This window comes from Ptiloglossa arizonensis, unplaced genomic scaffold (assembly GCF_051014685.1).
Source record: "Ptiloglossa arizonensis isolate GNS036 unplaced genomic scaffold, iyPtiAriz1_principal scaffold0069, whole genome shotgun sequence".
NCBI classification, from domain to species: Eukaryota; Metazoa; Arthropoda; class Insecta; order Hymenoptera; family Colletidae; genus Ptiloglossa; species Ptiloglossa arizonensis.
The window spans coordinates 492,913-637,091 of NW_027478439.1; positions in this window are offsets into that span (position 1 = coordinate 492,913).

The following is a 144,179-nucleotide window of genomic DNA, read 5'->3' on the forward strand; positions in this document are numbered from 1 at the left end:
GAAACGGAGAAACGAAGAAATAAAAGGAGAAATGAAGAAAGAAGCGGAGAAACAGAGAAAGAAACGGAGAAACGAAGAAAGAAACGGAGAATCGGAGAAATAAATGGAGAAACGAAGAATGAAACGGAGAAACGAAGAAAGAAACGGAGAAATAAATGGAGAATCGAAGATATAAACGGAGAAAGGAAGAAAGAAACGGAGAAGCGAAGAAACGATGAAAGAACCGGAGAATCGGACAAAGAAACGCAGGAACGAAGAATGAAACGGAGAAACGAAGAAATAAACGGAGAAATGAAGAAAGAAACGGAGAAACAGAGAAAGAAACGGAGAAACGAGCAAAGAAACGGAGAAACGAAGAAAGAAACGGAGAAACGGAGATATAAATGGAAAAACGAAGAAATAAACGGAGAAACGAACAAAGAAACGGAGAAACGAAGACAGAAACGGAGAAACGAAGAAATAAACCGAGAATCGAACAAAGAAACGCAGAAACGAAGAATGAAACGGAGAAGCGAAGAAAGAAACGGAGGAATAAATGGAGAAACGAAGATATAAACGGAGAAAGGAGGAAAGAAACGGAGAAGCGAAGAAACGATGAAAGAAACGGAGAAACGAAGAAAGAAACGGAGAAACGAAGAAAGAAACGGAGAAACGAAGAAAGAAACGCAGAAACGAAGAACGAAACGGAGAAACGAAGAAATAAAAGGAGAAATGAAGAAAGAAGCGGAGAAACAGAGAAAGAAACGGAGAAACGAAGAAAGAAACGGAGAATCGGAGAAATAAATGGAGAAACGAAGAATGAAACGGAGAAACGAAGAAAGAAACGGAGAAATAAATGGAGAATCGAAGATATAAACGGAGAAAGGAAGAAAGAAACGGAGAAGCGAAGAAACGATGAAAGAACCGGAGAATCGGACAAAGAAACGCAGGAACGAAGAATGAAACGGAGAAACGAAGAAATAAACGGAGAAATGAAGAAAGAAACGGAGAAACAGAGAAAGAAACGGAGAAACGAGCAAAGAAACGGAGAAACGAAGAAAGAAACGGAGAAACGAAGAAAGAAACGGAGAAACGAAGAATGAAACGAAGAAACGAAGAAAGAAACGGAGGAATAAATGGAGAAACGAAGATATATACGGAGAAAGGAAGAAAGAAACGGAGAAGCGAAGAAACGATGAAAGAACCGGAGAAACGAAGAAAGAAACGGAGAAACGAAGAAAGAAACGGAGAAACGAAGAAAGAAACGCAGAAGCGAAGAACGAAACGGAGAAACGAAGAAATAAACGGAGAAATGAAGAAAGAAACGGAGAAACAGAGAAAGAAACGGAGAAACGAAGAAAGAAACGGAGAATCGGAGAAATAAATGGAGAAACGAAGAAATAAACCGAGAAACGGCGAAATGAATGGAGAAACGAAGAAATAAACGGAGAAATGAAGAAAGAAACGGAGAAACAGAGAAAGAAACGGAGAAACGAAGAAAGAAACGGAAAAACGAAGAAAGAAACGGAGAAACGAAGAATGAAACGGAGAAACGAAGAAAGAAACGGAGAAATAAATGGAGAATCGAAGATATAAACGGAGAAAGGAAGAAAGAAACGGAGAAGCGAAGAAACGATGAAAGAACCGGAGAAACGAAGAAAGAAACGGAGATACGAAGAAAGAAACGGAGAAACGAAGAAAGAAACGGAGAATCGGAGAAATAAATGGAGAAACGAAGAAATAAACCGAGAAACGGAGAAATAAATGGAGAAACGAACAAAGAAAAGGAGAAACGAAGAAAGAAACGGAGAAACGGAGATATAAATGGAAAAACGAAGAAATAAACGGAGAAACGAACAAAGAAACGGAGAAACGAAGAATGAAACGGAGAAACGAAGAAATAAACCGAGAATCGAACAAAGAAACGCAGAAACGAAGAATGAAACGGAGAAACGAAGAAATAAACGGAGAAATGAAGAAAGAAACAGAGAAACAAAGAAAGAAAAGGAGAAACGAACAAAGAAACGAACAAAGAAACGGAGAAGCGAATAATGAAACGGCGAAACGAACAAAGAAACGGAGAAACGAACAAAGAAACGGAGATACGAAGAAAGAAACGGAGTAACGAAGAAAGAAACGAAGAAACGAAGAAAGAGACGGAGAATCGGGGAAATAAATGGAGAAACGAAGAAATAGGCCGAGAAACGGAGAAAGAAACGGAGAAACGAACAAAGAAACGGAGAAACGAAGAAAGAAACGGAGAAACGGAGAAATAAATGGTGATACGAAGAAAGAAGCAGAGAAGCGAAGAAAGAAACGGAGAAACGAACAAAGAATCTGAGAAACAAAGAAAGAAACGGAGATACAGAGAAGTAAATGGAGAAACGAAGAAATAAACGGAGAAACGAACAAAGAAAAGGAGAAACGAAGAAAGAAACGGTGAAACGGAGAAATAAATGGAGAAACGAAGAAATAAACGGAGAAACTAAGAAAGAAACGGAGAAACGAAGAAAGAAACGGAGAAACGAAGAAAGAAACGGAGAAACGAAGAAAGAAACGGAGAATCGGAGAAATAAATGGAGAAACGAAGAAATAAACCGAGAAACGGAGAAATAAATGGAGAAACGAACAAAGAAACGGAGAAACGAAGAAATAAACCGAGAATCGAACAAAGAAACGCAGAAACGAAGAATGAAACGGAGAAACGAAGAAATAAACGGAGAAATGAAGAAAGAAACGAAGAAACGATGAAAGAAACGGAGAAACGAAGAAAGAAACGGAGAAACGAAGAAAGAAACGGAGAAACAGAGAAAGAAACGGAGAAACGAAGAAAGAAACGGAGAAAGGAAGAAAGAAGCGGAGAATCGGAGAAATAAATGGAGAAACGAAGAAATAAACCAAGAAACGCAGAAACGAACAAAGAAACGGAGAAACGAAGACAGAAACGGAGAAGCGAAGAAAGAAACGGAGAAACGAACAAAGAAACGGAGAAACGAAGAAGGAAACGGAGAAACGAATAATGAAACGGAGAATCGGAGGAATAAATGGAGAAACGGACAAATAAACCGAGAAACGAAGAAATAAACGGAGAAACGTACAAAGAAAAGGAGAAACGAAGAAAGAAACGGAGAAACGGAGATATAAATGGAAAAATGAAGAAATAAACGGAGAAACGAACAAAGAAACGGAGAAACGAAGAAAGAAACGGAGAAACGAAGAAATAATCCGAGAATCGAACAAAGAAACGCAGAAACGAAGAATGAAACGGAGAAACGAAGAAATAAACGGAGAAATGAAGGAAGAAACAGAGAAACAAAGAAAGAAAAGGAGAAACGAACAAAGAAACGAACAAAGAAACGGAGAAGCGAATACTGAAACGGCGAAACGAACAAAGAAACGGAGAAACGAACAAAGAAACGGAGATACGAAGAAAGAAACGGAGTAACGAAGAAAGAAACGAAGAAACGAAGAAAGAAACGGAGAATCGGGGAAATAAATGGAGAAACGAAGAAATTGGCCGAGAAACGGAGAAAGAAACGCAGAAACGAACAAAGAAACGGAGAAACGAAGAAAGAAACGGAGAAACGGAGAAATAAATGGTGATACGAAGAAAGAAACAGAGAAGCGAAGAAAGAAACGGAGAAACGAACAAAGAATCTGAGAAACAAAGAAAGAAACGGAGATACAGAGAAATAAATGGAGAAACGAAGAAATAAACGGAGAAACGATGAAAGAAACGAAGAAAGAAACGGAGAAACGAAGAAAGAAACGGAGAAACGAAGAAAGAAACGAAGAAAGAAACGGAGAAACGAAGAAAGAAACGAAGAAAGAAACGGAGAAAGGAAGAAAGGAACGGAGAATCGGAGAAATAAATGGAGAAACGAAGAAATAAACCGAGAAACGGAGAAAGAAACGGAGAAACGAACAAAGAAACGGAGAAACGAAGAAAGAAACGGAGAAGCGAAGAAAGAAACGGAGAAACGAACAAAGAAACGGAGAAACGAAGAAGGAAACGGAGAAACGGAGAAATATATGGAGAAACGAAGAAAGAAACGGAGTAACGAAGAAAGAAACGGAGAATCGGAGAAATAAGTGGAGAAACGAAGAGATAAACGGAGAAACGGAGAAATAAATGGTGATACGAAGAAAGAAACAGAGAAGCGAAGAAAGAAACGGAGAAACGAACAAAGAATCGGAAAAACAAAGAAAGAAACGGAGAAACGAAGAAAAGATGAAAGAAACGGAGAAACGAAGAAAGAAACGGAGAAACGATGAACGAAACGGAGAAACGAAGAAACGATGAAAGAAACGGAGAAACGTAGAAAGAAACGGAGAAACGAAGAAAGAAACGGAGAAACAGAGAAAGAAACGGAGAAACGAAGAAAGAAACGGAGAAAGGAAGAAAGTAGCGGAGAATCGGAGAAATAAATGGAGAAACGAAGAAATAAACCGAGAAACGGAGAAACGAACAAAGAAACGGAGAAACGAAGAAAGAAACGGAGAAGCGAAGAAAGAAACGGAGAAACGAACAAAGAAACGGAGAAACGAAGAAGGAAACGGAGAAACGAAGAAAGAAACGGAGAATCGGAGAAATAAATGGAGAAACGAAGAAATAAACCGAGAAACGGCGAAATGAATGGAGAAACGAAGAAATAAACGGAGAAATGAAGAAAGAAACGGAGAAACAGAGAAAGAAACGGAGAAACGAAGAAAGAAACGGAAAAACGATGAAAGAAACGGAGAAACGAAGAATGAAACGGAGAAACGAAGATAGAAACGGAGAAATAAATGGAGAATCGAAGATATAAACGGAGAAAGGAAGAAAGAAACAGAGAAGCGAAGAAACGATGAAAGAACCGGAGAATCGGACAAAGAAACGCAGGAACGAAGAATGAAACGGAGAAACGAAGAAATAAACGGAGAAATGAAGAAAGAAACGGAGAAACAGAGAAAGAAACGGAGAAACGAGCAAAGAAACGGAGAAACGAAGAAAGAAACGGAGAAACGAAGAAAGAAACGGAGAAACGAAGAATGAAACGAAGAAACGAAGAAAGAAACGGAGGAATAAATGGAGAAACGAAGATATAAACGGAGAAAGGAAGAAAGAAACGGAGAAGCGAAGAAACGATGAAAGAACCGGAGAAACGAAGAAAGAAACGGAGAAACGAAGAAAGAAACGGAGAAACGAAGAAAGAAACGCAGAAACGAAGAACGAAACGGAGAAACGAAGAAATAAACGGAGAAATGAAGAAAGAAACGGAGAAACAGAGAAAGAAACGGAGAAACGAAGAAAGAAACGGAGATGCGGAGAAATAAATGGAGAAACGAAGAAATAAACCGAGAAACGGCGAAATGAATGGAGAAACGAAGAAATAAACGGGGAAATGAAGAAAGAAACGGAGAAACAGAGAAAGAAACGGAGAAACGAAGAAAGAAACGGAAAAACGAAGAAAGAAACGGAGAAACGAAGAATGAAACGGAGAAAGGAAGAAAGAAACGGAGAAGCGAAGAAACGATGAAAGAACCGGAGAAACCAAGAAAGAAACGGAGAAACGAAGAAAGAAACGGAGAAACGAAGAAATAAACGGAGAAATGAAGAAAGAAACGGAGAAACAGAGAAAGAAACGGAGAAACGAGCAAAGAAACGGAGAAACGAAGAAAGAAACGGAGAAACGAAGAAAGAAACGGAGAAACGAAGAATGAAACGAAGAAACGAAGAAAGAAACGGAGGAATAAATGGAGAAACGAAGATATATACGGAGAAAGGAAGAAAGAAACGGAGAAGCGAAGAAACGATGAAAGAACCGGAGAAACGAAGAAAGAATCGGAGAAACGAAGAAAGAAAGGGAGAAACGAAGAAAGAAACGCAGAAACGAAGAACGAAACGGAGAAACGAAGAAATAAACGGAGAAATGAAGAAAGAAACGGAGAAACAGAGAAAGAAACGGAGAAACGAAGAAAGAAACGGAGAATCGGAGAAATAAATGGAGAAACGAAGAAATAAACCGAGAAACGGCGAATGAATGGAGAAACGAAGAAATAAACGGAGAAATGAAGAAAGAAACGGAGAAACAGAGAAAGAAACGGAGAAACGAAGAAAGAAACGGAAAAACGAAGAAAGAAACGGAGAAACGAAGAATGAAACGGAGAAACGAAGAAAGAAACGGAGAAATAAATGGAGAATCGAAGATATAAACGGAGAAAGGAAGAAAGAAACGGAGAAGCGAAGAAACGATGAAAGAACCGGAGAAACGAAGAAAGAGACGGAGATACGAAGAAAGAAACGGAGAAACGAAGAAAGAAACGGAGAATCGGAGAAATAAATGGAGAAACGAAGAAATAAACCGAGAAACGGAGAAATAAATGGAGAAACAAAGGAAGAAGCGGAGAAACGAACAAAGAAACGGAGAAACGAAGAAAGAAACGGAGAAACGAATAATGAAACGGAGAATCGGAGAAATAAATAGAGAAACGGACAAATAAACCGAGAAACGAAGAAATAACCGGAGAAACGAACAAAGAAAAGGAGAAACGAAGAAAGAAACGGAGAAACGGAGATATAAATGGAAAAACGAAGAAATATACGGAGAAACGAACAAAGAAACGGAGAAACGAAGAATGAAACGGAGAAACGAAGAAATAAACCGAGAATCGAACAAAGAAACGCAGAAACGAAGAATGAAACGGAGAAACGAAGAAATAAACGGAGAAATGAAGAAAGAAACAGAGAAACAAAGAAAGAAAAGGAGAAACGAACAAAGAAACGAACAAAGAAACGGAGAAGCGAATAATGAAACGGCGAAACGAACAAAGAAACGGAGAAACGAACAAAGAAACGGAGATACGAAGAAAGAAACGGAGTAACGAAGAAAGAAACGAAGAAACGAAGAAGGAGACGGAGAATCGGGGAAATAAATGGAGAAACGAAGAAATAGGCCGAGAAACGGAGAAAGAAACGGAGAAACGAAGAAAGAAACGGAGAAACGGAGAAATAAATGGTGATACGAAGAAAGAAACAGAGAAGCGAAGAAAGAAACGGAGAAACGAACAAAGAATCTGAGAAACAAAGAAAGAAACGGAGATACAGAGAAGTAAATGGAGAAACGAAGAAATAAACGGAGAAACGAACAAAGAAAAGGAGAAACGAAGAAAGAAACGGTGAAACGGAGAAATAAATGGAGAAACGAAGAAATAAACGGAGAAACTAAGAAAGAAACGGGGAAACGAAGAAAGAAACGGAGAAACGAAGAAAGAAACGGAGAAACGAAGAAAGAAACGGAGAATCGGAGAAATAAATGGAGAAACGAAGAAATAAACCGAGAAACGGAGAAATAAATGGAGAAACGAACAAAGAAACGGAGAAACGAAGAAATAAACCGAGAATCGAACAAAGAAACGCAGAAACGAAGAATGAAACGGAGAAACGAAGAAATAAACGGAGAAATGAAGAAAGAAACGAAGAAACGATGAAAGAAACGGAGAAACGAAGAAAGAAACGGAGAAACGAAGAAAGAAACGGAGAAACAGAGAAAGAAACGGAGAAACGAAGAAAGAAACGGAGAAAGGAAGAAAGAAGCGGAGAATCGGAGAAATAAATGGAGAAACGAAGAAATAAACCGAGAAACGCAGAAACGAACAAAGAAACGGAGAAACGAAGACAGAAACGGAGAAGCGAAGAAAGAAACGGAGAAACGAACAAAGAAACGGAGAAACGAAGAAGGAAACGGAGAAACGAATAATGAAACGGAGAATCGGAGAAATAAATGGAGAAACGGACAAATAAACCGAGAAACGAAGAAATAAACGGAGAAACGTACAAAGAAAAGGAGAAACGAAGAAAGAAACGGAGATACGAAGAAAGAAACGGAGTAACGAAGAAAGAAACGAAGAAACGAAGAAAGAAACGGAGAATCGGGGAAATAAATGGAGAAACGAAGAAATTGGCCGAGAAACGGAGAAAGAAACGGAGAAACGAACAAAGAAACGGAGAAACGAAGAAAGAACCGGAGAAACGGAGAAATAAATGGTGATACGAAGAAAGAAACAGAGAAGCGAAGAAAGAAACGGAGAAACGAACAAAGAATCTGAGAAACAAAGAAAGAAACGGAGATACAGAGAAATAAATGGAGAAACGAAGAAATAAACGGAGAAACGAACAAAGAAAAGGAGAAACGAAGAAAGAAACGGAGAAACGAACAAAGAATCTGAGAAACAAAGAAAGAAACGGAGATACAGAGAAATAAATGGAGAAACGAAGAAATAAACGGAGAAACGAACAAAGAAAAGGAGAAACGAAGAAAGAAACGGTGAAACGGAGAAATAAATGGAGAAACGAAGAAATAAACGGAGAAACGAACAAAGAAACGGAGAAACGAACAAAGAAACGGAGAAACGAAGAAATAAACCGAGAATGGAACAAAGAAACGCAGAAACGAAGAATGAAACGGAGAATCGTAGAAATAAACGGAGAAATGAAAAAAGAAACCGAGAAACACAGAAAGAAACGGTGAAACAAACAAAGAAACGGAGAAACGAAGAAACGATGAAAGAAACGGAGAAACGAAGAAAGAAACGGAGAAACGATGAAAGAAACGGAGAAACGAAGAAAGAAACGGAGAAACGAAGAAAGAAACGGAGAAACGAAGAAAGAAACGAAGAAAGAAACGGAGAAACGAAGAAAGAAACGAAGAAAGAAACGGAGAAAGGAAGAAAGGATCGGAGAATCGGAGAAATAAATGGAGAAACGAAGAAATAAACCGAGAAACGGAGAAAGAAACGGAGAAACGAACAAAGAAACGGAGAAACGAAGAAAGAAACGGAGAAGCGAAGAAAGAAACGGAGAAACGAACAAAGAAACGGAGAAACGAAGAAGGAAACGGAGAAACGGAGAAATATATGGAGAAACGAAGAAAGAAACGGAGTAACGAAGAAAGAAACGGAGAATCGGAGAAATAAGTGGAGAAACGAAGAGATAAACGGAGAAACGGAGAAATAAATGGTGATACGAAGAAAGAAACAGAGAAGCGAAGAAAGAAACGGAGAAACGAACAAAGAATCGGAAAAACAAAGAAAGAAACGGAGATACAGAGAAATAAATGCAGAAACGAAGAAATAAACGGAGAAACGAACATAGAAAAGAAGAAAGAAACGGTGAAACGGAGAAATAAATGGAGAAACGAAGAAATAAACGGAGAAACGAACAAAGAAACGGAGAAACGAACAAAGAAACGGAGAAACGAAGAAATAAACCGAGAATCGAACAAAGAAACGCAGAAACGAAGAATGAAACGGAGAATCGTAGAAATAAACGGAGAAATGAAGAAAGAAACCGAGAAACAAAGAAAGAAACGGTGAAACGAACAAAGAAACGGAGAAACGAAGAAAAGATGAAAGAAACGGAGAAACGAAGAAAGAAACGGAGAAACGATGAACGAAACGGAGAAACGGAGAAACGATGAAAGAAACGGAGAAGGGAAGAAAGAAACGGAGAAACGAACAAAGAATCGGAGAAACAAAGAAAGAAACGGAGATACAGAGAAATAAATGGAGAAACGAAGAAATAAACGGAGAAACGAACAAAGAAAAGGAGAAACGAAGAAAGAAACGGTGAAACGGAGAAATAAATGGAGAAACGAAGAAATAAACGGAGAAACGTACAAAGAAACGGAGAAACGAACAAAGAAACGGAGAAACGAAGAAATAAACCGAGAATCGAACAAAGAAACGCAGAAACGAAGAATGAAACGGAGAATCGTAAAAATAAACGGAGAAATGAAGAAAGAAACCGAGAAACAAAGAAAGAAACGGTGAAACGAACAAAGAAACGGAGAAACGAAGAAACGATGAAAGAAACGGAGAAACGAAGAAAGAAACGGAGAAACGATGAAAGAAACGGAGAAACGAAGAAAGAAACGGAGAAACGAAGAAAGAAACGAAGAAAGAAACGGAGAAGGGAAGAAAGAAACGGAGAAAGGAAGAAAGAAACGGAGAATCGGAGAAATAAATGGAGAAACGAAGAAATAAACCGAGAAACGGAGAAATAAATGGAGAAACAAAGGAAGAAGCGGAGAAACGAACAAAGAAACGGAGAAACGAAGAAAGAAACGGAGAAACGAATAATGAAACGGAGAATCGGAGAAATAAATAGAGAAACGGACAAATAAACCGAGAAACGAAGAAATAACCGGAGAAACGAACAAAGAAAAGGAGAAACGAAGAAAGAAACGGAGAAACGGAGATATAAATGGAAAAACGAAGAAATATACGGAGAAACGAACAAAGAAACGGAGAAACGAAGAATGAAACGGAGAAACGAAGAAATAAACCGAGAATCGAACAAAGAAACGCAGAAACGAAGAATGAAACGGAGAAACGAAGAAATAAACGGAGAAATGAAGAAAGAAACAGAGAAACAAAGAAAGAAAAGGAGAAACGAACAAAGAAACGAACAAAGAAACGGAGAAGCGAATAATGAAACGGCGAAACGAACAAAGAAACGGAGAAACGAACAAAGAAACGGAGATACGAAGAAAGAAACGGAGTAACGAAGAAAGAAACGAAGAAACGAAGAAAGAGACGGAGAATCGGGGAAATAAATGGAGAAACGAAGAAATAGGCCGAGAAACGGAGAAAGAAACGGAGAAACGAAGAAAGAAACGGAGAAACGGAGAAATAAATGGTGATACGAAGAAAGAAACAGAGAAGCGAAGAAAGAAACGGAGAAACGAACAAAGAATCTGAGAAACAAAGAAAGAAACGGAGATACAGAGAAGTAAATGGAGAAACGAAGAAATAAACGGAGAAACGAACAAAGAAAAGGAGAAACGAAGAAAGAAACGGTGAAACGGAGAAATAAATGGAGAAACGAAGAAATAAACGGAGAAACTAAGAAAGAAACGGAGAAACGAAGAAAGAAACGGAGAAACGAAGAAAGAAACGGAGAAACGAAGAAAGAAACGGAGAATCGGAGAAATAAATGGAGAAACGAAGAAATAAACCGAGAAACGGAGAAATAAATGGAGAAACGAACAAAGAAACGGAGAAACGAAGAAATAAACCGAGAATCGAACAAAGAAACGCAGAAACGAAGAATGAAACGGAGAAACGAAGAAATAAACGGAGAAATGAAGAAAGAAACGAAGAAACGATGAAAGAAACGGAGAAACGAAGCAAGAAACGGAGAAACGAAGAAAGAAACGGAGAAACAGAGAAAGAAACGGAGAAACGAAGAAAGAAACGGAGAAAGGAAGAAAGAAGCGGAGAATCGGAGAAATAAATGGAGAAACGAAGAAATAAACCGAGAAACGCAGAAACGAACAAAGAAACGGAGAAACGAAGACAGAAACGGAGAAGCGAAGAAAGAAACGGAGAAACGAACAAAGAAACGGAGAAACGAAGAAGGAAACGGAGAAACGAATAATGAAACGGAGAATCGGAGAAATAAATGGAGAAACGGACAAATAAACCGAGAAACGAAGAAATAAACGGAGAAACGTACAAAGAAAAGGAGAAACGAAGAAAGAAACGGAGATACGAAGAAAGAAACGGAGTAACGAAGAAAGAAACGAAGAAACGAAGAAAGAAACGGAGAATCGGGGAAATAAATGGAGAAACGAAGAAATTGGCCGAGAAACGGAGAAAGAAACGGAGAAACGAACAAAGAAACGGAGAAACGAAGAAAGAACCGGAGAAACGGAGAAATAAATGGTGATACGAAGAAAGAAACAGAGAAGCGAAGAAAGAAACGGAGAAACGAACAAAGAATCTGAGAAACAAAGAAAGAAACGGAGATACAGAGAAATAAATGGAGAAACGAAGAAATAAACGGAGAAACGAACAAAGAAAAGGAGAAACGAAGAAAGAAACGGAGAAACGAACAAAGAATCTGAGAAACAAAGAAAGAAACGGAGAAACGAAGAAAGAAACGGAGAAACGAAGAAAGAAACGGAGAAACGAAGAAAGAAACGAAGAAAGAAACGGAGAAACGAAGAAAGAAACGAAGAAAGAAACGGAGAAAGGAAGAAAGGAACGGAGAATCGGAGAAATAAATGGAGAAACGAAGAAATAAACCGAGAAACGGAGAAAGAAACGGAGAAACGAACAAAGAAACGGAGAAACGAAGAAAGAAACGGAGAAGCGAAGAAAGAAACGGAGAAACGAACAAAGAAACGGAGAAACGAAGAAGGAAACGGAGAAACGGAGAAATATATGGAGAAACGAAGAAAGAAACGGAGTAACGAAGAAAGAAACGGAGAATCGGAGAAATAAGTGGAGAAACGAAGAGATAAACGGAGAAACGGAGAAATAAATGGTGATACGAAGAAAGAAACAGAGAAGCGAAGAAAGAAACGGAGAAACGAAGAAAGAAACGAAGAAAGAAACGGAGAAAGGAAGAAAGAAACGGAGAAAGGAAGAAAGAAACGGAGAATCGGAGAAGTAAATGGAGAAACGAAGAAATAAACCGAGAAACGGAGAAAGAAACGGAGAAACGAACAAAGAATCGGAGAAACGAAGAAAGAAACAGAGAAGCGAAGAATGAAACGGAGAAACGAACATAGAAAAGAAGAAAGAAACGGTGAAACGGAGAAATAAATGGAGAAACGAAGAAATAAACGGAGAAACGAACAAAGAAACGGAGAAACGAACAAAGAAACGGAGAAACGAAGAAATAAACCGAGAATCGAACAAAGAAACGCAGAAACGAAGAATGAAACGGAGAATCGTAGAAATAAACGGAGAAATGAAGAAAGAAACCGAGAAACAAAGAAGGAAACGGTGAAACGAACAAAGAAACGGAGAAACGAAGAAAAGATGAAAGAAACGGAGAAACGAAGAAAGAAACGGAGAAACGATGAACGAAACGGAGAAACGGAGAAACGATGAAAGAAACGGAGAAGGGAAGAAAGAAACGGAGAAACGAACAAAGAATCGGAGAAACAAAGAAAGAAACGGAGATACAGAGAAATAAATGGAGAAACGAAGAAATAAACGGAGAAACGAACAAAGAAAAGGAGAAACGAAGAAAGAAACGGTGAAACGGAGAAATAAATGGAGAAACGAAGAAATAAACGGAGAAACGTACAAAGAAACGGAGAAACGAACAAAGAAACGGAGAAACGAAGAAATAAACCGAGAATCGAACAAAGAAACGCAGAAACGAAGAATGAAACGGAGAATCGTAAAAATAAACGGAGAAATGAAGAAAGAAACCGAGAAACAAAGAAAGAAACGGTGAAACGAACAAAGAAACGGAGAAACGAAGAAACGATGAAAGAAACGGAGAAACGAAGAAAGAAACGGAGAAACGATGAAAGAAACGGAGAAACGAAGAAAGAAACGGAGAAACGAAGAAAGAAACGAAGAAAGAAACGGAGAAAGGAAGAAAGAAACGGAGAAAGGAAGAAAGAAACGGAGAATCGGAGAAGTAAATGGAGAAACGAAGAAATAAACCGAGAAACGGAGAAAGAAACGGAGAAACGAACAAAGAATCGGAGAAACGAAGAAAGAAACAGAGAAGCGAAGAATGAAACGGAGAAACGAACAAAGAAACGGAGAAACGAAGAAGGAAACGGAGAAACGAGAAATAAATGGAGAAACGAAGAAAGAAACGGAGTAACGAAGAAAGAAACGGAGAATCGGAGAAATAAGTGGAGAAACGAAGAGATAAACGGAGAAACGGAGAAATAAATGGTGATACGAAGAAAGAAACAGAGAAGCGAAGAAAGAAACGGAGAAATAAATGGAGAAACGAAGAAAGAAACGGAGAAACGAAGAAAGAAACGGAGAAACGGAAAAAGAAACGGAGAAACGAAAAAAGAAACGGAGAAACGAACAAAGAAACCGAGAAACGAAGAAAGAAACGAAGAAAGAAACGGAGAAACGAAGAAAGAAACGAAGAAAGAAACGGAGAAAGGAGGAAAGAAATGGAGAATCGGAGAAATAAATGGAGAAACGAAGAAATAAACGGAGAAACGAACAAAGAAACGGGGAAATGAACAAAGAAACGGAGAAACGAACAAAGAAACGGAGAAACAGAGAAATAAATGGAGAAACGAAGAAATAAACGGAGAAACGGAGAACGAAACGGAGAAACGAAGAAATAAACGGAGAAACGAAGAAAGAAACGGAAAAATAAATGGAGAAACGAAGAAAGAAACGGAGAAACGAAGAAAGAAACGGAGAAACGAAAAAAGAAACGGAGAAACGAAGAAAGAAACGGAGAAACGAAGAAAGAAACGAAGAAAGAAACGGAGAAAGGAAGAAAGAAACGGAGAATCGGAGAAATAAATGGAGAAACGAAGAAATAAACCGAGAAACGGAGAAAGAAACGGAGAAACGAACAAAGAAACGGAGGAACGAAGAAAGAAACGGAGAAGCGAAGAAAGAAACGGAGAAACGAACAAAGAAACGGAGAAACGAAGAAGGAAACGGAGAAACGGAGAAATAAATGGAGAAACGAAGAAAGAAACGGAGTAACGAAGAAAGAAACGGAGAATCGGAGAAATAAGTGGAGAAACGAAGAGATAAACGGAGAAACGGAGAACTAAATGGTGATACGAAGAAAGAAACAGAGAAGCGAAGAAAGAAACGGAGAAACGAACAAAGAATCGGAAAAACAAAGAAAGAAACGGTGAAACGGAGAAATAAATGGATAAACGAAGAAATAAACGGAGAAACGAACAAAGAAACGGAGAAACGAACAAAGAAACGGAGAAACGAAGAAATAAACCGAGAATCGAACAAAGAAACGCAGAAACGAAGAATGAAACGGAGAATCGTAGAAATAAACGGAGAAATGAAGAAAGAAACCGAGAAACAAAGAAAGAAACGGTGAAACGAACAAAGAAACGGAGAAACGAAGAAACGATGAAAGAAACGGAGAAACGAAGAAAGAAACGGAGAAACGATGAAAGAAACGGAGAAACGAAGAAAGAAACGGAGAAACGAAGAAAGAAACGAAGAAAGAAACGGAGAAAGGAAGAAAGAAACGGAGAATCGGAGAAATAAATGGAGAAACGAAGAAATAAACCGAGAAACGGAGAAACGAACAAAGAAACGGAGAAACGAAGAAAGAAACGCAGAAGCGAAGAATGAAACGGAGAAACGAACAAAGAAACGGAGAAACGAAGAAGGAAACGGAGAAACGGAGAAGGAAACGGAGAAACGGAGAAATAAATGGAGAAACGAAGAAAGAAACGGAGTAACGAAGAAAGAAACGGAGAATCGGAGAAATAAGTGGAGAAACGAAGAGATAAACGGAGAAACGGAGAAATAAATGGTGATACGAAGAAAGAAACAGAGAAGCGAAGAAAGAAACGGAGAAATAAATGGAGAAACGAAGAAAGAAACGGAGAAACGAAGAAAGAAACGGAGAAACGAAAAAAGAAACGGAGAAACGAGAAAGGAAACGGAGAAACGAACAAAGAAACCGAGAAACGCAGAAAGAAACGAAGAAAGAAACGGAGAAACAAAGAAAGAAACGAAGATAGAAACGGAGAAAGGAAGAAAGAAACGGAGAATCGGAGAAATAAATGGAGAAACGAAGAAATAAACCGAGAAACGGAGAAAGAAACGGAGAAACGAACAAAGAAACGGCGGAACGAAGAAAGAAACGGAGAAGCGAAGAAAGAAACGGAGAAACGAACAAAGAAACCGAGAAACGAAGAAAGAAACGGAGAAAGGGAGAAATAAATGGGGAAACGAAGAAATAAACGGAGAAACGAAGAAAGAAACGGAGAAATAAATGGAGAAACGAAGAAAGAAACGGAGAAACGAAGAAAGAAACGGAGAAACGAAAAAAGAAACGGAGAAACGAACAAAGAAACCTAGAAACGAAGAAAGATACGGAGAAAGGGAGAAATAAATGGAGAAACGAAGAAATAAACGGAGAAACGAACAAAGAAACGGAGAAATGAACAAAGAAACGGAGAAACGAACAAAGAAACGGAGAAACAGAGAAATAAATTGAGAAACGAAGAAATAAACCGAGAAATGCAGAAAGAAACAGAGAAACAAAGAAAGAAACGGAGAAACGAAGAAAGAAACGGAGAAACGAAGAAAGAAACGGAGAAACGAACAAAGAAACGGAGAAATAAATGGAGAAACGGAGATATAGACGGAGAAAGGAAGAAAGAAACGAAGAAACGATGAAAGAATCGGAGAAACAAAGATAGAAACGGAGAAACGAAGAAAGAAACGGAGAAACGAAGAAAGAAACGGAGAAGCGAAGAAAGAAACGGAGAAACGAACAAAGAAACGGAGAAACGAACAAAGAAACGGAGAAACGAAGAAAGAAACGGAGAAGCGAAGAAAGAAACGGAGAAACGAACAAAGAAACGGAGAAACGAACAAAGAAACGGAGAAACGAAGAAATAATCCGAGAATCGAACAAAGAAACGCAGAAACGAAGAATGAAACGGACAATCGGAGAAATAAACGGAGAAATAAAGAAAGAAACCGAGAAACAAAGAAAGAAACGGTGAAACGAACAAAGAAACGGAGAAACGAAGAAACGATGAAAGAAACGGAGAAACGACGAAAGAAACGGAGAAACGATGAAAGAAACGAAGAAACGAAGAAAGAAACGGAGAAACGAAGAAAGAAACGGAGAAACGAAAAAAGAAACGGAGAAACGAAGAAAGAAACGGAGAAACGAAGAAAGAAACGAAGAAAGAAACGGAGAGAGGAAGAAAGGATCGGAGAATCGGAGAAATAAATGGAGAAACGAAGAAATAAACCGAGAAACGGAGAAAGAAACGGAGAAACGAACAAAGAAACGGAGAAACGAAGAAAGAAACGGAGAAGCGAAGAAAGAAACGGAGAAACGAACAAAGAAACGGAGAAACGAACAAAGAAACGGAGAAACGAAGAAATAATCCGAGAATCGAACAAAGAAACGCAGAAACGAAGAATGAAACGGACAATCGGAGAAATAAACGGAGAAATGAAGAAAGAAACCGAGAAACAAAGAAAGAAACGGTGAAACGAACAAAGAAACGGAGAAACGAAGAAACGATGAAAGAAACGGAGAAACGACGAAAGAAACGGAGAAACGATGAAAGAAACGAAGAAACGAAGAAAGAAACGGAGAAACGAAGAAAGAAACGGAGAAACGAAGAAAGAAACGGAGAAACGAAGAAAGAAACGGAGAAACAAAGAAAGAAACGGAGAAACGAAGAAACGATGAAAGAAACGGAGAAACGAAGAAAGAAACGGAGAAACGATGAAAGAAACGGAGAAACGAAGAAAGAAACGGAGAAACGAAGAAAGAAACGGAGAAACGAACAACGAAACGGAGAAACGAACAAAGAAACGGAGATACGAACAAAGGAACGGAGAAACGAAGAAAGAAACGGAGTAACGCAGAAATAAATGGAGAAACGAAGAAATAAACGGAGAAACGAAGAAAGAAACGGAGAAACGAAGAGAGCAACGGAGAAATGAAGAAAGAAACGGAGAAACAGAGAAAGAAACGGAGAAACGAGCAAAGAAACGGAGAAACGAAGAAAGAAACGGAGAAACGAAGAAAGAAACGGAGAAACGAAGAATGAAACGGAGAAACGAAGAATGAAACGGAGAAACGAAGAAAGAAACGGAGGAATAAATGGAGAAACGAAGATATAAACGGAGAAAGGAAGAAAGAAACGGAGAAGCGAAGAAACGATGAAAGAACCGGAGAAACGAAGAAAGAAACGGGGAAACGAAGAAAGAAACGGAGAAACGAAGAAAGAAACGCAGAAACGAAGAACGAAACGGAGAAACGAAGAAATAAACGGAGAAATGAAGAAAGAAACGGAGAAACAGAGAAAGAAACGGAGAAACGAAGAAAGAAACGGAGAATCGGAGAAATAAATGGAGAAACGAAGAAATAAACCGAGAAACGGCGAAATGAATGGAGAAACGAAGAAATAAACGGAGAAATGAAGAAAGAAACGGAGAAACAGAGAAAGAAACGGAGAAACGAAGAAAGAAACGGAAAAACGAAGAAAGAAACGGAGAAACGAAGAATGAAACGGAGAAACGAAGAAAGAAACGGAGAAATAAATGGAGAAACGGACAAATAAACCGAGAAACGAAGAAATAAACGGAGAAACGAACAAAGAAAAGGAGAAACGAAGAAAGAAACGCAGAAACGAAGAACGAAACGGAGAAACGAAGAAATAAACGGAGAAATGAAGAAAGAAGCGGAGAAACAGAGAAAGAAACGGAGAAACGAAGAAAGAAGCGGAGAAACGAAGAAAGAAACGGAGAAACGAAGAATGAAACGAAGAAACGAAGAAAGAAGCGGAGGAATAAATGGAGAAACGAAGATATATACGGAGAAAGGAAGAAAGAGACGATGAAAGAACCGGAGAAACGAAGAAAGAAACGGAGAAACGAAGAAAGAAACGGAGAAACGAAGAAAGAAACGCAGAAACGAAAAACGAAACGGAGAAACGAAGAAATAAACGGAGAAATGAAGAAAGAAACAGAGAAAGAAACGGAGAAACGAAGAAAGAAACGGAGAATCGGAGAAATAAATGGAGAAACGAAGAAATAAACCGAGAAACGGCGAAATGAATGGAGAAACGAAGAAATAAACGGAGAAATGAAGAAAGAAACGGAGAAACAGAGAAAGAAACGGAGAAACGAAGAAAGAAACGGAAAAACGAAGAAAGAAACGGAGAAACGAAGAATGAAACGGAGAAACGAAGAAAGAAACGGAGAAATAAATGGAGAATCGAAGATATAAACGGAGAAAGGAAGAAAGAAACGGAGAAGCGAAGAAACGATGAAAGAACCGGAGAAACGAAGAAAGAAACGGAGAAACGAAGAAAGAAACGGAGAAACGAATAATGAAACGGAGAATCGGAGAAATAAATAGAGAAACGGACAAATAAACCGAGAAACGAAGAAATAACAGGAGAAACGAACAAAGAAAAGGAGAAACGAAGAAAGAAACGGAGAAACGGAGATATAAATGGAAAAACGAAGAAATAAACGGAGAAACGAACAAAGAAACGGAGAAACGAAGAAAGAAACGGAGAAACGAAGAAATAAACCGAGAATCGAACAAAGAAACGCAGAAACGAAGAATGAAACGGAGAAACGAAGAAATAAACGGAGAAATGAAGAAAGAAACAGAGAAACAAAGAAAGAAAAGGAGAAACGAACAAAGAAACGAACAAAGAAACGGAGGAGCGAATAATGAAACGGCGAAACGAACAAAGAAACGGAGAAACGAACAAAGAAACGGAGATACGAAGAAAGAAACGGAGTAACGAAGAAAGAAACGAAGAAACGAAGAAAGAGACGGAGAATCGGGGAAATAAATGGAGAAACGAAGAAATAGGCCGAGAAACGGAGAAAGAAACGGAGAAACGAACAATGAAACGGAGAAACGAAGAAAGAAACGGAGAAACGGAGAAATAAATGGTGATACGAAGAAAGAAACAGAGAAGCGAAGAAAGAAACGGAGAAATAAATGGAGAAACGAAGAAAGAAACGGAGAAACGAAGAAAGAAACGGAGAGACGAAAAAAGAAACGGAGAAACGAAAAAGGAAACGGAGAGACGAACAAAGCAACCGAGAAACGAAGAAGGAAACGGAGAAACGGAGAAATAAATGGAGAAACGAAGAAAGAAACGGAGTAACGAAGAAAGAAACGGAGAATCGGAGAAATAAGTGGAGAAACGAAGAGGTAAAGGGAGAAACGGAGAACTAAATGGTGATACGAAGAAAGAAACAGAGAAGCGAAGAAAGAAACGGAGAAACGAACAAAGAATCGGAAAAACAAAGAAAGAAACGGAGATACAGAGAAATAAATGCAGAAACGAAGAAATAAACGGAGAAACGAACATAGAAAAGGAGAAATGAAGAAAGAAACGGTGAAACGGAGAAATAAATGGAGAAACGAAGAAATAAACGGAGAAACGAACAAAGAAACGGAGAAACGAACAAAGAAACGGAGAAACGAAGAAATAAACCGAGAATCGAACAAAGAAACGCAGAAACGAAGAATGAAACGGAGAATCGTAGAAATAAACGGAGAAATGAAGAAAGAAACCGAGAAACAAAGAAAGAAACGGTGAAACGAACAAAGAAACGGAGAAACGAAGAAAAGATGAAAGAAACGGAGAAACGAAGAAAGAAACGGTGAAACGATGAACGAAACGGAGAAACGGAGACACGATGAAAGAAACGGAGAAACGAAGAAAGAAACGGAGAAACGAAGAAAGAAACGGAGAAACGAAGAAAGAAACGAAGAAAGAAACGGAGAAACGAAGAAAGAAACGAAGAAAGAAACGGAGAAAGGAAGAAAGAAACGGAGAATCGGAGAAATAAATGGAGAAACGAAGAAATAAACCGAGAAACGGAGAAAGAAACGGAGAAACGAACAAAGAAACGGAGGAACGAAGAAAGAAACGGAGAAGCGAAGAAAGAAACGGAGAAACGAACAAAGAAACGGAGAAACGAAGAAGGAAACGGAGAAACGGAGAAATAAATGGAGAAACGAAGAAATAAACGGAGAAACGAACAAAGAAACGGAGAAACGAAGAAATAAACCGAGAATCGAACAAAGAAACGCAGAAACGAAGAATGAAACGGAGAATCGTAGAAATAAACGGAGAAATGAAGAAAGAAACCGAGAAACAAAGAAAGAAACGGTGAAACGAACAAAGAAACGGAGAAACGAAGAAACGATGAAAGAAACGGAGAAACGAAGAAAGAAACGGAGAAACGATGAAAGAAACGGAGAAACGAAGAAAGAAACGGAGAAACGAAGAAAGAAACGAAGAAAGAAACGGAGAAAGGAAGAAAGAAACGGAGAATCGGAGAAATAAATGGAGAAACGAAGAAATAAACCGAGAAACGGAGAAAGAACCGGAGAAACGAACAAAGAAACGGAGAAACGAAGAAAGAAACGGAGAAGCGAAGAATGAAACGGAGAAACGAACAAAGAAACGGAGAAACGAAGAAGGAAACGGAGAAACGGAGAAATAAATGGAGAAACGAAGAAAGAAACGGAGTAACGAAGAAAGAAACGGAGAATCGGAGAAATAAGTGGAGAAACGAAGAGATAAACGGAGAAACGGAGAAATAAATGGTGATACGAAGAAAGAAACAGAGAAGCGAAGAAAGAAACGGAGAAATAAATGGAGAAACGAAGAAAGAAACGGAGAAACGAAGAAAGAAACGGAGAGACGAAAAAAGAAACGGAGAAACGAAAAAGGAAACGGAGAGACGAACAAAGCAACCGAGAAACGAAGAAGGAAACGGAGAAACGGAGAAATAAATGGAGAAACGAAGAAAGAAACGGAGTAACGAAGAAAGAAACGGAGAATCGGAGAAATAAGTGGAGAAACGAAGAGATAAACGGAGAAACGGAGATCTAAATGGTGATACGAAGAAAGAAACAGAGAAGCGAAGAAAGAAACGGAGAAACTAACAAAGAATCGGAAAAACAAAGAAAGAAACGGAGATACAGAGAAATAAATGCAGAAACGAAGAAATAAACGGAGAAACGAACATAGAAAAGGAGAAATGAAGAAAGAAACGGTGAAACGGAGAAATAAATGGAGAAACGAAGAAATAAACGGAGAAACGAACAAAGAAACGGAGAAACGAATAAAGAAACGGAGAAACGAAGAAAGAAACGAAGAAAGAAACGGAGAAAGGAAGAACGAAACGGAGAATCGGAGAAATAAATGGAGAAACGAAGAAATAAACCGAGAAACGGAGAAAGAAACGGAGAAACGAACAAAGAAACGGAGAAACAAAGAAAGAAACGGAGATACAGAGAAATAAATGGAGAAACGAAGAAATAAACGGAGAAACGAACAAAGAAAAGGAGAAACCAAGAAAGAAACGGAGAAACGAAGAAATAAACCGAGAATCGAACAAAGAAACGCAGAAACGAAGAATGAAACGGAGAAACGCAGAAATAAACGGAGAAATGAAGAAAGAAACGAAGAAACGAAGAAAGAAACGGAGAAACGAAGAAACGAAGAAAGAAACGGAGAAACGAAGAAATAAACGGAGAAACGAAGAAAGAAACGGAGAAACGAAGAGAGAAACGGAGAAATGAAGAAAGAAACGGAGAAACGATGAACGAAACGGAGAAACGGAGAAACGATGAAAGAAACGGAGAAACGAAGAAAGAAACGGAGAAACGAAGAAAGAAACGGAGAAACGAAGAAAGAAACGAAGAAAGAAACGGAGAAACGAAGAAAGAAACGAAGAAAGAAACGGAGAAAGGAAGAAAGAAACGGAGAATCGGAGAAATAAATGGAGATACGAAGAAAGAAACAGAGAAGCGAAGAAAGAAACGGAGAAACGAAGAAATAAACCGAGAATCGAACAAAGAAACGCAGAAACGAAGAATGAAACGGAGAATCGTAGAAATAAACGGAGAAATGAAGAAAGAAACCGAGAAACAAAGAAAGAAACGGTGAAACGAACAAAGAAACGGAGAAACGAAGAAAAGATGAAAGAAACGGAGAAACGAAGAAAGAAACGGAGAAACGATGAACGAAACGGAGAAACGGAGAAACGATGAAAGAAACGGAGAAACGAAGAAAGAAACGGAGAAACGAAGAAAGAAACGGAGAAACGAAGAAAGAAACGAAGAAAGAAACGGAGAAACGAAGAAAGAAACGAAGAAAGAAACGGAGAAAGGAAGAAAGAAACGGAGAATCGGAGAAATAAATGGAGAAACGAAGAAATAAACCGAGAAACGGAGAAATAAATGGAGATACGAAGAAAGAAACAGAGAAGCGAAGAAAGAAACGGAGAAATAAATGGAGAAACGAAGAAAGAAACGGAGAAACGAAGAAAGAAACGGAGAGACGAAAAAAGAAACGGAGAAACGAAAAAGGAAACGGAGAGACGAACAAAGCAACCGAGAAACGAAGAAGGAAACGGAGAAACGGAGAAATAAATGGAGAAACGAACAAAGAAAAGGAGAAACGAACAAAGAAACGGTCAAACGGAGAAATAAATGGAGAAACGAAGAAATAAACGGAGAAACTAAGAAAGAAACGGAGAAACGAAGAAAGAAACGGAGAAACGAAGAAAGAAACGGAGAAACGAAGAAAGAAACGGAGAATCGGAGAAATAAATGGAGAAACGAAGAAATAAACCGAGAAACGGAGAAATAAATGGAGAAAGGAAGAAATAAACGGAGAAACGAAGAAAGAAACGGAGAAATAAATGGAGAAACGAAGAAAGAAACGGAGAAACGAAGAAAGAAACGGAGAAACGAAAAAAGAAACGGAGAAACGAACAAAGAAACCGAGAAACGAAGAAAGAAACGGAGAAACAGAGAAATAAATGGAGAAACGAAGAAATAAACGGAGAAACGAACAAAGAAACGGAGAAACGAATAAAGAAACGGAGAAACGAAGAAAGAAACGAAGAAAGAAACGGAGAAAGGAAGAACGAAACGGAGAATCGGAGAAATAAATGGAGAAACGAAGAAATAAACCGAGAAACGGAGAAAGAAACGGAGAAACGAACAAAGAAACGGAGAAACGATGAAAGAAACGGAGAAGCGAAGAATGAAACGGAGAAACGAACAAAGAAACGGAGAAACGAAGAAGGAAACGGAGAAACGGAGAAATAAATGGAGAAACGAAGAAAGAAACGGAGTAACGAAGAAAGAAACGGAGAATCGGAGAAATAAGTGGAGAAACGAAGAGATAAACGGAGAAACGGAGAAATAAATGGTGATACGAAGAAAGAAACAGAGAAGCGAAGAAAGAAACGGAGAAATAAATGGAGAAACGAAGAAAGAAACGGAGAAACGAAGAAAGAAACGGAGAGACGAAAAAAGAAACGGAGAAACGAAAAAGGAAACGGAGAGACGAACAAAGCAACCGAGAAACGAAGAAGGAAACGGAGAAACGGAGAAATAAATGGAGAATCGAAGAAAGAAACGGAGTAACGAAGAAAGAAACGGAGAATCGGAGAAATAAGTGGAGAAACGAAGAGATAAACGGAGAAACGGAGATCTAAATGGTGATACGAAGAAAGAAACAGAGAAGCGAAGAAAGAAACGGAGAAACTAACAAAGAATCGGAAAAACAAAGAAAGAAACGGAGATACAGAGAAATAAATGCAGAAACGAAGAAATAAACGGAGAAACGAACATAGAAAAGGAGAAATGAAGAAAGAAACGGTGAAACGGAGAAATAAATGGAGAAACGAAGAAATAAACGGAGAAACGAACAAAGAAACGGAGAAACGAATAAAGAAACGGAGAAACGAAGAAAGAAACGAAGAAAGAAACGGAGAAAGGAAGAACGAAACGGAGAATCGGAGAAATAAATGGAGAAACGAAGAAATAAACCGAGAAACGGAGAAAGAAACGGAGAAACGAACAAAGAAACGGAGAAACAAAGAAAGAAACGGAGATACAGAGAAATAAATGGAGAAACGAAGAAATAAACGGAGAAACGAACAAAGAAAAGGAGAAACCAAGAAAGAAACGGAGAAACGAAGAAATAAACCGAGAATCGAACAAAGAAACGCAGAAACGAAGAATGAAACGGAGAAACGCAGAAATAAACGGAGAAATGAAGAAAGAAACGAAGAAACGAAGAAAGAAACGGAGAAACGAAGAAACGAAGAAAGAAACGGAGAAACGAAGAAATAAACGGAGAAACGAAGAAAGAAACGGAGAAACGAAGAGAGAAACGGAGAAATGAAGAAAGAAACGGAGAAACGATGAACGAAACGGAGAAACGGAGAAACGATGAAAGAAACGGAGAAACGAAGAAAGAAACGGAGAAACGAAGAAAGAAACGGAGAAACGAAGAAAGAAACGAAGAAAGAAACGGAGAAACGAAGAAAGAAACGAAGAAAGAAACGGAGAAAGGAAGAAAGAAACGGAGAATCGGAGAAATAAATGGAGATACGAAGAAAGAAACAGAGAAGCGAAGAAAGAAACGGAGAAACGAAGAAATAAACCGAGAATCGAACAAAGAAACGCAGAAACGAAGAATGAAACGGAGAATCGTAGAAATAAACGGAGAAATGAAGAAAGAAACCGAGAAACAAAGAAAGAAACGGTGAAACGAACAAAGAAACGGAGAAACGAAGAAAAGATGAAAGAAACGGAGAAACGAAGAAAGAAACGGAGAAACGATGAACGAAACGGAGAAACGGAGAAACGATGAAAGAAACGGAGAAACGAAGAAAGAAACGGAGAAACGAAGAAAGAAACGGAGAAACGAAGAAAGAAACGAAGAAAGAAACGGAGAAACGAAGAAAGAAACGAAGAAAGAAACGGAGAAAGGAAGAAAGAAACGGAGAATCGGAGAAATAAATGGAGAAACGAAGAAATAAACCGAGAAACGGAGAAATAAATGGAGATACGAAGAAAGAAACAGAGAAGCGAAGAAAGAAACGGAGAAATAAATGGAGAAACGAAGAAAGAAACGGAGAAACGAAGAAAGAAACGGAGAGACGAAAAAAGAAACGGAGAAACGAAAAAGGAAACGGAGAGACGAACAAAGCAACCGAGAAACGAAGAAGGAAACGGAGAAACGGAGAAATAAATGGAGAAACGAACAAAGAAAAGGAGAAACGAACAAAGAAACGGTCAAACGGAGAAATAAATGGAGAAACGAAGAAATAAACGGAGAAACTAAGAAAGAAACGGAGAAACGAAGAAAGAAACGGAGAAACGAAGAAAGAAACGGAGAAACGAAGAAAGAAACGGAGAATCGGAGAAATAAATGGAGAAACGAAGAAATAAACCGAGAAACGGAGAAATAAATGGAGAAAGGAAGAAATAAACGGAGAAACGAAGAAAGAAACGGAGAAATAAATGGAGAAACGAAGAAAGAAACGGAGAAACGAAGAAAGAAACGGAGAAACGAAAAAAGAAACGGAGAAACGAACAAAGAAACCGAGAAACGAAGAAAGAAACGGAGAAACAGAGAAATAAATGGAGAAACGAAGAAATAAACGGAGAAACGAACAAAGAAACGGAGAAACGAATAAAGAAACGGAGAAACGAAGAAAGAAACGAAGAAAGAAACGGAGAAAGGAAGAACGAAACGGAGAATCGGAGAAATAAATGGAGAAACGAAGAAATAAACCGAGAAACGCAGAAAGAAACGGAGAAACGAACAAAGAAACGGAGAAACGATGAAAGAAACGGAGAAGCGAAGAATGAAACGGAGAAACGAACAAAGAAACGGAGAAACGAAGAAGGAAACGGAGAAACGGAGAAATAAATGGAGAAACGAAGAAAGAAACGGAGTAACGAAGAAAGAAACGGTGAATCGGATAAATAAGTGGAGAAACGAAGAGATAAACGGAGAAACGGAGAAATAAATGGTGATACGAAGAAAGAAACAGAGAAGCGAGGAAAGAAACGGAGAAATAAATGGAGAAACGAAGAAAGAAACGGAGAAACGAAGAAAGAAACGGAGAAACGAAAAAAGAAACGGAGAAACGAAAAAAGAAACGGAGAAACGAACAAAGAAACGGAGAAACGAAGAAACAATGAAAGAAACGGAGAAACGAAGAAAGAAACGGAGAAACGATGAAAGAACCGGAGAAACGAAGAAAGAAACGGAGAAACGAAGAAAGAAACGGAGAAACGAAGAAAGAAACGAAGAAAGAAACGGAGAAACGAAGAAAGTAACGAAGAAAGAAACGGAGAAAGGAAGAAAGGAACGGAGAATCGGAGAAATAAATGGAGAAACGAAGAAATAAACCGAGAAACGGAGAAAGAAACGGAGAAACGAACAAAGAAACGGAGAAACGAAGAAAGAAACGGAGAAACGAAGAAACGATGAAAGAAACGGAGAAACGAAGAAAGAAACGGAGAAACGATGAAAGAAACGGAGAAACGAAGAAAGAAACGGAGAAACGAAGAAAGAAACAGAGAAGCGAAGAAAGAAACGGAGAAACGAACAAAGAATCGGAGAAACAAAGAAAGAAACGGAGATACAGAGAAATAAATGGAGAAACGAAGAAATAAACGGAGAAACGAACAAAGAAAAGGAGAAACCAAGAAAGAAACGGAGAAACGAAGAAATAAACCGAGAATCGAACAAAGAAACGCAGAAACGAAGAATGAAACGGAGAAACGCAGAAATAAACGGAGAAATGAAGAAAGAAACCGAGAAACAAAGAAAGAAACGGTGAAACGAACAAAGAAACGGAGAAACGAAGAAAAGATGAAAGAAACGGAGAAACGAAGAAAGAAACGGAGAAACGATGAACGAAACGGAGAAACGGAGAAACGATGAAAGAAACGGAGAAACGAAGAAAGAAACGGAGAAACGAAGAAAGAAACGGAGAAACGAAGAAAGAAACGAAGAAAGAAACGGAGAAACGAAGAAAGAAACGAAGAAAGAAACGGAGAAAGGAAGAAAGAAACGGAGAATCGGAGAAATAAATGGAGAAACGAAGAAATAAACCGAGAAACGGAGAAATAAATGGAGATACGAAGAAAGAAACAGAGAAGCGAAGAAAGAAACGGAGAAATAAATGGAGAAACGAAGAAAGAAACGGAGAAACGAAGAAAGAAACGGAGAGACGAAAAAAGAAACGGAGAAACGAAAAAGGAAACGGAGAGACGAACAAAGCAACCGAGAAACGAAGAAGGAAACGGAGAAACGGAGAAATAAATGGAGAAACGAACAAAGAAAAGGAGAAACGAACAAAGAAACGGTCAAACGGAGAAATAAATGGAGAAACGAAGAAATAAACGGAGAAACTAAGAAAGAAACGGAGAAACGAAGAAAGAAACGGAGAAACGAAGAAAGAAACGGAGAAACGAAGAAAGAAACGGAGAATCGGAGAAATAAATGGAGAAACGAAGAAATAAACCGAGAAACGGAGAAATAAATGGAGAAAGGAAGAAATAAACGGAGAAACGAAGAAAGAAACGGAGAAATAAATGGAGAAACGAAGAAAGAAACGGAGAAACGAAGAAAGAAACGGAGAAACGAAAAAAGAAACGGAGAAACGAACAAAGAAACCGAGAAACGAAGAAAGAAACGGAGAAACAGAGAAATAAATGGAGAAACGAAGAAATAAACGGAGAAACGAACAAAGAAACGGAGAAACGAATAAAGAAACGGAGAAACGAAGAAATAAATGGAGAAACGAAGAAAGAAACGGAGTAACGAAGAAAGAAACGGTGAATCGGAGAAATAAGTGGAGAAACGAAGAGATAAACGGAGAAACGGAGAAATAAATGGTGATACGAAGAAAGAAACAGAGAAGCGAAGAAAGAAACGGAGAAATAAATGGAGAAACGAAGAAAGAAACGGAGAAACGAAGAAAGAAACGGAGAAACGAAAAAAGAAACGGAGAAACGAAAAAAGAAACGGAGAAACGAACAAAGAAACGGAGAAACGAAGAAACGATGAAAGAAACGGAGAAACGAAGAAAGAAACGGAGAAACGATGAAAGAACCGGAGAAACGAAGAAAGAAACGGAGAAACGAAGAAAGAAACGGAGAAACGAAGAAAGAAACGAAGAAAGAAACGGAGAAACGAAGAAAGTAACGAAGAAAGAAACGGAGAAAGGAAGAAAGGAACGGAGAATCGGAGAAATAAATGGAGAAACGAAGAAATAAACCGAGAAACGGAGAAAGAAACGGAGAAACGAACAAAGAAACGGAGAAACGAAGAAAGAAACGGAGAAACGAAGAAACGATGAAAGAAACGGAGAAACGAAGAAAGAAACGGAGAAACGATGAAAGAAACGGAGAAACGAAGAAAGAAACGGAGAAACGAAGAAAGAAACAGAGAAGCGAAGAAAGAAACGGAGAAACGAACAAAGAATCGGAGAAACAAAGAAAGAAACGGAGATACAGAGAAATAAATGGAGAAACGAAGAAATAAACGGAGAAACGAACAAAGAAAAGGAGAAACCAAGAAAGAAACGGAGAAACGAAGAAATAAACCGAGAATCGAACAAAGAAACGCAGAAACGAAGAATGTAACGGAGAAACGCAGAAATAAACGGAGAAATGAAGAAAGAAACGAAGAAACGAAGAAAGAAACGGAGAAACGAAGAAACGAAGAAAGAAACGGAGAAACGAAGAAAGAAACGGAGAAACGAAGAAAGAAACGCAGAAACGAAAAACGAAACGGAGAAACGAAGAAATAAACGGAGAAATGAAGAAAGAAACAGAGAAAGAAACGGAGAAACGAAGAAAGAAACGGAGAATCGGAGAAATAAATGGAGAAACGAAGAAATAAACCGAGAAACGGCGAAATGAATGGAGAAACGAAGAAATAAACGGAGAAATGAAGAAAGAAACGGAGAAACAGAGAAAGAAACGGAGAAACGAAGAAAGAAACGGAAAAACGAAGAAAGAAACGGAGAAACGAAGAATGAAACGGAGAAACGAAGAAAGAAACGGAGAAATAAATGGAGAATCGAAGATATAAACGGAGAAAGGAAGAAAGAAACGGAGAAGCGAAGAAACGATGAAAGAACCGGAGAAACGAAGAAAGAAACGGAGAAACGAAGAAAGAAACGGAGAAACGAATAATGAAACGGAGAATCGGAGAAATAAATAGAGAAACGGACAAATAAACCGAGAAACGAAGAAATAACAGGAGAAACGAACAAAGAAAAGGAGAAACGAAGAAAGAAACGGAGAAACGGAGATATAAATGGAAAAACGAAGAAATAAACGGAGAAACGAACAAAGAAACGGAGAAACGAAGAAAGAAACGGAGAAACGAAGAAATAAACCGAGAATCGAACAAAGAAACGCAGAAACGAAGAATGAAACGGAGAAACGAAGAAATAAACGGAGAAATGAAGAAAGAAACAGAGAAACAAAGAAAGAAAAGGAGAAACGAACAAAGAAACGAACAAAGAAACGGAGAAGCGAATAATGAAACGGCGAAACGAACAAAGAAACGGAGAAACGAACAAAGAAACGGAGATACGAAGAAAGAAACGGAGTAACGAAGAAAGAAACGAAGAAACGAAGAAAGAGACGGAGAATCGGGGAAATAAATGGAGAAACGAAGAAATAGGCCGAGAAACGGAGAAAGAAACGGAGAAACGAACAATGAAACGGAGAAACGAAGAAAGAAACGGAGAAACGGAGAAATAAATGGTGATACGAAGAAAGAAACAGAGAAGCGAAGAAAGAAACGGAGAAACGAACAAACAATCTGAGAAACAAAGAAAGAAACGGAGATACAGAGAAATAAATAGAGAAACGAAGAAATAAACGGAGAAACGAACAAAGAAAAGGAGAAACGAACAAAGAAACGGTCAAACGGAGAAATAAATGGAGAAACGAAGAAATAAACGGAGAAACTAAGAAAGAAACGGAGAAACGAAGAAAGAAACGGAGAAACGAAGAAAGAAACGGAGAAACGAAGAAAGAAACGGAGAATCGGAGAAATAAATGGAGAAACGAAGAAATAAACCGAGAAACGGAGAAATAAATGGAGAAACGAAGAAATAAACGGAGAAACGTTGAAAGAAACGGAGAAATAAATGGAGAAACGAAGAAAGAAACGGAGAAACGAAGAAAGAAACGGAGAAACGAAGAAAGAAACGAAGAAAGAAACGGAGAAACGAAGAAAGAAACGAAGAAAGAAACGGAGAAAGGAAGAAAGGAACGGAGAATCGGAGAAATAAATGGAGAAACGAAGAAATAAACCGAGAAACGGAGAAATAAATGGTGATACGAAGAAAGAAACAGAGAAGCGAAGAAAGAAACGGAGAAATAAATGGAGAAACGAAGAAAGAAACGGAGAAACGAAGAAAGAAACGGAGAGACGAAAAAAGAAACGGAGAAACGAAAAAGGAAACGGAGAGACGAACAAAGCAACCGAGAAACGAAGAAGGAAACGGAGAAACGGAGAAATAAATGGAGAAACGAAGAAAGAAACGGAGTAACGAAGAAAGAAACGGAGAATCGGAGAAATAAGTGGAGAAACGAAGAGATAAACGGAGAAACGGAGAACTAAATGGTGATACGAAGAAAGAAACAGAGAAGCGAAGAAAGAAACGGAGAAACGAACAAAGAATCGGAAAAACAAAGAAAGAAACGGAGATACAGAGAAATAAATGCAGAAACGAAGAAATAAACGGAGAAACGAACATAGAAAAGGAGAAATGAAGAAAGAAACGGTGAGACGGAGAAATAAATGGAGAAACGAAGAAATAAACGGAGAAACGAACAAAGAAACGGAGAAACGAACAAAGAAACGGAGAAACGAAGAAATAAACCGAGAATCGAACAAAGAAACGCAGAAACGAAGAATGAAACGGAGAATCGTAGAAATAAACGGAGAAATGAAGAAAGAAACCGAGAAACAAAGAAAGAAACGGTGAAACGAACAAAGAAACGGAGAAACGAAGAAAAGATGAAAGAAACGGAGAAACGAAGAAAGAAACGGTGAAACGATGAACGAAACGGAGAAACGGAGAAACGATGAAAGAAACGGAGAAACGAAGAAAGAAACGGAGAAACGAAGAAAGAAACGGAGAAACGAAGAAAGAAACGGAGAAACGAAGAAAGAAACGAAGAAAGAAACGGAGAAACGAAGAAAGAAACGAAGAAAGAAACGGAGAAAGGAAGAAAGAAACGGAGAATCGGAGAAATAAATGGAGAAACGAAGAAATAAACCGAGAAACGGAGAAAGAAACGGAGAAACGAACAAAGAAACGGAGGAAAGAAGAAAGAAACGGCGAAGCGAAGAAAGAAACGGAGAAACGAACAAAGAAACAGAGAAACGAAGAAGGAAACGGAGAAACGGAGAAATAAATGGAGAAACGAAGAAATAAACGGAGAAACGAACAAAGAAACGGAGAAACGAAGAAATAAACCGAGAATCGAACAAAGAAACGCAGAAACGAAGAATGAAACGGAGAATCGTAGAAATAAACGGAGAAATGAAGAAAGAAACCGAGAAACAAAGAAAGAAACGGTGAAACGAACAAAGAAACGGAGAAACGAAGAAACGATGAAAGAAACGGAGAAACGAAGAAAGAAACGGAGAAACGATGAAAGAAACGGAGAAACGAAGAAAGAAACGGAGAAACGAAGAAAGAAACGAAGAAAGAAACGGAGAAAGGAAGAAAGAAACGGAGAATCGGAGAAATAAATGGAGAAACGAAGAAATAAACCGAGAAACGGAGAAAGAAACGGAGAAACGAACAAAGAAACGGAGAAACGAAGAAAGAAACGGAGAAGCGAAGAATGAAACGGAGAAACGAACAAAGAAACGGAGAAACGAAGAAGGAAACGGAGAAACGGAGAAATAAATGGAGAAACGAAGAAAGAAACGGAGTAACGAAGAAAGAAACGGAGAATCGGAGAAATAAGTGGAGAAACGAAGAGATAAACGGAGAAACGGAGAAATAAATGGTGATACGAAGAAAGAAACAGAGAAGCGAAGAAAGAAACGGAGAAATAAATGGAGAAACGAAGAAAGAAACGGAGAAACGAAGAAAGAAACGGAGAGACGAAAAAAGAAACGGAGAAACGAAAAAGGAAACGGAGAGACGAACAAAGCAACCGAGAAACGAAGAAGGAAACGGAGAAACGGAGAAATAAATGGAGAAACGAAGAAAGAAACGGAGTAACGAAGAAAGAAACGGAGAATCGGAGAAATAAGTGGAGAAACGAAGAGATAAACGGAGAAACGGAGATCTAAATGGTGATACGAAGAAAGAAACAGAGAAGCGAAGAAAGAAACGGAGAAACTAACAAAGAATCGGAAAAACAAAGAAAGAAACGGAGATACAGAGAAATAAATGCAGAAACGAAGAAATAAACGGAGAAACGAACATAGAAAAGGAGAAATGAAGAAAGAAACGGTGAAACGGAGAAATAAATGGAGAAACGAAGAAATAAACGGAGAAACGAACAAAGAAACGGAGAAACGAACAAAGAAACGGAGAAACGAATAAAAAATCCGAGAATCGAACATAGAAACGCAGAAACGAAGAATGAAACGGAGAATCGTAGAAATAAACGGAGAAATGAAGAAAGAAACCGAGAAACAAAGAAAGAAACGGTGAAACGAACAAAGAAACGGAGAAACGAAGAAAAGATGAAAGAAACGGAGAAACGAAGAAAGAAACGGAGAAACGATGAACGAAACGGAGAAACGGAGAAACGATGAAAGAAACGGAGAAACGAAGAAAGAAACGGAGAAACGAAGAAAGAAACGGAGAAACGAAGAAAGAAACGAAGAAAGAAACGGAGAAACGAAGAAAGAAACGAAGAAAGAAACGGAGAAAGGAAGAAAGAAACGGAGAATCGGAGAAATAAATGGAGAAACGAAGAAATAAACCGAGAAACGGAGAAATAAATGGAGATACGAAGAAAGAAACAGAGAAGCGAAGAAAGAAACGGAGAAATAAATGGAGAAACGAAGAAAGAAACGGAGAAACGAAGAAAGAAACGGAGAGACGAAAAAAGAAACGGAGAAACGAAAAAGGAAACGGAGAGACGAACAAAGCAACCGAGAAACGAAGAAGGAAACGGAGAAACGGAGAAATAAATGGAGAAACGAACAAAGAAAAGGAGAAACGAACAAAGAAACGGTCAAACGGAGAAATAAATGGAGAAACGAAGAAATAAACGGAGAAACTAAGAAAGAAACGGAGAAACGAAGAAAGAAACGGAGAAACGAAGAAAGAAACGGAGAAACGAAGAAAGAAACGGAGAATCGGAGAAATAAATGGAGAAACGAAGAAATAAACCGAGAAACGGAGAAATAAATGGAGAAACGAAGAAATAAACGGAGAAACGTTGAAAGAAACGGAGAAATAAATGGAGAAACGAAGAAAGAAACGGAGAAACGAAGAAAGAAACGGAGAAACGAAGAAAGAAACGAAGAAAGAAACGGAGAAACGAAGAAAGAAACGAAGAAAGAAACGGAGAAAGGAAGAAAGGAACGGAGAATCGGAGAAATAAATGGAGAAACGAAGAAATAAACCGAGAAACGGAGAAATAAATGGTGATACGAAGAAAGAAACAGAGAAGCGAAGAAAGAAACGGAGAAATAAATGGAGAAACGAAGAAAGAAACGGAGAAACGAAGAAAGAAACGGAGAGACGAAAAAAGAAACGGAGAAACGAAAAAGGAAACGGAGAGACGAACAAAGCAACCGAGAAACGAAGAAGGAAACGGAGAAACGGAGAAATAAATGGAGAAACGAAGAAAGAAACGGAGTAACGAAGAAAGAAACGGAGAATCGGAGAAATAAGTGGAGAAACGAAGAGATAAACGGAGAAACGGAGAACTAAATGGTGATACGAAGAAAGAAACAGAGAAGCGAAGAAAGAAACGGAGAAACGAACAAAGAATCGGAAAAACAAAGAAAGAAACGGAGATACAGAGAAATAAATGCAGAAACGAAGAAATAAACGGAGAAACGAACATAGAAAAGGAGAAATGAAGAAAGAAACGGTGAAACGGAGAAATAAATGGAGAAACGAAGAAATAAACGGAGAAACGAACAAAGAAACGGAGAAACGAACAAAGAAACGGAGAAACGAAGAAATAAACCGAGAATCGAACAAAGAAACGCAGAAACGAAGAATGAAACGGAGAATCGTAGAAATAAACGGAGAAATGAAGAAAGAAACCGAGAAACAAAGAAAGAAACGGTGAAACGAACAAAGAAACGGAGAAACGAAGAAAAGATGAAAGAAACGGAGAAACGAAGAAAGAAACGGAGAAACGATGAAAGAAACGGAGAAACGATGAAAGAAACGGAGAAACGAAGAAAGAAACGGAGAAACGAAGAAAGAAACGGAGAAACGAAGAAAGAAACGAAGAAAGAAACGGAGAAACGAAGAAAGAAACGGAGAAAGGAAGAAAAAAACGGAGAATCGGAGAAATAAATGGAGAAACGAAGAAATAAACCGAGAAACGGAGAAAGAAACGGAGAAACGAACAAAGAAACGGAGGAACGAAGAAAGAAACGGAGAAGCGAAGAAAGAAACGGAGAAACGAACAAAGAAACGGAGAAACGAAGAAGGAAACGGAGAAACGGAGAAATAAATGGAGAAACGAAGGAATAAACGGAGAAACGAACAAAGAAACGGAGAAACGAAGAAATAAACCGAGAATCGAACAAAGAAACGCAGAAACGAAGAATGAAACGGAGAATCGTAGAAATAAACGGAGAAATGAAGAAAGAAACCGAGAAACAAAGAAAGAAACGGTGAAACGAACAAAGAAACGGAGAAACGAAGAAACGATGAAAGAAACGGAGAAACGAAGAAAGAAACGGAGAAACGATGAAAGAAACGGAGAAACGAAGAAAGAAACGGAGAAACGAAGAAAGAAACGAAGAAAGAAACGGAGAAAGGAAGAAAGAAACGGAGAATCGGAGAAATAAATGGAGAAACGAAGAAATAAACCGAGAAACGGAGAAAGAAACGGAGAAACGAACAAAGAAACGGAGAAACGAAGAAAGAAACGGAGAAGCGAAGAATGAAACGGAGAAACGAACAAAGAAACGGAGAAACGAAGAAGGAAACGGAGAAACGGAGAAATAAATGGAGAAACGAAGAAAGAAACGGAGTAACGAAGAAAGAAACGGAGAATCGGAGAAATAAGTGGAGAAACGAAGAGATAAACGGAGAAACGGAGAAATAAATGGTGATACGAAGAAAGAAACAGAGAAGCGAAGAAAGAAACGGAGAAATAAATGGAGAAACGAAGAAAGAAACGGAGAAACGAAGAAAGAAACGGAGAGACGAAAAAAGAAACGGAGAAACGAAAAAGGAAACGGAGAGACGAACAAAGAAACCGAGAAACGAAGAAAGAAACGAAGAAAGAAACGGAGAAACGAAGAAAGAAACGAAGAAAGAAACGGAGAAAGGAAGAAAGAAACGGAGAATCGGAGAAATAAATGGAGAAACGAAGAAATAAACGGAGAAACGAACAAAGAAACGGAGAAACGAAGAAATAAACCGAGAATCGAACAAAGAAACGCAGAAACGAAGAATGAAACGGAGAATCGGAGAAATAAATGGAGAAACGGACAAATAAACCGAGAAACGAAGAAATAAACGGAGAAACGAACAATGAAAAGGAGAAACGAAGAAAGAAACGGAGAAACGGAGATATAAATGGAAAAACGAAGAAATAAACGGAGAAACGAACAATGAAACGGAGAAACGAAAAAAGAAACGGAGAAACGAAGAAATAAACCGAGAATCGAGCAAAGAAACGCAGAAACGAAGAATGAAACGGAGAAACGAAGAAATAAACGGAGAAATGAAGGAAGAAACAGAGAAACAAAGAAAGAAAAGGAGAAACGAAGAAAGAAACGGAGAAGCGAATAATGAAACGGCGAAACGAACAAAGAAACGGAGAAACGAACAAAGAAACGGAGAAACGAAGAAAGAAACGGAGAAACGAAGAAATAAATGGTGATACGAAGAAAGAAACAGAGAAGCGAAGAAAGAAACGGAGAAACGAACAAAGAATCTGAGAAACAAAGAAAGAAACGGAGATACAGAGAAATAAATGGAGAAACGAAGAAATAAACGGAGAAACGAACAAAGAAAAGGAGAAACGAAGAAAGAAACGGTGAAACGGAGAAATAAATGGAGAAACGAAGAAATAAACGGAGAAACGAACAAAGAAACGGAGAAACGAAGAAATAAACCGAGAATCGAACAAAGAAACGCAGAAACGAAGAATGAAACGGAGAATCGTAGAAATAAACGGAGAAATGAAAAAAGAAACCGAGAAACAAAGAAAGAAACGGTGAAACGAACAAAGAAACGGAGAAACGAAGAAACAATGAAAGAAACGGAGAAACGAAGAAAGAAACGAAGAAACGATGAAAGAAACGGAGAAACGAAGAAAGAAACGGAGAAACGAAGAAAGAAACGGAGAAACGAAGAAAGAAACGAAGAAAGAAACGGAGAAACGAAGAAAGAAACGAAGAAAGAAACGGAGAAAGGAAGAAAGGAACGGAGAATCGGAGAAATAAATGGAGAAACGAAGAAATAAACCGAGAAACGGAGAAAGAAACGGAGAAACGAAGAAAGAAACGGAGAAACGAAGAAAGAAACGGAGAAGCGAAGAAAGAAACGGAGAAACGAACAAAGAAACGGAGAAACGAAGATGGAAACGGAGAAACGGAGAAATAAATGGAGAAACGAAGAAAGAAACGGAGTAACGAAGAAAGAAACGGAGAAACGAAGAAAGAAACGAAGAAAGAAACGGAGAAACGAAGAAGGAAACGAAGAAAGAAACGGAGAAAGGAAGAAAGAAACGGAGAATCGGAGAAATAAATGGAGAAACGAAGAAATAAACCGAGAAACGGTGAAAGAAACGGAGAAACGAACAAAGAAACGGAGGAACGAAGAAAGAAACGGAGAAGCGAAGAAAGAAACGGAGAAACGAACAAAGAAACGGAGAAACGAAGAAATAAACCGAGAATCGAACAAAGAAACGCAGAAACGAAGAATGAAACGGAGAATCGTAGAAATAAACGGAGAAATGAAGAAAGAAACCGAGGAACAAAGAAAGAAACGGTGAAACGAACAAAGAAACGGAGAAACGAAGAAAAGATGAAAGAAACGGAGAAACGAAGAAAGAAACGGAGAAACGATGAACGAAACGGAGAAACGAAGAAACGATGAAAGAAACGGAGAAACGAAGAAAGAAACGGAGAAACGAAGAAAGAAATGGAGAAACGAAGAAAGAAACGAAGAAAGAAACGGAGAAACGAAGAAAGAAACGAAGAAAGAAACGGAGAATCGGAGAAATAAATGGAGAAACGAAGAAATAAACCGAGAAACGGAGAAAGAAACGGAGAAACGAACAAAGAAACGGAGGAACGAAGAAAGAAACGGAGAAGCGAAGAAAGAAACGGAGAAACGAACAAAGAAACCGAGAAACGAAGAAAGAAACGGAGAAAGGGAGAAATAAATGGAGAAACGAAGAAATAAACGGAGAAACGAAGAAAGAAACGGAGAAATAAATGGAGAAACGAAGAAAGAAACGGAGAAACGAAGAAAGAAACGGAGAAACGAAGAAATAAACTGAGAATCAGACAAAGAAACGCAGGAACGAAGAATGAAACGGAGAAACGAAGAAATAAACGGAGAAATGACGAAAGAAACGGAGAAACAGAGAAAGAAACGGAGAAACGAACAAAGAAACGGAAAAACGAAGAAAGAAACGGAGAAACGAAGAATGAAACGGAGAAATAAATGGAGAAACGAAGATATAAACGGAGAAAGGAAGAAAGAAACGGAGAAGCGAAGAAACGATGAGAGAACCGGAGAAACGAAGAAAGAAACGGAGAAACGAAGAAAGAAACGGAGAATCGGAGAAATAAATGGAGAAACGAAGAAATAAACGGAGAAATGCAGAAAGAAACGGAGAAACAAAGAAAGAAACGGAGAAACGAACAAAGAAACGGAGAAACGAACAAAGAAACGGAGAAACGAATAATGAAACGGAGAAACGAAGAAAGAAACGGAGAAACGGAGAAATAAATGGAGAAACGAAGATATAGACGGAGAAAGGAAGAAAGAAACGGAGAAGCGAAGAATCGATGAAAGAATCGGAGAAACAAAGAAAGAAACGGAGAAACGAAGAAAGAAACGGAGAAACGAAGAAAGAAACGCAGAAACGAAGAACGAAACGGAGAAACGAAGATATAAACGGAGAAATGAAGAAAGAATCGGAGAAACAGAGTAAGAAACGGAGAAACGAAGAAAGAAACGGAGAAGCCAAGAAAGAAACGGAGAAACGAACAAAGAAACGGAGAAACGAAGAAGGAAACGGAGAAACGGAGAAATAAATGGAGAAACGAACAAAGAAACGGAGTAACGAAGAAAGAAAGGGAGAATCGGAGAAATAAGTGGAGAAACGAAGAGATAAACGGAGAAACGGAGAAATAAATGGTGATACGAAGAAAGAAACAGAGAAGCGAAGAAAGAAACGGAGAAACGAACAAACAATCGGAGAAACAAAGAAAGAAAGGGTGAAACGAACAAAGAAACGGAGAAACGAAGAAACGATGAAAGAAACGGAGAAACGAAGAAAGAAACGGAGAAACGATGAAAGAAACGGAGAAACGAAGAAAGAAACGGAGAAACGAAGAAAGAAACGGAGAAACGAAGAAAGAAACGAAGAAAGAAACGGAGAAACGAAGAAAGAAACGAAGGAAGAAACGGAGAAAGGAAGAAAGGAACGGAGAATCGGAGAAATAAATGGAGAAACGAAGAAATAAACCGAGAAACGTAGAAAGAAACGGAGAAACGAACAAAGAAACGGAGAAACGAAGAAAGAAACGGAGAAGCGAAGAAAGAAACGGAGAAACGAACAAAGAAACGGAGAAACGAAGAAGGAAACGGAGAAACGGAGAAATAAATGGAGAAACGAAGAAAGAAACGGAGTAACGAAGAAAGAAACGGAGAATCGGAGAAATAAGTGGAGAAACGAAGAGATAAACGGAGAAACGGAGAAATAAATGGTGATACGAAGAAAGAAACAGAGAAGCGAAGAAAGAAACGGAGAAACGAACAAAGAAACGGAGAAACGAAGAAATAAACCGAGAATCGAACAAAGAAACGCAGAAACGAAGAATGAAACGGAGAATCGTAGAAATAAACGGAGAAATGAAGAAAGAAACCGAGGAACAAAGAAAGAAACGGTGAAACGAACAAAGAAACGGAGAAACGAAGAAAAGATGAAAGAAACGGAGAAACGAAGAAAGAAACGGAGAAACGATGAACGAAACGGAGAAACGGAGAAACGATGAAAGAAACGGAGAAACGAAGAAAGAAACGGAGAAACGAAGAAAGAAATGGAGAAACGAAGAAAGAAACGAAGAAAGAAACGGAGAAACGAAGAAAGAAACGAAGAAAGAAACGGAGAAAGGAAGAAAGAAACGGAGAATCGGAGAAATAAATGGAGAAACGAAGAAATAAACCGAGAAACGGAGAAAGAAACGGAGAAACGAACAAAGAAACGGAGGAACGAAGAAAGAAACGGAGAAGCCAAGAAAGAAACGGAGAAACGAACAAAGAAACGGAGAAACGAAGAAGGAAACGGAGAAACGGAGAAATAAATGGAGAAACGAAGAAAGAAACGGAGTAACGAAGAAAGAAAGGGAGAATCGGAGAAATAAGTGGAGAAACGAAGAGATAAACGGAGAAACGGAGAAATAAATGGTGATACGAAGAAAGAAACAGAGAAGCGAAGAAAGAAACGGAGAAACGAACAAAGAATCGGAGAAACAAAGAAAGAAACGGTGAAACGAACAAAGAAACGGAGAAACGAAGAAACGATGAAAGAAACGGAGAAACGAAGAAAGAAACGGAGAAACGATGAAAGAAACGGAGAAACGAAGAAAGAAACGGAGAAACGGAGAAAGAAACGGAGAAACGAAGAAAGAAACGAAGAAAGAAACGGAGAAACGAAGAAAGAAACGAAGGAAGAAACGGAGAAAGGAAGAAAGGAACGGAGAATCGGAGAAATAAATGGAGAAACGAAGAAATAAACCGAGAAACGGAGAAAGAAACGGAGAAACGAACAAAGAAACGGAGAAACGAACAAAGAAACGGAGAAACGAAGAAAGAAACGGAGAAGCGAAGAAAGAAACGGAGAAACGAACAAAGAAACGGAGAAACGAAGAAGGAAACGGAGAAACGGAAAAATAAATGGAGAAACGAAGAAAGAAACGGAGTAACGAAGAAAGAAACGGAGAATCGGAGAAATAAGTGGAGAAACGAAGAGATAAACGGAGAAACGGAGAAATAAATGGTGATACGAAGAAAGAAACAGAGAAGCGAAGGAAGAAACGGAGAAACGAACAAAGAATCGGAAAAACAAAGAAAGAAACGGAGATACAGAGAAATAAATGCAGAAACGAAGAAATAACCGGAGAAACGAACATAGAAAAGGAGAAATGAAGAAAGAAACGGTGAAACGGAGAAATAAATGGAGAAACGAAGAAATAAACGGAGAAACGGACAAAGAAACGGAGAAACGAACAAAGAAACGGAGAATCGTAGAAATAAACGGAGAAATGAAGAAAGAAACCGAGAAACAAAGAAAGAAACGGTGAAACGAAGAAAGAAACGGGGAAACGAAGAAAGAAACGGAGAAACGAATAATGAAACGGAGAAACGAAGAAAGAAACGGAGAAACGAACAAAGAAACGGAGATACGAAGGAAGAAACGGAGAAACGAAGGGAGAAACGGAGAAACGAAGAAAAAAACGGAGAAACGAAGAAAGAAACGGAGAAACGAAGAAAGAAACGAAGAAACGAAGAAAGAAACGGAGAATCGGAGAAATAATTGGAGAAACGAAGAAATAAATGGAGAAACGAACAAATAAATCGAGAAACGGGGAAAGAAACGGAGAAACGAACAAAGAAACGGAGAAACGAACAAAGAAACGGAGACGCGAACAAAGAAACGGAGAAACGAACAAAGAAACGGAGAAACGAACAAAGAAACCGAGAATCGAACAAAGAAACTCTGAAACGAAGAATGAAACGGAGAAACGAAGAAATAAACGGAGAAATGAAGAAAGAAACGGAGAAACATAAAAAGAAACGGAGAAACGAACAAAGAAACGGGGAAACGAAGAAAGAAACGGAGAAACGAAGAATGAAACGGAGAAACGAAGAAAGAAACGGAGAAACGAACAAAGAAAAGGAGATACGAAGAAAGAAACGGAGTAACGAAGAAAGAAACGAAGAAACGAAGAAAGAAACGGAGAAACGAAGAAAGAAACGGAGAATCGGGGAAATAAATGGAGAAACGAAGAAATAGACCGAGAAACGGAGAAAGAAACGGGGAAACGAACAAAGAAACGGAGAAACGAACAAAGAAACGAAGAAACGAACAATGAAACGGAGAAACGAACAAAGAAACGGAGAAACGAGGAAAGAAACGGAGAATCGGAGAAATAAATGGAGAAACGAAGAAATAAACCGAGAAACGGGGAAAGAAACGGAGAAACGAACAAAGAAACGGAGAAACGAAGACATAAACTGAGAATCGAACAAAGAAACGCAGAAACGAAGAATGAAACGGAGAAACGAAGAAATAAACGGAGAAACGAAGAAAGAAACGGAGAAACGGAGAAATAAATGGAGAAACGAAGAAATAAACGGAGAAACGAAGAAAGAAACGGAGAAACGAAGAATGAAACGTAGAAACGAAGAGAGAAACGGAGAAATAAATGGAGAAACGAAGATATAAACGGAGAAAGGAAAAAAGAAACGGAGAAGCGAAGAAACGATGAAAGAAATGGAGAAACGAAGAAAGAAACGGAGAAACGGAAAAATAAATGGAGAAACGAAGAAATAAACGGAGAAACGAAGAAAGAAACGGAGAAACGAAGAAAGAAACGGAGAAACGAAGAAATAAACCGAGAATCGAACAAAGAAACGCAGAAACGAAGAACGAAACGGAGAAACGAAGAAATAAACGGAGAAATGAAGAAAGAAACGGAGACACAAAGGAAGAAACGGAGAAACGAACAAAGAAACGGGGAAACGGAGAAAGAAACGGAGAAACGAAGAATGAAACGGAGACACGAAGAAAGAAACGGAGAAATAAATGGAGAATCGAAGATATAAACGGAGAAAGGAAGAAAGAAACGGAGAAGCGAAGAAACGATGAAGGAGAAGGAGAAACGAAGAAAGAAACGGAGAAACGGAGAAATAAATGGAGAAACGAAGAAAGAAACGGAGAAACAAATGGAGAATCGAAGATATAAACGGAGAAAGAAAGAAAGAAACGGAGAAGCGAAGAAACGATGAAAGAGACGGAGAAACGAAGAAAGAAACGGAGAAACGAAGAAAGAAACGGAGAAACGAAGGAAGAAACGGAGAAACGAAGAAAGAAACGGAGAAACGGAGAAATAAATGGAGAAACGAAGAAAGAAACGGAGACACAAAGGAAGAAACGGAGAAACGAACAAAGAAACGGCGACACGAAGAAAGAAACGGAGAAACGAAGAATGAAACGGAGACACGAAGAAAGAAACGGAGAAATAAATGGAGAATCGAAGATATAAACGGAGAAAGGAAGAAAGAAACGGAGAAGCGAAGAAACGATGAAGGAGACGGAGAAACGAAGAAAGAAACGGAGAAACGACGAAAGAAACGGAGAAACGAAGGATGAAACGGAGAAACGAAGAAAGAAACGGAGAAACGGAGAAATAAATGGAGAAACGAAGAAATAAACGGAGAAACGAACAAAGAAACGGAGAAACGTAGAAAGAAACGGAGAAACGGAGAAATAAGTGGAGAAACGAACAAAGAATCGGAAAAAGGAAGGAAGAAACGGAGAAACGAAGAAAGAAATGGAGAAACGGAGAAATAAATGGAGAAACGAAGATATAAACGGAGAAAGGAAGAAGGAAACGGAGAAACGAAGAAAGAAACGGAGAAATAAATGGAGAAACGAAGAAATAAACGGAGAAACGAAGAAAGAAACGGAGAAACGAAGAAGGAAACGGAGAAACGAAGAAAGAAACGGAGAAACGAACAAAGAAACGCAGAAACGAACAAAGAAACGGAGAAACGAAGAAAGAAACGGAGAAGCGGAGAAGTAAATGAAGAAACGAAGAAATAGACGGAGAAACGAAGAAAGAAACGGAGTAACGAACAAAGAAACGAAGAAACGAAGAAAGAAACGGAGAATCGGAGAAATAAATGGAGAAACGAAGAAATAAATGGAGAAACGAAGAAAGAAACGGAGAAACGAAGAAAGAAACGGAGAAACGAAAAATGAAACGGAGAAACGAGCAAAGAAACCGAGAAACGAAGAAAGAAACGGAGAAACGGAGAAATAAATGGAGAAACGATGAAATAAACGGAGAAACGAACAAATAAACGGAGAAACGAAGAAAGAAACGGAGAAACGAACAAAGAAACGCAGAAACGAACAAAGAAACGCAGAAACGAAGAATGAAACGGAGAAACGAAGAAATAAACGGAGAAATGAAGAAAGAAACGGAGAAACAAAGAAAGAAACGGAGAAACGAACAAAGAAACGGAGAAACGAACAAAGAAACGGAGAAACGAATAATTAAACGGAGAAACGAAGAAAGAAACGGAGAAACGAAGATAGAAACGGTGAAACGAAGAAAGAAACGGAGAATCGGAGAATATATGTGGAGGAACGAGGAAATAAACCGAGAAACGGGGCAAGAAACGGAGAAACGAACAAAGAAACGGAGAAACGAACAACGAAACGGAGAAGCGAAGATATAAACCGAGAATCGAACAAAGAAACGCAGAAACGAAGAATGAAACGGAGAAACGAAGAAATAAACGGAGAAATGAAGAAAGAAACGGAGAAACAAAGAAAGAAACGGAGAAACGAACAAAGAAACGGGGAAACGAAGAAAGAAACGGAGAAACGAAGAATGAAACGGAGAAACGAAGAAAGAAAGGGAGAAATAAATGGAGAAACGAAGATATGAACGGAGAAAGGAAGAATGAAACGGAGAAGCGAAGAAACGATGAAAGAACCGGAGAAACGAAGAAATAAACGGAGAAATGAAGAAAGAAACGGAGAAAGGAAGAAAGAAACGGAGAAACGGAGAACGAACGGAGAAACGAAGAAAGAAACGGAGGAACGAAGAAAGAAACGGAGAAAGGGAGAAATAAATGGAGAAACGAAGAAAGAAACGGAGTAACGAAGAAAGAACCGAAGAAACGAAGAAAGAAACGGATAATCGGAGAAATAAGTGGAGAAACGAAGAAATAAACCAAGAAACGGAGAAACGAACATAGAAACAGAGAAACGGAGAAAGAAACGGAGAAACGAACAAAGAAACGGAGAAACGAACAAAGAAACGGAGAAAGGAAGAAAGAAACGGGGAATCGAAGAAAGAAACGGAGAAACGGAGAAATAAATGGAGAAACGAAGAAAGAAACGGAGTAAGGAAGAATGAAAAGGAGAAACGAACAAAGAAACGGAGAAACGAAGAAAGAAACGGAGAAACGGAGAAATAAATGGAGAAACGAAGAAATAAACGGAGAAACGAAAAAAGAAACGGAGAAATGGAGAAATAAACGGAGAAACGAAAAATGAAACGGAGAAACGAGCAAAGAAACCGAGAAACGAAGAAAGAAACGGAGAAACGGAGAAATAAATGGAGAAACGATGAAATAAACGGAGAAACGAACAAATAAACGGAGAAACGAAGAAAGAAACGGAGAAACGAACAAAGAAACGCAGAAACGAACAAAGAAACGCAGAAACGAAGAATGAAACGGAGAAACGAAGAAATAAACGGAGAAATGAAGAAAGAAACGGAGAAACAAAGAAAGAAACGGAGAAACGAACAAAGAAACGGAGAAACGAACAAAGAAACGGAGAAACGAATAATTAAACGGAGAAACGAAGAAAGAAACGGAGAAACGAAGATAGAAACGGTGAAACGAAGAAAGAAACGGAGAATCGGAGAATATATGTGGAGGAACGAGGAAATAAACCGAGAAACGGGGCAAGAAACGGAGAAACGAACAAAGAAACGGAGAAACGAACAACGAAACGGAGAAGCGAAGAAATAAACCGAGAATCGAACAAAGAAACGCAGAAACGAAGAATGAAACGGAGAAACGAAGAAATAAACGGAGAAATGAAGAAAGAAACGGAGAAACAAAGAAAGAAACGGAGAAACGAACAAAGAAACGGGGAAACGAAGAAAGAAACGGAGAAACGAAGAATGAAACGGAGAAACGAAGAAAGAAACGGAGAAATAAATGGAGAAACGAAGATATGAACGGAGAAAGGAAGAATGAAACGGAGAAGCGAAGAAACGATGAAAGAACCGGAGAAACGAAGAAATAAACGGAGAAATGAAGAAAGAAACGGAGAAACAGAGAAAGAAACGGAGAAACGAACAAAGAAACGGAGAAACGAAGAAAGAAACGGAGAAACGAAGAATGAAACGGAGAAACGAAGAAAGAAGCGGAGAAATAAATGGAGAAACGAAGATATAAACGGAGAAAGGAAGAAAGAAACGGAGAAGCGAAGAAACGATGAAAGAACCGGAGAAACGAAGAAACAAACGGAGAAACGAAGAAAGAAACGGAGAAACGAAGAACGAAACGGAGAAAGGAAGAAAGAAACGGAGAAACGGAGAACGAACGGAGAAACGAAGAAAGAAACGGAGAAACGAAGAAAGAAACGGAGAATCGCAGAAATAAATGGAGAAACGAAGAAATAAACCGAGAAATGGAGAAATGAATGGAGAAACGAAGAAATAAACTGAGAATCGAAGAAAGAAACGCAGAAACGAAGAACGAAACGGAGAAACGAAGAAAGAAACGGAGAAACGAGGAAAGAAACGGAAAATCGGAGAAATAAATGGAGAAACGAAGAAATAAACCGAGAAACGGGGAAAGAAACGGAGAAACGAACAAAGAAACGGAGAAACGAAGAAATAAACTGAGAATCGAACAAAGAAACGCAGAAACGAAGAATGAAACGTCGAAACGAAGAAATAAACGGAGAAACGAAGAAAGAAACGGAGAAACGAAGAAAGAAACGGAGAAACGACAAAGAAACGCAGAAACGAACAAAGAAACGGAGAAACGAAGAAAGATACCGAGAAACGAACAAAGAAACGGAGAAACGAACAAAGAAACGGAGAAACAAAGAAATAAACCGAGAAACGGAGAAAGAAACGGAGAAACGAACAAAGAAACGGAGAAACGAAGAAAGAAAAGGAGAAATAAATGGAGAAACGAAGAAATAAATGGAGAAACGAAGAAAGAAACGGAGAAACGAAGAAAGAAACGGAGAAACGAAAAAAGAAACGGAGAAACGAGCAAAGAAACCGAGAAACGAAGAAAGAAACGGAGAAACGGAGAAATAAATGGAGAAACGAAGAAATAAACGGAGAAACGAACAAATAAACGGAGAAACGAAGAAAGAAACGGAGAAACGAAGAAAGAAACGGAGAAACGAACAAAGAAATGGAGAAACGAACAAAGAAACGGAGAAACGAACAAAGAAACGGAGAAACGAACAAAGAAACGGAGAAACGAACAAAGAAACGGAGAAATGGAGAAATAAATCCAGAAACGAAGAAAGAAACGGAGAAACGGAGAAAGAAACGGAGAAACGAACAAAGAAACGGAGAAACGAAGAAAGAAACGGAGAAACGGAGAAAGAAACGAAGAAACGAAGAAAGAAACGGAGAATCGGAGTAATAAGTGGAGAAACGAAGAAATAAACCGAGAAACGGAGAAACAAAACGGAGAAACGAACAAAGAAACAGAGAAACGGAGAAAGAAACGGAGAAACGAAAAAACAAACGCAGAAACGGACAAAGAAACGGAGAAACGAAGAAAGAAACTGAGAAACGAAGAAAGAAACGGAGAAGCGGAGAAATAAATGGAGAAACGAAGAAAGAAACGGAGAAACGGAGGAATAAATGGAGAAACGAAGAAATAAACGGGGAAACGAAGAAAGAAACTGAGAAACGAAGAAAGAAACGGAGAAGCGGAGAAATAAATGGAGAAACGAAGAAAGAAACGGAGAAACGGAGGAATAAATGGAGAAACGAAGAAATAAACGGAGAAACGAAGAAAGAAACGGAAAAACGAAAAAAGAAACGGAGAAACGAACAAAGAAACGCAGAAACGAACAAAGAAACGGAGAAACGAAGAAGGATACGGAGAAACGAACAAAGAAACGGAGAAACGAACAAAGAAACGGAGAAACAAAGAAATAAACCGAGAAACGGAGAAAGAAACGGAGAAACGAACAAAGAAACGGAGAAACGAAGAAAGAAACGGAGAAATAAATGGAGAAACGAAGAAATAAATGGAGAAACGAAGACAGAAACGGAAAAACGTAGAAAGAAACGGAGAAACGAAAAAAGACACGGAGAAACGAGCAAAGAAACCGAGAAACGAAGAAAGAAACGGAGAAAAGGAGAAATAAATGGAGAAACGAAGAAATAAACGGAGAAACGAACAAATAAACGGAGAAACGAAGAAAGAAACGGAGAAACGAAGAAAGAAACGGAGAAACGAACAAAGAAACGGAGAAACGAACAAAGAAACGGAGAAACGAACAAAGAAACGGAGAAACGAAGAAAGAAGCAGAGAAATAAATGGAGAAACGAAGAAATAAATGGAGAAACGAAGAAAGAAACGGAGAAACGAAGAAAGAAACGGAGAAACGAAAAAAGAAACGGAGAAACGAGCAAAGAAACCGAGAAACGAGGAAAGAAACGGAGAAACGGGGAAATAAATGGAGAAACGAAGAAATAAACGGAGAAACGAACAAATAAACGGAGAAACGAAGAAAGAAACGGAGAAACGGAGAAATAAATGGAGAAACGAAGAAATAAACGGAGAAACGGAGAAAGAAACGGAGAAACGAACAAAGAAAAGGAGAAACGAAGAAAGAAACGGAGAAACGTAGATATAAATCGAGAAACGAAGAAAAAAACGGAGAAACGAACAAAGAAACGGAGAAACGGAGAAACGAAGAAATAAACCGAGAATCGAACAAAGAAACGCAGAAACGAAGAATGAAACGGAGAAACGAAGAAATAAACGGAGAAATGAAGAAAGAAACGGAGAAACAAAGAAAGAAACGGAGAAACGAAGAAATAAACGGAGAAATGAAGAAAGAAACGGAGAAACGAAGAAAGAAACGGAGAAACGAAGAAATAAACGGAGAAATGAAGAAAGAAACGGAGAAACAAAGAAAGAAACGGAGAAACGAACCAAGAAACGGAGAAACGAAGAAAGAAACGGAGAAACGAATAATGAAACGAAGAATCGGAGAAATAAATGGAGAAACGGACAAATTAACCGAGAAACGAAGAAATAAACGGAGAAACGAACAAAGAAACGGAGAAACGAAGAAAGAAACGGAGAAACGAAGAAATAAACCGAGAATCGAACAAAGAAACGCAGAAACTAAGAATGAAACGGAGAAACTAAGAAATAATCGGAGAAATGAAGAAAGAAACGGAGAAACAAAGAAAGAAACGGAGAAACGAACAAAGAAACGGAGAAACGAACAAAGAAACGGAGAAACGAATAATGAAACGGAGAAACGAAGAAAGAAACGGAGAAACGAACAAAGAAATGGAGATACGAAGAAAGAAACGGAGTAACGAAGAAAGAAACGAAGAAACGAAGAAAGAAACGGAGAATAGGGGAAATAAATGGAGAAACGAAGAAATAGACCGAGAAACGGAGAAAGAAACGGAGAAACGAACAAAGAAACGGAGAAACGAAGAAAGGAACGGAGAAACGGAGAAATAAATGGAGAAACGAAGAAATAAACGGAGAAAGGAACAAAGAAAAGGAGAAACGAAGAAAGAAACGGTGAAACGGAGAAATAAATGGAGAAACGAAGAAATAATCGGAGAAACGAACAAAGAAACGGAGAAACGAACAAAGAAACGGGGAAACGAAGAAATAAACCGAGAATCGAACAAAGAATCGCAGAAACGAAGAATGAAGCGGAGAATCGTAGAAATAAACGGAGAAATGAAGAAAGAAACCGGGAAACAAAGAAAGAAATGGTGAAACGAACAAAGAAACGGCGAAACGAAGAAAGAAACGAAGAAACGAAGAATGAAACGGAGAAGCGAAGAAAGAAACGGAGAAACGAACAAAGAAACGGAGACACGAAGGAAGAAACGGAGAAACGAAGGGAGAAACGGAAAAACGAAGAAAGAAACGGAGAAACGAAGAAAGAAACGGAGAAACGAAGAAAGAAACGGAGAAACGAAGAAAGAAACGGAGAATCGGAGAAATAAATGGAGAAACGAAGAAATAAATGGAGAAACGAAGAAATAAACCGAGAAACGGGGAAAGAAACGGAGAAACGAACAAAGAAACGGAGAAACGAACAAAGAAACGGAGAAACGAACAAAGAAACGGAGAAACGAACAAAGAAACGGAGAAACGAACAAAGAAACGGAGAAACGAATAATGAAACGGTGAAACGAAGAAAGAAACGGAGAAACGAACAAAGAAATGGAGATACGAAGAAAGAAACGGAGTAACGAAGAAAGAAACGACGAAACGAAGAAAGAAACGGAGAATCGGGGAAATAAATGGAGAAACGAAGAAATAGACCGAGAAACGGAGAAAGAAAGGGAGAAACGAACAAAGAAACGGAGAAACGAAGAAAGAAACGGAGAAACGAAGACATAAACCGAGAATCGAACAAAGAAACACAGAAACGAAGAATGAAACGGAGAAAAGAAGAAATAAACGGAGAAATGAAGAAAGAAACGGAGAAACAAAGAAAGATATGGAGAAACGAAGAATGAAACCGAGAAACGAAGAAAGAAACGGAGAAATAAATGGAGAAACGAAGATATAAACGGAGAAAGGAAGAAAGAAACGGAGAAGCGAAGACACGATGAAAGAAATGGAGAAACGAAGAAAGAGACGGAGAAACGGAGAAATAAATGGAGAAACGAAGAAACAAACGGAGAAACGAAGAAAGAAACGGAGAAACGACGAAAGAAACGGAGAAACGAACAAAGAAACGGAGAAACGAACAAAGAAACGCAGAAACCAACTAAGAAACGGAGAAACGAAGAAAGATACGGAGAAGCGAACAAAGAAACGGAGAAACGAACAAAGAAACGGAGAAACGAAGAAATAAACCGAGAATCGAACAAAGAAACGCAGAAACGAAGAACGAAACGGACAAACGAAGAAATAAACGGAGAAATAAAGAAAGAAACGGAGACACAAAGGAAGAAACGGAGAAACGAACAAAGAAAGGGGGAAACGAAGAAAGAAACGGAGAAACGAAGAGTGAAACGGAGAAACGAAGAAAGAAACGGAGAAACGAAGAAAGAAACGGAGAAACGAGGAAAGAAACGGAGAATCGGAGAAATAAATGGAGAAACGAAGAAATAAACCGAGAAACGGGGAAAGAAACGGAGAAACGAACAAAGAAACGGAGAAACGAAGAAATAAACTGAGAATCGAACAAAGAAACGCAGAAACGAAGAATGAAACGGAGAAACGAAGAAATAAACGGAGAAACGAGGAAAGAAACGGAGAAACGAAGAAAGAAACGGAGAAACGAAGGAAGCAACGGAGAAACGAAGGAAGAAACGGAGAAACGAAGAAAGAAACGGAGAAACCAAGAAAGAAACGGAGAAATGAACAAAGAAACGGAGATACGAAGAAAGAAACGGAGAATCGGAGAAATAAGTGGAGAAACGAAGAAATAATCCGAGAAACGGAAAAAGAAACGGAGAAACGAAGAAAGAAATGGAGAAACGAGGAAAGAAACGGAGAAACGAACAGAGAAACGGAGAAACGAACAAAGAAACGGAGAAACGGAGAAACGAACAAAGAAACGGAGAAACGAAGAAAGAAACGCAGAAACGAACAAAGAAACGGAGAAACGAACAAAGAAACGGAGAAGCGGAGAAATAAATGGAGAAACGAAGAAAGAAACGGAGTATCGAAGAAAGAAACGAAGAAACGAAGAAAGAAACGGAGAATCGGAGAAATAAGTGGAGAAACAAAGAAATAAACCGAGAAACGGAGAAAGAAACGGAGAAACGAAGAAAGAAACAGAGAAACGAAGAAAGAAACGGTGAAACGAAGAAAGAAACGGAGAAACGTGGAAATAAATGGAGAAACGAAGAAAGGAACGGAGAAACGAAGAAACAAACGGAGTAACGAAGAAAGAAACGAAGAATCGAAGAAAGAAACGGAGAATCGAAGAAAGAAACGGAGAATCGGGGAAATAAATGGAGAAACGAAGAAATAAACCGAGAAACGGAGAAAGAAACGGAGAAACGAAGAAAGAAACGAGGAAACCGAGAATTAAATGGAGAAAAGTAGAAACAAACGGAGAAACGAACAAAGAAAAGGAGAAACGAAGAAAGAAACGGAGAAACGAAGAAATAAACCGAGAATCAAACAAAGAAACGCAGAAACGAAGAATGAAACGGAGAAACGGAGAAAGAAACGGAAAAACGAAGAAAGAAACGGAGACACGAACATAGAATCGGAGAAACGAAGAAAGAAACGGAGAAGCGGAGAAATAAATGGAGAAACGATGAAACAAACGGAGAAACGAAGAAACAAACGGAGAAACGAAGAAAGAAACGGAGAAACGAAGAAAGAAATGGAGAAACGAAGAAAGAAACGGGGAAATGAAGAAAGAAACGGAGAAACGGAGAAATAAATGGAGAAACGAAGAAAGAAACGGAGTAACGAAGAAATAAATGGAGAGACGAAGAAATAAACCGTGAAACGGAGAAAGAAACGGAGAAACGAACAAAGAAACGGAGAAACGAAGAAAGAAACGGAGAAACGGAGAAATAAATGGAGACACGAAGAAACAAACGGAGAAACGAACAAAGAAACGGAGAAACGATGAAAGAAACGGAGAAACGGAGAAATAAATGGAGAAGCGAAGGAAGAAACGAAGAAAGAAACGGAGTAACGAAGAAAGAAACGAAGAAACGAAGAAAGAGACGGAGAATCGGAGAAATAAGTGGAGAAACGAAAAAATAATCCGAGAAACGGAAAAAGAAACGGAGAAACGAACAAAGAAACGGAGAAACGAAGAAAGAAACGGAGAAACGAAGAAAGAAACGGAGAAACGAACAGAGAAACGGAGAAACGAAGAAAGAAACGGAGAAACGAAGAATGAAACGGAGAAACGGAGAAATAAATGGAGAAACGAAGAAAGAAACGGAGAAACGAAGAAAGAAACGGAGAAACGAAGAAAGAAACGGAGAAACGAAAAAATAAACCGAGAATCGAACAAGGAAACGCAGAAAAGAAGAATGAAACGGAGAAACGAAGAAATAAACAGAGAAATGAAGAAAGAAATGGAGACACAAAGAAAGAAACGGAGAAACGAACAAAGAAACGGAGAAACAAAGAAAGAAATGGAGAAACGAATAATGAAACGGAGAAACGAAGAAAGAAACGGAGAAACGAAGAAAGAAACGGAGAAAGAAAGAAATAAACCGAGAAACGGAGAAAGAAACGGAGAAACGAGCAAAGAAACAGAGAAACGAAGAAAGAAACGGAGAAACGAACAAAGAAACGCAGAAACGAACAAAGAAACGGAGAAACGAAGAAAGAAACGGAGAAACGAAGAAAGAATCGGAGAAGCGGAGAAATAAATGGAGAAACGAAGAAATAGACGGAGAAACGTAGAAAGAAACGGAGAAACGAAGAAAGAAACGGAGAAACGAAGAAAGAAACGGAGAAACGGGGAAATAAATGGAGAAACGAAGAAAGGAACGGAGAAACGAAGAAACAAACGGAGTAACGAAGAAAGAAACGAAGAATCGAAGAAAGAAACGGAGAATCGAAGAAAGAAACGGAGAATCGGGGAAATAAATGGAGAAACGAAGAAATAAACCGAGAAATGGAGAAAGAAACGGAGAAACGAAGAAAGAAACGAGGAAACCGAGAATTAAATGGAGAAAAGTAGAAACAAACGGAGAAACGAACAAAGAAAAGGAGAAACGAAGAAAGAAACGGAGAAACGAAGAAATAAACCGAGAATCGAACAAAGAAACGCAGAAACGAAGAATGAAACGGAGAAACGGAGAAAGAAACGGAAAAACGAAGAAAGAAACGGAGACACGAACAAAGAATCGGAGAAACGAAGAAAGAAACGGAGAAGCGGAGAAATAAATGGAGAAACGATGAAACAAACGGAGAAACGAAGAAAGAAACGGAGAAACGAAGAAAGAAACGGAGAAACGAAGAAAGAAATGGAGAAACGAAGAAAGAAACGGGGAAATGTAGAAAGAAACGGAGAAACGGAGAAATAAATGGAGAAACGAAGAAAGAAACGGAGTAACGAAGAAATAAATGGAGAAACGAAGAAATAAACCGTGAAACGGAGAAAGAAACGGAGAAACGAACAAAGAAACGGAGAAACGATGAAAGAAACGGAGAAACGGAGAAATAAATGGAGACACGGAGAAACAAACGGAGAAACGAACAAAGAAACGGAGAAACGAAGAAAGAAACGGAGAAACGGAGAAATAAATGGAGAAACGAAGGAAGAAACGAAGAAAGAAACGGAGTAACGAAGAAAGAAACGAAGAAACGAAGAAAGAGACGGAGAATCGGAGAAATAAGTGGAGAAACGAAGAAATAATCCGAGAAACGGAAAAAGAAGCGGAGAAACGAACAAAGAAACGGAGAAACGAAGAAAGAAATGGAGAAACGAAGAAAGAAACGGAGAAACGAACAGAGAAACGGAGAAACGAAGAAAGAAACGGAGAAACGAAGAATGAAACGGAGAAACGGAGAAATAAATGGAGAAACGAAGAAAGAAACGGAGAAACGAAGAAAGAAACGGAGAAACGAAGAAAGAAACGGAGAAACGAAAAAATAAACCGAGAATCGAACAAGGAAACGCAGAAAAGAAGAATGAAACGGAGAAACGAAGAAATAAACAGAGAAATGAAGAAAGAAATGGAGACACAAAGAAAGAAACGGAGAAACGAACAAAGAAACGGAGAAACAAAGAAAGAAATGGAGAAACGAATAATGAAACGGAGAAACGAAGAAAGAAACGGAGAAACGAAGAAAGAAACGGAGAAAGAAAGAAATAAACCGAGAAACGGAGAAAGAAACGGAGAAACGAGCAAAGAAACAGAGAAACGAAGAAAGAAACGGAGAAACGAACAAAGAAACGCAGAAACGAACAAAGAAACGGAGAAACGAAGAAAGAAACGGAGAAACGAAGAAAGAATCGGAGAAGCGGAGAAATAAATGGAGAAACGAAGAAATAGACGGAGAAACGTAGAAAGAAACGGAGAAACGAAGAAAGAAACGGAGAAACGAAGAAAGAAACGGAGAAACGGGGAAATAAATGGAGAAACGAAGAAAGGAACGGAGAAACGAAGAAACAAACGGAGTAACGAAGAAAGAAACGAAGAATCGAAGAAAGAAACGGAGAATCGAAGAAAGAAACGGAGAATCGGGGAAATAAATGGAGAAACGAAGAAATAAACCGAGAAATGGAGAAAGAAACGGAGAAACGAAGAAAGAAACGAGGAAACCGAGAATTAAATGGAGAAAAGTAGAAACAAACGGAGAAACGAACAAAGAAAAGGAGAAACGAAGAAAGAAACGGAGAAACGAAGAAATAAACCGAGAATCGAACAAAGAAACGCAGAAACGAAGAATGAAACGGAGAAACGGAGAAAGAAACGGAAAAACGAAGAAAGAAACGGAGACACGAACAAAGAATCGGAGAAACGAAGAAAGAAACGGAGAAGCGGAGAAATAAATGGAGAAACGATGAAACAAACGGAGAAACGAAGAAAGAAACGGAGAAACGAAGAAAGAAACGGAGAAACGAAGAAAGAAATGGAGAAACGAAGAAAGAAACGGGGAAATGTAGAAAGAAACGGAGAAACGGAGAAATAAATGGAGAAACGAAGAAAGAAACGGAGTAACGAAGAAATAAATGGAGAAACGAAGAAATAAACCGTGAAACGGAGAAAGAAACGGAGAAACGAACAAAGAAACGGAGAAACGATGAAAGAAACGGAGAAACGGAGAAATAAATGGAGACACGGAGAAACAAACGGAGAAACGAACAAAGAAACGGAGAAACGAAGAAAGAAACGGAGAAACGGAGAAATAAATGGAGAAACGAAGGAAGAAACGAAGAAAGAAACGGAGTAACGAAGAAAGAAACGAAGAAACGAAGAAAGAGACGGAGAATCGGAGAAATAAGTGGAGAAACGAAGAAATAATCCGAAAAACGGAAAAAGAAGCGGAGAAACGAACAAAGAAACGGAGAAACGAAGAAAGAAATGGAGAAACGAAGAAAGAAACGGAGAAACGAACAGAGAAACGGAGAAACGAAGAAAGAAACGGAGAAACGAAGAAAGAAACGGAGAAACGGAGAAATAAATGGAGAAACGAAGAAAGAAACGGAGAAACGAAGAAAGAAACGGAGAAACGAAGAAAGAAACGGAGAAACGAAAAAATAAACCGAGAATCGAACAAGGAAACGCAGAAAAGAAGAATGAAACGGAGAAACGAAGAAATAAACAGAGAAATGAAGAAAGAAATGGAGAAACAAAGAAAGAAACGGAGAAACGAACAAAGAAACGGAGAAACAAAGAAAGAAACGGAGAAACGAATAATGAAACGGAGAAACGAAGAAAGAAACGGAGAAACGAAGAAAGAAACGGAGAAAGAAAGAAATAAACCGAGAAACGGAGAAAGAAACGGAGAAACGACCAAAGAAACAGAGAAACGAAGAAAGAAACGGAGAAACGAACAAAGAAACGCAGAAACGAACAAAGAAACGGAGAAACGAAGAAAGAAACGGAGAAACGAAGAAAGAATCGGAGAAGCGGAGAAATAAATGGAGAAACGAAGAAATAGACGGAGAAACGTAGAAAGAAACGGAGAAACGAAGAAAGAAACGGAGAAACGAAGAAAGAAACGGAGAATCGGGGAAATAAATGGAGAAACGAAGAAATAAACCGAGAAACGGAGAAAGAAACGGAGAAACGAAGAAAGAAACGAGGAAACCGAGAATTAAATGGAGAAAAGTAGAAACAAACGGAGAAACGAACAAAGAAAAGGACAAACGAAGACAGAAACGGAGAAACGAAGAAATAAACCGAGAATCGAACAAAGAAACGCAGAAACGAAGAATGAAACGGAGAAACGAAGAAAGAAACGGAAAAACGAAGAAAGAAACGGAGAAACGAAGAAAGAAACGGAGAAGCGGGGAAATAAATGGAGAAACGAATAAATAGACGGAGAAACGTAGAAAGAAACGGAGAAACGAAGAAAGAAACGGAGAATCGGAGAAATAATTGGAGAAACGAAGAAATAAACCGAGATACGGAGAAAGAAACGGAGAAACGAACAAAGCAACGGAGAAACGAAGAAAGAAACGGAGAAACGAAGAAAGAAACGGAGAAGCGGAGAAATAAATGGAGAAACGAAGAAATAGACGGAGAAACGTAGAAAGAAACGGAGAAACGAAGAAAGAAACGGAGAAACGAAGAAAGAAACGGAGTAACGAAGAAAGAAACGAAGAAACGAAGAAAGAAACGGAGAAACGAACAAAGAAACGGAGAAACGAACAAAGAAACGGAGAAATGGAGAAATAAATGGAGAAACGAAGAAAGAAACGGAGAAATGAACAAAGGAACGGAGAAACGAACAAAGGAACGGAGAAACGAACAAAGAAACTGAGAAACGAACAAAGAAACGGAGAAACGAACAAAGAAACGGAGAAACGAACAAAGAAACGAAGAAGCGGAGAATTAAATGGAGAAACGAAGAAAGAAACGAAGTAACGAAGAAAGAAACGAAGAAACGAAGAAAGAAACGGAGAATCGGAGAAATAATTGGAGAAACGAAGAAATAAACCGAGAAACGGAGAAAGAAACGGAGAAACGAACAAAGAAACGGAGAAACGAAGAAAGAAACGGAGAAACGAAGAAAGAAACGGAGAAACGGAGAAATAAATGGAGAAACGAAGAAATAAACCGTGAAACGGAGAAAGAAACGGAGAAAGGAACAAAGAAACGGAGAAACGTAGAAAGAAACGGAGAAACGGAGAAATAAATGGAGAAACGAAGGAAGAAGCGGAGAAACGAACAAAGAAACGGAGAAACGAACAAAGAAACGGAGAAACGAACAAAGAAACGCAGAAACGAAGAAAGAAACGGAGAAACGAAGAAAGAAACGGAGAAGCGGAGAAATAAATGGAGAAACGAAGAAATAGACGGCGAAACGAAGAAAGAAACGGAGAAACGGAGAAATAAATGGAGAAACGAAGAAATAAACCGTGAAACGGAATAACAAACGGAGAAAGGAACAAAGAAACGGAGAAACGTAGAAAGAAACGGAGAAACGGAGAAACAAATGGAGAAACGAAGAAAGAAACGGAGAAACGAACAAAGAAACGAAGAATCGAAGAAAGAAACGAAGAAACGAACAAAGAAACGCAGAAACGAAGAAAGAAACGGAGAAACGAAGAAAGAAACGGAGAAGCGGAGAAATAAATGGAGAAACGAAGAAATAGACGGAGAAACCAAGAAAGAAACGGAGAATCGGAGAAATAAATGGAGAAACGAAGAAATAAACCGTGAAACGGAGAAAGAAACGCAGAAAGGAACAAAGAAACGGAGAAACGAAGAAAGAAACGGAGAAACGGAGAAATAAATGGAGAAACGAAGAAAGAAACGGAGAAACGAAAAAAGAAACGGAGAAACGAAGAAATAAATGGAGAAACGAAGAAAGAAACGGAGAAACGAAGAAAGAATCGGTGTAACGAAGAAAGAAACGAAGAAACGAAGAAAGAAACGGAGAACCGGGGAAATAAATGGAGAAACGAAGAGATAAACCGAGAAACGAAGAAAGAAGCGGAGAAACGAAGAAACAAACGGAGAAACGAAGAAAGAAACAGAGAAACGAAGAAAGAAACGGAGAAACGGACAAAGAAACAGAGAAACGAACAAAGAAACGGAGAAACGAACAAAGAAACGGAGAAACGAAGAAAGAAACGGAGAAGCGGAGAAATAAATGTAGAAACGAAGAAAGAAACGGAGTAACGAAGAAAGAAACGAAGAAAGAAACGGAGTAACGAAGAAAGAAACGAAGAAAGAAACGGAGAATCGGAAAAATAAGTGGAGAAACGAAGAAATAAACCGAGAAACGGAGAAAGAAACGGAGAAACGAACAAAGAAACAGAGGAACGAAGAAAGAAACGGAGAAACGAACAAAGAAACGCAGAAACGAACAAAGAAGCGGAGAAACGAAGAAAGAAACGGAGAAGCGGAGAAATAAATGGAGAAACGAAGAAATAGACGGAGAAACGAAGAAAGAAACGGAGAAACGAAGAAAGAAACGGAGAAACGAAGAAAGAAACTGAGTAACGAACAAAGAAACGAAGAAGCGAAGAAAGAAACGGAGAATCGGAGAAAGAAACGGAGATGCGGAGAAATAAATGGAGAAACGAAGAAAGAAACGGAGAAACGAAGAAAGAAACGGAGAAGCGGGGACATAAATGGAGAAACGAATAAATAGACGGAGAAACGTAGAAAGAAACGGAGAAACGAAGAAAGAAACGGAGAATCGGAGAAATAAGTGGAGAAACGAAGAAATAAACTGAGATACGGAGAAAGAAACGGAGAAACGAACAAAGAAACGGAGAAACGAAGAAAGAAACGGAGAAACGAAGAAAGAAACGGAGAAGCGGGGAAATAAATGGAGAAACGAAGAAATAGACGGAGAAACGTAGAAAGAAAGGGAGAAACGAAGAAAGAAACGGAGAAACGAAGAAAGAAACGGAGTAACGAAGAAAGAAACGAAGAAACGAAGAAAGAAACGGAGAAACGAACAAAGAAACGGAGAAACGAACAAAGAAACGGAGAAATGGAGAAATAAATGGAGAAACGAAGAAAGAAACGGAGAAATGAACAAAGGAACGGAGAAACGAACAAAGGAACGGAGAAACGAACAAAGAAACGAAGAAACGAAGAAAGAAACGGAGAATCGGAGTAATAATTGGAGAAACGAAGAAATAAACCGAGAAACGGAGAAACGAACAAAGAAACGGAGAAACGAAGAAAGAAACGGAGAAACGGAGAAATAAATGGAGAAACAAAGAAATGAACGGAGAAACGAAGATAGAAACGGAGAAAAGAAGAAAGAAACGGAGAATTAAATGGCGAAACGAAGATATAAACGGAGAGAGGAAGAGAGAAACGGAGAAGCGAAGAAACGATGAAAGAAACGGAGAAACGAAGAAAGAAACGGAGAAACAAAGAAAGAAACGGAGAAACGAAAAAAGAATCGGAGAAACGAACAAAGAAACGGAGAAACGAAGAAAGAAACGGAGAAACGGAGAAATAAATGGAGAAACGAAGAAATAAATGGAGAAACGAAGAAAGAAACGGAGTAACGAAGAAAGAAACGAAGAAACGAAGAAAGAAACGGAGAATCGGAGAAATAATTGGAGAAACGAAGAAATAAACCGAGAAACGGAGAAAGAAACGGAGAAACGAACAAAGAAACGGAGAAACGAAGAAAGAAACGGAGAAATGGAGAAATAAATGGAGAAACAAAGAAATGAACGGAGAAACGAAGATAGAAACGGAGAAAAGAAGAAAGAAACGGAGAAATAAATGGAGAAACGAAGATATAAACGGAGAGAGGAAGAAAGAAACGGAGAAGCGAAGAAACGATGAAAGAAACGGAGAAACGAAGAAAGAAACGGAGAAACAAAGAAAGAAACGGAGAAACGAAAAAAGAATCGGAGAAACGATCAAAGAAACGGAGAAACGAAGAAAGAAACGGAGAAACGGAGAAATAAATGGAGAAACAAAGAAATAAATGGAGAAACGAAGAAAGAAACGGGGAAACCAAGAAGGAAACGGAGAATCGGAGAATTAAATGGAGAAACGAAGAAATAAACCGTGAAACGGAGAAAGAAACGCAGAAAGGAACAAAGAAACGGAGAAACGAAGAAAGAAACTGAGAAACGGAGAAATAAATGGAGAAACGAAGAAAGAAACGGAGAAACGAAGAAAGAATCGGAGTCACGAAGAAAGAAACGAAGAAACGAACAAAGAAACGGAGAAACGAAGAAAGAAACCGAGAAACGAAGAAAGAAACAGAGAAACGAAGAAAGAAACGGAGAAACGAAGAAAGAAACGGAGAAACGAACAAAGAAACGGAGAAACGAAGAAAGAAAAAGAGAAACGGAGAAATAAATGGAGAAAGGAAGAAATAAACGGAGAAACGAAGAAAGAAACGGAGAAACGAAGGAAAAAACGGAGAAACGAAGAAAGAAACGGAGAAACGAAGAAAGAAACGGAGAAACGGAGAAATAAATGGAGAAACGAAGAAATAAACCGTGAAACGAAGAAAGAAACGGAGAAAGGAACAAAGAAACGGAGAAACGTAGAAAGAAACGGAGAAACGGAGAAATAAATGGAGAAACGGAGAAATAAATGGAGAAACGAACAAAGAAACGGAGAAACGAACAAAGAAACGGAGAAACGAACAAAGAAACGCAGAAACGAAGAAAGAAACGGAGAAGCGGAGAAATAAATGGAGAAACGAAGAAATAGACGGCGAAACGAAGAAAGAAACGGAGAAACGGAGAAATAAATGGAGAAACGAAGAAATAAACCGTGAAATGGAGTAAGAAACGGAGAAAGGAACAAAGAAACGGAGAAACGTAGAAAGAAACGGAGAAACGGAGAAATAAATGGAGAAACGAAGAAAGAAACGGAGAAACGAACAAACAAACGGAGAAACGATGAAAGAAACGGAGAAACGAACAAAGAAACGCAGAAACGAAGAAAGAAACGGAGAAACGAAGAAAGAAACGGAGAAGCGGAGAAATAAATGGAGAAACGAAGAAATAGACGGGGAAACCAAGAAGGAAACGGAGAATCGGAGAATTAAATGGAGAAACGAAGAAATAAACCGTGAAACGGAGAAAGAAACGCAGAAAGGAACAAAGAAACGGAGAAACGAAGAAAGAAACTGAGAAACGGAGAAATAAATGGAGAAACGAAGAAAGAAACGGAGAAACGAAGAAAGAATCGGAGTCACGAAGAAAGAAACGAAGAAACGAAGAAAGAAACGGAGAACCGGGGAAATAAATGGAGAAACGAAGAGATAAACCGAGAAACGAAGAAAGAAACGGAGAAACGAAGAAACAAACGGAGAAACGAAGAAAGAAACAGAGAAACGAAGAAAGAAACGGAGAAACGGACAAAGAAACAGAGAAACGAACAAAGAAACGGAGAAACGAAGAAAGAAACGGAGAAACGAAGAAAGAAACGGAGAAGCGGAGAAATAAATGTAGAAACGAAGAAAGAAACGGAGAATCGGAAAAATAAGTGGAGGAACGAAGAAATAAACCGAGAAACGGAGAAAGAAACGGAGAAACGAACAAAGAAACAGAGGAACGAAGAAAGAAACGGAGAAACGAACAAAGAAACGCAGAAACGAACAAAGAAGCGGAGAAACGAAGAAAGAAACGGAGAAGCGGAGAAATAAATGGAGAAACGAAGAAATAGACGGAGAAGCGAAGAAAGAAACGGAGAAACGAAGAAAGAAACGGAGAAACGAAGAAAGAAACTGAGTAACGAACAAAGAAACGAAGAAGCGCAGAAAGAAACGGAGAATCGGAGAAAGAAACGGAGATGCGGAGAAATAAATGGAGAAACGAAGAAAGAAACGGAGAAACGAAGAAAGAAACGGAGAAGCGGGGAAATAAATGGTGAAACGAATAAATAGACGGAGAAATGTAGAAAGAAACGGAGAAACGAAGAAAGAAAGGGAGTCGGAGAAATAAGTGGAGAAACGAAGAAATAAACCGAGATACGGAGAAAGAAACGGAGAAACGAACAAAGAAACGGAGAAACGAAGAAAGAAACGGAGAAACGAAGAAAGAAACGGAGAAGCGGGGAAATAAATGGAGAAACGAAGAAACAGACGGAGAAACGTAGAAAGAAACGGAGAAACGAAGAAAGAAACGGAGAAACGAAGAAAGAAACGGAGTAACGAAGAAAGAAACGAAGAAACGAAGAAAGAAACGGAGAAACGAACAAAGAAACGGAGAAATGGAGAAATAAATGGAGAAACGAAGAAAGAAACGGAGAAACGAACAAAGGAACGGAGAAACGAACAAAGGAACGGAGAAACGGAGGATGAAACGGTGAATCGAAGAAAGAAACGGAGAAACGAAGAAAGAAACGGAGAAACGAAGAAAGAAACGGAGAAGCGAAGAATGAAACGGAGAAACGAAGAAAGAAACGGAGAATCGGAGAAATAAGCCTAGAAGCGGGGAAAGAAACGGAGAAACGAAGAAAGAAACGGAGAAACGGAGAAAGAAACGGAGTAACGAACAAAGAAACGGAGAAACGAACAAAGAAACGAAGAAGCGGAGAATTAAATGGAGAAACGAAGAAAGAAACGGAGTAACGAAGAAAGAAACGAAGAAACGAAGAAAGAAACGGAGAATCGGAGAAATAATTGGAGAAACGAAGAAATAAACCGAGAAACAGAGAAAGAAACGGAGAAACGAACAAAGAAACGGAGAAACGAAGAAAGAAACGGAGAAACGAAGAAAGAAACAGAGAAACGAAGAAAGAAACGGAGAAACGAAGAAAGAAACGGAGAAACGAACAAAGAAACGGAGAAACGAAGAAAGAAAAAGAGAAACGGAGGAATAAATGGAGAAAGGAAGAAATAAACGGAGAAACGAAGAAAGAAACGGAGAAACGAAGGAAAAAATGGAGAAACGAAGAAATAAACCGTGAAACGGAGAAAGAAACGCAGAAAGGAACAAAGAAACGGAGAAACGAAGAAAGAAACGGAGAAACGGAGAAATAAATGGAGAAACGAAGAAAGAAACGGAGAAACGAAAAAAGAAACGGAGAAACGAAGAAATAAATGGAGAAACGAAGAAAGAAACGGAGAAACGAAGAAAGAAACGGAGAAACGAAGAAAGAAACGGAGAAACGAACAAAGAAACGGAGAAACGAAGAAAGAAAAAGAGAAACGGAGGAATAAATGGAGAAAGGAAGAAATAAACGGAGAAACGAAGAAAGAAACGGAGAAACGAAGGAAAAAATGGAGAAACGAAGAAATAAACCGTGAAACGGAGAAAGAAACGCAGAAAGGAACAAAGAAACGGAGAAACGAAGAAAGAAACGGAGAAACGGAGAAATAAATGGAGAAACGAAGAAAGAAACGGAGAAACGAAAAAAGAAACGGAGAAACGAAGAAATAAATGGAGAAACGAAGAAAGAAACGGAGAAACGAAGAAAGAATCGGAGTAACGAAGAAAGAAACGAAGAAACGGAGAAATAAATGGAGAAACGAAGAAATAGACGGAGAAACCAAGAAAGAAACGGAGAATCGGAGAAATAAATGGAAAAACGAAGAAATAAACCGTGAAACGGAGAAAGAAACGCAGAAAGGAACAAAGAAACGGAAGAAACGAAGAAAGAAACGGAGAAACGGAGAAATAAATGGAGAAACGAAGAAAGAAACGGAGAAACGAAAAAAGAAACGGAGAAACGAAGAAATAAATGGAGAAACGAAGAAAGAAACGGAGAAACGAAGAAAGAATCGGAGTAACGAAGAAAGAAACGAAGAAACGAAGAAAGAAACGCAGAAACGAACAAAGAAGCGGAGAAACGAAGAAAGAAACGGAGAAGCGGAGAAATAAATGGAGAAACGAAGAAATAGACGGAGAAACGAAGAAAGAAACGGAGAAACGAAGAAAGAAACGGAGAAACGAAGAAAGAAACTGAGTAACGAACAAAGAAACGAAGAAGCGAAGAAAGAAACGGAGAATCGGAGAAAGAAACGGAGATGCGGAGAAATAAATGGAGAAACGAAGAAAGAAACGGAGAAACGAAGAAAGAAACGGAGAAGCGGGGAAATAAATGGAGAAACGAATAAATAGACGGAGAAACGTAGAAAGAAGCGGAGAAACGAAGAAAGAAACGGAGAATCGGAGAAATAAGTGGAGAAACGAAGAAATAAACCGAGATACGGAGAAAGAAACGGAGAAACGAACAAAGAAACGGAGAAACGAAGAAAGAAACGGAGAAACGAAGAAAGAAACGGAGAAGCGGGGAAATAAATGGAGAAACGAAGAAATAGACGGAGAAACGTAGAAAGAATCGGAGAAACGAAGAAAGAAACGGAGAAACGAAGAAAGAAACGGAGAGTAACGAAGAAAGAAACGAAGAAACGAAGAAAGAAACGGAGAAACGAACAAAGAAACGGAGAAACGAACAAAGAAACGGAGGAATGGAGAAATAAATGGAGAAACGAAGAAAGAAACGGAGAGAACGAACAAAGGAACCGAGAAACGAACAAAGGAACGGAGAAACGGAGGAAGAAACGGTGAGTCGAAGAAAGAAACGGACAAACGAAGAAAGAAACGGAGAAACGAAGAAAGAAACGGAGAAACGAAGAAAGAAACGGAGAATCGGAGAAATAAGCCGAGAAGCGGGGAAAGAAACGGAGAAACGAAGAAAGAAACGGAGAAACGAAGAAAGAAACGGAGAAACGAACAAAGAAACGGAGAAACGAACATAGAAACGGAGAAACGAACAAAGAAACGGAGAAACGAACAAAGAAACGGAGATACGAACAAAGAAACGGAGAAACGAACAAAGAAACGGAGAAACGAACAAAGAAACGAAGAAGCGGAGAATTAAATGGAGAAACGAAGAAAGAAACGGAGTAACGAAGAAAGAAACGAAGAAACGAAGAAAGAAACGGAGAATCGGAGAAATAATTGGAGAAACGAAGAAATAAACCGAGAAACGGAGAAAGAAACGGAGAAACGAACAAAGAAACGGAGAAACGAAGAATGAAACGGAGAAACGGAGAAATAAATGGAGAAACAAAGAAATGAACGGAGAAACGAAGATAGAAACGGAGAAAAGAAGAAAGAAACGGAGAAATAAATGGAGAAACGAAGATATAAACGGAGAGAGGAAGAAAGAAACGGAGAAGCGAAGAAACGATGAAAGAAACGGAGAAACGAAGAAAGAAACGGAGAAACAAAGAAAGAAACGGAGAAACGAAAAAAGAATCGGAGAAACGAACAATGAAACGGAGAAACGAAGAAAGAAACGGAGAAACGGAGAAATAAATGGAGAAACGAAGAAATAAATGGAGAAACGAAGAAAGAAACGGAGTAACGAAGAAAGAAACGAAGAAACGAAGAAAGAAACGGAGAATCGGAGAAATAAGTGGAGTAACGAAGAAATAAACCGAGAAACGGAGAAAGAAACGGAGAAACGAACAAAGAAACGGAGAAACGAAGAAAGAAACGGAGAAACGAAGAAAGAAACAGAGAAACGAAGAAAGAAACGGAGAAACGAAGAAAGAAACGGAGAAACGAACAAAGAAACGGAGAAACGAAGAAAGAAACGGAGAAACGAAGAAAGAAACGGAGAAACGAACAAAGAAACGGAGAAACGAAGAAAGAAACGGAGAAACGAAGAAAGAAACGGAGAAACGAACAAAGAAACGGAGAAACGAAGAAAGAAAAAGAGGAACGGAGAAATAAATGGAGAAAGGAAGAAAGAAACGGAGAAACGAAGAAAGAAACGGAGAAGCGGAGAAATAAATGGAGAAACGAAGAAATAAACCGTGAAACGGGGAAAGAAACGGAGAAACGAACAAAGAAACGCAGAAACGAAGAAAGAAACGGAGAAGCGGAGAAATAAATGGAGAAACGAAGAAATAGAAGGCGAAACGAAGAAAGAAACGGAGAAACGGAGAAATAAATGGAGAAACGAAGAAATAAACCGTGAAATGGAGTAAGAAACGGAGAAAGGAACAAAGAAACGGAGAAACGTAGAAAGAAACGGAGAAACGGAGAACTAAATGGAGAAACGAAGAAAGAAACGGAGAAACGAACAAACAAACGGAGAAACGATGAAAGAAACGGAGAAACGAACAAAGAAACGCAGAAGCGAAGAAAGAAACGGAGAAACGAAGAAAGAAACGGAGAAGCGGAGAAATAAATGGAGAAACGAAGAAATAGACGGGGAAACCAAGAAAGAAACGGAGAATCGGAGAATTAAATGGAGAAACGAAGAAATAAACCGTGAAACGGAGAAAGAAACGCAGAAAGGAACAAAGAAACGGAGAAACGAAGAAAGAAACTGAGAAACGGAGAAATAAATGGAGAAACGAAGAAAGAAACGGAGAAACGAAAAAAGAAACGGAGAAACGAAGAAATAAATGGAGAAACGAAGAAAGTAACGGAGAAACGAAGAAAGAATCGGAGTCACGAAGAAAGAAACGAAGAAACGAAGAAAGAAACGGAGAACCGGGGAAATAAATGGAGAAACGAAGAGATAAACCGAGAAACGAAGAAAGAAACGGAGAAACGAAGAAACAAACGGAGAAACGAAGAAAGAAACAGAGAAACGAAGAAAGAAACGGAGAAACGGACAAAGAAACAGAGAAACGAACAAAGAAACGGAGAAACGAAGAAAGAAACTGAGTAACGAACAAAGAAACGAAGAAGCGCAGAAAGAAACGGAGAATCGGAGAAAGAAACGGAGATGCGGAGAAATAAATGGAGAAACGAAGAAAGAAACGGAGAAACGAAGAAAGAAACGGAGAAGCGGGGAAATAAATGGAGAAACGAAGAAATAGACGGAGAAACGTAGAAAGAAACGGAGAAACGAAGAAAGAAACGGAGAAACGAAGAAAGAAACGGAGTAACGAAGAAAGAAACGAAGAAACGAAGAAAGAAACGGAGAAACGAACAAAGAAACGGAGAAATGGAGAAATAAATGGAGAAACGAAGAAACAATCGGAGAAACGAACAAAGGAACGGAGAAACGAACAAAGGAACGGAGAAACGGAGGAAGAAACGGTGAATCGAAGAAAGAAACGGAGAAACGAAGAAAAAAACGGAGAAACGAAGAAAGAAACGGAGAAACGAAGAAAGAAACGGAGAATCGGAGAAATAAGCCGAGAAGCGGGGAAAGAAACGGAGAAACGAAGAAAGAAACGGAGAAACGAAGAAAGAAACGGAGAAACGCAGAAAAAAACGGAGAAACGAAGAAAGAAACGGAGAAACGAAGAAAGAAACGGAGAATCGGAGAAATAAGCCGAGAAGCGGGGAAAGAAACGGAGAAACGAAGAAAGAAACGGAGAAACGAAGAAAGAAACGGAGAAACGAACAAAGAAACGGAGAAACGAACATAGAAACGGAGAAACGAACAAGGAAACGGAGAAACGAACAAAGAAACGGAGAAACGAACAAAGAAACGGAGAAACGAACAAAGAAACGGAGAAACGAAGAAGCGGAGAATTAAATGGAGAAACGAAGAAAGAAACGGAGTAACGAAGAAAGAAACGAAGAAACGAAGAAAGAAACGGAGAATCGGAGAAATAATTGGAGAAACGAAGAAATAAACCGAGAAACGGAGAAAGAAACGGAGAAACGAACAAAGAAACGGAGAAACGAAAAAAGAAACGGAGAAACGGAGAAATAAATGGAGAAACAAAGAAATGAACGGAGAAACGAAGATAGAAACGGAGAAAAGAAGAAAGAAACGGAGAAATAAATGGAGAAACGAAGATATAAACGGAGAGAGGAAGAGAGAAACGGAGAAGCGAAGAAACGATGAAAGAAACGGAGAAACGAAGAAAGAAACGGAGAAACAAAGAAAGAAACGGAGAAACGAAAAAAGAATCGGAGAAACGAACAAAGAAACGGAGAAACGAAGAAAGAAACGGAGAAACGGAGAAATAAATGGAGAAACGAAGAAATAAATGGAGAAACGAAGAAAGAAACGGAGTAACGAAGAAAGAAACGAAGAAACGAAAAAAGAAACGGAGAATCGGAGAAATAAGTGGAGTAACGAAGAAATAAACCGAGAAACGGAGAAAGAAACGGAGAAACGAACAAAGAAACGGAGAAACGAAGAAAGAAACGGAGAAACGAAGAAAGAAACAGAGAAACGAAGAAAGAAACGGAGAAACGAAGAAAGAAACGGAGAAACGAACAAAGAAACGGAGAAACGAAGAAAGAAAAAGAGAAACGGAGGAATAAATGGAGAAAGGAAGAAATAAACGGAGAAACGAAGAAAGAAACGGAGAAACGAAGGAAAAAATGGAGAAACGAAGAAATAAACCGTGAAACGGAGAAAGAAACGCAGAAAGGAACAAAGAAACGGAGAAACGAAGAAAGAAACGGAGAAACGGAGAAATAAATGGAGAAACGAAGAAAGAAACGGAGAAACGAAAAAAGAAGCGGAGAAACGAAGAAATAAATGGAGAAACGAAGAAAGAAACGGAGAAACGAAGAAAGAATCGGAGTAACGAAGAAAGAAACGAAGAAACGGAAAAATAAATGGAGAAACGAAGAAATAGACGGAGAAACCAAGAAAGAAACGGAGAATCGGAGAAATAAATGGAAAAACTAAGAAATAAACCGTGAAACGGAGAAAGAAACGCAGAAAGGAACAAAGAAACGGAGAAACGAAGAAAGAAACGGAGAAACGGAGAAATAAATGGAGAAACGAAGAAAGAAACGGAGAAACGAAAAAAGAAACGGAGAAACGAAGAAAGAAATGGAGAAACGAAGAAAGAAACGGAGAAACGAAGAAAGAATCGGAGTAACGAAGAAAGAAACGAAGAAACGAAGAAAGAAACGGAGAACCGGGGAAATAAATGGAGAAACGAAGAGATAAACCGAGAAACGAAGAAAGAAACGGAGAAACGAAGAAACAAACGGAGAAACGAAGAAAGAAACAGAGAAACGAAGAAAGAAACGGAGAAACGGACAAAGAAACAGAGAAACGAACAAAGAAACGGAGAAACGAAGAAAGAAACGGAGAAACGAAGAAAGAAACGGAGAAGCGGAGAAATAAATGTAGAAACGAAGAAAGAAACGGAGTAACGAAGAAAGAAACGAAGAAAGAAACGGAGAATCGGAAAAATAAGTGGAGAAACGAAGAAATAAACAGAGAAACGGAGAAAGAAACGGAGAAACGAACAAAGAAACAGAGGAACGAAGAAAGAAACGGAGAAACGAACAAAGAAACGCAGAAACGAACAAAGAAGCGGAGAAACGAAGAAAGAAACGGAGAAGCGGAGAAATAAATGGAGAAACGAAGAAATAGACGGAGAAACGAAGAAAGAAACGGAGAAACGAAGAAAGAAACGGAGAAACGAAGAAAGAAACTGAGTAACGAACAAAGAAACGAAGAAGCGAAGAAAGAAACGGAGAATCGGAGAAAGAAACGGAGATGCGGAGAAATAAATGGAGAAACGAAGAAAGAAACGGAGAAACGAAGAAAGAAACGGAGAAGCGGGGAAATAAATGGAGAAACGAATAAATAGACGGAGAAACGTAGAAAGAAGCGGAGAAACGAAGAAAGAAACGGAGAATCGGAGAAATAAGTGGAGAAACGAAGAAATAAACCGAGATACGGAGAAAGAAACGGAGAAACGAACAAAGAAACGGAGAAACGAAGAAAGAAACGGAGAAACGAAGAAAGAAACGGAGAAGCGGGGAAATAAATGGAGAAACGAAGAAATAGACGGAGAAACGTAGAAAGAATCGGAGAAACGAAGAAAGAAACGGAGAAACGAACAAAGAAACGGAGTAACGAAGAAAGAAACGAAGAAACGAAGAAAGAAACGGAGAAACGAACAAAGAAACGGAGAAACGAACAAAGAAACGGAGAAATGGAGAAATAAATGGAGAAACGAAGAAAGAAACGGAGAAACGAACAAAGGAACCGAGAAACGAACAAAGGAACGGAGAAACGGAGGAAGAAACGGTGAATCGAAGAAAGTAACGGAGAAACGAAGAAAGAAACGGAGAAACGAAGAAAGAAACGGAGAAACGAAGAAAGAAACGGAGAATCGGAGAAATAAGCCGAGAAGCGGGGAAAGAAACGGAGAAACGAAGAAAGAAACGGAGAAACGAAGAAAGAAACGGAGAAACGAAGAAAGAAGCGGAGAAACGAACAAAGAAACGGAGAAACGAACATAGAAACGGAGAAACGAACAAAGAAACGGAGAAACGAACAAAGAAACGGAGAAACGAACAAAGAAACGGAGAAACGAACAAAGAAACGCAGAAACGAACAAAGAAACGAAGAAGCGGAGAATTAAATGGAGAAACGAAGAAAGAAACCGAGTAACGAAGAAAGAAACGAAGAAACGAAGAAAGAAACGGAGAATCGGAGAAATAATTGGAGAATCGAAGATATAAACCGAGAAACGGAGAAACGAACAAAGAAACGGAGAAACGAAAAAAGAAACGGAGAAACGGAGAAATAAATGGAGAAACAAAGAAATGAACGGAGAAACGAAGATAGAAACGGAGAAAAGAAGAAAGAAACGGAGAAATAAATGGAGAAACGAAGATATAAACGGAGAGAGGAAGAGAGAAACGAAGAAAGAAACGGGGAAACGGAGAAATAAATGGAGAAACGAAGAAATAAATGGAGAAACGAAGAAAGAAACGGAGTAACGAAGAAAGAAACGAAGAAACGAAGAAAGAGACGGAGAATCGGAGAAATAAGTGGAGTAACGAAGAAATAAACCGAGAAACGGAGAAAGAAACGGAGAAACGAACAAAGATACAGAGACACGAAGAAAGAAACGGAGAAACGAACAAAGAAATTGAGAAACGAAGAAAGAAACGGACAAACGAAGAAAGAAACGGAGAAACGGAGAAATAAATGGAGAAACGAAGAAATAAACGGAGAAACGAAGAAAGAAGCGGAGAAACGAAGAAAGAAACGGAGAAACGAAGAAAGAAACGGAGAAACGAAGAAAGAAACGGAGAAACGAAGAAAGAAACGGAGAATCGGAGAAATAAATGGTGAAACGAAGAAATAAACCGAGAAACGGAGAAAGAAACGGAGAAACGAACAAAGAAACGGAGAAACGAAGAACGAAACGGAGAAACGGAGAAATAAATGGAGAAACGAAGAAGTAAACGGAGAAACGAAGATAGAAACGGAGAAACGAACAAAGAAACGGAGAAACGAACATAGAAACGGAGAAACGAACAAAGAAACGGAGAAACGAACAAAGAAACGGAGATACGAACAAAGAAACGGAGAAACGAACAAAGAAACGGAGAAACGAACAAAGAAACGAAGAAGCGGAGAAATAAATGTAGAAACGAAGAAAGAAACGGAGTAACGAAGAAAGAAACGAAGAAAGAAACGGAGAATCGGAAAAATAAGTGGAGAAACGAAGAAATAAACCGAGAAACGGAGAAAGAAACGGAGAAACGAACAAAGAAACAGAGGAACGAAGAAAGAAACGAAGAAACGAAGAAAGAAACGGAGAACCGGGGAAATAAATGGAGAAACGAAGAGATAAACCGAGAAACGAAGAAAGAAACGGAGAAACGAAGAAACAAACGGAGAAACGAAGAAAGAAACAGAGAAACGAAGAAAGAAACGGAGAAACGGACAAAGAAACAGAGAAACGAACAAAGAAACGGAGAAACGAAGAAAGAAACGGAGAAACGAAGAAAGAAACGGAGAAGCGGAGAAATAAATGTAGAAACGAAGAAAGAAACGGAGTAACGAAGAAAGAAACGAAGAAAGAAACGGAGAATCGGAAAAATAAGTGGAGAAACGAAGAAATAAACCGAGAAACGGAGAAAGAAACGGAGAAACGAACAAAGAAACAGAGGAACGAAGAAAGAAACGGAGAAACGAACAAAGAAACGCAGAAACGAACAAAGAAGCGGAGAAACGAAGAAAGAAACGGAGAAGCGGAGAAATAAATGGAGAAACGAAGAAATAGACCGAGAAACGAAGAAAGAAACGGAGAAACGAAGAAAGAAACGGAGAAACGAAGAAAGAAACTGAGTAACGAACAAAGAAACGAAGAAACGAAGAAAGAAACGGAGAATCGGAGAAAGAAACGGAGATGCGGAGAAATAAATGGAGAAACGAAGAAAGAAACGGAGAAACGAAGAAAGAAACGGAGAAGCGGGGAAATAAATGGAGAAACGAATAAATAGACGGAGAAACGTAGAAAGAAACGGAGAAACGAAGAAAGAAACGGAGAATCGGAGAAATAAGTGGAGAAACGAAGAAATAAACCGAGATACGGAGAAAGAAACGGAGAAACGAACAAAGAAACGGAGAAACGAAGAAAGAAACGGAGAAACGAAGAAAGAAACGGAGAAGCGGGGAAATAAATGGAGAAACGAACAAAGATACAGAGACACGAAGAAAGAAACGGAGAAACGAACAAAGAAATTGAGAAACGAAGAAAGAAACGGACAAACGAAGAAAGAAACGGAGAAACGGAGAAATAAATGGAGAAACGAAGAAATAAACGGAGAAACGAAGAAAGAAGCGGAGAAACGAAGAAAGAAACGGAGAAACGAAGAAAGAAACGGAGAAACGAAGAAAGAAACGGAGAAACGAAGAAAGAAACGGAGAATCGGAGAAATAAATGTTGAAACGAAGAAATAAACAGAGAAACGGAGAAAGAAACGGAGAAACGAACAAAGAAACGGAGAAACGAAGAACGAAACGGAGAAACGGAGAAATAAATGGAGAAACGAAGAAGTAAACGGAGAAACGAAGATAGAAACGGAGAAACGAACAAAGAAACGGAGAAACGAACATAGAAACGGAGAAACGAACAAAGAAACGGAGAAACGCACAAAGAAACGGAGATCCGAACAAAGAAACGGAGAAACGAACAAAGAAACGGAGAAACGAACAAAGAAACGAAGAAGCGGAGAATTAAATGGAGAAACGAAGAAAGAAACGGAGTAACGAAGAAAGAAACGAAGAAACGAAGAAAGAAACGGAGAATCGGAGAAATGGTTGGAGAAACGAAGAAATAAACCGAGAAACGGAGAAAGAAACGGAGAAACGAACAAAGAAACGGAGAAACGAAGAAAGAAACGGAGAAACGGAGAAATAAATGGAGAAACAAAGAAAGAAACGGAGAAACGAAAAAAGAATCGGAGAAACGAACAAAGAAACGGAGAAACGAAGAAAGAAACGGAGAATCGGAGAAATAAGTGGAGTAACGAAGAAATAAACCGAGAAACGGAGAAAGAAACGGAGAAACGAACAAAGATACAGAGACACGAAGAAAGAAACGGAGGAACGAACAAAGAAATTGAGAAACGAAGAAAGAAACGGACAAACGAAGAAATAAATGGAGAAAAGAAGAAATAAACGGAGAAACGAAGAAAGAAGCGGAGAAACCAAGAAACAAACGGAGAAACGAAGAAAGAAACCGAGAAACGAAGAAAGAAACGGAGAAACGAAGAAAGAAACGGAGAAACGAAGAAAGAAACGGAGAAACGAACAAAGAAACGGAGAAACGAAGAAAGAAACAGAGAAACGGAGAAATAAATGGAGAAAGGAAGAAATAAACGGAGAAACGAAGAAAGAAACGGAGAAACGAAGGAAAAAACGGAGAAACGAAGAAAGAAACGGAGAAACGAAGAAAGAAACGGAGAAACGGAGAAATAAATGGAGAAACGAAGAAATAAACGGAGAAACGAAGATAGAAACGGAGAAAAGAAGAAAGAAACGGAGAAATAAATGGAGAAACGAAGATATAAACGGAGAGAGGAAGAAAGAAACGGAGAAGCGAAGAAACGATGAAAGAAACGGAGAAACGAAGAAAGAAACGGAGAAACGAAGAAAGAAACGGAGAAACAAACAAAGTAACGGAGAAACGAAGAAAGAAACGGAGAAACGGAGATATAAATGGAGAAAAGAAGAAATAAACGGAGAAACGAACCAAGAAACGGAGAAACGAACAAAGAAACGGGGAAACGAACAAAGAAACGGAGAAAAGGAGAAATAAATGGAGAAACGAAGAAAGAAATGGAGAAACGAAGAAAGAAACGGAGAAACGAAAAAAGAATCGGAGAAACGAACAAAGAAACGGAGAAACGAAGAAAGAAACGGAGAAAGGAGATATAAATGGAGAAACGAAGAAAGAAACGGAGAAACGAAGAAAGAAACGGAGAAACGAAAAAAGAATCGGAGGAACGAAGAAAGAAACGGAGAAACGAAGAAAGAAACGGAGAAACGGAGAAATAAATGGAGAAACGAAGAAATAAACGGAGAAACGAACAAGGAAACGCGGAAACGATGAAAGAAACGGAGAAACGGAGAAATAAATGGAGAAACGAACAAAGAAGCGGAGAAATAAATGGAGAAACGAAGATATAGTCGGAGAAAGGAAGAAAGAAACTGACAAGCGAAGAAAGAAACGGAGAAGCGGGGAAATAAATGGAGAAATGAAGAAATAAACGGAGAAACGAAGAAAGAAACGGAGAAACGAAGAAAGAAACGAAGAAAAGAAGAAAGAAACGGAGAATCGTGGAAATAAATGGAGAAACGAAGAAAGAAACGGAGAAACGAAGAAAGAAACGGAGAAATAAATGGAGAAACGAAGAAAGAAACGGAGAAACGGAGAAATAAATGGAGAAATGAAGAAATAAACGGAGAAACGAACAAAGAAACGGAGAAACGAAGAAAGAAACAGAGAAATAAATGGAGAAACGAAGATATAAACGGCGAAAGGAAGAAAGAAACAGAGAAACGGAGAAATAAATGGAGAAAGGAAGAAATAAACGGAGAAACGAAGAAAGAAACGGAGAAACGAAGGAAGAAACGGAGAAACGAAGAAAGAAACGGAGAAACGGAGAAACAAACGGAGAAACGAAGAAAGAAACGGAGAAACGAAGAAAGAAACGGAGAAACGGAGAAATAAATGGAGAAACGAAGAAAGAAACGGAGTAACGAAGAAAGAAACGAAGAAACGAAGAAAGAAACGGAGAAACGGAGAAATAAATGGAGAAACGAAGAAATAAACGGAGAACCGAAGAAGGAAACGGAGAAACGAACAATGAAACGAAGAAACTAAGAAAGAAACGGAGAAACGGAGAAATAAATGGAGAAACGAAGAAATAAACGGAGAAACGAAGAAAGAAACGGAGAAACGAAGAAAGAAACGGAGAAACGCAGAAATAAATGGAGAAACGAAGAAATAAACGGAGAAACGAAGAAAGAAACGGAGAAACGAAGAAAGAAACGGAGAAACGCAGAAATAAATGGAGAAACGAAGAAATAAACGGAGAAACGAAGAAAGAAACGGAGAAATGCAGAAATATATGGAGAAACGAAGAAATAAACGGAGAAACGAAGAAAGAAACGGAGAACCGAAGAAAGAAACGGAGAAACGAACAATGAAACGAAGAAACTAAGAAAGAAACGGAGAAACGGAGAAATAAATGGAGAAACGAAGAAATAAACGGAGAAACGAAGAAAGAAACGGAGAAACGAAGAAAGAAACGGAGAAACGCAGAAATAAATGGAGAAACGAAGAAATAAACGGAGAAACGAAGAAAGAAACGGAGAAACGAAGAAAGAAACGGAGAAACGGAGAAATAAATGGAGAAACGAAGAAATAAACGGAGAAACGAAGAAAGAAACGGAGAAACGCAGAAATAAATGGAGAAACGAAGAAATAAACGGAGAAACGAAGAAAGAAACGGAGAAACGAAGAAAGAAACGGAGAAACGGAGAAATAAATGGAGAAATGAAGAAATAAACGGAGAAACGAACAAAGAAACGGAGAAACGGAGAAAGAAACGGAGAAATAAATGGAGAAACGAAGATATAAACGGCGAAAGGAAGAAAGAAACAGAGAAACGGAGAAATAAATGGAGAAAGGAAGAAATAAATGGAGAAAGGAAGAAATAAACGGGGAAACGAAGAAAGAAACGGAGAAACGAAGGAAGAAACGGAGAAACGAAGAAAGAAACGGAGAAACGAAGAAAGAAACGGAGAAACGGAGAAATAAATGGAGAAACGAAGAAAGAAACGGAGAAACGCAGAAATAAATGGAGAAACGAAGAAATAAACGGAGAAACGAAGAAAGAAACGGAGAAACGCAGAAATAAATGGAGAAACGAAGAAATAAACGGAGAAACGAAGAAAGAAACGGAGAAACGAAGAAAGAAACGGAGAAACGGAGAAATAAATGGAGAAATGAAGAAATAAACGGAGAAACGAACAAAGAAACGGAGAAACGAAGAAAGAAACGGAGAAATAAATGGAGAAACGAAGATATAAACGGCGAAAGGAAGAAAGAAACAGAGAAACGGAGAAATAAATGGAGAAAGGAAGAAATAAACGGAGAAACGAAGAAAGAAACGGAGAAACGAAGGAAGAAACGGAGAAACGAAGAAAGAAACGGAGAAACGGAGAAAGAAACGGAGAAAGGAAGAAATAAACGGAGAAACGAAGAAAGAAACGGAGAAACGAAGGAAGAAACGGAGAAACGAAGAAAGAAACGGAGAAACGAAGAAAGAAACGGAGAAACGGAGAAATAAATGGAGAAACGAAGAAATAAACGGTGAAACGGAGATAGAAACGGAGAAACGAAGAAAGAAACGGAGAAACGAACAAAGAAACGGGAAACGAAGAAAGAAACGGAGAAACGAAGAAAGAAACGGAGAAACGAAGAAAGATACGGAGAATCGGAGAAATAAATGGAGAAACGAAGAAATAAACCGAGAAACGGGAAAAGAAACGGGGAAACAAACAAAGAAACGGAGATACGAGAAAAGAAACGGAGAAACGAACCAAGAAACGGAGAAACGAAGAAAGAAACGGAGAAACGAAGAAAGATACGGAGAAACGAAGAAAGAAACGAAGAAACGAACAAAGAATCGGAGAAACGGAGAAAGAGACGGAGAAACGAAGAAAGAAACGGAGAAACGAAGAAAGAATCGGAGAAACAAAGAAAGAAACGGAGAAACGAATAAAGATACGGAGAATCGGAGAAATAAATGGAGAAACGATGAAATAAACAGAAAAGCGGAGATATACACGGAGAAAGGAAGAAAGAAACGGAGAAGCGAAGAAACGATGAAAGAAGCGGAGAAACGAAGAAAGAAACGTAGAAACGAAGAAAGAAACGGAGAAACGAAGAAAGAAAAGGAGAAACGAAGGAAGAAACGGAGAAACGAAGAAAGAAACGGAGAAACGAAGAAAGAAAAGGAGAAACGAAGAAAGAAACGGAGAAACGAACAAAGAAACTGAGATACGAATAATGAAACGGAGAATCGGAGAAATGAATGGAGAAACGAAGAAATAAACCGAGAAACGGAGATAGAAACGGAGAAACGAACAAAGAAACGGAGAAACGAAGAAAGAAACGGAGAAACGAACACAGAACCCGAGAATCGAACAAAGAAACAGAGAACCGAACAAAGAAACGGAGAAACGGAGAAATAAATGGAGAAACGAAGAAAGAAACGGAGTAACGAAGAAAGAAACGAAGAAAAGAAGAAAGAAACGCAGAATCGGGGAAATAAATGGAGAAACGAAGAAAGAAACGGAGAAACGAAGACAGAAACGGAGAAATAAATGGAGAAACGAACAAAGAAGCGGAGAAACGAACAAAGAAACGGAGAAACGAAGAAAGAAACGGAGAAACGATGAAAGAAACGGAGAAACGAAGAAAGAAACGGAGAAACGAAGAAAGAAACGGAGAAACGGAGAAATAAGTGCAGAAACGAAGAAAGAAACGGAGTAACGAAGAAAGAAACGAAGAAACGAAGAAAGAAACGGAGAAACGGAGAAATAAATGGAGAAACGAAGAAATAAACGGAGAACCGAAGGAAGAAACGGAGAAACGAAGAAAGAAGCGGAGAAACGAAGAAAGAAACGGAGAAACGGAGAAATAAATGGAGAAACGAAGAAATAAACGGAGAAACGGAGATAGAAACGGAGAAAAGAAGAAAGAAACGGAGAAATAAATGGAGAAACGAAGATATAAACGGAGAGAGGAAGAAAGAAACGGAGAAGCGAAGAAACGATGAAAGAAACGGAGAAACAAAGAAAGAAACGGAGAAACGAAGAAAGAAACGGAGAAACGGGGAAATAAATGGAGAAACGAAGAAATAAACGGAGAAACGAACAAAGAAACGCAGAAACGAAGAAAGAAACGGAGAAACGGAGAAATAAATGGAGAAACGAACAAAGAAGCGGAGAAATAAATGGAGAAACGAAGATATAGTCGGAGAAAGGAAGAAAGAAACTGAGAATCGAAGAAAGAACCGGAGAAACGGAGAAATAAATGGAGAAACGAAGAAATAAACGGAGAAACGAAAAAAAGAAACGGAGAAACGAAGAAAGAAACGGAGAAACGAACAAAGAAACGGAGAAACGAAGAAAGAAACGGAGAAACGAAGAAAGAAACGGAGAAACGAAGAAAGATACGGAGAATCGGAGAAATAAATGGAGAAACGAAGAAATAAACCGAGAAACGGGAAAAGAAACGGGGAAACAAACAAAGAAACGGAGATACGAGAAAAGAAACGGAGAAACGAACCAAGAAACGGAGAAACGAAGAAAGAAACGGAGAAACGGAGAAATAAATGGAGAAACGAACAAAGAAGCGGAGAAATAAATGGAGAAACGAAGATATAGTCGGAGAAAGGAAGAAAGAAACTGAGAAGCTAAGAAAGAAACGGAGAAACGGAGAAATAAATGGAGAAACGAAGAAATAAACGGAGAAACGAAGAAAGAATCGGAGAAACGAAGAAAGATACGGAGAAACGAACAAAGAAACGGAGAAACGAAGAAAGAAACGGAGAAGCGGAGAAATAAATGGAGAAAGGAAGAAATAAACGGACAAACGAAGAAAGAAACGGAGAAACGAAGGAAGAAACGGAGAAACGAAGAAAGAAACGGAGAAACGAAGAAAGAAACGGAGAAACGAAGAAAGAAACGGAGAAACGAAGAAAGATACGGAGAAACGAAGAAAGAAACGAAGAAACGAACAAAGAATCGGAGAAACGGAGAAAGAGACGGAGAAACGAAGAAAGAAACGGAGAAACGAAGAAAGAATCGGAGAAACAAAGAAAGAAACGGAGAAACGAATAAAGATACGGAGAATCGGAGAAATAAATGGAGAAACGATGAAATAAACAGAAAAGCGGAGATATACACGGAGAAAGGAAGAAAGAAACGGAGAAGCGAAGAAACGATGAAAGAAGCGGAGAAACGACGAAAGAAACGTAGAAACGAAGAAAGAAACGGAGAAACGAAGAAAGAAAAGGAGAAACGAAGAAAGAAACGGAGAAACGAACAAAGAAACTGAGATACGAATAATGAAACGGAGAATCGGAGAAATGAATGGAGAAACGAAGAAATAAACCGAGAAACGGAGATAGAAACGGAGAAACGAACAAAGAAACGGAGAAACGAAGAAAGAAACGGAGAAACGAACACAGAACCCGAGAATCGAACAAAGAAACAGAGAACCGAACAAAGAAACGGAGAAACGGAGAAATAAATGGAGAAACGAAGAAAGAAACGGAGTAACGCAGAAAGAAACGAAGAAAAGAAGAAAGAAACGGAGAATCGGGGAAATAAATGGAGAAACGAAGAAAGAAACGGAGAAACGAAGACAGAAACGGAGAAATAAATGGAGAAACGAACAAAGAAGCGGAGAAACGAACAAAGAAACGGAGAAACGAAGAAAGAAACGGAGAAACGATGACAGAAACGGAGAAACGAAGAAAGAAACGGAGAAACGAAGAAAGAAACGGAGAAACGGAGAAATAAATGCAGAAACGAAGAAAGAAACGGAGTAACGAAGAAAGAAACGAAGAAACAAAGAAAGAAACGGAGAAACGGAGAAATAAATGGAGAAACGAAGAAATAAACGGAGAACCGAAGAAAGAAACGGAGAAACGAACAATGAAACGAAGAAACGAAGAAAGAAACGGAGAAACGGAGAAATAAATGGAGAAACGAAGAAATAAACGGAGAAACGAAGAAAGAAACGGAGAAACGAAGAAAGAAACGGAGAAACGCAGAAATAAATGGAGAAACGAAGAAATAAACGGAGAAACGAAGAAAGAAACGGAGAAACGAAGAAAGAAACGGAGAAACGCAGAAATAAATGGAGAAACGAAGAAATAAACGGAGAAACGAAGAAAGAAACGGAGAAACGCAGAAATAAATGGAGAAACGAAGAAATAAACGGAGAAACGAAGAAAGAAACGGAGAAACGAAGAAAGAAACGGAGAAACGGAGAAATAAATTGAGAAATGAAGAAATAAACGGAGAAACGAACAAAGAAACGGAGAAACGAAGAAAGAAACGGAGAAATAAATGGAGAAACGAAGATATAAACGGAGAAAGGAAGAAAGAAACGGAGAAGCGAAGAAAGAAACGGAGAAACGGAGAAACGAAGAAAGAAACGGAGAAATAAATGGAGAAACGAAGATATAAACGGAGAAAGGAAGAAAGAAACGGAGAAGCGAAGAAAGAAACGGAGAATCGGAGAAACGAAGAAAGAAACGGAGAGACGAAGAAAGAGACGGAGAAACGAAGAAAGAAACGGAGAAACGAAGAAAGAAACGGAGAAACGAAGAAAGAAACGGAGAACCGAAGAAAGAAACGGGGAAACGAAGAAAGAAGCGGAGAAACGGAGAAATAAATGGAGAAACGAAGAAAGGAACGGAGAAACGAAGAAAGAAACGGAGAATCGGAGAAATAAATGGAGAAACGAAGAAATAAACCGAGAAGCGGAGAAATAAATGGAGAAACGAAGAAATAAACGGAGAAACGAAGAAATAAACGGAGAAACGAAGAAAGAAACGGAGAAACGAAGAAAGAAACGGAGAAACGAAGAGAGAAACGGAGTAACGAAGAAAGAAACCAAGAAACGAAGAAAGAAACGGAGAATCGGAGAAATAAATGGAGAAATGAAGAAATAAACGGAGAAACGAACAAAGAAACGGAGAAACGAGGAAAGAAACGGAGAAACGCAGAAATAAATGGAGAAACGAAGAAATAAACGGAGAAACGAAGAAAGAAACGGAGAAACGCAGAAATAAATGGAGAAACGAAGAAATAAACGGAGAAACGAAGAAAGAAACGGAGAAACGAAGAAAGAAACGGAGAAACGCAGAAATAAATGGAGAAACGAAGAAATAAACGGAGAAACGAAGAAAGAAACGGAGAAACGCAGAAAGAAACGGAGAAATAAATGGAGAAACGAAGATATAAACGGAGAAAGGAAGAAAGAAACGGAGAAGCGAAGAAAGAAACGGAGAAACGGAGAAACGAAGAAAGAAACGGAGAAATAAATGGAGAATCGAAGATATAAACGGAGAAAGGAAGAAAGAAACGGAGAAGCGAAGAAAGAAACGGAGAATCGGAGAAACGAAGAAAGAAACGGAGAGACGAAGAAAGAGACGGAGAAACGAAGAAAGAAACGGAGAAACGAAGAAAGAAACGGAGAAACGAAGAAAGAAACGGAGAACCGAAGAAAGAAACGGGGAAACGAAGAAAGAAGCGGAGAAACGGAGAAATAAATGGAGAAACGAAGAAAGAAACGGAGAAACGAAGAAAGAAACGGAGAATCGGAGAAATAAATGGAGAAACGAAGAAATAAACCGAGAAGCGGAGAAATAAATGGAGAAACGAAGAAATAAACGGAGAAACGAAGAAATAAACGGAGAAACGAAGAAAGAAACGGAGAAACGAAGAAAGAAACGGAGAAACGAAGAGAGAAACGGAGTAACGAAGAAAGAAACCAAGAAACGAAGAAAGAAACGGAGAATCGGAGAAATAAATGGAGAAATGAAGAAATAAACGGAGAAACGAACAAAGAAACGGAGAAACGAGGAAAGAAACGGAGAAACGCAGAAATAAATGGAGAAACGAAGAAATAAACGGAGAAACGAAGAAAGAAACGGAGAAACGCAGAAATAAATGGAGAAACGAAGAAATAAACGGAGAAACGAAGAAAGAAACGGAGAAACGAAGAAAGAAACGGAGAAACGCAGAAATAAATGGAGAAACGAAGAAATAAACGGAGAAACGAAGAAAGAAACGGAGAAACGCAGAAATAAATGGAGAAACGAAGAAATAAACGGAGAAACGAAGAAAGAAACGGAGAAACGAAGAAAGAAACGGAGAAACGGAGAAATAAATGGAGAAATGAAGAAATAAACGGAGAAACGAACAAAGAAACGGAGAAACGAAGAAAGAAACGGAGAAATAAATGGAGAAACGAAGATATAAACGGAGAAAGGAAGAAAGAAACGGAGAAGCGAAGAAAGAAACAGAGAAACGGAGAAACGAAGAAAGAAACGGAGAAATAAATGGAGAAACGAAGATATAAACGGAGAAAGGAAGAAGGAAACGGAGAAGCGAAGAAAGAAACGGAGAAACGGAGAAACGAAGAAAGAAACGGAGAAATAAATGGAGAAACGAAGATATAAACGGAGAAAGGAAGAAAGAAACGGAGAAGCGAAGAAAGAAACGGAGAAACGGAGAAACGAAGTAAGAAACGGAGAGTCGAAGAAAGAAACGAAGAAACGAACAAAGAAACGGAGAAACGAACAAAGAAACGGAGAAACGAACAAAGAAACGGAGAAACGAACAAAGAAACGGAGAAACGAACAAAGAAACGGAGAAACGAACAAAGAAACGGAGAAACGAACAAAGAAACGGAGAAACGAACAAAGAAACGGAGAAACGAACAAAGAAACGGAGAAACGGAGAAATAAATGGAGAAACGAAGAAAGAAACGGAGTTACGAAGAAAGAAACGAAGAAACGAAGAAAGAAACGGAGAATCGGAGAAATAAATGGAGAAACGAAGATATAAACCGAGAAACGGAGAAAGAAACGGAGAAACGAAGAAAGAAACGGAGAATCGGAGAAATAAATGGAGAAACGAAGAAATAAACCGAGAAGCGGAGAAATAAATGGAGAAACGAAGAAATAAACGGAGAAACGTAGAAAGAAACGGAGAAACGGAGAGAGAAACGGAAAAACGAAGAAAGAAACGGAGTAACGAAGAATGAAACCAAGAAACGAAGAAAGAAACGGAGAATCGGAGAAATAAATGGAGAAACGAAGAAATAAACGGAGAACCGAAGAAAGAAACGGAGAAACGAACAATGAAACGAAGAAACGAAGAAAGAAACGGAGAAACGGAGAAATAAATGGAGAAACGAAGAAATAAACGGAGAAACGAAGAAAGAAACGGAGAAACGAAGAAAGAAACGGAGAAACGCAGAAATAAATGGAGAAACGAAGAAATAAACCGAGAAACGGGGAAAGAAGCGGAGAAACGAAGAAAGAAACGGAGAAACGAAGAAAGAAACGGAGAAACGACGAAAGAAACGGAGAAACGGAGAAATATAGGAGAAACGAAGAAATAAATGGAGAAACGAAGAAAGGAACGGAGTAACGAAGAAAGAAACGGAGTAACGAAGAAAGAAACGAAGAAACGAAGAACGAAACGGAGAATCGGGGAAATAAATGGAGAAACGAAGAAATAAACCGAGAAACGGAGAAAGAAACGAAGAAACGAACAAAGAAACGGAGAAACGAAGAAAGAAACGGAGAAACGAACAAAGGAACGGAGGAACGAACAAAGAAACGGAGAAACGAAGAAAGAAACGGAGAAATGAACAAAGGAACGGAGAAACGAAGAAAGAAATGGAGAAAGAAACGGAGAACCGAAGAAAGAAACGGAGAAACGGAGAAATAAATGGAGAAACGGAGAAAGAAACGGAGAAACGAAGAAAGAAACGGAGAATCGGAGAAATAAATGCAGAAACGAAGAAATAAACCGAGAAGCGGAGAAATAAATGGAGAAACGAAGAAATAAACGGAGAAACGAAGAAAGAAACGGAGAAACGAAGAAAGAAACCGAGAAACGATGAAAGAAACGGAGTAACGAAGAAAGAAACCAAGAAACGAAGAAAGAAACGGAGAAACGAACAATGAAACGGAGATACGAAGAAAGAAACCGAGAAACGAAGAAAGAAACGGAGAAACGAAGAAAGAAACGGAGAAACGGTGAAATAAATGGAGAAACGAAGAAAGAAACGGAGTAACGAAGAAAGAAACGAAGAAACGAAGAAAAAAGCGGAGAATCGGAGAAATAAGTGGAGAAACGACGAAATAAACCGAGAAACAGAGAAAGAAACGGAGAAACGAAGAAAGAAACAGAGAAACGAAGAAAGACACGGAGAAACGAAGAACGAAACGGAGAAACGAAGAAAGAATCGGAGAATCGGAGCAATAAATGGAGAAACGACGAAATAAGCCGAGAAACGTGGAAAGAAACGGAGAAACGAAGAAAGAAACGGAGAAACGAACAAACAAACGGAGAAACGAACAAAGAAACGGAGAATCGAACAAAGAAACGGAGAAACGAACAAAGAAACGAAGAAGCGGAGAAATAAATGGAGAAACGAAGAAAGAAACGGTGTAACGAAGAAAGAAACGGAGAAACGAAGAAAGAAACGGAGAGACGGAGAAATAAATGGAGAAACGAAGAAAGAAACGGAGAAACGAAGAAAGAAACCTAGAAACGAAGAAAGAAACGGAGAAACGAACAATGGAACGGAGAAACGAACAAAGGAACGTAGAAACGGAGAAAGAAACATTGAAACGAAGAAAGAAACGGAGAAACGAAGAAAGAAACGGAGAATCGGAGAAATAAATGGAGAAACGAAGCAATAAACAGAGAAACGGAGAAATAAATGGAGAAACGAAGAAATAAACGGAGAAACGAAGAAAGAAACGGAGAAACGAAGGAAGAAACGGAGTAACGAAGAAAGAAACCAAGAAACGAAGACAGAAACGGAGAATCGGAGAAATAAATGGAGAAACGAAGAAATAAACCGAGAAACGGGGAAAGAAACGGAGAAAGGAATAAAGAAACGGAGAAACGAAGAAACAAACGGAGAAACCGAGAAATAAATGGAGAAACGAAGAAAGAAACGGAGAAACGAAGACAGAAACGGAGAAACGGAGAAACGAACAATGAAACGGAGAAACGAAGAAAGAAACGGAGAAACGGAGAAATAAATGGAGAAACGAAGAAAGAAACGGAGTAACGAAGAAAGAAACGAAGAAACGAAGAAAGAAACGGAGAATCGGAGAAATAAATGGAGAAACGAAGAAATAAACCGAGAAACGGAGAAAGAAACGGAGAAACGAAGAAAGAAACGGAGAATCGGAGAAATAAATGGAGAACCGAAGAAATAAACCGAGAAGCGGAGAAATAAATGGAGAAACGAAGAAATAAACGGAGAAACGAAGAAAGAAACGGAGAAACGAAGAAAGAAACGGAGAAACGAAGAAAGAAACGGAGTAACGAAGAAAGAAACCAAGAAACGAAGAAAGAAACGGAGAATCGGAGAAATAAATGGAGAAACGAAGAAATAAACGGAGAACCGAAGAAAGAAACGGAGAAACGAACAATGAAACGAAGAAACGAAGAAAGAAACGGAGAAACGGAGAAATAAATGGAGAAACGAAGAAATAAACGGAGAAACGAAGAAAGAAACGGAGAAACGAAGAAAGAAACGGAGAAACGCAGAAATAAATGGAGAAACGAAGAAATAAACGGAGAAACGAAGAAAGAAACGGAGAAACGAAGAAAGAAACGGAGAAACGCAGAAATAAATGGAGAAACGAAGAAATAAACGGAGAAACGAAGAAAGAAACGGAGAAACGCAGAAATAAATGGAGAAACGAAGAAATAAACGGAGAAACGAAGAAAGAAACGGAGAAACGAAGAAAGAAACGGAGAAACGGAGAAATAAATGGAGAAATGAAGAAATAAACGGAGAAACGAACAAAGAAACGGAGAAACGAAGAAAGAAACGGAGAAATAAATGGAGAAACGAAGATATAAACGGAGAAAGGAGGAAAGAAACGGAGAAGCGAAGAAAGAAACGGAGAAACGGAGAAACGAAGAAAGAAACGGAGAAATAAATGGAGAAACGAAGATATAAACGGAGAAAGGAAGAAAGAAACGGAGAAGCGAAGAAAGAAACGGAGAATCGGAGAAACGAAGAAAGAAACGGAGAGACGAAGAAAGAGACGGAGAAACGAAGAAAGAAACGGAGAAACGAAGAAAGAAACGGAGAAACGAAGAAAGAAACGGAGAACCGAAGAAAGAAACGGGGAAACGAAGAAAGAAGCGGAGAAACGGAGAAATAAATGGAGAAACGAAGAAAGAAGCGGAGAAACGAACAAAGAAACGGAGAAATGGAGAAAGAAACGGAGAAACGAACTAAGAAACAGAGAAACGAAGAAAGAAACGGAGAAACGAACAAAGAAACCAAGAAACGAAGAAAGAAACGGAGAATCGGAGAAATAAATGGAGAAACGAAGAAATAAACCGAGAAACGGGGAAAGAAACGGAGAAACGAAGAAAGAAACGGAGAAACGAAGAAAGAAACGGAGAAACGACGAAAGAAACGGAGAAACGGAGAAATATAGGAGAAACGAAGAAATAAATGGAGAAACGAAGAAAGGAACGGAGAAACGAAGAAAGAAACGGAGTAACGAAGAAACAAACGAAGAAACGAAGAACGAAACGGAGAATCGGGGAAATAAATGGAGAAACGAAGAAATAAACCGAGAAACGGAGAAAGAAACGAAGAAACGAACAAAGAAACGGAGAAACGAAGAAAGAAACGGAGAAACGAACAAAGGAACGGAGGAACGAAGAAAGAAACGGAGAAACGAAGAAAGAAACGGAGAAATGAACAAAGGAACGGAGAAACGAAGAAAGAAATGGAGAAAGAAACGGAGAACCGAAGAAAGAAACGGAGAAACGGAGAAATAAATGGAGAAACGGAGAAAGAAACGGAGAAACGAAGAAAGAAACGGAGAATCGGAGAAATAAATGCAGAAACGAAGAAATAAACCGAGAAGCGGAGAAATAAATGGAGAAACGAAGAAATAAACGGAGAAACGAAGAAAGAAACGGAGAAACGAAGAAAGAAACCGAGAAACGATGAAAGAAACGGAGTAACGAAGAAAGAAACCAAGAAACGAAGAAAGAAACGGAGAAACGAACAATGAAACGGAGATACGAAGAAAGAAACGGAGAATCGGAGAAATAAATGGAGAAACGAAGCAATAAACAGAGAAACGGAGAAATAAATGGAGAAACGAAGAAATAAACGGAGAAACGAAGAAAGAAACCGAGAAACGAAGAAAGAAACGGAGAAACGAAGAAAGAAACGGAGAAACGGTGAAATAAATGGAGAAACGAAGAAAGAAACGGAGTAACGAAGAAAGAAACGAAGAAAGAAGCGGAGAATCGGAGAAATAAGTGGAGAAACGAAGAAATAAACCGAGAAACAGAGAAAGAAACGGAGAAACGAAGAAAGAAACAGAGAAACGAAGAAAGAAACGGAGAAACGAAGAACGAAACGGAGAAACGAAGAAAGAATCGGAGAATCGGAGCAATAAATGGAGAAACGACGAAATAAGCCGAGAAACGTGGAAAGAAACGGAGAAACGAAGAAAGAAACGGAGAAACGAACAAAGAAACGGAGAAACGAACAAAGAAACGGAGAAACGAACAAAGAAACGAAGAAGCGGAGAAATAAATGGAGAAACGAAGAAAGAAACGGTGTAACGAAGAAAGAAACGAAGAAACGAAGAAAGAAACGGAGAATCGGAGAAATAAGTGGAGAAACGAAGAAATAAACCCAGAAACGGAGAAAGAAACGGAGAAACGAACAAAGAAACAGAGAAACGGAGAAACGAACAAAGAAACGGAGAAACGAAGAAAGAAACGGAGAAACGGAGAAATAAATGGAGAAACGAAGAAAGAAACGGAGAAACGAAGAAAGAAACCTAGAAACGAAGAAAGAAACGGAGAAACGAACAATGGAACGGAGAAACGAACAAAGGAACGTAGAAACGGAGAAAGAAACATTGAAACGAAGAAAGAAACGGAGAAACGAAGAAAGAAACGGAGAATCGGAGAAATAAATGGAGAAACGAAGCAATAAACAGAGAAACGGAGAAATAAATGGAGAAACGAAGAAATAAACGGAGAAACGAAGAAAGAAACGGAGAAACGAAGGAAGAAACGGAGTAACGAAGAAAGAAACCAAGAAACGAAGACAGAAACGGAGAATCGGAGAAATAAATGGAGAAACGAAGAAATAAACCGAGAAACGGGGAAAGAAACGGAGAAACGAATAAAGAAACGGAGAAACGAAGAAAGAAACGGAGAAACCGAGAAATAAATGGAGAAACGAAGAAAGAAACGGAGAAACGAAGACAGAAACGGAGAAACGGAGAAACGAACAATGAAACGGAGAAACGAAGAAAGAAACGGAGAAACGGAGAAATAAATGGAGAAACGAAGAAAGAAACGGAGAATCGGAGAAATAAGTGGAGAAACGAAGAAATAAACCCAGAAACGGAGAAAGAACCGGAGAAATGAACAAAGAAACAGAGAAACGGAGAAACGAACAAAGAAACGGAGAAACGAAGAAAGAAACGGAGAAACGGAGAAATAAATGGAGAAACTATGAAAGAAACGGAGAAACGAAGACAGAAACGGAGAAACGGAGAAACAAACAATGAAACGGAGAAACGAAGAAAGAAACGGAGAAACGGAGAAATAAATGGAGAAACGAAGAAAGAAACGGAGTAACGAACAAAGGAACGGAGAAACGGTGAAATATAGGAGAAACGGTGAAATATAGGAGAAACGAAGAAAGAAACGGAGTAACGAAGAAAGAAACGAAGAAACGAAGAAAGAAACGGTGAATCGGAGAAATAAGTGGAGAAACGAAGAAATAAACCGAGAAATGGAGAAAGAAACGGAGAAACGAACAAAGAAACGGAGAAACGAACAATGAAACGGAGAAACGAAGAAAGACACGGAGAAACGAAGAAAGAAACGGAGTAACGAAGAAAGAAACCAAGAAACGAAGAAAGAAACGGAGAATTGGAGGAATAAATGGAGAAACGAAGAAATAAACCGAGAAACGGGGAAAGAAACGGAGAAACGAACAAAGAAACGGAGAAACGAAGAAAGAAACGGAGAAACCGAGAAATAAATGGAGAAACGAAGAAAGAAACGGAGAAACGAAGAAAGAAACGGAGAAACGAACAATGAAACGGAGAAACGAAGAAAGAAACGGAGAAACGAAGAAATAAACGGAGAAACGTACAAAGAAACGGAGAACCGAAGAAAGAAACGGAGAAACGCAGAAATAAATGGAGAAACGAAGAAATAAACGGAGAAACGAACAAAGGAACGGAGAAACGAACAAAGAAACGGAGAAATAAATGGAGAAACGAAGAAAGAAACGGAGAATCGGAGAAATAAGTGGAGAAACGAAGAAATAAACCGAGAAATGGAGAAAGAAACGGAGAAACGAACAAAGAAACAGAGAAACGAAGATAGAAACGGAGAAACGAACAAAGAAACGGAGAAACGAACAAAGAAACGGAGAATCGGGGAAACAAGTGGAGAAACGAACAAAGAAACGGAGGAGCGAAGAAAGAAACGGAGAAACGGAGAAATAAATGGAGAAACGAACAAAGAAACGGAGAAACGAACAAAGAAAGGGAGAAACGAAGGAAGAAACGGAGAAAAGGAGAAATAAATGGAGAAACGAACAAAGAAGCGGAGAAATAAATGGAGAAACGAAGATATAGTCGGAGAAATAAATGGAGAAACGAAGATATAGTCGGAGAAAGGAAGAAAGAAACTGAGAAGCGAAGAAAGAAACGGAGAAACGAGGAAATAAACTGTGAATCGAACAAAGAAACGCAGAAACGAAGAATGAAACGGAGAAACGAAGAAATAAACGGAGAAATGATGAAAGAAACAGAGAAACAGAGAAAGAAACGGAGAAACGAAGAAAGAAACGGAGATACGAAGAAAGAAACGGAGAAACGAAGAAAGAAACGGCGAAACGAAGAAAGAAACGGAGAAACGAAGAAAGAAACGGAGATACGAAGAAAGAAACGGAGAAACGAACAAAGAAACGGAGAAACGAACAAAGCAACGGAGAAACGAAGAAAGAAATGGAGAAACGAAGAAAGAAACGGAGAAACGAAGAAAGAAACGGCGAAACGAAGAAAGAAACGGAGAAACGAAGAAAGAAACGGAAAAACGAACAAAGAAATGGAGAAACGAACAAAGAAACGTTTCTCCGTTTCTCCGTTTCTCCGTTTTTCCGTTTCTCCGTTTCTCCGTTTCTCCGTTTTTCCGTATCTCCGCTTCTCCGTTTCACGGTTTCTCCGCTTCTCCGTCTCTCGGTTTCTCCGATTCTCGGTTTCTCCGTTTCTCCGTTTCTCGGTTTCTCCGTTTGGGAGTTTGAAGTTAAGGAATGGTTGAGAAACCATCAAAATTTTCGCAAGTCTGATACTCGTAACCAATAAGTACAATGGCCATAGGGAAAAATACACATACCGTTGTAATCGGGCGAGTTTCTGCTTTCAGATGCAACTGGAATTTTTCGAGTTCGTCAGTCCGTTCGCGAGATATGGGTGTTTGAAGTTAAGGAATGGTTGAGAAACCATCAAAATATTCGCAAGTCTGATACTCGAAACCAATAACTACAATGGCCTAGGGGAGAAATACACATACCGTTGTAATCGGGCGAGTTTCTTCTTTCAGATGCAACAGGAATTTCTCGATTTCCTCAATCCGTTCGCGAGATATAGGAGTTTGAAGTGAAGGAATGGTAGAGAAACCATCAAAATTTTCGCAGGTCTGATACTCGAAGCCAATAACTACAATGGCCTAGGGGAAAAATACACATACCATTGTAATCGGGCGAGTTTCTACTTTCAGATGCAACAGGAATTTCTCGATGTCCTCAATCCGTTCGCGAGATATAGGAGTTTGAAGTGAAGGAATGGTTTCGAAACCATCAAAATTTTCGCAAGTCTGATACTCGAAACCAATAACGACAATGGCCTAGAGGAGAAATACACATACCGTTATAATCGGGCGAGTTTCTACTTTCAGATGCAACGGGAATTTTTCGGATTCATTAATCCGCTCGCGAGATATGGGAGTTTGGATTTAAGAAATGCTCGAGGAACCCTACAAATTGTCGCAATTCTGATGCTTGAAACGAATAACTAGAATGGCCTAGGGCAAAAGTACACATACCGCTGTAATCGTGGGTGTTTCTGCTATCAGATGCAACAGGAATTTCTCGAGTTAGTCAATCCGTTCGCGAGATATGGGAGTTTGAAGTTAAGGAATGGTTGGGAAACCATCAAAATTTTCGCAAGTCTGCCACTCGAAACCAATAACTACAATGGCCTAGGGGAGAAATACACATACCTTTGTAATCGAGCGAGTTTCTACTTTCAGATGTAAGAGGAATTCCTCGATTTCCTCAATCCGTTCGCGAGATATAGGAATTTGAAGTGAAGGAATGGTTTCGAAACCATCAAAATTTTCGCAAGTCTGATACTCGAAACCAATAACGACAATGGCCTAGAGGAGAAATACACATACCGTTATAATCGGGCGAGTTTCTACTTTCAGATGCAACAGGAATTTTTCGGATTCATTAATCCGCTCGCGACATATGGGAGTTTGGATTTAAGAAATGCTCGAGGAACCCTACAAATTGTCGCAATTCTGATGCTTGAAACGAATAACTAGAATGGCCTAGGGCAAAAGTACACATACCGCTGCAATCGGGGGTGTTTCTGCTACCAGATGCAACAGGAATTTCTCGAGTTCGTCAATCCGTTCGCGAGATATGGGAGTTTCAAGTTAAGGAATGGTTGAGAAACCACCAAAACTTTCGCAAGTCTGATACTCGAAACCAATAACTACAATGGCCTAGGGGAAAAATACACATACCGTTGTAATCGGGCGAGTTTCTGCTTTCAGATGCAACTGGAATTTCTCGAGTTCGTCAGTCCGTTCGCGAGATATGGGAGTTTGAAGTTAAGGAATGGTTCAGAAACCATTAAAATATTCGCAAGTCTGATACTCGAAACCAATAACTACAATGGCCTAGGGGAGAAATACACATACCGTTGTAATCGGGCGAGTTTCTACTTTCAGATGCAACTGGAATTTCTCGAGTTCGTCAGTCCGTTCGCGAGATATGGGAGTTTGAAGTTAAGGAATGGTTGAGAAACCATTAAAATATTCGCAAGTCTGATACTCGAAACCAATAACTACTACGGCCTAGGGCAAAAACACACATACCGTTGTAATCGGGCGAGTTTCTGTTTTCAGATGCAACAGGAATTTCTCGAGTTCGTCAATCCGTTTGCGAGATATGGGAGTTTGAAGTTAAGGAATGTTTGAGAAACCATCAAAATATTCGCAAGTCTGATACTCGAAACCAATAACTACAATGGCCTAGGGGAAAAATACACATACCATTGTAATCGGGCGAGTTTCTACTTTCAGATGCAGCAGGAATTTCTCGATGTCCTCAATCCGTTCGCGAGATATAGGAGTTTGAATTGAAGGAATGTTTGAGAAACCATAAAAGTTTTCTCAAGTCTAATACTCGAAACCAATAACTCGAATGGCCTAGGGGAAAAGTTCACACACCGTTGCCATCGGGCAAGTTTCTTCTTTCAGATGCAACAGGAATTTCTCGATTTCCTCAATCCGTTCGCGAGATATAGGAGTTTGAAGTGAAGGAATGGTAGAGAAACCATCAAAATTTTCGCAGGTCTGATACTCGAAACCAATAACTACTACGGCCTAGGGCAAAAATACACATACCGTTGTAATCGGGCGAGTTTCTGTTTTCAGATGCAACAGGAATTTCTCGAGTTCGTCAATCCGTTTGCGAGATATGGGAGTTTGAAGTTAAGGAATGTTTGAGAAACCATCAAAATATTCGCAAGTCTGATACTCGAAACCAATAACTACAATGGCCTAGGGGAAAAATACACATACCATTGTAATCGGGCGCGTTTCTACTTTCAGATGCAGCAGGAATTTCTCGATTTCCTCAATCCGTTCGCGAGATATAGGAGTTTGAAGTGAAGGAATGGTTGAGAAACCATAAAAGTTTTCTCAAGTCTAATACTCGAAACCAATAACTCGAATGGCCTAGGGGAAAAGTTCACACACCGTTGCCATCGGGCGAGCTTCTTCTTTCAGATGCAACAGGAATTTCTCGATTTCCTCAATCCCTTCGCGAGATGTACGAGTTTGAATTGAAGGAATGGTAGGGAAACCATCAAAATTTTCGCAGGTCTGATACTCGAAACCAATAACTACTACGGCCTAGGGCAAAAACACACATACCGTTGTAATCGGGCGAGTTTCTGTTTTCAGATGCAACAGGAATTTCTCGAGTTCGTCAATCCGTTTGCGAGATATGGGAGTTTGAAGTTAAGGAATGTTTGAGAAACCATCAAAATATTCGCAAGTCTGATACTCGAAACCAATAACTACAATGGCCTAGGGGAAAAATACACATACCATTGTAATCGGGCGAGTTTCTACTTTCAGATGCAGCAGGAATTTCTCGATGTCCTCAATCCGTTCGCGAGATATAGGAGTTTGAATTGAAGGAATGTTTGAGAAACCATAAAAGTTTTCTCAAGTCTAATACTCGAAACCAATAACTCGAATGGCCTAGGGGAAAAGTTCACACACCGTTGCCATCGGGCAAGTTTCTTCTTTCAGATGCAACAGGAATTTCCCGATTTCCTCAATCCGTTCGCGAGATATAGGAGTTTGAAGTGAAGGAATGGTAGAGAAACCATCAAAATTTTCGCAGGTCTTATACTCGAAACCAATAACTACTACGGCCTAGGGCAAAAATACACATACCGTTGTAATCGGGCGAGTTTCTGTTTTCAGATGCAACAGGAATTTCTCGAGTTCGTCAATCCGTTTGCGAGATATGGGAGTTTGAAGTTAAGGAATGTTTGAGAAACCATCAAAATATTCGCAAGTCTGATACTCGAAACCAATAACTACAATGGCCTAGGGGAAAAATACACATACCATTGTAATCGGGCGCGTTTCTACTTTCAGATGCAGCAGGAATTTCTCGATTTCCTCAATCCGTTCGCGAGATATAGGAGTTTGAAGTGAAGGAATGGTTGAGAAACCATAAAAGTTTTCTCAAGTCTAATACTCGAAACCAATAACTCGAATGGCTTAGGGGAAAAGTTCACACACCGTTGCCATCGGGCGAGCTTCTTCTTTCAGATGCAACAGGAATTTCTCGATTTCCTCAATCCGTTCGCGAGATATAGGAGTTTGAAGTGAAGGAATGGTAGAGAAACCATCAAAATTTTCTCAGGTCTGATACTCGAAACCAATAACTACTACGGCCTAGGGCAAAAATTCACATACCGTTGTAATCGGGCGAGTTTCTGTTTTCAGATGCAACAGGAATTTCTCGAGTTCGTCAATCCGTTTGCGAGATATGGGAGTTTGAAGTTAAGGAATGTTTGAGAAATCATCAAAATATTCGCAAGTCTGATACACGAAACCAATAACTACAACGGCCTAGGGGAAAAATACACATACCATTGTAATCGGGCGCGTTTTTACTTTCAGATGCAGCAGGAATTTCTCGATTTCCTCAATCCGTTCGCGAGATATAGGAGTTTGAAGTGAAAGAATGGTTGAGAAACCATTAATATTTTCGCAAGTCTGATACTCGAAACCAGTAACTACAATGGCCTAGGGGAAAAATACACATACCGTTGTAATCGGTCGAGATTCTTCTTTCAGATGCAATAGGAATTTCTCGATTTCCTCAATCCGTTCGCGAGACATAGGAGTTTGAAGTGAAGGAATGGTAGAGAAACCATCAAAATTTTCGCAGGTCTGATACTCGAAACCAATAACTACTACGGCCTAGGGCAAAAATACACATACCGTTGTAATCGGGCGAGTTTCTGTTTTCAGATGCAACAGGAATTTCTCGATTTCCTCAATCCGTTCGCGAGATATAGGAGTTTGAAGTGAAGGAATGGTTGAGAACCCATCAATATTTTCGCAAGTCTGATACTCGAAACCAGTATCTGCAATGGCCTAGGGGAAAAATAATCATACCGTTGTAATCGGGCGAGTTTCTTCTTTCAGATGCAACAGGAATTTCTCGATTTCCTCAATCCGTTCGCGAGATATGGGAGTTGAAGGTTAAGGAATGGTTGAGAAACCATCAAAATTTCGCAAGTCTGATACTCGAAACCAATAACTACCATGGCCTAGGTGAAAAATACACATACCGTTGTAATCGGGCGAGTTTCTTCTTTCAGATGCAACAGGAATTTCTCGATTTCCTCAATCCGTTCCCGAGATATAGGAGTTTGAAGTGAAGGAATGGTTGAGAAACCATAAAAGTTTTCTCAAGTCTAATACTCGAAACCAATAACTCGAATGGCCTAGGGGAAAAGTTCACACACCGCTGCCATCGGGCGAGCTTCTACTTTCAGATGCAACAGGAATTTCTCGATGTCCTCAATCCGTTCGCAAGATATAGGAGTTTGAAGTGAAGGAATGGTTGAGAAACCATAAAAGTTTTCTCAAGTCTAATACTCGAAACCAATAACTCGAACGGCCTAGGGGAAAAGTTCACACACCGTTGCCATCGGGCGAGCTTCTTCTTTCAGATGCAACAGGAATTTCTCGAGTTCGTCAATCCGTTCGCGAGATATGGTAGTTTGAAGTTAAGGAATGGTTGAGAAACCATCAAAATGTTCGCAATTCTGATAGTCGAAACCAATAACTACATTGGCCTAGGGCAAAAATAAACATACCGTTGTAATCGGGCGAGTTTCTTGTTTCAGATGCAACAGGAATTTCTCGATTTCCTCAATCCGTTCGCGAGATATAGGAGTATGAAGTGAAGGAATGGTGGAGAAACCATCAAAATTTTCGCAAGTCTGATACTCGAAACCAATAACTACTATGGCCTAGGGGAAAAGTTCACACACCGTTGCCATCGGGCGAGCTTCTACTTTCAGATGCAACAGGAATTTCTCGATTTCCTCAATCCGTTCGCGAGATATAGCTGTTTCAAGTGAAGGAATGGTAGAGAAACCATCAAAATTTTCGCAGGTCTGATACTCGAAACCAATAACTACTACGGCCTAAGGCAAAAACACACATACCGTTGTAATCGGGCGAGTTTCTGTTTTCAGATGCAACAGGAATTTCTCGAGTTCGTCAATCCGTTTGCGAGATATGGGAGTTTGAAGTTAAGGAATGGTTGAGAATCCATCAAAATTTTCGCAAGTCTGATACTCGAAACCAATAACTACTATGGCCTAGGGCAAAAATAAACATACCGTTGTAATCGGGCGAGTTTCTGTTTTCAGATGCAACAGGAATTTCTCGATTTCCTCAATCCGTTCGCGAGATATAGGAGTTTGAAGTGAAGGAATGGTTGAGAACCCATCAATATTTTCGCAAGTCTGATACTCGAAACCAGTATCTGCAATGGCCCAGGGGAAAAATAATTATACCGTTGTAATCGGACGAGTTTCTTCTTTCAGATGCAACAGGAATTTCTCGATTTCCTCAATCCGTTTGCGAGATATGGGAGTTTGAAGTGAAGGAATGGTTGAGAAACCATCAATATTTTCGCAAGTCTGATACGCGAAACCAGTAACTACAATGGCCTAGGGGAAAAATACACATACCGTTGTAATCGGGCGAGTTTCTTCTTTCAGATGCAACAGGAATTTCTCGATTTCCTCAATCCGTTCGCGAGATATACGAGTTGGAAGTGAAGGAATGGTAGAGAAACCATCAAAATTTTCGCAGGTCTGATACTCGAAACCAATAACTACTACGGCCTAGGGCAAAAACACACATACCGTTGTAATCGGGCGAGTTTCTGTTTTCAGATGCAACAGGAATTTCTCGAGTTCGTCAATCCGTTTGCGAGATATGGGAGTTTGAAGTTAAGGAATGTTTGAGAAACCATAAAAATATTCGCAAGTCTGATACTCGAAACCAATAACTACAATGGCCTAGGGGAAAAATACACATACCATTGTAATCGGGCGCGTTTCTACTTTCAGATGCAGCCGGAATTTCTCGATTTCCTCAATCCGTTCGCGAGATATAGGAGTTTGAAGTGAAGGAATGGTTGAGAAACCATCAATATTTTCGCAAGTCTCATACTCGAAACCAATAACTACTATGGCCTAGGGCAAAAATAAACATACCGTTGTAATCGGGCGAGTTTCTTCTTTCAGATGCAACAGGAATTTCTCGAGTTCGTCAATCCGTTCGCGAGATATGGGAGTTTGAAGTTAGGGAATGGTAGACACCATCAATATTTTCGCAAGTCTGATACTCGAAACCAATAACTATTATGGCCTAGGGCAAAAATAAACATACCGTTGTAATCGGGCGAGTTTCTTCTTTCAGATGCAACAGGAATTTCTCGAGTTCGTCAATCCGTTCGCGAGATATGGAAGTTTGAAGTTAGGGAATGGTAGAAACCATCAAAATTTTCGCAGGTCTGATACTCGAAACCAATAACTACTACGGCCTAGGGCAAAAATACACATACCGATGTAATCGGGCGAGTTTCTGTTTTCAGATGCAACAGGAATTTCTCGAGTTCGTCAATCCGTTTGCGAGATATGGGAGTTTGAAGTTAAGGAATGTTTGAGAAACCATAAAAATATTCGCAAGTCTGATACTCGAAACCAATAACTACAATGGCCTAGGGGAAAAATACACATACCATTGTAATCGGGCGCGTTTCTACTTTCAGATGCAGCCGGAATTTCTCGATTTCCTCAATCCGTTCGCGAGATATAGGAGTTTGAAGTGAAGGAATGGTTGAGAAACCATTAATATTTTCGCAAGTCTGATACTCGAAACCAGTAACTACAATGGCCTAGGGGAAAAATACACATACCGTTGTAATCGGTCGAGTTTCTTCTTTCAGATGCAACAGGAATTTCTCGATTTCCTCAATCCGTTCGCGAGATATAGGAGTTTGAAGTGTAGGAATGGTAGAGAAACCATAAAAGTTTTCTCAAGTCTAATACTCGAAACCAATAACTCGAATGGCCTAGGGGAAAAGTTCACACACCGTTGCCATCGGGCGAGCTTCTTCTTTCAGACGCAACAGGAATTTCTCGATTTCCTCAATCCGTTCGCGAGATATACGAGTTTGAAGTGAAGGAATGGTAGATAAACCATCAAAATTTTCGCAGGTCTGATACTCGAAACCAATAACTACTACGGCCTAGGGCAAAAACACACATACCGTTGTAATCGGGCGAGTTTCTGTTTTCAGATGCAACAGGAATTTCTCGAGTTCGTCAATCCGTTTGCGAGATATGGGAGTTTGAAGTTAAGGAATGTTTGAGAAACCATCAAAATATTCGCAAGTCTGATACTCGAAACCAATAACTACATTAGCCTAGGGAAAAAATAAACATACCGTTGTAATCGGGCGAGTTTCTTCTTTCAGATGCAACAGGAATTTCTCGATTTCCTCAATCCGTTCGCGAGATATAGGAGTTTGAAGTGAAGGAATGGTAGAGAAACCATAAAAGTTTTCCCAAGTCTAATACTCGAAACCAATAACTCGAATGGCCTAGGGGAAAAGTTCACACACCGTTGCCATCGGGCGAGCTTCTTCTTTCAGATGCAACAGGAATTTCTCGATTTCCTCAATCCGTTCGCGAGACATACGAGTTTGAAGTGAAGGAATGGTAGAGAAACCATCAAAATTTTCGCAGGTCTGATACTCGAAACCAATAACTACTACGGCCTAGGGCAAAAATACACATACCGTTGTAATCGGGCGAGTTTCTGTTTTCAGATGCAACGGGAATTTCTCGATTTCCTCAATCCGTTCGCGAGATATAGGAGTTTGAAGTGAAGGAATGGTTGAGAACCCATCAATATTTTCGCAAGTCTGATACTCGAAACCAGTATCTGCAATGGCCTAGGGGAAAAATAATCATACCGTTGTAATCGGGCGAGTTTCTTCTTTCAGATGCAACAGGAATTACTCGATTTCCTCAATCCGTTCGCGAGATATAGGAGTTTGAAGTGAAGGAATGGTTGAGAAACCATCAATATTTTCGCAAGTCTCATACTCGAAACCAATAACTACTATGGCCTAGGGCAAAAATAAACATACCGTTGTAATCGGGCGAGTTTCTTCTTTCAGATGCAACAGGAACTTCTCGATTTCCTCAATCCGTTCGCGAGATATCGGAGTTTGAAGTGAAGGAATGGTTGAAAAACCATTAAAGTTTTCTCAAGTCTAATACTCGAAACCAATAACTCGAATGGCCTAGGGGAAAAGTTCACACACCGTTGCCATCGGGCGAGCTTCTTCTTTCAGATGCAACAGGAATTTCTCGATTTCCTCAATCCGTTCGCGAGATATACGAGTTGGAAGTGAAGGAATGGTAGAGAAACCATCAAAATTTTCGCAGGTCTGATACTCGAAACCAATAACTACTACGGCCTAGGGCAAAAACACACATACCGTTGTAATCGGGCGAGTTTCTGTTTTCAGATGCAACAGGAATTTCTCGAGTTCGTCAATCCGTTTGCGAGATATGGGAGTTTGAAGTTAAGGAATGTTTGAGAAACCATAAAAATATTCGCAAGTCTGATACTCGAAACCAATAACTACAATGGCCTAGGGGAAAAATACACATACCATTGTAATCGGGCGCGTTTCTACTTTCAGATGCAGCCGGAATTTCTCGATTTCCTCAATCCGTTCGCGAGATATAGGAGTTTGAAGTGAAGGAATGGTTGAGAAACCATCAATATTTTCGCAAGTCTCATACTCGAAACCAATAACTACTATGGCCTAGGGCAAAAATAAACATACCGTTGTAATCGGGCGAGTTTCTTCTTTCAGATGCAACAGGAATTTCTCGAGTTCGTCAATCCGTTCGCGAGATATGGGAGTTTGAAGTTAGGGAATGGTAGACACCATCAATATTTTCGCAAGTCTGATACTCGAAACCAATAACTATTATGGCCTAGGGCAAAAATAAACATACCGTTGTAATCGGGCGAGTTTCTTCTTTCAGATGCAACAGGAATTTCTCGAGTTCGTCAATCCGTTCGCGAGATATGGAAGTTTGAAGTTAGGGAATGGTAGAAACCATCAAAATTTTCGCAGGTCTGATACTCGAAACCAATAACTACTACGGCCTAGGGCAAAAATACACATACCGATGTAATCGGGCGAGTTTCTGTTTTCAGATGCAACAGGAATTTCTCGAGTTCGTCAATCCGTTTGCGAGATATGGGAGTTTGAAGTTAAGGAATGTTTGAGAAACCATAAAAATATTCGCAAGTCTGATACTCGAAACCAATAACTACAATGGCCTAGGGGAAAAATACACATACCATTGTAATCGGGCGCGTTTCTACTTTCAGATGCAGCCGGAATTTCTCGATTTCCTCAATCCGTTCGCGAGATATAGGAGTTTGAAGTGAAGGAATGGTTGAGAAACCATTAATATTTTCGCAAGTCTGATACTCGAAACCAGTAACTACAATGGCCTAGGGGAAAAATACACATACCGTTGTAATCGGTCGAGTTTCTTCTTTCAGATGCAACAGGAATTTCTCGATTTCCTCAATCCGTTCGCGAGATATAGGAGTTTGAAGTGTAGGAATGGTAGAGAAACCATAAAAGTTTTCTCAAGTCTAATACTCGAAACCAATAACTCGAATGGCCTAGGGGAAAAGTTCACACACCGTTGCCATCGGGCGAGCTTCTTCTTTCAGACGCAACAGGAATTTCTCGATTTCCTCAATCCGTTCGCGAGATATACGAGTTTGAAGTGAAGGAATGGTAGATAAACCATCAAAATTTTCGCAGGTCTGATACTCGAAACCAATAACTACTACGGCCTAGGGCAAAAACACACATACCGTTGTAATCGGGCGAGTTTCTGTTTTCAGATGCAACAGGAATTTCTCGAGTTCGTCAATCCGTTTGCGAGATATGGGAGTTTGAAGTTAAGGAATGTTTGAGAAACCATCAAAATATTCGCAAGTCTGATACTCGAAACCAATAACTACATTAGCCTAGGGAAAAAATAAACATACCGTTGTAATCGGGCGAGTTTCTTCTTTCAGATGCAACAGGAATTTCTCGATTTCCTCAATCCGTTCGCGAGATATAGGAGTTTGAAGTGAAGGAATGGTAGAGAAACCATAAAAGTTTTCCCAAGTCTAATACTCGAAACCAATAACTCGAATGGCCTAGGGGAAAAGTTCACACACCGTTGCCATCGGGCGAGCTTCTTCTTTCAGATGCAACAGGAATTTCTCGATTTCCTCAATCCGTTCGCGAGACATACGAGTTTGAAGTGAAGGAATGGTAGAGAAACCATCAAAATTTTCGCAGGTCTGATACTCGAAACCAATAACTACTACGGCCTAGGGCAAAAATACACATACCGTTGTAATCGGGCGAGTTTCTGTTTTCAGATGCAACGGGAATTTCTCGATTTCCTCAATCCGTTCGCGAGATATAGGAGTTTGAAGTGAAGGAATGGTTGAGAACCCATCAATATTTTCGCAAGTCTGATACTCGAAACCAGTATCTGCAATGGCCTAGGGGAAAAATAATCATACCGTTGTAATCGGGCGAGTTTCTTCTTTCAGATGCAACAGGAATTACTCGATTTCCTCAATCCGTTGGCGAGATATGGGAGTTGAAGGTTAAGGAATGGTTGAGAAACCATCAAAATTTCGCAAGTCTGTTACTCGAAACCAATAACTACAATGGCCTAGGGGAAAAATACACATACCTTTGTAATCGGGCGAGTTTCTTCTTTCAGATGCAACAGGAATTTCTCGATTTCCTCAATCCGTTCGCGAGATATAGGAGTTTGAAGTGAAGGAATGGTTGAGAACCCATCAATATTTTCGCAAGTCTGATACTCGAAACCAGTAACTACAATGGCCTAGGGGAAAGTACTCATACCGTTGTAATCGGGCGAGTTTCTTCTTTCAGATGCAACAGGAATTTCTCGATTTCCTCAATCCGTTCGCGAGATATAGGAGTTTGAAGTGAAGGAATGGTTGAGAAACCATAAAAGTTTTCTCAAGTCTAATACTCGAAACCAATAACTCGAATGGCCTAGGGGAAAAGTTCACACACTGTTGCCATCGGGCGAGCTTCTACTTTCAGATGCAACAGGAATTTCTCGATGTCGTCAATCCGTTCGCGAGATATGGGAGTTTGAAGTTAAGGAATGGTAGAGAAACCATCAAAATTTTCGCAAGTCTGATACTCGAAACCAATAACTACATTGGCCTAGGGCAAAAATAAACATACCGTTGTAATCGGGCGAATTTCTTCTTTCAGATGCAACAGGAATTTCTCGATTTCCTCAATCCGTTCGCGAGATATAGGAGTTTGAAGTGAAGGAATGGTAGAGAAACCTTCAAAATTTTCGCAAGTCTGATACTCGAAACCAATAACTACTACGGCCTAGGGCAAAAATACACATACTGTTGTAATCGGGCGAGTTTCTTCCTTCAGATGCAAAAGGAATTTCTCGAGTTCGTCAATCCGTTCGCGAGATATGGGAGTTTGAAGTTAAGGAATGGTAGAGAAACCATCAAAATTTTCGCAAGTCTGATACTCGAAACCAATATCTACAATGGCCAAGGGGAAAAATACACATACCATTGTAATCGGGCGAGTTTCTACTTTCAGATGCAGCAGGAATTTCTCGATTTCCTCCATCCGTTCGCGAGATATAGGAGTCTGAACTGAAGGAATGATTGAGAAACCATTAATATTTTCGCAAGTCTGATACTCGAAACCAGTAACTACAATGGCCTAGGGGAAAAATACACATACCGTTGTAATCGGGCGAGTTTCTTCTTTCAGATGCAACAGGAATTTCTCGATTTCCTCAATCCGTTCGCGATATATCGGAGTTTGAAGTGAAGGAATGGTTGAGAAACCATAAAAGTTTTCTCAAGTCTAATACTCGAAACCAATAACTCGAAAGGCCTAGGGGAAAAGTTCACACACCGTTGCCATCGGGCGAGTTTCTGTTTTCAGTTGCAACAGGAATTTCTCGAGTTCGTCAATCCGTTTGCTAGATATAGGAGTTTGAAGTGAAGGAATGGTTAAGAAACCATCAAAATTTTCGCAAGTCTGATACTCGAAACCAATAACTACTATGGCCTAGGACAAAAATACACAGACCTTTGTAATCGGGCGAGTTTCTGTTTTCAGATGCAACAGGAATTTCTCGATTTCTTCAATCCGTTCGCGAGATATAGGAGTTTGAAGTGAAGGAATGGTTGATAACCAATCAATATTTTCGCAAGTCTGATACTCGAAACCAGTAGCTGCAATGGCCTAGGGGAAAAATACTCATACCGTTGTAATCGGGCGAGTTTCTTCTTTCAGATGCAACAGGAACTTCTCGATTTCCTCAATCCGTTCGCGAGATATCGGAGTTTGAAGTGAAGGAATGGTTGAAAAACCATTAAAGTTTTCTCAAGTCTAATACTCGAAACCAATAACTCGAATGGCCTAGGGGAAAAGTTCACACACCGTTGCCATCGGGCGAGCTTCTTCTTTCAGATGCAACAGGAATTTCTCGATTTCCTCAATCCGTTCGCGAGATATACGAGTTGGAAGTGAAGGAATGGTAGAGAAACCATCAAAATTTTCGCAGGTCTGATACTCGAAACCAATAACTACTACGGCCTAGGGCAAAAACACACATACCGTTGTAATCGGGCGAGTTTCTGTTTTCAGATGCAACAGGAATTTCTCGATTTCCTCAATCCGTTCGCGAGATATAGGAGTTTGAAGTGAAGCAATGGTTGATAAACCATAAAAATTTTCACAAGTCTAATACTCGAAACCAATAACTCGAATGACCTAGGGGACAAATACACATACCTTTGTAATCGGGCGAGTTTCTTCTTTCAGATGCAACAGGAATTTCTCGATTTCCTCAATCCGTTCGCGAGATATAGGAGTTTGAAGTGAAGGAATGGTTGAGAAACCATCAATATTTTCGCAAGTCTCATACTCGAAACCAATAACTACTATGGCCTAGGGCAAAAATAAACATACCGTTGTAATCGGGCGAGTTTCTTCTTTCAGATGCAACAGGAATTTCTCGAGTTCGTCAATCCGTTCGCGAGATATGGGAGTTTGAAGTTAGGGAATGGTAGACACCATCAATATTTTCGCAAGTCTGATACTCGAAACCAATAACTATTATGGCCTAGGGCAAAAATAAACATACCGTTGTAATCGGGCGAGTTTCTTCTTTCAGATGCAACAGGAATTTCTCGAGTTCGTCAATCCGTTCGCGAGATATGGGAGTTTGAAGTTAGGGAATGGTAGAAACCATCAAAATTTTCGCAGGTCTGATACTCGAAACCAATAACTACTACGGCCTAGGGCAAAAATACACATACCGATGTAATCGGGCGAGTTTCTGTTTTCAGATGCAACAGGAATTTCTCGAGTTCGTCAATCCGTTTGCGAGATATGGGAGTTTGAAGTTAAGGAATGTTTGAGAAACCATAAAAATATTCGCAAGTCTGATACTCGAAACCAATAACTACAATGGCCTAGGGGAAAAATACACATACCATTGTAATCGGGCGCGTTTCTACTTTCAGATGCAGCCGGAATTTCTCGATTTCCTCAATCCGTTCGCGAGATATAGGAGTTTGAAGTGAAGGAATGGTTGAGAAACCATTAATATTTTCGCAAGTCTGATACTCGAAACCAGTAACTACAATGGCCTAGGGGAAAAATACACATACCGTTGTAATCGGTCGAGTTTCTTCTTTCAGATGCAACAGGAATTTCTCGATTTCCTCAATCCGTTCGCGAGATATAGGAGTTTGAAGTGTAGGAATGGTAGAGAAACCATAAAAGTTTTCTCAAGTCTAATACTCGAAACCAATAACTCGAATGGCCTAGGGGAAAAGTTCACACACCGTTGCCATCGGGCGAGCTTCTTCTTTCAGACGCAACAGGAATTTCTCGATTTCCTCAATCCGTTCGCGAGATATACGAGTTTGAAGTGAAGGAATGGTAGATAAACCATCAAAATTTTCGCAGGTCTGATACTCGAAACCAATAACTACTACGGCCTAGGGCAAAAACACACATACCGTTGTAATCGGGCGAGTTTCTGTTTTCAGATGCAACAGGAATTTCTCGAGTTCGTCAATCCGTTTGCGAGATATGGGAGTTTGAAGTTAAGGAATGTTTGAGAAACCATCAAAATATTCGCAAGTCTGATACTCGAAACCAATAACTACATTAGCCTAGGGAAAAAATAAACATTCCGTTGTAATCGGGCGAGTTTCTTCTTTCAGATGCAACAGGAATTTCTCGATTTCCTCAATCCGTTCGCGAGATATAGGAGTTTGAAGTGAAGGAATGGTTGAGAAACCATCAATATTTTCGCAAGTCTGATACTCGAAACCAATAACTACTACGGCCTAGGGCAAAAATACACAGACCTTTGTAATCGGGCGAGTTTCTGTTTTCAGATGCAACAGGAATTTCTCGAATTCCTCAATCCTATTCGCGAGATATAGGAGTTTGAAGTTAGGGAATGGTAGAAACCATCAAAATTTTCGCAGGGCTGATACTCGAAACCAATAACTACTACGGCCTAGGGCAAAAATACACATACCGTTGTAATCGTGCGAGTTTCTGTTTTCAGATGCAACAGGAATTTCTCGAGTTCGTCAATCCGTTTGCGAGATATGGGAGTTTGAAGTTAAGGAATGTTTGAGAAACCATCAAAATATTCGCAAGTCTGATACTCGAAACCAATAACTACATTAGCCTAGGGAAAAAATAAACCTACCGTTGTAATCGGGCGAGTTTCTTCTTTCAGATGCAACAGGAATTTCTCGATTTCCTCAATCCGTTCGCGAGATATAGGAGTTTGAAGTGAAGGAATGGTTGAGAAACCATCAATATTTTCGCAAGTCTGATACTCGAAACCAATAACTACTACGGCCTAGGGCAAAAATACACAGACCTTTGTAATCGGGCGAGTTTCTGTTTTCAGATGCAACAGGAATTTCTCGAATTCCTCAATCCTATTCGCGAGATATAGGAGTTTGAAGTGAAGGAATGGTTGAGAAACCATCAATATTTTCGTAAGTCTGATACTCGAAACCAATAACTATTATGGCCTAGGGCAAAAATAAACATACCGTTGTAATCGGGCGAGTTTCTTCTTTCAGATGCAACAGGAATTTCTCGAGTTCGTCAATCCGTTCGCGAGATATGGGAGTTTGAAGTTAGGGAATGGTAGAAACCATCAAAATTTTCGCAGGTCTGATACTTGAAACCAATAACTACTACGGCCTAGGGCAAAAATACACATACCGTTGTAATCGGGCGAGTTTCTGTTTTCAGATGCAACGGGAATTTCTCGATTTCCTCAATCCGTTCGCGAGATATAGGAGTTTGAAGTGAAGGAATGGTTGAGAACCCATCAATATTTTCGCAAGTCTGATACTCGAAACCAGTAACTACAATGGCCTAGGGGAAAGTACTCATACCGTTGTAATCGGGCGAGTTTCTTCTTTCAGATGCAACAGGAATTTCTCGATTTCCTCAATCCGTTCGCGAGATATAGGAGTTTGAAGTGAAGGAATGGTTGAGAAACCATAAAAGTTTTCTCAAGTCTAATACTCGAAACCAATAACTCGAATGGCCTAGGGGAAAAGTTCACACACTGTTGCCATCGGGCGAGCTTCTACTTTCAGATGCAACAGGAATTTCTCGATGTCGTCAATCCGTTCGCGAGATATGGGAGTTTGAAGTTAAGGAATGGTAGAGAAACCATCAAAATTTTCGCAAGTCTGATACTCGAAACCAATAACTACATTGGCCTAGGGCAAAAATAAACATACCGTTGTAATCGGGCGAATTTCTTCTTTCAGATGCAACAGGAATTTCTCGATTTCCTCAATCCGTTCGCGAGATATAGGAGTTTGAAGTGAAGGAATGGTAGAGAAACCTTCAAAATTTTCGCAAGTCTGATACTCGAAACCAATAACTACTACGGCCTAGGGCAAAAATACACATACTGTTGTAATCGGGCGAGTTTCTTCCTTCAGATGCAAAAGGAATTTCTCGAGTTCGTCAATCCGTTCGCGAGATATGGGAGTTTGAAGTTAAGGAATGGTAGAGAAACCATCAAAATTTTCGCAAGTCTGATACTCGAAACCAATATCTACAATGGCCAAGGGGAAAAATACACATACCATTGTAATCGGGCGAGTTTCTACTTTCAGATGCAGCAGGAATTTCTCGATTTCCTCCATCCGTTCGCGAGATATAGGAGTCTGAACTGAAGGAATGATTGAGAAACCATTAATATTTTCGCAAGTCTGATACTCGAAACCAGTAACTACAATGGCCTAGGGGAAAAATACACATACCGTTGTAATCGGGCGAGTTTCTTCTTTCAGATGCAACAGGAATTTCTCGATTTCCTCAATCCGTTCGCGATATATCGGAGTTTGAAGTGAAGGAATGGTTGAGAAACCATAAAAGTTTTCTCAAGTCTAATACTCGAAACCAATAACTCGAAAGGCCTAGGGGAAAAGTTCACACACCGTTGCCATCGGGCGAGTTTCTGTTTTCAGTTGCAACAGGAATTTCTCGAGTTCGTCAATCCGTTTGCTAGATATAGGAGTTTGAAGTGAAGGAATGGTTAAGAAACCATCAAAATTTTCGCAGGTCTGATACTCGAAACCAATAACTACTACGGCCTAGGGCAAAAATACACATACCGATGTAATCGGGCGAGTTTCTGTTTTCAGATGCAACAGGAATTTCTCGAGTTCGTCAATCCGTTTGCGAGATATGGGAGTTTGAAGTTAAGGAATGTTTGAGAAACCATAAAAATATTCGCAAGTCTGATACTCGAAACCAATAACTACAATGGCCTAGGGGAAAAATACACATACCATTGTAATCGGGCGCGTTTCTACTTTCAGATGCAGCCGGAATTTCTCGATTTCCTCAATCCGTTCGCGAGATATAGGAGTTTGAAGTGAAGGAATGGTTGAGAAACCATTAATATTTTCGCAAGTCTGATACTCGAAACCAGTAACTACAATGGCCTAGGGGAAAAATACACATACCGTTGTAATCGGTCGAGTTTCTTCTTTCAGATGCAACAGGAATTTCTCGATTTCCTCAATCCGTTCGCGAGATATAGGAGTTTGAAGTGTAGGAATGGTAGAGAAACCATAAAAGTTTTCTCAAGTCTAATACTCGAAACCAATAACTCGAATGGCCTAGGGGAAAAGTTCACACACCGTTGCCATCGGGCGAGCTTCTTCTTTCAGACGCAACAGGAATTTCTCGATTTCCTCAATCCGTTCGCGAGATATACGAGTTTGAAGTGAAGGAATGGTAGATAAACCATCAAAATTTTCGCAGGTCTGATACTCGAAACCAATAACTACTACGGCCTAGGGCAAAAACACACATACCGTTGTAATCGGGCGAGTTTCTGTTTTCAGATGCAACAGGAATTTCTCGAGTTCGTCAATCCGTTTGCGAGATATGGGAGTTTGAAGTTAAGGAATGTTTGAGAAACCATCAAAATATTCGCAAGTCTGATACTCGAAACCAATAACTACATTAGCCTAGGGAAAAAATAAACATTCCGTTGTAATCGGGCGAGTTTCTTCTTTCAGATGCAACAGGAATTTCTCGATTTCCTCAATCCGTTCGCGAGATATAGGAGTTTGAAGTGAAGGAATGGTTGAGAAACCATCAATATTTTCGCAAGTCTGATACTCGAAACCAATAACTACTACGGCCTAGGGCAAAAATACACAGACCTTTGTAATCGGGCGAGTTTCTGTTTTCAGATGCAACAGGAATTTCTCGAATTCCTCAATCCTATTCGCGAGATATAGGAGTTTGAAGTTAGGGAATGGTAGAAACCATCAAAATTTTCGCAGGGCTGATACTCGAAACCAATAACTACTACGGCCTAGGGCAAAAATACACATACCGTTGTAATCGTGCGAGTTTCTGTTTTCAGATGCAACAGGAATTTCTCGAGTTCGTCAATCCGTTTGCGAGATATGGGAGTTTGAAGTTAAGGAATGTTTGAGAAACCATCAAAATATTCGCAAGTCTGATACTCGAAACCAATAACTACATTAGCCTAGGGAAAAAATAAACCTACCGTTGTAATCGGGCGAGTTTCTTCTTTCAGATGCAACAGGAATTTCTCGATTTCCTCAATCCGTTCGCGAGATATAGGAGTTTGAAGTGAAGGAATGGTTGAGAAACCATCAATATTTTCGCAAGTCTGATACTCGAAACCAATAACTACTACGGCCTAGGGCAAAAATACACAGACCTTTGTAATCGGGCGAGTTTCTGTTTTCAGATGCAACAGGAATTTCTCGAATTCCTCAATCCTATTCGCGAGATATAGGAGTTTGAAGTGAAGGAATGGTTGAGAAACCATCAATATTTTCGTAAGTCTGATACTCGAAACCAATAACTATTATGGCCTAGGGCAAAAATAAACATACCGTTGTAATCGGGCGAGTTTCTTCTTTCAGATGCAACAGGAATTTCTCGAGTTCGTCAATCCGTTCGCGAGATATGGGAGTTTGAAGTTAGGGAATGGTAGAAACCATCAAAATTTTCGCAGGTCTGATACTTGAAACCAATAACTACTACGGCCTAGGGCAAAAATACACATACCGTTGTAATCGGGCGAGTTTCTGTTTTCAGATGCAACGGGAATTTCTCGATTTCCTCAATCCGTTCGCGAGATATAGGAGTTTGAAGTGAAGGAATGGTTGAGAACCCATCAATATTTTCGCAAGTCTGATACTCGAAACCAGTAACTACAATGGCCTAGGGGAAAGTACTCATACCGTTGTAATCGGGCGAGTTTCTTCTTTCAGATGCAACAGGAATTTCTCGATTTCCTCAATCCGTTCGCGAGATATAGGAGTTTGAAGTGAAGGAATGGTTGAGAAACCATAAAAGTTTTCTCAAGTCTAATACTCGAAACCAATAACTCGAATGGCCTAGGGGAAAAGTTCACACACTGTTGCCATCGGGCGAGCTTCTACTTTCAGATGCAACAGGAATTTCTCGATGTCGTCAATCCGTTCGCGAGATATGGGAGTTTGAAGTTAAGGAATGGTAGAGAAACCATCAAAATTTTCGCAAGTCTGATACTCGAAACCAATAACTACATTGGCCTAGGGCAAAAATAAACATACCGTTGTAATCGGGCGAATTTCTTCTTTCAGATGCAACAGGAATTTCTCGATTTCCTCAATCCGTTCGCGAGATATAGGAGTTTGAAGTGAAGGAATGGTAGAGAAACCTTCAAAATTTTCGCAAGTCTGATACTCGAAACCAATAACTACTACGGCCTAGGGCAAAAATACACATACTGTTGTAATCGGGCGAGTTTCTTCCTTCAGATGCAAAAGGAATTTCTCGAGTTCGTCAATCCGTTCGCGAGATATGGGAGTTTGAAGTTAAGGAATGGTAGAGAAACCATCAAAATTTTCGCAAGTCTGATACTCGAAACCAATATCTACAATGGCCAAGGGGAAAAATACACATACCATTGTAATCGGGCGAGTTTCTACTTTCAGATGCAGCAGGAATTTCTCGATTTCCTCCATCCGTTCGCGAGATATAGGAGTCTGAACTGAAGGAATGATTGAGAAACCATTAATATTTTCGCAAGTCTGATACTCGAAACCAGTAACTACAATGGCCTAGGGGAAAAATACACATACCGTTGTAATCGGGCGAGTTTCTTCTTTCAGATGCAACAGGAATTTCTCGATTTCCTCAATCCGTTCGCGATATATCGGAGTTTGAAGTGAAGGAATGGTTGAGAAACCATAAAAGTTTTCTCAAGTCTAATACTCGAAACCAATAACTCGAAAGGCCTAGGGGAAAAGTTCACACACCGTTGCCATCGGGCGAGTTTCTGTTTTCAGTTGCAACAGGAATTTCTCGAGTTCGTCAATCCGTTTGCTAGATATAGGAGTTTGAAGTGAAGGAATGGTTAAGAAACCATCAAAATTTTCGCAAGTCTGATACTCGAAACCAATAACTACTATGGCCTAGGACAAAAATACACAGACCTTTGTAATCGGGCGAGTTTCTGTTTTCAGATGCAACAGGAATTTCTCGATTTCTTCAATCCGTTCGCGAGATATAGGAGTTTGAAGTGAAGGAATGGTTGATAACCAATCAATATTTTCGCAAGTCTGATACTCGAAACCAGTAGCTGCAATGGCCTAGGGGAAAAATACTCATACCGTTGTAATCGGGCGAGTTTCTTCTTTCAGATGCAACAGGAACTTCTCGATTTCCTCAATCCGTTCGCGAGATATCGGAGTTTGAAGTGAAGGAATGGTTGAAAAACCATTAAAGTTTTCTCAAGTCTAATACTCGAAACCAATAACTCGAATGGCCTAGGGGAAAAGTTCACACACCGTTGCCATCGGGCGAGCTTCTTCTTTCAGATGCAACAGGAATTTCTCGATTTCCTCAATCCGTTCGCGAGATATACGAGTTGGAAGTGAAGGAATGGTAGAGAAACCATCAAAATTTTCGCAGGTCTGATACTCGAAACCAATAACTACTACGGCCTAGGGCAAAAACACACATACCGTTGTAATCGGGCGAGTTTCTGTTTTCAGATGCAACAGGAATTTCTCGATTTCCTCAATCCGTTCGCGAGATATAGGAGTTTGAAGTGAAGCAATGGTTGATAAACCATAAAAATTTTCACAAGTCTAATACTCGAAACCAATAACTCGAATGACCTAGGGGACAAATACACATACCTTTGTAATCGGGCGAGTTTCTTCTTTCAGATGCAACAGGAATTTCTCGATTTCCTCAATCCGTTCGCGAGATATAGGAGTTTGAAGTGAAGGAATGGTTGAGAAACCATCAATATTTTCGCAAGTCTCATACTCGAAACCAATAACTACTATGGCCTAGGGCAAAAATAAACATACCGTTGTAATCGGGCGAGTTTCTTCTTTCAGATGCAACAGGAATTTCTCGAGTTCGTCAATCCGTTCGCGAGATATGGGAGTTTGAAGTTAGGGAATGGTAGACACCATCAATATTTTCGCAAGTCTGATACTCGAAACCAATAACTATTATGGCCTAGGGCAAAAATAAACATACCGTTGTAATCGGGCGAGTTTCTTCTTTCAGATGCAACAGGAATTTCTCGAGTTCGTCAATCCGTTCGCGAGATATGGGAGTTTGAAGTTAGGGAATGGTAGAAACCATCAAAATTTTCGCAGGTCTGATACTCGAAACCAATAACTACTACGGCCTAGGGCAAAAATACACATACCGATGTAATCGGGCGAGTTTCTGTTTTCAGATGCAACAGGAATTTCTCGAGTTCGTCAATCCGTTTGCGAGATATGGGAGTTTGAAGTTAAGGAATGTTTGAGAAACCATAAAAATATTCGCAAGTCTGATACTCGAAACCAATAACTACAATGGCCTAGGGGAAAAATACACATACCATTGTAATCGGGCGCGTTTCTACTTTCAGATGCAGCCGGAATTTCTCGATTTCCTCAATCCGTTCGCGAGATATAGGAGTTTGAAGTGAAGGAATGGTTGAGAAACCATTAATATTTTCGCAAGTCTGATACTCGAAACCAGTAACTACAATGGCCTAGGGGAAAAATACACATACCGTTGTAATCGGTCGAGTTTCTTCTTTCAGATGCAACAGGAATTTCTCGATTTCCTCAATCCGTTCGCGAGATATAGGAGTTTGAAGTGTAGGAATGGTAGAGAAACCATAAAAGTTTTCTCAAGTCTAATACTCGAAACCAATAACTCGAATGGCCTAGGGGAAAAGTTCACACACCGTTGCCATCGGGCGAGCTTCTTCTTTCAGACGCAACAGGAATTTCTCGATTTCCTCAATCCGTTCGCGAGATATACGAGTTTGAAGTGAAGGAATGGTAGATAAACCATCAAAATTTTCGCAGGTCTGATACTCGAAACCAATAACTACTACGGCCTAGGGCAAAAACACACATACCGTTGTAATCGGGCGAGTTTCTGTTTTCAGATGCAACAGGAATTTCTCGAGTTCGTCAATCCGTTTGCGAGATATGGGAGTTTGAAGTTAAGGAATGTTTGAGAAACCATCAAAATATTCGCAAGTCTGATACTCGAAACCAATAACTACATTAGCCTAGGGAAAAAATAAACATTCCGTTGTAATCGGGCGAGTTTCTTCTTTCAGATGCAACAGGAATTTCTCGATTTCCTCAATCCGTTCGCGAGATATAGGAGTTTGAAGTGAAGGAATGGTTGAGAAACCATCAATATTTTCGCAAGTCTGATACTCGAAACCAATAACTACTACGGCCTAGGGCAAAAATACACAGACCTTTGTAATCGGGCGAGTTTCTGTTTTCAGATGCAACAGGAATTTCTCGAATTCCTCAATCCTATTCGCGAGATATAGGAGTTTGAAGTTAGGGAATGGTAGAAACCATCAAAATTTTCGCAGGGCTGATACTCGAAACCAATAACTACTACGGCCTAGGGCAAAAATACACATACCGTTGTAATCGTGCGAGTTTCTGTTTTCAGATGCAACAGGAATTTCTCGAGTTCGTCAATCCGTTTGCGAGATATGGGAGTTTGAAGTTAAGGAATGTTTGAGAAACCATCAAAATATTCGCAAGTCTGATACTCGAAACCAATAACTACATTAGCCTAGGGAAAAAATAAACCTACCGTTGTAATCGGGCGAGTTTCTTCTTTCAGATGCAACAGGAATTTCTCGATTTCCTCAATCCGTTCGCGAGATATAGGAGTTTGAAGTGAAGGAATGGTTGAGAAACCATCAATATTTTCGCAAGTCTGATACTCGAAACCAATAACTACTACGGCCTAGGGCAAAAATACACAGACCTTTGTAATCGGGCGAGTTTCTGTTTTCAGATGCAACAGGAATTTCTCGAATTCCTCAATCCTATTCGCGAGATATAGGAGTTTGAAGTGAAGGAATGGTTGAGAAACCATCAATATTTTCGTAAGTCTGATACTCGAAACCAATAACTATTATGGCCTAGGGCAAAAATAAACATACCGTTGTAATCGGGCGAGTTTCTTCTTTCAGATGCAACAGGAATTTCTCGAGTTCGTCAATCCGTTCGCGAGATATGGGAGTTTGAAGTTAGGGAATGGTAGAAACCATCAAAATTTTCGCAGGTCTGATACTCGAAACCAATAACTACTACGGCCTAGGGCAAAAATACACATACCGTTGTAATCGGGCGAGTTTCTGTTTTCAGATGCAACAGGAATTTCTCGAGTTCGTCAATCCGTTTGCGAGATATGGGAGTTTGATGTTAAGGAATGTTTGAGAAACCATCAAAATATTCGCAAGTCTGATACTCGAAACCAATAACTACAATGGCCTAGGGGAAAAATAAACATACCATTGTAATCGGGCGCGTTTCTACTTTCAGATGCAGCAGGAATTTCTCGATTTCCTCAATCCGTTCGCGAGATATAGGAGTTTGAAGTGAAGGAATGGTTGAGAAACCATTAATATTTTCGCAAGTCTGATACTCGAAACCAGTAACTACAATGGCCTAGGGGAAAAATACACATACCGTTGTAATCGGTCGAGTTTCTTCTTTCAGATGCAACAGGAATTTCTCGATTTCCTCAATCCGTTCGCGAGATATAGGAGTTTGAAGTGAAGGAATGGTAGAGAAACCATAAAAGTTTTCTCAAGTCTAATACTCGAAACCAACAACTCGAATGGCCTAGGGGAAAAGTTCACACACCGTTGCAATCGGGCGAGCTTCTACTTTCAGATGCAACAGGAATTTCTCGATTTCCTCAATCCGTTCGCGAGATATGGGAGTTTGAAGTTAGGGAATGGTAGAAACCATCAAAATTTTCGCAGGTCTGATACTCGAAACCAATAACTACAATGGCCTAGGGGAAAAATACACATACCGTTGTAATCGGGCGAGTTTCTTCTTTCAGATGCAACAGGAATTTCTCGATTTCCTCAATCCGTTCGCGAGATATAGGAGTTTGAAGTGAAGGAATGGTTGAGAAACCATAAAAGTTTTCTCAAGTCTAATACTCGAAAGCAATAACTCGAATGGCCTAGGGGAAAAGTTCACACACCGTTGCCATCGGGCGAGCTTCTTCTTTCAGATGCAACAGGAATTTCTCGATTTCCTCAATCCGTTCGCGAGATATAGGAGTTTGAAGTGAAGGAATGGTAGAGAAACCATCAAAATGTTCGCAGGTCTGATACTCGAAACCAATAACTACTACGGCCTAGGGCAAAAATACACATACCGTTGTAATCGGGCGAGTTTCTGTTTTCAGATGCAACAGGAATTTCTCGAGTTCGTCAATCCGTTCGCGAGATATGGGAGTTTGAAGTGAAGGAATGGTTGAGAAACCATAAAAGTTTTCTCAAGTCTAATACTCGAAAGCAATAACTCGAATGGCCTAGGGGAAAAGTTCACACACCGTTGCCATCGGGCGAGCTTCTTCTTTCAGATGCAACAGGAATTTCTCGATTTCCTCAATCCGTTCGCGAGATATAGGAGTTTGAAGTGAAGGAATGGTAGAGAAACCATCAAAATGTTCGCAGGTCTGATACTCGAAACCAATAACTACTACGGCCTAGGGCAAAAATACAAATACCGTTGTAATCGGGCGAGTTTCTGTTTTCAGATGCAACAGGAATTTCTCGAGTTCGTCAATCCGTTCGCGAGATATGGGAGTTTGAAGTGAAGGAATGGTTGAGAAACCATCAATATTTTCGCAAGGCTGATACTCGAAACCAGTAACTACAATGGCCTAGGGGAAAAATACACATACCGTTGTAATCGGGCGAGTTTCTTCTTTCAGATGCAACAGGAATTTCTCGATTTCCTCAATCCGTTCGCGAGATATAGCTGTTTCTAGTGAAGGAATGGTAGAGAAACCATCAAAATTTTCGCAGGTCTGATACTCGAAACCAATAACTACTACGGCCTAGGGCAAAAATACACATACCGTTGTAATCGGGCGAGTTTCTGTTTTCAGATGCAACAGGAACTTCTCGAGTTCGTCAATCCGTTAGCGAGATATGGTAGTTTGAAGTTAAGGAATGGTTGAGAAAACATCAAAATGTTCGCAATTCTGATACTCGAAACCAGTAACTACAATGGCCTAGGGGAAAAATACACATACCGTTGTAATCGGGCGAGTTTCTTCTTTCAGATGCAACAGGAATTTCTCGATTTCCTCGATCCGTTCGCGAGATATAGCTGTTTCAAGTGAAGGAATGGTAGAGAAACCATCAAAATTTTCGCAGGTCTGATACTCGAAACCAATAACTACTACGGCCTAGGGGAAAAATACACATACCGTTGTAATCGGGCGAGTTTCTGTTTTCAGATGCAACAGGAATTTCTCGAGATCGTCAATCCGTTAGCGAGATATGGTAGTTTGAAGTTAAGGAATGGTTGAGAAACCATAAAAATTTTCACAAGTCTAATACTCGAAACCAATAACTCGAATGGCCTAGGGGAAAAGTTCACATACCGTTGCAATCGGGCGAGCTTCTACTTTCAGATGCAACAGGAATTTCTCGATTTCCTCAATCCGTTCGCGAGATATGGGAGTTTGAAGTTAGGGAATGGTAGAAACCATCAAAATTTTCGCATGTCTGATACTCGAAACCAATAACTACTACAGCCTTGGGCAAAAATACACATACCGTTGTAATCGGGCGAGTTTCTGTTTTCAGATGCAGCAGGAATTTCTCGATTTCCTCAATCCGTTCGCGAGATATAGGAGTTTGAAGTGTAGGAATGGTTGAGAAACCATCAATATTTTCGCAAGTCTGATACTCGAAACCAATAACTACTATGGCCTAGGGCAAAAATAAACATACCTTTGTAATCGGGCGAGTTTCTTCTTTCAGATGCAACAGGAATTTCTCGAATTCGTCAATCCGTTCGCGAGATATGGGAGTTTGACGTTAAGGAATGGTAGAAACCATCAAAATTTTCGCAAGTCTGATACGCGAAACCAATAACTACTATGGCCCAGGGCAAAAATACACAGACCTTTGTAATCGGGCGAGTTTCTGTTTTCAGATGCAACAGGAATTTCTCGAATTCCTCAATCCGTTCGCGACATATAGGAGTTTGAAGTGAAGGATGGTTGAGAACCCATCAATATTTTCGCAAGTCTGATACACGAAAACAGTAACTACAATGGCCTAGGGGAGAAATACACATACCGTTTTAATCGATAGAGTTTCTACTTTCAGATGCAACAGAAATTTTTCGAATTCGTCAATCCGTTCGCGAGATATAGGAGTTTGAAGTGAAGGAATGGTTTCGAAACCATCAAAATTTTCGCAAGTCTGATACCCGAAACCAATAACTACAGTGTCCTATGGGAAAAATATACATACCGTTGTGATCGGGCGAGTTTCTACTTTCAGATGCAACAGGAATTTTTCGGTTTCATTAATCCGCTCGCGAGATATGGGAGTTTGGATTTAAGCAATGTTTGAGGAACCATACAGGTTTTCGCAATTCTGATGCTTGAAACGAATAACTAGAATGGCCTAGGGTAAAAGTACACATACCGTGTAATCGGGGGAGATACTGCTTTCAGATGCAACCGGAATTTCTCGAGTTCCTCATTCCGTTCGCGAGATGTGGGAGTTTGAATTGAAGGACTGGTTGAGAAACCATCAAAATATTCGCAAGTCTGATGCTCGAAACCAATAACTACAATGGCCTAGGGGAAAAATATACATACCGTTGTAATCGGGTGAGCTTCTACTTTCAGATGCAACAGAAATTTTTCGGATTCGTCAATCCGTTCGCGAGATATGGGAGCTTGAAGTTATGGAATGGTTGAGAAACCATCAAAATTTTCGCAAGTCTGATACCCGAAACCAATGACTACAATGGCCTAGGGGAAAAATAAACATATCGTTGTGATCGGGCGAGTTTCTACTATCAGATGCAACAGGAATTTTTCGGATTCATTAATCCGCTCGCGAGATATGGGAGTTTGGATTTAAGAAATGTTTGAGGAACCATACAAATTTTCGCAATTCTGATGCTTGAAACGACTAACTAGAATGGCCTAGGGCAAAAGTACACATACCGTTGTAATCGGGCGAGTTTCTACTTTCAGATGCAGCAGGAATTTCTCGATTTCCTCAATCCGTTCGCGAGATATGGGAGTTTGAAGTTAAGGAATGGTTGAGAAACCATCAAAATTTTCGCATGTCTGATACGCGAAACCAGTAACTACAATGGCCTAGGGGAGAAATACGCATACCGTTGTAATCGGGCGAGTTTCTACTTTCAGATGCAGCAGGAATTTCTCGATTTCCTCAATCCGTTCGTGAGATATAGGTGTTTGAAGTGAAGGAATGGTTTCGAAACCATCAAAATTTTCGCAAGTCTGATACCCGAAACCAATAACTACAGTGTCCTATGGGAAAAATATACATACCGTTGTGATCGGGCGAGTTTCTACTTTCAGATGCAACAGGAATTTTTCGGATTCATTAATCCGCTCGCGAGATATGGGAGTTTGGATTTAAGCAATGTTTGAGGAACCATAAAGGTTTTCGCAATTCTGATGCTTGAAACGAATAACTAGAATGGCCTGGTGTAAAAGTACACATACCGTTGTAATCGGGGGAGATTCTGCTTTCAGATGCAACAGGAATTTCTCGAGTTCCTCATTCCGTTCGCGAGATGTGGGAGTTTGAAGTGAAGGACTGGTTGAGAAACCATCAAAATATTCGCAAGTCTGATGCCCGAAACCAATAACTACAATGGCCTAGGGGAAAAATACACATACCGTTGTAATCGGGTGAGCTTCTACTTTCAGATGCAACAGAAATTTTTCGGATTCGTCAATCCGTTCGCGAGATATGGGAGCTTGAAGTTATGGAATGGTTGAGAAACCATCAAAATTTTCGCAAGTCTGATACCCGAAACCAATAACTCCAATGGCCTAGGGGAAAAATACACATACCGTTGTGATCGGGCGAGTTTCTACTTTCAGATGCAACAGGAATATTTCGCATTCATTAATCCGCTCGCAAGATATGGGAGTTTGGATTTAAGCAATGATTGTGGAACCATACAAATTTTCGCAATTCTGATGCTTGAAACGAATAACTAGAATGGCCTAGGGTAAAAGTACACATACCGTTGTAATCGGGGGAGTTTCTGCTTTCAGATGCAACAGGAATTTCTCGAGTTCCTCATTCCGTTCGCGAGATATGGGAGTTTGAAATTATGGAATGGTTGAGAAACCATCAAAATTTTTGCAAGTCTGATACTCGAAACCAATAACTACAATGGCCTAGGGGAGAAACACACACACCGTTGTAATCGGGCGAGTCTCTACTTTCAGGTGCAACAGGAATTTCTCGATTTCCTCAATCCGTTCGCGAGATATAGGAGTATGAAGTGAAGGAATGGTTTCGAAACCATCAAAATTTTCGCAAGTCTGATACCCGAAACCAGTAAATACAATGGCCTAGGGGGGAAATACACATACCGTTGTAATCGGGCGAGTTTCTACTTTCAAATGCAACAGGAATTTCTCGATTTCCTCAATCCGTTCGCGAGATATAGGAGTTTGAAGTTAAGGAATGGTTGAGAAACCGTCAAAATTTTCACATGTCTGATACTGGAAACCAATAACTACAATGGCCTAGGGGAAAAATACATGCACCGTTGTAATCGGGAGAGTTTCTACTTTCAGACGCAAAAGGAATTTCTCGAGTTCGTCAGTCCGTTCGCGAGATATGGGAGTTTGAAGTTAAGGAATGGGTGAGAAACCACCAAAATTTTCGCAAGTCGGATACTCGAAACCAATAACAACAATGGCCTAGGGCAAAAGTACACATACCGTTGTAATCGGGGGAGATTCTGCTTTCAGATGCAACAGGAATTTCTCGAGTTCCTCATTCCGTTCGCGAGATGTGGGAGTTTGAAGTGAAGGACTGGTTGAGAAACCATCAAAATTTCGCAAGTCTGATACTCGAAACCAATAAATACAATGGCCTAGGGGAGAAATACACATACCGTCGTAATCGGGCGAGTTTCTACTTTCAGATGCAACAGGAATTTCTCGATTTCCTCAATCCGTTCGCGAGATATAGGTGTTTGAAGTGAAGGAATGGTTTCGAAACCTTCAAAATTTTCGCAAGTCTGATACCCGAAACCAATAACTACAGTGTCCTATGGGAAAAATATACATACCGTTGTGATCGGGCGAGTTTCTACTTTCAGATGCAACAGGAATTTTTCGGATTCATTAATCCGCTCGCGAGATATGGGAGTTTGGATTTAAGCAATGTTTGCGGAACCATACAGGTTTTCGCAATTCTGATGCTTGAAACGAATAACTAGAATGGCCTAGGGTAAAAGTACACATACCGTTGTAATCGGGGGAGATTCTGCTTTCAGATGCAACAGGAATTTCTCGAGTTCCTCATTCCGTTCGCGAGATGTGGGAGTTTGAAGTGAAGGACTGGTTGAGAAACCATCAAAATATTCGCAAGTCTGATGCTCGAAACCAATAACTACAATGGCCTAGGGGAAAAATACACATACCGTTGTAATCGGGTGAGCTTCTACTTTCAGATGCAACAGAAATTTTTCGGATTCGTCAATCCGTTCGCGAGATATGGGAGCTTGAAGTTATGGAATGGTTGAGAAACCATCAAAATTTTCGCAAGTCTGATACCCGAAACCAATAACTACAATGGCCTAGGGGAAAAATACACATACCGTTGTGATCGGGCGAGTTTCTACTTTCAGATGCAACAGGAATATTTCGCATTCATTAATCCGCTCGCAAGATATGGGAGTTTGGATTTAAGCAATGATTGAGGAACCATACAAATTTTCGCAATTCTGATGCTTGAAACGAATAACTAGAATGGCCTAGGGTAAAAGTACACATACCGTTGTAATCGGGGGAGTTTCTGCTTTCAGATGCAACAGGAATTTCTCGAGTTCCTCATTCCGTTCGCGAGATATGGGAGTTTGAAGTTATGGAATGGTTGAGAAACCATCAAAATTTTCGCAAGTCTGATACTCGAAACCAATAACTACAATGGCCTAGGGGAGAAACACACATACCGTTGTAATCGGGCGAGTTTCTACTTTCAGATGCAACAGGAATTTCTCGATTTCCTCTATCCGTTCGCGAGATATAGGAGTATGAAGTGAAGGAATGGTTTCGAAACCATCAAAATTTTCGCAAGTCTGATACCCGAAACCAGTAAATACAATGGCCTAGGGGAGAACTACACATACCGTTGTAATCGGGCGAGTTTCTACTTTCAGATGGAGGAGGAATTTCTCGATCTCCTCAATCCGGTCGCGAGATATGGGAGTTTGATGTTATGGAATGGTTGAGAAACCATCAAAATTTTCGCAAGTCTGATACCCGAAACCAATAACTACAATGTCCTAGGGGAAAAATATACATACCGTTGTAATCGGGCGAGTTTCTACTTTCAGATGCAACAGGAATTTCTCGATTTCCTCAATCCGTTCGCGAGATATAGGAGTTTGAATTTAAGGAATGGTTGAGAAACCGTCAAAATTTTCGCAAGTCTGATACCCGAAACCAATAACTACAGTGTCCTATGGGAAAAATATACATACCGTTGTGATCGGGCGAGTTTCTACTTTCAGATGCAACAGGAATTTTTCGGATTCATTAATCCGCTCGCGAGATATGGGAGTTTGGATTTAAGCAATGTTTGAGGAACCATACAGGTTTTCGCAATTCTGATGCTTGAAACGAATAACTAGAATGGCCTAGGGTAAAAGTACACATACCGTTGTAATCGGGGGAGATTCTGCTTTCAGATGCAACAGGAATTTCTCGAGTTCCTCATTCCGTTCGCGAGATGTGGGAGTTTGAAGTGAAGGACTGGTTGAGAAACCATCAAAATATTCGCAAGTCTGATGCTCGAAACCAATAACTACAATGGCCTAGGGGAAAAATACACATACCGTTGTAATCGGGTGAGCTTCTACTTTCAGATGCAACAGAAATTTGTCGGATTCGTCAATCCGTTCGCGAGATATGGGAGTTTGAAGTTATGGAATGGTTGAGAAACCATCAAAATTTTCGCAAGTCTGATAACCGAAACCAATAACTACAATGACCTAGGGGAAAAATACACATACCGTTGTGATCGGGCGAGTTTCTACTATCAGATGCAACAGGAATTTTTCGGATCCATTAATCCGCTCGCGAGATATGGGAGTTTGGATTTAAGAAATGTTTGAGGAACCATACAAATTTTCGCAATTCTGATGCTTGAAACGAATAACTAGAATGGCCTAGGGCAAAAGTACACATACCGTTGTAATCGGGGGAGATTCTGCTTTCAGATGCAACAGGAATTTCTCGAGTTCCTCATTCCGTTCGCGACATGTGGGAGTTTGAAGTGAAGGACTGGTTGAGAAACCATCAAAATTTCGCAAGTCTGATACTCGAAACCAATAAATACAATGGCCTAGGGGAGAAATACACATACCGTCGTAATCGGGCGAGTTTCTACTTTCAGATGCAACAGGAATTTCTCGATTTCCTCAATCCGTTCGCGAGATTTAGGTGTTTGAAGTGAAGGAATGGTTTCGAAACCATCAAAATTTTCGCAAGTCTGATACCCGAAACCAATAACTACAGTGTCCTATGGGAAAAATATACATACCTTTGTGATCGGGCGAGTTTCTACTTTCAGATGCATCAGGAATTTTTCGGATTCATTAATCCGCTCGCGAGATATGGGAGTTTGGATTTAAGCAATGTTTGAGGAACCATACAGGTTTTCGCAATTCTGATGCTTGAAACGAATAACTAGAATGGCCTAGGGTAAAAGTACACATACCGTTGTAATCGGGGGAGATTCTGCTTTCAGATGCAACAGGAATTTCTCGAGTTCCTCATTCCGTTCGCGAGATGTGGGAGTTTGAAGTGAAGGACTGGTTGAGAAACCATCAAAATATTCGCAATTCTGATGCTCGAAACCAATAACTACAATGGCCTAGGGGAAAAATACACATACCGTTGTAATCGGGTGAGCTTCTACTTTCAGATGCAACAGAAATTTTTCGGATTCGTCAATCCGTTCGCGAGATATGGGAGCTTGAAGTTATGGAATGGTTGAGAAACCATCAAAATTTTCGCAATTCTGATACTCGAAACCAATAACTCGAATGGCCTAGGGGAAAAGTTCACACACCATTGCAATCGGGCGAGTTCCTACTTTCAGATGCAACAGGTATTTCTCGATTTCCTCTATCCGTTCGCGAGATATAGGAGTATGAAGTGAAGGAATGGTTTCGAAACCATCAAAATTTTCGCAAGTCTGATACCCGAAACCAGTAAATACAATGGCCTAGGGGAGAACTACACATACCGTTGTAATCGGGCGAGTTTCTACTTTCAGATGGAGGAGGAATTTCTCGAGTTCCTCATTCCGTTCGCGAGATGTGGGAGTTTGAAGTGAAGGACTGGTTGAGAAACCATCAAAATATTCGCAATTCTGATGCTCGAAACCAATAACTACAATGGCCTAGGGGAAAAATACACATACCGTTGTAATCGGGCGAGTTTCTACTTTCAGATGCAACAGGAATTTTTCGGATTCATTAATCCGCTCGCGAGATATGGGAGTTTGAAGTTAAGGAATGGTTGAGAAACCATCAAAATATTCGCAATTCTGATGCTCGAAACCAGTAGCTAAAATGGCCTAGGGGAGAAATACCCATACCGTCGTAATCGGGCGAGTTTCTACTTTCAAATGCAACAGGAATTTCTCGATTTCCTCAATCCGTTCGCGAGATATAGGAGTTTGAAGTTAAGGAACGGTTGACAAACCGTCAAAATTTTCACATGTCTGATACTGGAAACCAATAACTACAATGGCCTAGGGGAAAAATACATACACCGTTGTAATCGGGAGAGTTTCTACTTTCAGACGCAAAAGGAATTTCTCGAGTTCGTCAGTCCGTTCGCGAGATATGGGAGTTTGAAGTTAAGGAATGGGTGAGGAACCATCAAAATTTCCGCAAGTCTGACACTCGAAACCAATAACTACAATGACCTAGGGGGGAAATACACATACCGTTGTAATCGGGCGAGTTTCTACTTTCAAATGCAATAGGAATTTCTCGATTTCCTCAATCCGTTCGCGAGATATGGGAGTTTGAAGTTAAGGAATGGTTGAGAAACCATCAAAATTTTCGCATGTCTGATACCCGAAACCGGTAACTACAATGGCCTAGGGGAGAAACACACATACCGTTGTAATCGGGCGAGTTTCTACTTTCAAATGCAGCAGGAATTTCTCGATTTCCTCAATCCGTTCGCGAGATATGGGAGTTTGAATTTAAGGAATGGTTGAGAAACCATCAAAATATTCGCATGTCTGATACGCGAAACCAGTAACTACAATGGCCTAGGGGAGAAATACACATACCGTTGTAATGGGGCGAGTTTCTACTTTCAGATGCAGCAGGAATTTCTCGATTTCCTCAATCCGTTCGCGAGATATGGGAGTTTGAATTTAAGGAATGGTTGAGAAACCATCAAAATATTCGCATGTCTGATACGCGAAACCAGTAACTACAATGGCCTAGGGGAGAAATACACATACCGTTGTAATGGGGCGAGTTTCTACTTTCAGATGCAGCAGGAATTTCTCGATTTCCTCAATCCGTTCGCGAGATATGGGAGCTTGAAGTTATGGAATGGTTGAGAAACCATCAAAATTTTCGCAAGTCTGATACCCGAAACCAATAACTACAATGGCCTAGGGGAAAAATACACATACCGTTGTGATCGGGCGAGTTTCTACTATCAGATGCAACAGGAATTTCTCGATTTCCTCAATCCGTTCGCGAGATATGGGAGTTTGAATTTAAGGAATGGTTGAGAAACCATCAAAATATTCGCATGTCTGATACGCGAAACCAGTAACTACAATGGCCTAGGGGAGAAATACACATACCGTTGTAATGGGGCGAGTTTCTACTTTCAGATGCAGCAGGAATTTCTCGATTTCCTCAATCCGTTCGCGAGATATGGGAGCTTGAAGTTATGGAATGGTTGAGAAACCATCAAAATTTTCGCAAGTCTGATACCCGAAACCAATAACTACAATGGCCTAGGGGAAAAATACACATACCGTTGTGATCGGGCGAGTTTCTACTATCAGATGCAACAGGAATTTTTCAGATTCATTAATCCGCTCGCAAGATATGGGAGTTTGGATTTAAGCAATGTTTGAGGAACCATACAAATTTTCGCAATTCTGATGCTTGAAACGAATAACTAGAATGGCCTAGGGTAAAAGTACACATACCGTTGTAATCGGGGGAGTTTCTGCTTTCAGATGCAACAGGAATTTCTCGAGTTCCTCATTCCGTTCGCGAGATATGGGAGTTTGAAATTATGGAATGGTTGAGAAACCATCAAAATTTTCGCAAGTCTGATACCCGAAACCAGTAAATACAATGGCCTAGGGGAGAACTACACATTCCGTTGTAATCGGGCGAGTTTCTACTTTCAGATGGAGGAGGAATTTCTCAATTTCCTCAATCCGGTCGCGAGATATGGGAGTTTGATGTTATGGAATGGTTGAGAAACCATCAAAATTTTCGCAAGTCTGATACCCGAAACCAATAACTACAATGTCCTAGGGGAAAAATATACATAGCGTTGTGATCGGGCGAGTTTCTACTTTCAGATGCAACAGGAATTTTTCGGATTCATTAATCCGCTCGCAAGATATGGGAATTTGGATTTAAGCAATGTTTGAGGAACCATACAAATTTTCGCAATTCTGATGCTTGAAACGAATAACTAGAATGGCCTAGGGCAAAAGTACACATACCGTTGTAATCGGGGGTGCTTCTGCTTTCAGATGCAACGGGAATTTTTCGGATTCATTAATCCGCTCGCGAGATATGGGAGTTTGAAGTTAAGGAATGGTTGAGAAACCATAAAAATTTTCGCATGTCTGATACCCGAAACCAGTAACTAAAATGGTCTAGGGGAGAAATACCCATACCGTTGTAATCGGGCGAGTCTCTACTATCAGATGCAGCAGGAATTTCTCGATTTCCTCAATCCGTTCGCGAGATATGGGAGTTTGAAGTGAAGGAACGGTTGGGAAACCATCAAAATTTTCGCAAATCTGATACCCGAAACCAATAACTACAATGGCCTTGGGGAAAAATTCACATACCGTTGTGATCGGACGAGTTTTTACTTTCAGATGCAACAGGAATTTTTCGGATTCATTAATCCGCTCTCAAGATATGGGAGTTTGGATTTAAGAAATGCTTGAGGAACCATACAAATTTTCGCAATTCGGATGCTTGAAACGAATAACTAGAATGGCCTAGAGCAAAAGTACACATACCGTTGGAATCGGGGGTGTTTCTGCTATCAGATGCAACAGGAATTTCTCCAGTTCGTCATTCCGTTCGCGAGATATGGGAGTTTGAAATTAAGGACTGGTTGAGAAACCATCAAAATATTCGCAAGTCTGATACTCGAAACCAATTACCACAATGGCCTAGGGCAAAAATACACATACCGTTCTAATCGGGCGAGTTTCTACTTTCAGATGCAACAGGAATTTTTGGGTTTGGTCAATCGGTTCGGGAGATATGGGAGTTTGAAGCTAAGAAATGGTGGAGAAGGCAATAAATTGTTCGCACTTCTGCTGCTCCAAACGCTTAACCAGAATGGCCCAGGGAAAAATAGACATACCTTTGTAATCGGGCGAGCTTCTACTTTCAGACGCAATAGGAATTTTTGGGTTTGGTCAATCCGTTCGCGAGATATGGGAGTTTGAAGCTAAGAAATGGTTGAGTAGGCAACAAATTTTGCGCATTTCTGCTGCTCCAAATACTTAACCAGAGTGGCCTAGGGAAAGAATACACATTCTGTTGCAATCGAGCGAGTTTCTACTTTCAGACGCAGCAGGAATTTTTGGGTTTGGTCAATCCGTTCGCGAGATATGGAAGTTTGAAGCTAAGAAACGGTTGAGAAGGCAACAAATTTGTCGCACTTCTGCTGCTGCAAACGCTTAACCAGGATGGCCTAGGGAAAAAATACACATACCGTTGTAATCGGGAGTGTTTCTTCTTTCACACGCAACAGGAATTTTTGGGTTTGTTCAATCCGTTCGCGAGATATGGAAGTTTGAAGCTAAGATATGGTTGAGTAGGCCACAAACTTTGCGCACTTCTGCTGCTCCAAACACATAACCAAAATGGCCTAGGGAAAAAATACACATACCGTTGTAATCGGGCTAGTGTCTACTTTCAGACGCAGCAGGAATTTTTGGGTTTGGTCAGTCCGTTCGCGAGATATGGGAGTTTGAAGCTAAGAAATGGTTGAGAAGACAACAAATTTTTCGCACTTCTGCTGCTCCAAACGCTTAACCAGAATGGCCTAGGGGAAAAATACTCATACCGTTGTAATCGGGCGAGTGTCTACTTTCAGATGCAATAGGAATTTTTGGGTTTGGTCAATCGGTTCGCGAGGTATGGGAGAATGAAGCTAAGAAATGGTTGAGAAGGCAATAAATTGTTCGCACTTCTGCTGCTCCAAACGCTTAACCAGGATGGCCTAGGGAAAAAATACACATACCGTTGTAATCGGGAGTGTTTCTTCTTTCACACGCAACAGGAATTTTTGGGTTTCGTCAATCCGTTCGCGAGATATGGGAGTTTGAATCTAAGAAATGTTTGAGAAGGCAACAAATTTTTCGCAATTCTGCTGCTCCAAACGCTTAACCAAAATGGCCTAGGGAAAAAATACACATACCGTTGTGATCGGGCGAGATCCTACTTTCAGACGCAGCAGAAATTTTTCGGTTTGGTCAGTCCGTTCGCGAGATATGGGAGTTTGAAGCTAAGAAATGGTTGAGAAGACAACAAATTTTTCGCACTTCTGCTGCTCCAAACGCTTAACCAGAATGTCCTAGGGGAAAAATACTCATACCGTTGTAATCGGGCGAGTGTCTACTTTCAGATGCAATAGGAATTTTTGGGTTTGGTCAATCGGTTCGCGAGATATGGGAGTTTGAAGCTAAGAAATGGTTGAGAAGGCAACAAATTTTGCGCACTTCTGCTGCTCCAAACGCTTAACCAGAATGGCCCACGGAAAAATAGACATACCTTTGTAATCGGGCGAGCTTCTACTTTCAGACGCAATAGGAATTTTTGGGTTTGGTCAATCCGTTCGCGAGATATGGGAGTTTGAAGCTAAGAAATGGTTGAGTAGGCAACAAATTTTGCCCATTTCTGCTGCTCCAAATACTTAACCAGAATGGCCTAGGGAAAAGATACTCATACCGTTGTAATCGGGCGAGTTTCTACTTTCAGACGCAGCAGAAATTTTTGGATTTGGTCAAACCGTTCGCGAGGTATGGGAGTATGAAGCTAAGAAATGGTTGAGAAGGCAATAAATTGTTCGCACTTCTGCTGCTCCAAACGCTTAACCAGGATGGCCTAGGGAAAAAATACCCATACCGTTGTAATCGGGAGTGTTTCTTCTTTCACACGCAACAGGAATTTTTGGGTTTCGTCAATCCGTTCGCGAGATATGGGAGTTTGAATCTAAGAAATGTTTGAGAAGGCAACAAATTTTTCGCAATTCTGCTGCTCCAAACGCTTAACCAAAATGGCCTAGGGAAAAAATACACATACCGTTGTAATCGGGCTAGTGTCTACTTTCAGACGCAGCAGGAATTTTTGGGTTTGGTCAAACCGTTCGCGAGATATGGGAGTTTGAAGCTAAGAAATGGTTGAGTAGGCAACAAATTTTGCCCATTTCTGCTGCTCCAAATACTTAACCAGAATGGCCTAGGGAAAAGATACTCATACCGTTGTAATCGGGCGAGTTTCTACTTTCAGACGCAGCAGAAATTTTTGGATTTGGTCAAACCGTTCGCGAGGTATGGGAGTTTGAAGCTAAGAAATGGTTGAGAAGGCAATAAATTGTTCGCACTTCTGCTGCTCCAAACGCTTAACCAGAATGGCCCAGGGAAAAGTAGACATACCTTTGTAATCGGGCGAGCTTCTACTTTCAGACGCAATAGGAATTTTTGGGTTTGGCCAATCCGTTCGCGAGATATGGGAGTTTGAAGCTAAGAAATGGTTGAGTAGGCAACAAATTTTTCGCACTTCTGCTGCTCCAAACGCTTAACCAGAATGGCCGTTTTTCCGTTTCTCGGTTTCTCCGTTTCTCCGTCTCTCCGTTTCTCCGTTTCTCCGTTTCTCCGTTTCTCCGTTTCTCGGTTTCTCTGTTTCTCTGTTTCTCCGTTTCTCCCTTTCTTCGTTTCTCGGTTTTTCCGTTTCTCCGTTTCTCCGTTTCACCGTTTTTTGTTCGTTTCTCCATTTATTTCTCCGATTCTCCGTTTCTTTCTTCGTTTCTCCGTTTCTTTCTTCGTTTCTTTCTTCGTTTCTCCATTTATTTCTCCGTGTCTTCGTTTCTTTGTTGGTTTCTCCGTTTCTGTGTTCGTTTCTCCGTTTCTTTGTTCGTTTCTCCGACTATTTCTTCGTTTCTCCAATTATTTCTTCGTTTCTCCGTTTCTTTGTTGGTTTCTCCGTTTCTGTGTTCGTTTCTCCGTTTCTTTGTTCGTTTCTCCGACTATTTCTTCGTTTCTCCAATTATTTCTTCGTTTCTCCGTTTCTTTCTTCGTTTCTCCGTTTCTTTGTTCCTTTCTCCGTTTCTTTGTTCGTTTCTCCGTTTCTTTGTTCGTTTCTCCGTTTCTTCGTTTCTTTGTTGGTTTCTCCGTTTCTCCGTTTCTTTCTTCGTTTCTCCATTTCATTCTTCGTTTCTCCGTTTCTTTCTTCGTTTCCCGTTTCTTTGTTTGTTTCTCCGTTTCTTTGTTCGTTTCTCCGTTTCTTTGCTCGTTTCTTCGTTTCTTTGTTCGTTTCTCCGCTTCTTTCATCGTTTCTCCGTTTCTTTGTTCGTTTCTCCGTTTATTTCTTCGTTTCTCCGTTTCTTTCTTCGTTTCTCCGTTTCTTTCTTCGTTTCTCCGTTTATTTCTTCGTTTCTCCATTTATTTCTTCGTTTCTCTGTTTCTTTCTTCGTTTCTCCGTTTCTTTCTTCGTTTCTCCGTTTCTTTCTTCGTTTCTCCGTTTCTTCCTTCGTTTGTTCGTTTCTCCGTTTCTCCGTTTCTCCGTTTCTCCGTTTCGATTAAATGATTATAATATTTATAATTTCTATTATAAATCATTTGACCTATAGTTAAATTAGACACTAATACTCTAAATACATATTTAATATATTTTTTAATCTCTTTAGCCTCCAGAAGAATTTTATTTTTACTATTTACTGTATATAATAATTTACACAGAATCGGAAATAAATCTAATTATTTATTTATAATAATTATTTTTTTTTCACTTATCTTAAAAATTGGGATGTACTCCTTAAATGTTCGATTCATTTCTTTAATTTATCAATAAATTGAATTAATCTATTCTTTATAATAACTTTAATAAGATTAATCCCTATAATTATTATAGAACTCATATTAAAATTTAATAATGAGATTTATTTTATTTGCTTAATTAATGTAATTATTGCCCCTATCATTTGCTTAAACAAAAAAGTCAATCATAATAATTATAGGATATTCATCTGTTATACAAACATCTATTATAGTTATTTTATTAATAATTAACAAAAATACATTTTTAACATATTTCATTTTGTATTAAATAATTTCTTTAATTTTAATTTTTGTATTTAAAATAATAAAGATTAACTCTTCTTCCTTATTTAATATATTAACCTCTAATTAAAGAAAAATTATTTTATACTCAATAACTATTAAGTACACAAATTTGCCACCTATAGCACTCTTCATACTGAAATAAATCGTCCTAGAAACATTAATAAATTCAAGAATAAAATTTACCGTGGAAGGTTTAATTTTACATTTATTCGAAAGATGAAACATACAAAAGTTTGTACAAAAGTATTTATTTATTTTATCGTACGGTAGGGAATATCATACAAATGGTAATATAATACTTATCTCTAATGTCGGTAAATTGTACTTGTCGCGCCATCTATTTGTGGAAATTAGAACAATTCCTCGACAAACTTGAGCGTTTCTCCGCCAGGTGTTTTCATTCCTTAAGTGTAGTTTAACCCTTTCTCCACTAGATGGCAACCCATGTAATTACCACGTTACAGGGATTTGTAATTGCGGGTTCAGAATATATTTGCATACATACAAACTATAATTCCGATATGTAGAGAAATATTCTTTTATTTTATCGCACGGTTTCTTCGATTGTATTTGTTCGATCTAACCAAATACTTCAAGAAATTGATGGCTTTATAGCCATTATTTATACCGGAACATTGTGAAAAATTGTTTAATCTACGGTCCAACGGCGGTTGTTAATAATTATGATAAATAAACGTCAAGATATTGCGAAATCTGCGAAGGCTAACGGTTTCGGTGAATGTTTGTTCATTTCCGCCATTGTTACTAACATTTATGTATGTTCCCAATATTAATCGAACAATGTGCATCCTATTTATGCATTGAAAATGATTAAGTACCTCATAGAAATTAATTTGGATCGAGATTCAAAGTAAAACGTGTTTCGTAAAGTTTTATAGCAGGGAAAGTAACAATTGTTTATTAAATACACTAATTTAACATTTGCTTAATTTTTATAATTTACACAATACGCGTAGTAGTTGCATTTTTTATTTAAAAGCGCTGAAATTCAATTAATCGTTTTTCTAGATACAACAATCATAGCGATGAACGCTTGTGAATCGATCATCGATACGTGTAGCCTTGAGAATGTCAGTTTGATCTCAACGAAAAATTCCATCGCGAGCAATGAATATTTCGATGAAATGATATTTTAAGCCTTTATTTATACTAGGGCATTGTTAATAATTATTTAAACTATGGTACTACGACAATTGTTAATAATTATGATAAATAAACGTCAAGATATTGCAAAATCTGCGAAGGCGAATAGTTTCGGTGAATGTTTATTCATTTCCGCGAGTTTTACTAACATTCATGCATGTTCCCAATATTAATCGAACATTATTCATCTTATTGATGCATTACAAATGATTAAGAACTTATAGAAATTAATTTTGATCAAGCTTCGAAGTAAAGAGATGATTCTTAAAGTTTTAAAATAAAAAGTGAAGTAATTTATTACTATAATTTGAATTAAAAAATCAATTCTTTTGTCAGACATCTAATGATTTGATTTAATTAAATATTATATGAGTAGGTTAAAATTTAATTTTGGTTGTTAATTCAATGAATAAAGTTTGAATAATTAGTTCTTTCCACAACAATTGGCATAAATCTGTGATTAGCTCCGCAGATTTCAGAACATTGTCCGAAAAATACTCCAGGTCGATTAGTAATTAAATTTATTTGGTTAATTCGCCCTGGTACTGAGTCTATTTTTAAGCCTAAAGACGGAACAGTTCAAGAGTGAATTACGTCGTTTGATGTTGTTAATATTCACAACATTTTTCTAGGAGACGAAAAATGTAAATATTATTTAAATCTTTATCTATATAGGAGTCAAAATTTAAATGATTAAATTCTGGGTATTCATAGGATCAATATCATTGGTGCCCAATTGATTTGATTGTTAAGTATACGGGTATTCATAGTTCATCAATAAAATATAGGGTTTTTAAAGAAGGAAGTGCAATTACTCCTAAAATTATTATTGGGAGTAAAGTTCATAAAATTTCAATATGATGATTTTTAAGTAAAAATCGATTGATAAATTTATTAGTAAAAATATCTAATATAATTATTAGAGTTAAGGAAGAGATTATAATTATTATAATTATTGTGAAGTTGTGAAAAAGATTTAAATTATCGGCATATGGCGAATTGGGGTCTTGGAAATTAATTATTTTTCAATGGGACATTTTTAATAAAAATATTAAATTTTATAAATGAATCTTAAATTCATGCACTAATCTGCCATATTAAGATTTGTTTTTAATAATTAGAGGAATAGAGAGGAATGAGTGGTCTTTTGGGGAAAAGTTTTGGGGTCATTCTAGTGATGATTGATTAAATTTAAATATAGCTAGACGTTTAGTTATAAATCTCTCCAATATAATAAACAAGAGTAAATTTATTCTTTTGAATGAAATTATTGAGCCAATAGATGATAATAAATTTTCACAGTAGTAGGAATCCGGGTAATCTGAATAACGTCGAGGTATTCCTATCATTCCTAAAAAATGCTGAAGGAAAAAAGTTATATTTACCCCAATAAATATTATATAAAATTGAGTTTTAAGATAAAATTGATTTAGGGTAAATCCTGTGAATAAAGGGAATCAATGAATTAATGAAGCAATAATAGAAAATACTGCTCCTATTGACAGTACATAGTGGAAATGAGAGACAACATATTATGTATCATGTAGTATAATATCAATAGATGAGTTTGATAATATAATTCCTGTTAATGCTCCTATTGTAAATAAAAAAATAAAGCCAAATTATCAAATAATAGAAGGATTAATAATAAGTTTTGACCCGTAGTACGTAGCTAGTCATCTAAATACTTTGATTCCTGTGGGAATTGCAATGATTATAGTTGCAGAAGTGAAATAAGCTCGTGTGTCTACATCTAAGCCTACTGTGAATATGTGATGTGCTCACACAATAAATCCTAGAAATCCAATTTCGAGTATTGCATAAACTATCCCTAGGTTCCCAAAAGTTTCCTTTTTCCCTCTTTCATTGAAAATGATATGGGAGATTAATGCAAACCCGGGTAAAATTAAAATATAGACTTCAGGATGCTCAAAAAATCAAAATAAATGTTGAAATAAAATTGGGTCCCCTCCCCCAGTAGGATCAAAGAAGGAAGTATTTAAATTTCGGACTGTTAATAACATAGTAATAGCTCCGGCTAATACAGGTAGTGAGAGAAGAAGTAAAATTGTAGTAATTAACACTGACCAAGCAAATAAGGATATTTGATCGAATTTTAAAGCATTATTTTTTATTTTAAGAATTGTAACAATAAAATTAATTGATCCTATAATTGAAGGGATACCTGCAATAAGCAAAGAAAAAATTGTTAAGTCTATAGATAAAGATGGGTGAAAAAGGTTTGATGATAAAGGAGGGTAGATTGTTCATCCAGTTCCCGAGCCTGGGAATAATAGTGTTGTAAGAATTAAAAGTAATAATGAAGGCGGGATTAATCACAATCTTATATTATTTATTCGGGGAAATGCTGTATCAGGGAATCCAATTATTAAGGGAATTATTCAGTTTCCGAATCGTCCGATTATAAATGGTAAAACTATAAAAAAAATTATTACAAAAGCATGTGATGTTACAATTGAGTTATAAATTTGGTCGTTATTAATTCAAGTTCCTGGCCTATTTAATTCTATTCGGATTAGTATCCTTAAAGAAGAACCAACTATACCAGATCATATAGCTGATATGAAAAATAATATCCCAATATTTTTGTGATATGTTGAATACATATATTAATTATGTTAAAAATTAATATAACCAGTATATCATAAATGTAAATATAAATATTAAAAAAGTTATAAATAGATAATAGTTTAGAAAATTAAGGTTAATTTTGTTATATATTTTTTATTTAATTGAAGAGAAAAAATATAAGAAGGATATTTTTAAATAATTTCATGATGTAATTAATCTTCTAAAAAGATATACATTTATTAAAAGTATAAATTTTATTCTTGAATTTATTAATGTTTCTAGGACGATTCATTTCAGTATAAAGAGTGCTATAGGTGGGACATTTGGGTACATAATAATTATAGAGTATAAAATCATTTTTCTTTTATTAGAGGTTAATATATTAAATAAGGAAGAAATAAGGAAGAAAATCTTTATTGTTTTAAATATAAAAACTAAAATTGAAGAAATTATTGAATATAAAATGAAATATGTTAAAAATGTATTTTTGTTAATTATTCATAAAATAACTATAATAGATGTTTGAATAATATATGAATATCCTATAATTATTTTGATTGATTTTTTATTTAAGCAAATGATAGGGGCAATAATTACATTAATTAGGCAAATAAAATAAATTTCATTATTAAATTTTAATATGAGTTCTATAATAATTATAGGGATTAATTTTATTAAAGTTATTATAAAGAATAGATTAATTCAATTTAATGAATAAATTAAAGAAATGAATCGAACATTTAAAGAGTACATCCCAATTTTTAAAATAAGTGAATAAAAAATAATTATTATAAATAAATAATTAGATTTATTTCCGATTCTGTGTAAATAATTATATACAGTAAATAGTATAAATAAAATTCTTCTGGAGGCTAAAGAGAATAAAAAATATATTAAATATGTATTTAGAGTATTAGTGTCTAATTTAAATATAGATCAAATGATTTATAATAGAAATTATAAATATTATAATCATTTAATAGAAATGAAGAAACGGAGAAACGGAGAAAAGGAGAAACGGAGAAACGAAGAAACGAAGGAAGAAACGGAGAAACGAAGAAAGAAACGGAGAAACGAAGAAAGAAACGGAGAAACGAAGAAAGAAACGAAGAAACGAAGAAAGAAACGGAGAATCAAAGAAAGAAACGGAGAAACGAACAAAGAAACGGAGAAACGAACAAAGAAACGGGAAACGAAGAAAGAAACGAAGAAACGAAGAAAGAAACGGAGAAACGAAGAAAGAAACGGAGAAACGGAGAAACGGACAAAGAAACGGAGAAACGGAGAAATAAATGGAGAAACGAACAAATAAACGGAGAAACGAAGAAAGAACCGGGGAATCGGAGAAATAAATGCAGAAATGAAGAAATAAACGGAGAAACGAAGAATGAAACGGAGAAACGAACAAAGAAACGGAGAAACGACCAAAAAACGGAAAAACGAACAAAGAAACAGAGAAACGAAGAAAGAAACGGAGAAACGGAGAAGTAAATGGACAAACGAAGAAATAAACGGAGAAACGAAGAAAGGAACGGAGAAACGAACAAAGAAACGGAGAAACGGAGAAGCGGACAAGGAAACGGAGAAACGGAGAAGTAAATGGAGAAACGAACAAATAAACGGAGAAACGAAGAAAGAAACGGAGAATCGGAGAAATAAATGGAGAAATGATGAAATAAACGGAGAAACGAACAAAGCAACGGAGAAACAAAGAAAGAAACGGAGAAATGAAGAAAGGAGCGGAGAAACGAACAGAGAAAGGGAGAATCGAGCAAAGAAACGGAGAAACAGAGAAATAAATGGAGAAACGAAGAAACAAATAGAAAAGCGAACAAAGAAACGGACAAACGAAGAAAGAAACGGAGAAACGGAGAAAGAAACGGAGAAACGAACAAAGAAACGGGGAAACGAACAAAGAAACGGAGAAACGAACAAAGAAATATAGAAACGAACAAAGAAACGGAGAATCGAACAAAGAAACGGAGAAACGAACAAAGAAACGGTGTAACGACCAAATAACGGAGAAACGAACAAAGAAACGGAGAAACGAACAAAGAAACGGAGAAACGAACAAAGAAACGGAGAAACGAAGACACGGAGAAATAAATGGAGAAACGAAGAAAGAAACGAAGAAACGAAGAAAGAAACGGAGAAATGAAGAAAGAAACGGACAAACGGAGAAGTAAATGGAGAAACGAACAAATAAACGGAGAAACGAAGAAAGAAACGGAGAATCGGAGAAATAAATGGAGAAACGAAGAAATAAACGGAGAAACCAACAAAGAAACGGAGAAACGAACAAAGAAACGGAGAAACGAACAAAGAAACGAAGACACGGAAAAATAAATGGAGAAACGAAGAAAGAAACGAAGAAACAAAGAAAGAAACGGAGAAACGAAGAAAGAAACGGAGAATCGGAGAAATAAATGGAGAAACGAACAAAAAACGGTGAAACGGAAAAGCGGAGAAACGGAAAAACCGAGAAACGGAGAAACGGAGAAACGGAGAAACGGAGAAACAGCGAAACCGAGAAACGGAGAAACGGAGAAACGGAGAAACGGAGAGACGGAGAAGCGGAGAAACCGAGAAACGGAGAAACGGCCATTATGGTTAAGCGTTTGGAGCAGGAGAAGTGCGAAAAATTTGTTGTCTTCTCAACCGTTTATTAGCTTCAAACTCCCATATCTCGCGAACGGTTTGACCAAACCCAAAAATTTCTGCTGCGGTTGAAAGTAGAAGCTCGCCCGATTACAACGGTATGTGTATTTTTTCCCTAGGCCATTCTGGTTAAGCGTTTGGAGCAGCAGAATTGCGAAAAATTTGTTGTCTTCTCAACCATTTCTTAGCTTCAAACTCCCATATCTCGCGAACGGATAGACCAAACCCAAAAATTCCTATTGCATCTGAAAGTAGACACTCGCGCGATTACAACGATATGAGTATTTTCTCCCTAGGCCATTCTGGTTAAGCGTTTGGAGCAGCAGAAGTGCGACAAATTTGTTGCCTACTCAACCGTTTCTTAGATTCAAACTCCCATATCTCGCGAACGGATTGACCAAACCCAAAAATTCCTATTGCATCTGAAAGTAGAAACTCGCCCGATTACAACGGTAAGTGTATTTTTTCCCTAGGCCATTCTGGTTAGGCGTTTGGAGCAGCAGAAATGCGCAAAATTTGATGCCTTCTCAACTGTTCCTTAGCTTCAAACTCCCATACATCGCGCAAGGATTCACCAAACCCAAAGATTCCTATTTCGTCTGAAAGTAGGAACTCTCCCGATTACAACGGTATGTGTATTTTTTCCCTAGGCCGTTCATGTAGCGCGTTTGGAGCAGCAGAAGTGCGAGAAATTTGTTGTCTTCTCAACCAGTTCTTAGCTTCAAACTCCCATATCTCGCAAACGGATTGACCAAACCCAAAAATTCCTATTGCATCTGAAAGTAGAAACTCGCCCGATTACAACGGTATGTGTATTTTTCCCCTAGGCCATTGTAGTTATTGGTTTCGGGTATCAGACTTGCGAAAATTTTGATGGTTTATCAACCATTCCTTAACTTCAAACTCCCATATCTCGCGAACGGAATTGACGAATCCGTAAAATTTCTGTTGTATCTGATAGTAGAAACTCTCCCGATTACAACGGTATGTGTATTTTTCCCCTAGGCCATTGTGGTTATTGGTTTCGAGTATCAGACTTGCGAAAATTTTGATGGTTTCTCAACCATTCCTTAATTTCAAACGCCCATATCTCGCGAACGGATTGACGAACTAGAGAAATTCCTTTTTGCATCTGAAAGCAGAAACTCGCCCGATTACATCGGTATGAGTATTTTTTCCCTAGGCCATTCTGATTAAGCGTTTGGAACAGCAGAAGTGCGAAAAAAAGGTTGTCTTCTCAACCATTTCTTAGCTTCAAACTCCCATATCTCGCGAACCGTTTGACCAAATCCAAAAATTCCTGCTGCGTCTGAAAGTAGACACTCGCCCGATTACAACTGAATGTGTTCTTGCCCTGGGCCATTCTGGTTAAGCGTTTGGAGCAGCAGAAGTGCGAAAATTTTGTTGCCTTCTTAACCATTTCTTAGCTTCAAATTCCCATACCTCGCGAGCGGATTGACCAAACCCAAAAATTCCTATTGCATCTGAAAGTAGAAACTCGCCCGATTACAACGGTATGTGTATTTTTCCCCAAGGCCATTGTAGTTATTGGTTTCGAGTATCAGACATGCGAAAATTTTTGTGGTTTCTCAACCATTCCGTAATTTCAAACTCCTATATCTCGCGAACGGATTGAGGAAATCGAGAAATTCCTGTTGCATCTGAAAGTAGAAACTCGCCCAATTACAATGGTCTGTATACTTTTCCCCTAGGCCATTCTGGTTAATGGTTTCGACTATCAGACTTGCGATAATTTTGATGGTTTCTCAACCATTCCTTAATTTCAAACTCCTATATCTCGCAAACGGATTGAGGAAATCGAGAAATTCCTGTTGCATCTGGAAGAAGAAACTCGCCCGATTACAACGGTATGTGTATTTTTCCCCTAGGCCATTGTAGTTATTGGTTTCGAGTATCAGACTTGCGAAAATTTTGATGGTTTCTCAACCATTCCTTAACTTCAAACGCCCATATCTCGCGCACGGATTGACGAACTAGAGAAATTCCTTTTTGCATCTGAAAGCAGAAACTCGCCCGATTACAACGGTATGTGTACTTTTGCCCTAGGCAATTCTGGTTATTCGTTTCAAGCATCAGAATTTCGAAAATTTGTATAGTTCCTCATATATTTCTTAAATCCAAACCCCCATATCTCCTGAGCGGATTAATGAATCCGAAAAATTCCAGTTGCATCTGAAAGTAGAAACTCGCCCGATTACAACGGTATGTGTATTTTTCCCCTAGGCCATTCCAGTTATTGGTTTCGAGTATCAGACTTGCGAAAATTTTGATGGTTTCTCAACAATTCCTTCACTTCAAACTCCTATATCTCGCGAACGGTTTGACGAACTCGAGAAATTCCTGTTGCATCTGAAAGCAGAAACTCCCCCGATTACAACGGTATGTGTACTTTTACTCTAGGCCATTCTAGTTATTCGTTACTAGCATCAGAATTGCGAAAATTTGTATGGTTCCTCAAACATTGCTTAAATCCAAACTCCCATATCTTGCGAGCGGATTAATGAATGCGAAAAATTCCTGTTGCATCTAAAAGTAGAAACTCGCCCGATCACAACGGTTTGTGTATTTTTCCCCTAGGCAATTGTAGTTATTGGTTTCGAGGATCAGACTTGCGAAAATTTTGATGGTTTCTCAACCATTCCTTAACTTCAAACTCCCATATCTCGCAAACGGATTGACGAGCTCGAGAAATTCCTGTTGCATCTGAAAACAGAAACTCGCCCGATTACAAAGGTATGTGTATTTTTGCCCTAGGCCAATGTAGTTATTGGTTTCGAGTATCACACTTGCGAAAATTTTGATGGTTTCTCTGCCATTCCTTCACTTCAAGCTCCTATATCTCGCGAACGGATTGAGGAAATCGGGAAATTCCTGTTGCATCTGAAAGTAGAAGCTCGCCCGATTGCAACGGTGTGTGTATTTTTGCCCTAGGCCATTGTAGTTATTGGTTTCGAGTATCAGAATTGCGAACATTCAGATGGTTTCTCAACCATTCCTTAACTTCAAACTCCCATATCTCGCAAACGGATTGACGAACTCGAGAAATTCCTGTTGCATCTGAAAACAGAAACTCGCCCGATTACAACGGTGTGTGTATTTTTGCCCTAGGCCGTAGTAGTTATTGGTTTCGAGTATCAGACTTGCGAAAATTTTGATGGTTTCTCTAACATTCCTTCACTTCAAACTCCCATATCTCGCGAACGGATTGAGGAAATCGAGAAATTCCTGTTGCATCTGAAAGAAGAAACTCGCTCGATTACAACGGTGTGCGTATTTTTCCCCTAGGCCATTGTAGTTATTGGTTTCGAGTATCAGAATTGCGAACATTCAGATGGTTTCTCAACCATTCCTTAACTTCAAACTCCCATATCTCGCAAACGGATTGACGAACTCGAGAAATTCCTGTTGCATCTGAAAACAGATACTCGCCCAATTACAACGGTGTGTGTATTTTTCCCCTAGGCCATTGTAGTTGTTGGTTTCGAGTATTAGACTTGTGAAAATTTTTATGGTTTCTCAACCATTCCTTCACTTCAAAATCCTATATCTCGCGAACGGATTGAGGAAATCGAGAAATTCCTGCTGCATCTGATAGTAGAAACTCGCCCGATTACAACGGTATGTGTATTTTTCCCCTAGGCCATTGTAGTTATTGGTCTCGAGTATCAGACCTGCGAAAATATTGATGGTTTCTCAACCATTCCTTAACTTCAAACTCCCATATCTCGCAAACGGATTGACGAACTCGAGAAATTCCTGTTGCATCTGAAAACAGAAACTCGCCCGATTACAACTGTGTGTGTATTTTTGCCCTAGGCCGTAGTAGTTATTGGTTTCGAGTATCAGACTTGCGAAAATTTTGATGGTTTCTCTGCCATTCCTTAACTTCAAACTCCCATATCTCGCAAACGGATTGACGAACTGGAGAAATTCCTGTTGCATCTGAAGGCAGAAACTCGCCCGATTACAAAGTTATGTGTATTTTTGCCCTAGGCCAATGTAGTTATTGGTTTCGAGTATCAGACTTGCGAAAATTTTGATGGTCTCTCAAACATGTCTTCACTTCAAACTCCTATATCTCGCGAACGGATTGAGGAAATCGGGAAATTCCTGTTGCATCTGAAAGTAGAAGCTCGCCCGATTGCAACGGTGTGTGTATTTTTGCCCTAGGCCATTGTAGTTATTGGTTTCGAGTATCAGAATTGCGAACATTCAGATGGTTTCTCAACCATTCCTTAACTTCAAACTCCCATATCTCGCAAACGGATTGACGAACTCGAGAAATTCCTGTTGCATCTGAAAACAGAAACTCGCCCGATTACAACGGTGTGTGTATTTTTGCCCTAGGCCGTAGTAGTTATTGGTTTCGAGTATCAGACTTGCGAAAATTTTGATGGTTTCTCTAACATTCCTTCACTTCAAACTCCCATATCTCGCGAACGGATTGAGGAAATCGAGAATTTCCTGTTGCATCTGAAAGAAGAAACTCGCTCGATTACAACGGTGTGCGTATTTTTCCCCTAGGCCATTGTAGTTATTGGTTTCGAGTATCAGAATTGCGAACATTCAGATGGTTTCTCAACCATTCCTTAACTTCAAACTCCCATATCTCGCAAACGGATTGACGAACTCGAGAAATTCCTGTTGCATCTGAAAACAGATACTCGCCCAATTAAAACGGTGTGTGTATTTTTCCCCTAGGCCATTGTAGTTGTTGGTTTCGAGTATTAGACTTGTGAAAATTTTTATGGTTTCTCAACCATTCCTTCACTTCAAAATCCTATATCTCGCGAACGGATTGAGGAAATCGAGAAATTCCTGCTGCATCTGATAGTAGAAACTCGCCCGATTACAACGGTATGTGTATTTTTCCCCTAGGCCATTGTAGTTATTGGTCTCGAGTATCAGACCTGCGAAAATTTTGATGGTTTCTCAACCATTCCTTAACTTCAAACTCCCATATCTCGCAAACGGATTGACGAACTCGAGAAATTCCTGTTGCATCTGAAAACAGAAACTCGCCCGATTACAACTGTGTGTGTATTTTTGCCCTAGGCCGTAGTAGTTATTGGTTTCGAGTATCAGACTTGCGAAAATTTTGATGGTTTCTCTGCCATTCCTTAACTTCAAACTCCCATATCTCGCAAACGGATTGACGAACTGGAGAAATTCCTGTTGCATCTGAAGGCAGAAACTCGCCCGATTACAAAGTTATGTGTATTTTTGCCCTAGGCCAATGTAGTTATTGGTTTCGAGTATCAGACTTGCGAAAATTTTGATGGTCTCTCAAACATTCCTTCACTTCAAACTCCTATATCTCGCGAATGGATTGAGGAAATCGAGAAATTCCTGTTGCATCTGGAAGAAGAAACTTGCCCGATTACAACGGTATGTGTGTTTCTCCCCTAGGCCATTGTAGTTATTGGTTTCGGGTATCAGAATTGCGAACATTTTGATGGTTTATCAATCATTCCTTCACTTCAGACTCCTATATCTCGCGAACGGATTGACGAACTCGAGAAATTCCTGCTGCATCTGAATGTAGTAACTCGCCCGCTTACAACGGTATGTGTATTTTTCCCCTAGGCCATTGTAGTTATTGGTTTCGAGTATCAGACTTGCGAAAATTTTGATGGTTTCTCAACCATTCCTTAACTTCCAACTCCCATATCTCGCAAACGGATTGACGAACTCGAGAAATTCCTGTTGCATCTGAAAACAGAAACTCGCCCGATTACAAAGGTATGTGTATTTTTGCCCTTGGCCATAGTAGTTATTGGTTTCGAGTGTCAGAATTGCGAAAATTCTGATGGTTTCTCTACCATTCCTTAACTTCAAACTCCCATACCTCGCAAACGGATTGACGAACTGGAGAAATTCCTGTTGCATCTGAAGGCAGAAACTCGCCCGATTACAACGTTATGTGTATTTTTGCCCTAGGCCAATGTAGTTATTGGTTTCGAGTATCACACTTGCGAAAATTTTGATGGTTTCTCTGCCATTCCTTCACTTCAAGCTCCTATATCTCGCGAACGGATTGAGGAAATCGGGAAATTCCTGTTGCATCTGAAAGTAGAAGCTCGCCCGATTGCAACGGTGTGTGTATTTTTGCCCTAGGCCATTGTAGTTATTGGTTTCGAGTATCAGAATTGCGAACATTCAGATGGTTTCTCAACCATTCCTTAACTTCAAACTCCCATATCTCGCAAACGGATTGACGAACTCGAGAAATTCCTGTTGCATCTGAAAACAGAAACTCGCCCGATTACAACGGTGTGTGTATTTTTGCCCTAGGCCGTAGTAGTTATTGGTTTCGAGTATCAGACTTGCGAAAATTTTGATGGTTTCTCTAACATTCCTTCACTTCAAACTCCCATATCTCGCGAACGGATTGAGGAAATCGAGAAATTCCTGTTGCATCTGAAAGAAGAAACTCGCTCGATTACAACGGTGTGCGTATTTTTCCCCTAGGCCATTGTAGTTATTGGTTTCGAGTATCAGAATTGCGAACATTCAGATGGTTTCTCAACCATTCCTTAACTTCAAACTCCCATATCTCGCAAACGGATTGACGAACTCGAGAAATTCCTGTTGCATCTGA